Source organism: Globicephala melas, chromosome 6 (genome assembly GCF_963455315.2).
Source record: "Globicephala melas chromosome 6, mGloMel1.2, whole genome shotgun sequence".
In the NCBI taxonomy this organism is placed as follows: domain Eukaryota; kingdom Metazoa; phylum Chordata; class Mammalia; order Artiodactyla; family Delphinidae; genus Globicephala; species Globicephala melas.
Genome location: NC_083319.1, coordinates 47,713,906 through 47,858,084, shown reverse-complemented (window position 1 = coordinate 47,858,084; position 144,179 = coordinate 47,713,906). Strand labels below are relative to the sequence as shown.

The window sequence follows — 144,179 nt, the reverse complement described above, 5'->3', positions numbered from 1 at the left end:
TTCCATGTGTGGCGCGCCAAAATGTTAAAAAAAAAAAAAAATTGCCTCCAGGTAGGGTTGCTGGATTTAACAAATAAAATCCAATATTACATTTTTATACATATTTATACTAAGAAATTATTCTTTATGTATCTGAAATTCAAATTTAACTAGACATTCCATACTTTATCTGGCAACCTTACATCCAGGCAGAAAGCCAGGAGAAGTGAGGGCTCACTTCAATTGTTTCTCTTCTCTTGGAACCACAATCTTGAGTACACTGTGGTCCCAATGTCTGAAAACAGTTGTTTCATATATGTTGTCCAGTTTTCTAGCTGTTTACAGTGGGAGGGCCATTCTGTACCAGTTACTCCTTCTTGGCGAGAAATGGACACTCATAGTGCATCTTTAAGCAAGCAGGCAAACAAACAAATAGGACGGCTGCCCTATCTGGAATTGTTCAAGGGAATCATTAAGAAACAGTAATAGAATCTAAACAACAACAACAAAATTACAAAAAAAAATGGTCATGAAGAACCTAGGGGCAAGACGGGAATAAAGACGCAGACCTACTAGAGAATGGACTTGAGGATATGGGGAGGGGGAAGGATAAGCTGGGACAAAGTGAGAGAGTGGCATGGACATATATACACTACCAAACGTAAAATAGATAGCTAGTGGGAAGCAGCCGCATAGCACAGGGAGATCAGCTCGGTGCTTTGCGACCACCTAGAGGGGTGGGATAGGGAGGGTGGGAGGGAGGGAGACGCAAGAGGAAAGAGGTATGGGGACATGTATGTGTATAACTGATTCCCTTTGTTATAAAGCAGAAACTAACACACCATTGTAAAGCAGTTATACTCCAATAAAGATGTTAAAAAAAAAAAAAGAAACAGTAAATAAACGTGTCACTTTTACCCATCCTGGAGTATGTTACAGAGAGTTGCTTACGTGAGAAAGAACTCAATTATAATTCAGAGCATCTGCCTTTCATTCAAGATTCTTATTTGAAATTCCCATTTCTCTTCTGCTTTATGGTCTCCACAGGCTTTTTTTTTTTTTAATATTTATTTTTTTGGTTGCACCAGGTAGCACATGGGCTCCTTACTTGTGACATGTGAACGCTTAGTTGCGGCATGTGAACTCTTAGTTGCGGCATGCATGTGGGATCTAGTTCCCTGACCAGGGATCGAACTCAGGCCCCCTGCATTGGGACCAGGGAGTCTCATCCACTGCGCCACCAGGGAAGTCCCTCCACAGGCTTTAAATTTACCTCAGTCTTAGCTGCTCCAGACCATGTCAACCGATCCCTTTGGGACATCACAAGGGTCCTGTAAGGTGAATTCTGGGCACTTCACACATTCTGTATTCTTAGAAAGACCATTTCAAATATAGCCTCAAAAGCAGTGAGAGGCTATGCAGCCATCGTCATATGAGAGAGTTCATTTTATTTACACAGATTACAACGACTGTCATTTCTTGGGAAGTTCAAAGAGATAGTGTTCATGAAACCGTAGTTACACAGATAGTAGAAGGAACTTGTGCCTTGTGAGGATGAGAGGGCAACTAATACTTATTGAGTGTCTATTATATGCCAAGTGTTCCGTATTCAGTGGTTTGCTGGAGCCAGCCTGTGACAGCTCATATGCGCTTGTGAGAGGCAATTGTTAAATATTCAGGAATCTTGCCAGCCAGTTTTTAAACTGTTGAAATCTTGAGATTGACAACAGGAGGAATATTTATACCATGGAAATCATCAAATGCTACAAATTCTGGCTCCTCCATCAACTCCAAGAGTTAACCGTTAAGCATTTACCAGCACAGCACTGTAATCTCATTTTTCATTTCATCTTATCTTTGGAACAACTCTGTAAGGTATTTATTAGAATGTGAAGTTTAAAGATGGAAAGAAGACTGAGGTTACATAAATAATAATGTCCCAATTTTCCCAGAAAACAAGTACAAAACCAATTCTGCATAACTTTACGTCCTCTGCTTACAGCTCCACAGCTCTGAGCCAGGAGACTTAAACAGAGTTGTTGCCTTAACACTAATTGACGTTATGATCTTGGACCAGTACCTGACCTCTCTGGATTACCACTTGTTCATCTGTGAGGTTGGGAGCATTGACCTAATTAATACCCAAGGTCTCTTTTGGATGTAATTGTGTCTGTCGTCTACTAATTCTACCCCTGCCCAATTGTGTCAGAAACACTAAAAACTCCTACCAAATGGCTGCCAGAAAAAGAAAAAAAAACGCTTGTATCACTAGGGGCTTCCTGAGACTTAAAGCGATGATACTACCACATTTTCTTTGCTCAAATGTCTACCATCAAGGAAATGTAATAAAGAAAATGTGTTTAGCAAGTTCATTTATTAAAAATTTGGTAGGGCAAAGTAACCTACTGTAAAAGTACCTGTCTTGTTTTTCTTAGCCTTTGATTATTACCTGCCAGTGTCACTGGCAAAGCCCATTAACAATTCCTGGGAAATATTGAATCTGGGTGATAAAATAAAGTCCTACCTTTTTTTTTCCTTTGTGCTTAGTCTAGTTTCACTTGCTCATGGGATACTGTGTGCAGAAGCCTTGCACCTGGCACTTCAGACCAGAGTTCCTAGTGCAAAATGGCTGCACTCATCCCCCTTCCCTGCTGACAAGAACCCTAAAAAGCAGCCCCACCAATGGCCTGTAGGACAGAGTGTGTACTCTAGAGCGCAAGCTTGCACCTCTCCATTCATTGCTCAAAGAATAAAGATTTCCTTTGCTTGTGAACTGAACTTGGTCTTGTTCTATTGGCTCAAAAGACACCAGGCAGAAGGACCCTTGTTGAGGACCGACTCAGGAGGGTCGGTAGCAAAATTTGGTGACTACAAAAGGGTGGACCTTCTGCCTGCACCCACCCACAGGGCTCCAGGTTCACTCTGGCTCCAGGGGGAGGACACCAGAAGGTTAGGGAGGTTTGAAGGTTAGGTGAGAATGATTGACTCTCACCTTTGAGTACACTCTGATGGGGTAGAACGGCAGCAGCTTTGATCCAAATCCAAAGCAATTCTGCCAAGCAACCTGAAGACCCTGTGTGGTGCACACGCAGCATAGCCCCCAGAGTAATCTGGACTGCACCCCATTGAAGGAATTACTGTGACATCATTGGGGATCGAGGGCTGTAACTAACACATCTCTACCCACTGCCTCCGGCTGGCCTTCTTGCAGTACTGGATACCCGAGGATGGTGGCGTACTGTGGACAAGACAGAGCCAGTACCATCCTCTTGACCCCTGTACAAGGCAGTAACAGCTGCACCAGGGCTTTTTGCCTTCCTCCCCGACCAACAGTAGCATTCTCCATAGTCACTTTCGGTTTAGTAAAGGAAAGTGGCCAGCCCCGTGGGCCAAGAGGCGAGACCAGGAAAAAACCCAGGTAATAAGGACCTCCTTGACAAAACGGAATGAGGATACTCAATCCAAGTTCAGGAAAAGGCACTGGGGAAGCCCAAGTGCAGAAGGATCCCAAGGTAGGTACGCAACTGGTGACCTGACCTCTTCCAGTCAGCGCTAGTTGCTCTGAAGTGTTACGGGGGGCCGTGTGAGCCACTCACAAGACCAGGAACCTGAGTGGCAGGAAGATGTGTGAGCTGTTGGCAAGAACACGCAACACCCACTGCCTGATCCTTCCTCCTTCCTCTGCTTGTGCGGTGAAGCCTGGGTGAGTCTTCATCGACTGAGATTCCACGGGCTCTCCACAGCAAACTGGTGAGTATCCCATGGGGATCCCTCATGCTTTTAGCTCTCACCCACCACGAAATCCAAAAACTTCTCCTTTTTGGCCAAAAGGAGGAAAGAGAAGATTCCCACCTCACAAAGCTGTGCCTCTCCCTAATGGACCAAGTTGGTCAGGAACTAACGTGGCTAAGCTGCTCTGGCCCGGAGGTGGTCCTGTCCAACCTCCTGTGGGATGGTCTGACTGAGGAGAGACTGTCTCAAGCATGGCTGTTACAAATTCAAGGGGACCCCCCCCCCCCAGTTATATCAGAGCCCACGCCATTTGGACACCTCCTATTTTGGTCTTTTGAGGAATCCATTAACACTTTAGTGCTGGTTCCAAATTTCCTGAACGGGAAACCTTATTTGGGTAAAATCTTGTGCATTTGCGTGCCAATGAATCACTCCAATCACCCCCCTCAGTAGTTTGAAACAAGTCCAAAACAGAACATCTAAGGTATGGGAAATCAAACATTTACCATACCAAACGAGCCCATTAGGGTACATTCTGCAGAACCGGAAGTTTTTCAGGTATCACCTCCAACCCTAAAACATTTAATCTTCCTATGTAATACAGCCTAGCTCCAACACCAGCTGGGACATTGGGAAAGTTGGCCAGTTAATGGGTCTCTAAATTAAAACACCATTTTACAATTGGGCCTGCTATGCTGGAGACAAAAGAAATGGGATGAAATTCCCTCTGTTCAGTTTTTTGTGGCAATACATTAGAACAAAGGCCTTCAAAATGGTTGTGGTAATCCAAGGACCCTCCAGGAAAAGTACTCCCTTTGAGGCAGGTCCCTGGATAAAGGAGGGCTCATCCAGGTACATGTCCCATTTGCACTTCTGATCTATATAACTGGAAAAATCATGGTAAGGGGTTGAGGGAAGATCCAAAGGGGTTCCTGAATTAGGGGAACATTTCAGACCCATGACCCCATCTGGGCTGACATCCAGAGCCTCCTCGATGTACACTTAACAGGGGAGGAAAAGTCAAAAGCCTGGGAGGAAGCAGACAAAGAGAACAGAAACAATGCAGGTCATGCTATTTTCGGAACAAGGAATCAAGTGGTCCCAGATTACAAACCCAACTGGGATCACCAGGACCATGGGTAAGGGGTGGGAAGACAGAGGCTGACCAATTATAAAAATATCATCCTAAAGGGAATCCAGGCAGCAGGAAACAAACCTGCCAATTGGCATAAGATAAAGGAAATCTATCAGAAGCCAACAGAAAACTGTTCAGCATTCCTACAGCCTCAGGGAATGCCTCCAAATCTATATTAGCCCTGACCCTGAGTCACTGGAAGGGAATGCAGTCCTGAGTTCATTTTCAATTCCTAAAGTGCTCCCGACATTAGGTATAAACTCAGAAACTGGAAATAAAACCAGATACCCCTACCTATCTCTTGCCTGGTCAAGGTTGTCTACTGGTGTTTAATAACCGAGATATAGAGGAAAAGTCAGAGGATAAAACGGCCCAGAGGCAAACCTACCTACTAGCTGTTGCCCTCCAATGTCAACCAGTTGGCAAAGGGATCTGTACTAACTGCCCACAGAGACTCGCTTCATTCTCACAGAAAGTCAGAGAAACCTACCCCAGGAAAGGGAAGAAGCCATTTGCAGCCTCACCCCTCCTAAAACTGCAAGACAGTTTAGGGGGTTTCCCGTGGATGGCTGGGTTTTGCCACTTCTGGATGCCTACCTATGGTCTAATAGGTAGGCCCCTATATGAAAAGTTGAAAGGAAAGGATGATGATCCTTTTGAATGGAATTCAGAAGCAAAAGGGCCTTTCAAGAATTGAAAAAGCAATTACTTCAGGTCCCTGCCCTGGCCCCCCCCAGATCTAGCTAAACCCTTTGATCTTTACATTCAGGAGAGAAGGGGAATTGCCCTTGGTATATTAGCTCAAAAGCCGAGACCACTTACTCAGGTGATTGCTTATTTCTCTCAACAATTAGATCAAACTGCTAAGGAGTTGGCTTCTTGCCTGCAGGCAGTAGCAGCTACTGCAGTCCTGCTAAAAGAGGCCAAACGGACAACATTTGGTCAGCCAATCACTATATGGATTCCACACCAGGTTCAGGCTTTAGTAAGTTCTAATAGATATCAGAATAACTGTCCCCTGGAAGGTCGATTCAAGTTTAGGCTATGCTTTTAGACAACCCAGTGGCTGCCATAAAAACCTGCCATATGCTAAATCCTACCACCCTGCTCCCCACAGAAATGGCGTCCCTGGAGCATGACTGTATAGAAACCATAGACATGATCTATTCCAGTCGCCCTGACCTAGGAAGTGAGCCTCTCCCAAATGCTGAAGAGGAATGGTTCACAGATGGGAGAGGGGAAAAGGCTAGTGGGATACATAGTGAGGTCTCAGACTCAAGTCACTGAAGCAAGAAGCCTACCCCCAGGGACTTCTTCCCCAAAGATGAAACTGACAGCCCTCACCCCAGCCTTGAAGGTCAGGGAAGATGTTAAATGTTTGCACAGATTCCTTATGCATATGCCCTCCTACACGCAGAGAGAGGTATGCTGACTGCAGAGAATAAACAGGTGAAACATGGCTTAAACATGTTGAGGCTCTTAGGAACAGTACAGCTTCCAAAAAGACTGGCAGTGATTCATTGTAAGGGTCACCAAAAGGGGGATGCAGAGGAAATAAAGGGAAACAACAAGGTGGACACAACTGCCAAAAGGACACGGCCTTAGAACAAGTAACTTGGATACTACTCCTCATAGCCTGAAGGCAGATCCATCTAATAATTCTCCAATATACACAAAGGAAGAATTAGACAAAGCCCCAAAATGGGGCTTCAGTAGAGATCTAGGAGGCCATGGGTGGCTAGTTGATGAACATTCTCCCCAAACTGCAGCTTGTTAAGCCCATCAGGGAGGCTCATTAAGGAACTCACTACAGGAGAGAAGCCCTATATAATTGATTAGTTGAGGTCATGGTAACTCCTGGCATGAAAAGTGTAATCAGTCAGGTAGTTGAGACATGCCCCAACTGCACAATGAACAACCCCCAAACCAGACCCTTCAGAGGCCCCCAGAGAAGGCCCATGTAGACCAGAGAGATATATCCTGGAGAAGACTGTTAGACTGATTTCACTGTCCTACCGAAAGTACTGGGCAATTTCAGATATCTCTTGGTACTAGTAGACACATTTTCTGGGTGGATAGAAGCATTCCCAGCTAGAACTGAAATAGCAGCTGAAGTAGCTAAGGCATTACTAAAAGAAATAAGCCCCAGGTTTGAGCTCCCAGGATCCTACAAAGCGTTAATGGTCCAGCATTTGTGTCTCAAGTGATAAAGGGGATAACAAGTACCCTGGGCATAAAACGGACCTTGCTCTCAGCCTGGAGACCTCAACCATCCATCGGGGAAAGTGGAGAGATCCAATCAGACCTTGAAATGGGCCTTAGCCAAGCTATGTCAGGAAACTCAAGAACATTGGATTAAGTTGCTTCTGATTGCCCTTTTCTGCAAGCGGTTAGCCCTAAGGGATAAGTTAAAGTTAAGTGCATTTGAACTCGTGTATGGTAGACCCATTCCCCAAGCCTGAGAAAAGGGACACCTTAACCCACTTGAAATGGAACAACTCAAGTATGCCCTCCAGGCAGGAGAAACATTGAAAGCTCTCACGGAACATGGTGACCAGGTGCTGCCTGCACCCACGACCTGGCCCTATACCCCTTCTGGCCAGGAGACTGAGTGAACCTAAAAACATGGAAAACTGGCAGCCCGAAAGACCAGCGCATCCCTAAGTGGAATGGAACAGAAGTAGTAACAGAAGACGGACCTGAGCCCCTCAGTGCCCTTCAAGAATGAGGAGCAACACAGAGGAGGGATTTGTCTCTGGCAAAGCCCATTAACAATTCCAGGGGAATAAAAATAGAATATGGGTAATAAAGTCTAACCTTTTTTTCTTTTCCTTTGTGCTTAGTCTAGTTTCAGTTGCTCACAGGGTGCTGCATACAGAGGCTTCACACTTGGCACTTCAGACCAGAGCTCCTGGTGCAAAACAGCTGCGGCCAACACCTCACCTCAGCCGACTGTGCGCAGAAGTGCCTGGCACGACACTGCAATTCAAGATGGCGGCGGCAGGCCAGGAGTCACGCCGATGCAGCCTCTGGCATCGCGATAGCCTGAGCCGCACAAATGTGCCTGCCCAGGGAGAACTCGGCCCCCTCCCCTCCCCACTGAGGAGATCCCTGTAAAGGAGCCCCGCCCACAGCCTGTCCGGGGAGTGTGTGCTCTAGAGTGAGAACTCCTACCTCTCCATTCTTTGATCAGAGAATAACGCTTTCCTTTGCTTCTGAACTGAATTCGGTCTCGAAGGACACCAGGCAGGAGGCCGCTTGTTGGGGACTGACTCAGGAGGGTCCGTAACACCAGCACCCTCTGATTCCAGGACAGCCAAGCCTTTGTGCCATTGATGGGCTTATCCCTGAGGACAGCTACATGGATCTTTGTTTTTAAAGAATTCATTAAGGAGACTAAAAGTGGGAGAAAATGAAGGAAGTGTACTTCAAAGGTAGAAGAGGAAAATAATCTTATTTTAGAAGATGGATGTAGTCCTAAAAACTGGGAGAAGAATTGCAGGTTTGTAAGGTTCAGAAGACTAAGTTTATGGGTTGTTTATGGGAAGGACTGCTGGGTTGTCCATAGGAGCTAGGCACTAAGAACCTTGGCCTAAGGGCTCCAGCAAAGTTTCTAATAATTGGGCACCAGCAGAGTGAGCCTCTAGAACCACCACTAGCTCTTTTTTTTTTTTTTAATTATTTATCTGTTTACTTTTGGCCATGCCACGTGGCATGTGGGATCTTAGTTCCCTGATCAGGGATCGAACCTTTGCCCCCTGCAGTGGAAGTGTGGAGTCTTAACCACTGGACCACCAGGGAAGTCCCAAGAACCACCACTAGCTTTGCATGGCCTGAAAAACGACTTCTGAAGCAAGTATAGACAGAAGCTGCTAATTTAGCTTCAGAGAGAGGAGTAAGGTCTGAAGATTGGCTGTTACTTGACTTTGGTGATTGGGCATTAAACTGGGTTTAATCTGGTTGTCATGGACAAATGAAATCTGTTATATACAAATACATATAATTCATAATATCCAAATATCATCAGCTGTTGGAGGATGTCATCAAGAAAGTGTGACTGCCAGTTTGACCTGATTGGTCGACTTTACCCCCTTCCATGTCCTTGGAACGTGTACTCTGATTGCCTTCCCCGTCCTAGAAGCTGCCCAAGGACACAGCCTTACAAAAATGATGTGGTATTGAAACCATCAGGACTGGGTCCATGACTGAATACAGTTAAAGTTTCTACAGAAACTTTCAAGATTTGGAGGGCGGGTGCAGAGATCTCATCTTTCAGTGGCCCAAGACAGGCCCGGTAAATAAGTTCCCTTGCTTATTGAACCTGCCGCCTTCCAATCAAGAGTGGTCGGCCTCTTTCTTCAGTCTCTTCGTGCCCTCTGCATATGGGGGGTGGTTTCAGATTTTACCCAGGAAGCTCTGGAGGGGGTTCATGAACCAACATCAGCAAAGAGATTCCAGGATTATACCTATGTAGCAGAATGGAGAAAAATGATGATCTTAAATGCTGGTACCATACATAGTTCTTTTTAAGGAGTATCTTAGTTCAGGTCTTCCAAGAAGCAGATGAAATTACATGTGCAATAGATTTACTGGGGAGAAAGACATGAAGTATAAGGGGGAGATGGTCAGAGTAGGCAAGGAGAGCCTTCAGATTGTGATGATCTGATAACTGTGAGAGGAGACCAGAAGGAATAATTTGTAGGATGAGCCTCCTACTGCAGCACAGTTCCGAGAAAGTCTTGGCCAGGTCAACGGGGGCATTCCTTAGCAAATTTCTTGGGAATTGAGAAGTCCCATGTCAGGCAAGAATCGCTCGCTCTAATAGCCTCACTGTGCACTCACTGGCTGGGGGCATCTTAGGGGAAGCATAGCCTCAGTGTGTGTAGGGTGTCTGTGTGTGTGTGTGTGTGTGTGTGTGTGTAAATCAAGGAAAAAAGCTGACTTCCATCTCTGGATCAACAAGATGTGAAACAGAGGTGCTGTGCATGGCAAAGAAAGACAATCTATAACTGAGTCAATTCTGAAGAAAGAGGAGTTCAGAGCCAGGGTGGTCACTAGAGAGCATAATCTCCCAGAATTCACAGAAACCTTGAGGCAAGCATTGGAAATTCCACAGATTGTGCAGTGAGAGCACTGGATGAATATTGTCTAGCTCTACCACGGTCAAGGAACATTGACTGCAAAGGTAAGGTCCTCATGCTTAGCCACTGCCAGAACAAGTATGAGATGTGAAAGACTGGTAAGATTAAAGAAGAGAAGCCAGGACTTCCCTGGTGGCCCAGTGGTTAAGAATCCACGTGCCAATGCAGGGGACATGGGTTTGAGCCCTGGTCCGGGAAGATCCCACATGCAGTGGAGCAACTAAGCCTGTGCGCCACAACTACTGAGCCTGTGCTCTAGAGCCCGTGAGCCACAACTACTGAGCCCACGTGCCACAACTACTGAAGCCTGTACACCTAGAGCCCGTGCTCCGCACGCACCTAGAGCCTGTGCTCTGCACACAACAAGAGAAGCCACCGCAATGAGAAGCCTGTGCACTGCAACAAAGAGTAGCCCCCACTCGCCGCAACTAGAGCAAGCCCGTGCGCAGCAATGAAGATCCAGTGCAGCCAAAAATGAATAAATAAAATAAATTTATTAAAAAAATAAAGTACTGTACATTATTTTTCCCAGTCTGCCAACAAGTTCTTTGTTTTAAATCTAGCTGGTCTGTTAGCACTATCCCACAAGGAACCACCTGCCACAGACCTGGATTGCCTTCTTTCCTCACTTATTCCAATTTCAACTGGTGTTTTGAAGTTTTCCTGAATTAAAAATTACAACAATAATAATCTTTGTATGAATATCTATCTATCTATCTATCCATCTCTCCATCTATCTATCCTTTCATGTGTATTATCTTATTAGATTCTTGAGAAGACCCAGTAAAGAAAGCTGGTCAGCAGTTATGTTGCAACCACTTACAGATGAGGACATTGAGGTTTAGAGAGGATTGCACAAAGTCACACAGCTAGTAAAATCATTTTAATGTGGCTATTTCTTTGTCCAAAGTCCTCCTCCTTTCCATCGTACAACTTTTCTATAGTTCCTTCCATGTAGGTGATTTCCAAGATTCAGTGACTCTAGGAGCTACAAGTATATTTTGAGCAATGGCAGTATCTTTTTAGGAATACCTAAAAGTAGAAGTAGACTCTGAGACAAAAAATTGAGTGCAAGTAGTTTATTTTTGGGGATGAAGGAGACCCTGGAGGGGAATAAGGAAGTGAGACGGGGGGGAAAATATAGCCAATAAAGTCTATGAAATCATGCCAGCTAGGACTGTGGTGACTGGAGTTTAATCCCTTAATCCCTCTGTGGAAATTCTGGGAGCCTGTGTAGGACACACAGCTCAGAGTTATCCTACCTGGAGGGCAAGGCAACTGGAGTGTGCCCAAGCTCTGGTTAGTCTTTGGGTTGAGGGCTGCTTCTAGCCAATTGGATAGCAACCTTGGCTCAGGTAGCAAGAGAAAGCCCTCAAGGAAATAAATACAAGTGCTGGTAGTTGGCAATTGAGCCTGTGTGCACTGAAGTGGTAGGGTGAGATCATATGGGTGAGGCATCAACAGCATCTTATTGGAAGCATCAATGGAGTATTTTATACACAGTCATCATACTCACTTTTCTCTAATCATCATCATCAGAATGGATATAGCACAATAAACTTAAAAGCTCTTTCACATATTATCAAATACTTCTTTGATGTAAGCAGCATTGTGCAGATGGAAAATCTAGGTATAAAAAGTAACTTTGTCAATTCTATTGAACACCTTAGGATGAATACATTTTATCTCCTTCTTGAGAATTTCTCATAATTTAAAAAATGCTTCTTTTCTTATACCGAGTTGATTATTCCAAGTTCCAGTTTTCCTTATTTTGTGAATTTGCACAGCTTTTTTTGATGGGACAGGCATGGAAGCAGGAAAATTCAGGAGGTGTGGGGGATGGAGAACATTTTTGGACGCCCCAATCTAAAAACCTCTGAGAAATAAGCTAGAACAGCATATTAGAACCTCATTTAAAACAAACAAATAAACAAAAAAAAGATATCAATTGTAATTGGAAAAGATAAGCCATGTATAGAGTTTAAATCAAATAAAATTTGTTCATTTATGCTATGTCACATTATGTAATAGAAGAAATATTTGCTTCATTAAATAGTTTAAATCAAAGTGTTCCTCCTTCCCCCTTCTACAAGTTCTGGTGAGATGAGCTTATTTCAAAGAAGTCACCACTGAGAAGCATTGGGAGAACTCTAGGGCAGCCGAAAGAAGATTTTGTATTTATTAGCTTGTGTTTCAGGGTAGCTAAGTGAACAGTAACTCTGCCTGGACAACCCTTTTAATGGGATTGTCACTTCTGGGTTGAACTGCTCTTTCAAAAAATTATTGCATTCAAATCCACTTGTTCTTGGATAATGCAAAGGAGTGACCCTGCTGCCAACACATTATAATGAGAAAGCAAAGGACACAGATTATAAGATCTGTGTCTAAGAACTTGCAGGGACTTCCCTGGTGGCGCAGTGGTTAAGAACCCGCCTGCCAATGCAGGGAACACGGGTTCGAGCCCTGGGTCCGGGGAGATCCCACATGCCACGGAGTAACTAAGCCCGTGCACCACAACTACTGAGCCTGCGCTCTAGAGCCCACGAGCCACAACTACTGAGCCTCTGTTCTGCAACTACTGAAGCCTGTGCACCTAGAGCCCGTGCTCCACAGCAAGAGAAGCCACCGCAATGAGAAGCCCGTGCACTGCAATGAAGAGTAGCCCCCGCTTGCAGCAACTAGAGAAAGCCCGCGTGCAGCAACAAAGACCCAATGCAGACAAAAATAAATAAGTAAATAAATTTTAAAAAAAAAAGAACTTGCAGAGTTTCTTGTAAGTCATATTTTTGTTTCCTTATAAAGGGAAATATAATATTATGTTTAGAAATTAGAGGGTTTATATTTCAATCCTCCATAAAAGAGATTAAATCTTATTGTTTATTAACATGCTAGTAATTTATTAAATCTTTAAAGTTAAACATCAAACCACTAGCAAATTAAATTTGAATAATTTTTATATCAGTGGAGAAGCACTGTGATTAAAAAGATGTATCAGGATTTTTTTCTTTTTAAAGTGAGCACTAAGAATTTACCATTATGGAGTAAATCTTTTCCAAAATCATGAGATTTCTATTTCAGCTGACCCAGTGTTATTTGTCTTGCCTCCAGCCTTTCTAGTTTAACTCTCAAAACTAAGAACACAAAGGCAGCATGTTTGGGGACAATAGGACACTTTGGAGCCAAAGTGTCACAAGAGCAGGGAAGGATTGGAGGAGACAAAAGGTGCATTTGCTCCCGTTTGCTATGGTTCATCCAGCTGTTGCTGCCTTCCTGGTAGGACCATTATTTTAAGGCGCAACAGACAGTAATTTTGGTTGCTTTAGATTCTGTCATATAAATATGACCAAAGTAAGACATGAGCCAGCTTTTATCACAGAGTTGCACAGACTCAGATTGCTCGCTGCAAATTCATTTGTAAATTGGCATATTATCAAGAATAAAAACTCCCTAAAAATTATCTAAAAGTAGTTCATGGCCTGACCCTCTTCATTTCTAGATAGAGATCCACTTTTAGAACATAACCTTTTATACTTTTATATTCCTCTAGAGCACTAAAAATATTCCCACTTAGGATTATCATTTAATCTTCACAGTAAACCTCCAAGGTCAACAGAGTGAATACTATTAATATCCCCTTTAACTGATGATGAAACTGTGGCTCCAAGAGATTCATTAGTATGTCTGAGTTTTCAAAACCTACCTACCCTCTCTTCTCCCCTTGTACTGTTAATTTTGCTATTTTCTTCTCTAATATAATAATTTAAAGAAACAGAAAATATGAAGTCACAGCTCTGAATTATGAGGCTATTCTATAAAACTTTCAAATGAAGAAAAGGAAAAGTCTTACCTCCTTGGAACATTTTCTTCCTTTATATTAATTTAGGTGTCAGGGAGCTTTTAGTTACCAAGAAAGGTAAAGATATATAAAAAGGGGAAGATACATTCTCTGCCTTTCAGAGATTTTCAATCTAACAGATTAAGAAGGTAGCAGATAGCTTCTTGGAAGGCACATCTGTCTCTCTGGGAATCTTTTTTTTTTTTTATGCGGTACACGGGCCTCTCACTGTTGTGGCCTCTCCCGTTGTGGAGCACAGGCTCCGGACGCGCAGGCCCAGCGGCCATGGCTCACGGGCCCAGCCACTCTGTGGCATGTGGGATCTTCCCTGAGAGGGCACGAACCCATGTCCCCTGCATCAGCAGGCACACCCTCAACCACTGCGCCACCAGGGAAGCCCAATCTTCTTTTTTTTTAAACAATGCTCTGCATAACACCCCGTTTAGAGAACTACCTAGAACTGGTAGGATCAAAAGGGATAGTACAGTGTCCAATAGCTCTTCTGTCTTACTCTAAGCGTTCTTGGAGAGGGGCTTCGAGTAGACGACTTCTGGGAAACATTGGAAAGGATCTGAAACAATGGTGCAGCCACAACAGCTACTGTTAGCTTTCCTTACGAGTCCTTTTACATTCTTTTAATCATTATTTTTGCTTATTTCTCTTAGGCTCTGAAGCACAAAAATACAGAGACAAAATGTGACCAAAATAAGGGCTTAATGAGTGCTAAGGAGGCAAAACGAATTCCTAATCACACTCCCCCCCATTTTAGCCTGTTTCCAGCATCTTGAAACCAGTTCTACACTATTTACTCATATTCAAATTAACTTTTTTTTTTTTTTTTAATTCAAGACCCATTTATTCTCTAGTTCTGCCCACATGGAGACACCCTCCTTGAAAAGGCGTTGAATCCTTCCGTTCACTTTAACACCTTGTGCTGAAAACATGTGTTCCGAGGTTTCAACTATGAGATCCACATTCTTAAAGCACTAATTCTTAAACCTCATCTAGATTTCTCCCCTTGGATGGGGGGAGATGACCCAAACACAGAGAAGAACAGCTCAGGACTGTGGGCTCTGCTCACCCAGAAGACTTTGCAGCTCCCCTGACCACCCGGCTGGAGCCAGGATTAGGGCCCTGAGACAAGGGGCACCTGCTGGGCTGCCACCTGCTGGGCTGCTGCCACTGCCACCAGCCCCCTAACTCCTGTCCTCTTCACTAGGCTGGCTGTCACCTCTAGTTTCCCTGGAGTTTGGGGATTCCAGACGGTCTCTGCTCACACTTCTGTATCACGCCTGCTGCCTCAGAACTGCCGATCCACACCAAGGGGGAAAAGCACACAGAACTGCTTTTCAGCACACCAACGTTCCACACAAAAGTTATTCTATAAACCTGCAGGTTCTTTTTCATCAGAGGACATTCCCAAGGCCATGACTTCCCCCGGCTCCCCACTGCCCTTACCAGCAGACTGGACTTGCGTGGCCGCCGTGCTGAGTCGGGCACACACACCCCGCACCCCCCCACCCCCCACCGCCACCCCGGCTCCACTCCAGCACACTCTCCTGGAGAACTGAGGACGGTGCCCTGGCCTCATCAGCAGGATCTGTCCCGAAGCCAGTCCTAGAGTGTCAAGAGCCACACCTGCAGGTCTATTCCACTGACCAGCCGCACAGGACCGAGCTGGGCCTACGGACCTTGGTCTGGGTTGTGTTGGCTGGTCGTTCTTGCCTAGGTTCACAGGCCAACAGCCGCCGTCCTTCCTTCCCTGCTCATCACCGCACCAGCGGCTCACTCCTACCTGCTGCCGTCACACGCCTGGCAACCTCGTGTTCGGGGCCAGCCAAGAACTGAGACCCCAGCAGGCCCCTAGTTCCCAGCAGGCAAACTCCCCATTAAACTACTGCTGCCTAGCCGTGTTCTGGAGGCTTCAGAGCCGGGAAAGTGCGGAGAGCATAGCAGGCCGCGGCGGCCCTGCCCCGGACCCGTGATGCTCCGCGGAGGCGCCGGATCCTCGCCGCACCACCACCCGCAACACAAGCGACCTCTGCGCCCGCCTGTCCCGCGGCCCCGGGCGCACCTCTGGCCACCGCGACCCTGGACGGGGACGCGGGCGCAGGGCTCGGACGGCGGCGGGCGCTGGGTTGGGCGGGGACACGGGCAACGGCCCAGAGGCCGCGCGGACCCGCCAGGCCCTCCTCCGTCCCCGCCGCCCGGAAAAGCTGAAATTAACTATTAACCGAGTCTTTTTCTTTCTTTTTTTCAACGTTGTTCTTTAAGTATCTCATGAATTGCAAAATATTCCTTAATTGGCAAGGTGTTTGGACTCATACTTACCCTGCCTTGCTCTGATTATGTAGCTTTGTTTGGAAGGATACCGGACTCTTAATCGCCCTGCCCACCATGTTGCGCTGGTTACGAAATTCCTGAGCCCACTTGGGCGACGCCCACCTGGGCCATGGGACCTGTCCCAAATTAGGAAAGGCATCTGGCCAGTCCCACTCCCACCCTATAGAAGGAAGGTATATGTGCCTCGACTAATCAGTAAACGAAATTTTCACCTCGGACCATTCCTTTGTTTTCTGGCTATAAAAACTGATCAATAGCACATGTTTGGGCTCACTCTCCCAGACTACTAGGAAATCTGCCCGCAGTTCTGGCAGCGACCTTTCCCTCTAATAAATTCTATCTTCTTTACATTCTGCCTTGTGTCTGGAAATTCTTTTCCAACTCGCGTTAGGACCACGACAGTTCTATTCCATGTTCGTTGATGTTTGCAATAGCTCAACCTTTCGTCTTCAGGATTCTAAAGAGAGCACTTTCAAATCCATCATTCCAGTCAATGATGGCTATTAATTAGTGCTAAGCTCAAGGCTGGTTGATGCATGCTACCACTTCACATGTTCTCTTCGGTTTCTCAGATTGGTAGTAAGTCATTTAGAAGCTACTGTTTCAACATTGGCAAAAGTTGGAAATGGTATGTTGCTCTGTTTCTTGAAAATTCATGACTTTAAAAAAAAAAGAAACATAGAAGATAACAGCAGTAACATTCACCAGAGAGCAAGCTCCTAGCAGCCAGCCCTAGAAATCCAGATCTTCTGGATAGAATCCTATCCGTTGGGCAGCCAGAAACTAATTCTTATCTCAGGGTGGGGGTAGCTTTGGTCTTGGCTGTCTGGCTGTAGGTCATAGCAGAGTCAGGGCCTTAAGCGGAGCCACGTTGCTCTTAATTTAGACATAATTTAATAAGTTCAGTTTTCTGATATCCTAGATCATCTGAATAGAAACACAGAAACAGCAAGTTAGAGCAGAAAAAACAAGCTCACAGTAGCATGTAGTGACAGTTAAGACAGTGAAAGGACAACAGAGGAAATTGGAAAGCAAACATAAAAATCTAAAAAGTAAAGCAGCCTGGGGCTCGTTAACATAAGAGCAGATGACTAATTCTGTAATCTTTGCAGCCCTGGAACTGAGAGTACCAGGAGAGGACAGAAAGAAAAAAAACTTTTGAAAAATGGCAAAAACTTCTCAAATTTATTGAAGAACAATAACCTACACATCCAGGAAACTCAGCAAGCTCCAAGTATAAATGCAAAGAGATCACAAATGGGCACATCATAATACAAAACACTAAAAGGCAAAGACAAGGAGAAAATCTTGAAAAAACCTAGAGAAAAACATTGCATCACTTAAAAGGAAACAGCTCACTTCTGGCTTATTAAGAAAATCATAAGGAAGAGAAAATACATGTACAGTACTGTACTGTCTTTATTGATACCACAGGTTTATATTGTCAGTTTACAAGATGAATCATCTCTCTGCCAATACTTATATCAGTATTGTCTTACATGACACAAAACACTGTAGATGTTATATGTATTACTAACACTAAATATCAAAACTGAAAAGATAATGTGAGAAAGAAATTCGTATTTATTTACAGGTATAACGATTCATGCATTGATAACAAAGAAGCAGCAATATGTTTGCTTTATGGTAGCCTAGTGTAATCGCTACAGTTGCTTCAAGGTAGACTAGCCTATACACAAATGAGTGAACTGTTTTCAAAATTGTTATGGTATACAGTATTATGGTCCTATTCATAATACAGTATTGGAAACAGTTATATTAAAAAAAACCCACTTACCTGTGATGATAAGCTGATATGTATTTTCTCCAAATATGAGAGAAGCATACTGTACAGTAGTGTAATTCTTTGAAAGCAAAGTCATAAAACAGTAAGAAAACTAACACATTATTAATTTTATATTAAATATTACTCATCTTATGCCTATGTAAGGATAGGCTATCCACTTCAATACAAGTCTTGCACACGATGTTCTATATGATGGATACTCAGGCAATGATAATGATGACAAAAAAACGTCTCATACAGTTCTTGTCATACAGTTATTAGACTTTCACATGAAGACACTCATACACAACAGATAAGTTTTTTAACTATATGGCGTAATGATTATTTACGATTCACTAAGAGGAAGTGAATCATCATAAAGATCTTCATCTGCATCTTCTTCATTTTGGGTAGGCTGAGGAGGAAGAGGAGAGGTTGGTCTTGTTTTTTCAGGGGTGACAGAGGCAAAAGAGGTGGAGGAGGTGTGAGGGGAGGCAGGAAAGGGAGGCGCACTTGGTGTAACTTTCTGCAAATACACTGTAATTTCTTTCTGATTTTTGCTTTTTCATTTCTTTAAAAATGTTTCCATATGGTACCAATCCTTCCTCCACCATTTGCTTTAGTTTCAGTGCCCATATCATAGAAGGTCCATGTCATAAAAGAAGTCAAAAGCAGTCATGAATAATCAGAACCCTTCTGCCAGTTGTCTAGTGTCAGTTTGTTTTCTGGCACTGCTTCCTCTACATCTTCTTCCTCATTGTCTGGTACTGGTTCGGAAGCACTCTGCCTGCCCTATCAAATTGTCTTCTGTTAATTCCCCGGGTGTGGTGTCTATTAGCTCTTGAATTTTTCTAATATCCATATCTTGAAATTCTTCACCCTCACTTTTTTGCCATATTCACAGTGTCTTTCATGATTTCCTTGACTGCTTCTGTCGTAAATTCTGTGAAGTCATGCACAACATCTGAACAGTTTTCTCCAGCAGGAACTTACTGTTTTGGGCTTGATGACTTTCACAGCTTTTTCCATAATGATGGCATCTTTAATGGTGTAATCTTTCCAGACTTTCATGATGCGCTCTCTATCAGGGTTCTCTTCCATAGTGTTGACAATCCTTTTCCATAGAGTACCATGTGTAATGAGCATTAAAAGTCCTTACGACTCTCTGATCTAAAGGCTGAATAAGACGTTGTGTTTGGGGGCAAGTAGACCACTTTGACACCTTCAAGCGTTGAAATCATTGGGTTCTGGATGGCCAGGGGCATTGTCCAATATCAAAAGAATTTTAAAAGGCAGTTCCTTACTGGCAAGGTACTCCCTGAATTCAGGGACGAAGCATCAATAAAACCAGTCTAGAAAAACAGTTCTCATTGTTCAGGCTTTCTTGTAGTGCAATCAAAGGACTGGCAGCTGGTATCTATATTTTCCCTTCAAGGCTTGGGGGTTAGCAGCTTTATAGACAAAGGCAGTCTGGAACATAAACCCAACTGCATTTGCACAAAACAGTAACCTATCCCTTCTTGTCTTAAATCCTGGTGCTCATTTTTCCTCCTTACTAATAAATGTCCTTTGTGGCATTTTTTCTTTCTCCTCAATGATATTGGTATTCTTTCTCCTCAATGATTTTCTTAATGGCATCTGGGAACTTGTTTGCTGCCTCTTGGTTGGGAGGAGCTGCTTCTCCTGTTATCTTGGCATTTTTAAAGCCAAACTTCTTTCTAAAAATTATCAAACTATCCCTGGTGGCGCAGTGGTTCAGAGTCCACCTGCCGATGCAGGGGACACGGGCTCGTGCCCCGGTCCAGGAAGATCCCACACGCCGCGGAACGGCTGGGCCCGTGAGCCCCGCGTACCACAAACAAACAAAAACATAGCAACATAAAAAGTTACCTAAGGAAAGGAAAAAACTCACCCACAATCCTATTACCTTCAACACAATAATTTTTCTTTGTATTTATTCCAGAGGAATTTACATCTTATTTTATGTAGGTATAACCATTTATATTTTTATTTTTTCAGTTGATATTACACTGGATACTTCAGTAAGTTTAATTATCATTTTTGATAGCATCACATATATTCAGAGATATATAAGCTATTTTCTCATGTCTCGCTCCCATCTGCCCATTCTATTTTCTATTGGAGGACTTAGAAGGCTCAAGATTTTCAGATTCAAACAAGCTAGGAAAATATAGCAAAATGTAAAACTTCGGTGAAGTAATATAGCCTCTTACTTTACCAAAGCTTTAAAACTGAACTTACACAATTTGAAATTAAGTGTTTAAATATAAATACAAGTTTTATCTGAATAAGATGTTTTTTTCATCTAATATTTATAATGTAAAATGCTATTAGAAGTTGAAAGTTTTGATTTATAGTCTATGAATCCACCATACTCTGCAGGTAATCTGAAAAAGAGCAGTACATTTAAAATGTTTGATTCAGATAGCCCTATATTCATAAAGCTACCTGCTACCTTTATTACCTCAACTAATATACTGCATTAAGCAGTAATTTTGGAAAAAGAAAGTTCAACTCTGAATTAATCAAGTAGTACAATAGTTGACATTTGCATTTTTATCAGCACGTACAAAATATCACAAATTATTTTAAAACAGCTTTTCTCCCAATTTTTCTAATATAAGTATGTCATTTCTTAAAGCATACTATTAAATTTTTTTTCTAGGAGTGTTATAGTTGTATTATGCAAGTTCAGTACGTGGCCTACAGGAGGAAATAGAGGGAGAAAAATAATTTAAGGTCCATCTGGCTTCTAATGTGATAACCAGTTTAACAGACTTTAGCTCACTGATATTTATAAAAGACTCTATGCTTTACTTCCTGTTCTCCCCCCATCCCACCCCGGCCAAACTCTGTCAAGTGGGTCACTTCCAGGATAGAGGTATTTGCTTCCTTCCTTAGCATTACTCAACCAATTCAGCCAGAGGCATAACCATTTATAGATGCAGTAGAGACCTCTCCGTTCTGCAAATTATAACTCAGTTCCAGCTATCATATGCATAATTCCTTTTTTGGTTACTGGACATTTGGGATATACATTATTGTTAGAACGCAACATGCTGTCATGTATTTAAACATACTGCCTGTTTTAAACCAAAACAACACACTTAAAGCCCATCCATCACCAACTAGTAACAACCGCTTTGATGCTTTTTTTCAACATAACTGCTTATTCTTGGCATGCTATAATTTGTAGTAAATGTGCTGCTGAAGTAAACATTTGATTGTTAATTCATGTGACTATAGTTACCATCTTCACTAGGTTTTAACACACCAAATAGCTGTTACTGAGCCTTGTAAAATGGATTAGTGTTAAATACTTTAAATATAGAAATAATTTGAGAAATGTTAAAGATACAACCTATCAATTTGCTATTCAATGAATAACTAGCTGATATGGAGAACTCTAGGAGCCATTTAAAAAATACTTATGATTAATGTTGGAGAGCAAATAAGTTTATGCTGTATTATAGCTCAAAATGATCATTGATATATTAGTCCAGATAAATTTGGTTAAGAGAAGATAATGAGAGATAGTACAACTCTTGACAATTAGATTGTAGACCTTGGCAAAGTAACTTCTCGTTTGGGCTTCCTCACTTGTAAAATGAAGGGATTAGGCTTCATTGTCTAAAGTTTTTACGATTTAAGAGTTTATCTGACTTCCCATAATAGCTGTTTTTGAAGTTAAGTTTTTGCCATATAGAATGTCTGCTTGCACCAAGAACATCCTATTTACATGACAATTGATCTCAGTTTACAATTAAAAATTCATTTTCATTTATTAAGCTTTCTTAAAGTGAGCAAAACGTATATATTTATAGAAATCACCAAGAAAAAAACTACTGTGGAATATATTCTTAGCTGGAATATAGAACTGGTGATTTTTATTAAGTTAGAAGTCTGGGGAAAGTGTGGAGATGATAAATCAATTTATTTAAGTTCTTATTCTGCTCATTTTAAGATATTGTAGGAGTTATGTACACTGCTGACCCTTATCCCAGGATTAACATTGCTATTCAAATTGCACAATGATGGTATGCACAAAAGCCACATATTGAAAAATATTATTGGGGCTACTCTAGTCAAGGAAGGTTAAAAACTAATGAGTCATTACATATGAGTGGGGCTGAGATTTTCACATTACATTAAAAATGTAAGGGATTAATCAGTTCCATCTTTTCATTTCTAGTAGGAAGTTGTGGTCCAAAGAAGTGAATTGCCAAGGTCACAGATCTAATTACTGTCAGTTGAGAAGAGTGCCCAGATCCGATTGCCAATTCTACATCATACTGTCCTTCACCTAGATGCCAGAGCAGGCAATCCTTTGATTAGGTATAACTCCAAATGGAATATAAAATCTTAAAGGCACTTTAAAGATGGTCCATGTAGCTCAACTTCTCATTTAAATCTGAAATTTCTTCTGTAGCACCGTGTCAGATGTCATTCAGCTTCTACTCCAGCAGTTAACATACTCATTTATCCTTCAGAGGTGATCCCTTTCCTTGATGGACAAAGAGCCATAAATTCTCTTTGAGCTCTAATGTGCCATTTTGCAACTTTCACCTAGTTCCACCAAGCCAAAAAGGGTAAATTGTACATACCTGTCAAATATGTGAAAACAGCTATCATTCCTTAGTGATAATAATCCTTCAGTTATTCTTTGGGTTTCAGTTTATGGGATTCTTCCCAACTTGGTAAAACATCCCAGGATTTGCTCTAATTTGTGAATATCCTGTCACTGCATCCTGAAATTATTGCAGATGTGGTTTGACCAGCACTTTGTATATAAGATTTATTTCCCCATGATCAATTTTTCACCACCATCATCTTACTTCAGGTTGTAAACAATTGGCTCAAATATTATTTCCAGCAAGTTAAAATCTCTAGATATTTTTCTTCTTTTTTTCTTAAATTATGCTTTTGCTCCATAGTTTTTTAAAAAAAAATTGATTAACTTATTTTTGGCTGTGTTGGGTCTTCATTGCTGCGTGCAGGTTTTCTCTAGTTGTAGCAAGCGGGGTCTACTCTTCCTTGTGCTGGGCGGGATTCTCATTGCGGTGGCTTCTGTTGTTGCAGAGAATGGGCTCTAGGCGCACACACTTCAGTAGTTGTGGCTCATGGGCTTAGTTGCTCCATGGCATGTGGGACCTTCCTGGACCAGGTATCGAACCTGTGTCCCCTGCATTGCAGGTGGATTCTTAACCCCTGCACCACCAGGGAAGTCCCCAGATATTTTTCATCTATAAGCTCTTGACAAGTGTAGTTTCATATTTTTTTCAACGGTTTTCTACTATTTCTAGAATGATGATACCATATGTGATTGTGCCGCTAACTAGCTTGTCAGCCACCACCCTCATCCCTCTGCCATCATTTCCCCTTGACCTCTGACCAGTGTTCTTAATTTCAAACGCACCATCCTTCCTCTAGGCTTCCACATACTGTTCCTCTCAGACCACCCAGGCCCAGTGTTTTCTTAGTCATCCTTCAAAGCTCAGTTCAAATACCACTTCTTTGTGGGACTCCTCCTTGCCCTTCTTCCCTTGTTCCCTCAAGAGCACCTTTTACCTATTATAATACCCTACAAAGCTCCTTCAGCCTTATACAAACAGTAATAATAATTGTGCAATAAGGTGTCTGTCTCAGTTATACTGTGAAGGCTGTGAGGACAAGGTTGATGTCTATCTTTATCTGGCATAGGGTTTTGAATGATTTAAACATTCAATAAGTATCTGTTGAATGAATGAGTGAATACTGAATTAGTGTGATCAATATTTTGATTTTCCCAGGTGATCAAAGAAAACAGTTAAACTCTAGGGTGTATGTTGTACAAAGAAGGAAACGTATAGGCTTTAAGACAATCTTGAGAAGGAAAAACGTCTCTAAAAGAAAGAAGGAATAATAAAATTTAGGAAACTATAGATCTATGTACTATAAAGATGAATGGTATATATTTTTTTTAGTCCTTGTACTAAGTAGGGAGTGAGGAGCATGGAAGAAGAAAAACAAGCACAGCTGAGTGGCATATTTTTGTTTTACTGTTAATTTGACACATCTGAACCAAAGCATTCACAATACTTGATATACTTTGAAGAGAGTCATACACTATAGTCTTAGACATAACCACAGAACAAGCAGAACAATTAAAACTACATAAGGCCTTAAAATATATCCACAGTGTGTATTATTTCAATATTCATTCATTTACAAATTAGACTACATACCATTAATTTTATTTTTATTTTTCTTTCATTGTTTTATTCAAGCAGGATTCATTCAAGGAAAGGCAACTTAGTTTTTGTGTGAGCTTTATTTTTTTCACTACATTCGTTAATATAAAAGTTATGATGTTTTCTTATCTCCTGCATCCAGGAGTAAATCCATGAAATTCTCAGATAGTAATCCAAAACAACAGGTCCTATTCTTAAAAATAGCCAAAGTGAAAAGGGATCAAATAGCCAGTCTGTTTGTGGTCTTAAAGAACATCTAATGGACTTTCAGGTTTTCTAACAGTGACAGTATTGCATTTCTACGAGATCAGTCAAAATTTAAAACAACATTGCGTACAAAATTATTCTTGAAGCTCTAAATGCCTTTTAAATTACTAAAATGAAAATTTTAAGTAGTTGCCTCACAGTACCAAACTTATAAATCAAAACTCGTTAAAATTCAGTGCTATTGTGACTTTATCATTTACAAGGTTAACTAGTGGGTAAATTAACAAATGGCATAAAGATTAAGACTTACATCTTTTTTTTTAAAGGAGAAAATGTATGATAACCAGGGAATACAGAAAATTCAATGTATTTTACAATAAAATAACCTTTAAATCTCTATCCCTGTACAACAGGGTTTAGGTCATCTTTAGTGAACTTGCATGTTTTCATATGGTTTATTCTGAGTACTTTAATTGTTCAAGATATACAGCTTTTTATTGAAAGAATATTACATTTGTATACCAGGATAAGATTTAGTACATTGAGATGTTTTAAAAATATTTATAAATTTGTTTCTGATATGCAAAAGCATTTGGCAATACTTTCATAGCGTTTGATCTTACAGAATTAAAATTTCATACAGTACTCATCTTGATGTTTAAAAAAAAAATTCACAGAAAAAATATAAATTACATAGCCTGACTGCATGATATTGTTATTTCCAGTTTCTAGTTTGGTAATTAAAACCTTCATTAAGTCTGTTAACAAATCATTACCTGTACATTTATGAAGGCAACTGACATGATTTGCAAACAAAACCTTCAGGTTTTATGTTATTTACCAAAGAGTGCAGTTCAGCAAGAAAGAAAACCCAGTATGCAAATTTTCAGAATATTTTACAAATTTACCAGTTCCTGTGACACAAACTGTTTCAATCTTTCAAGATACTGTCCATAAAGTTCCACATCATTGTGACCTGCCCCTTCAACCCACAGAGGCTCCACAGGTCTTTGGCAACGCTCAAACAATGCGAGGCCGTGTGAGAAGTCAATGACTTCATCTTCAGTCCCATGAATTATTAATACTGGAGAGGTAATCTTAGAGATTTTGTCAATGCTGTAGGGAAAGAGGAGGAAAGAAGTCAACAAATTAAGTATGAAAAGGAAACAAAAAAAATTTTCTTGTGCTATATTAGATAATTTAAATATCAGAACCATCTTTGAATCAATTCAGAAGGGATAGATACCTCTTGGATTTCAAATATGATTCAAAAGTCATCTTTACATTACTCCCTACCTTAAGATTATCTGAGAACGTTAACTTCATGCACTTCTGTTTTGAGGGAATCACTCAATCATTATAGTCATCCTACTTCGCCTTTCTACAATGTTGATATTTTAGCACAGAAACTTAGGTTGCAAGGAGAGGAAGAAACCAAGGACCATTTCAGCTATGTGCTAACTTCATACCTCTCTGCATTCATATTTTTTCTCCCTCCCAATATCCTACTAAAATGATAAGCAAAATATTTTTTTTGTTTTGGGTATTTACTACAAAAATAGGAAGAATAAAATAAAACATAACATTTTGGAGCTGGAAAGCAGATGAATATGTGAGATAACAGATTAAAAGTATAGGAGAAAACATAATTTTTAAGAGGACAGAAGGGTAAAGTGAAGAACCAATCCAATTTATATCATGGAATACCCCCAGAAGGCTAGGAACTGACATGCAGATAAAGGCGGGTGATTCAAATCTACAGAATTTGTTCAAAGTCTGTTTAAGAAATAGTGTCCTGCACCCCTGCCCCACCCCCCCAGTTCTTTTCTTTCCTCCCTTTTGCAGCTGGGTAAATGCCCTCTACCTAAAACTGGAGGGTTTGTGGACTAGGGGATTGCCGGACACAGTTTAAGGCAGAGGTACCAAATAGCAAGTAAACATATACATGTTGTCTGCTATGAACCCATTTTCCCTACTGGGCTCCCAGAATGCTGGCAGCCAAGCCTCCACCTTTTAAGAGATAGTTGTAGTCAGAGTCTTCTTTGGAGACTATATATCTGCCTTAAGAGGAAAGATAAATACTGATATCGGGGTGGGATCCCCAACTAACTGGCTTGGCCAGATCACTGGATAGTGAAACTCACAGTCAACAAGTCTTAATTCCCCACACTTCAGCTCAGCTCTTTAGTTCCTTACTCTTCCATATGAGCACACAAATAAGAATTGTCAGACATCAGAGGAGATGTCACTTTACATATAAGACAAGGATCAAAATAAACAGTAAAAAAGGGCAACTTGGAAGAGACAAACAATACAAAGAAAAAACCTTACGAAGAACAAGTTTTAAAAATTTTCTGATAGAAAGAGGCGCAAGGCATAACTACAAAATGAGGACAGAATCTTGAAAAAGAAGAAAATCATCAATGAAATAATTCAAGGCAGCATTTGGTAAGGAAAAAATGCTTGGGTATATTATTTGCTGTCAACTCTTCAATAGTAGAGGAATTAAATAAAAAAGGAAACGTATGATCTTTTTCAAACAGTTTACTGTTAGTGCTGCATACTCTGTTGGTGCAGCTGAAATGAAAGAGGGAGCTAAACAGAGATGTAACTTGGCAATAGTTTACCCCAATTGTCTCCCTATCAGTCCTACCATTCAGCTACAAAGTATAATGCACATACCTTCCAATCTACCATTTTCTAAAACAAAAACAAACCCCCAATAAATTTAAAAACCAAAAACCTCCCACAGCCTGCTCTGGTGATAATAGCATATGCTCCCATACGCTTCCCTAAGAAAGTAACCCCTTACTGGCTAAAGAAGAAAAAATTTGTTTTTGAAATGACCCTTCCTGTTCTTATAAAGAATCACGTGGTGACTTGGCCTTTGGCCTATCTATCATTCACAAAGAATCTTTGTATTGCTACCAATTTGGGAAAGGAAATAACGACTGAAATTTGCTACCCTGTCACTTCTTCCCTTCCTTTCTTTGAGAAAAATAGGCCGTCAATTTTTTTGTAACAATGAAGAAGAGCTAGTGGGAACTACCATCCTGTGTTGAGAAGCATGAGGAAAAGTAGCCTTTCTTTTAAATTTGTCTAACACTTATGTTTGCAGACTTTGTGGGGGCAGTAATTATTCTGGCTCATTTAAGACTCAACATTTTCACAATTCACTTCTTTTGTAAATCAGATATCACTAATTAGACATCATTCATTCATTTCTGGCTCATTTAAGACTCAACATTTTCACAATTCACTTCTTTTGTAAATCAGATATCACTAATTAGACATCATTCATTCATTTTTACAGAAGATTTTAAAAATTTTTATTTATTTTATTTTTGGCTGTGTTGGGTCTTCGTTGTTGAGTGTGGGCTTTTCTCTGGTTGCCGCGAGTGGGGACTACTCTTTGTTGCTGTGTACAGGCTTCTCACTGCGGTGGCTTTTCTTGTTGTGGAGCACGGGCTCTAGGCGCACGGGCTTCAGTAGCTGTGGCACGCAGGCTCAGCACTTGTGGCTTGCAGGCTTTAGAGCACAGGGTCAGTAGTTGTGGCACACAGGCTTAGTTGCTGCACGGCATGTGGGATCTTCCCAGACTAGGGCTCGAACCCGTGTCCCCTGCATTGGCAGGCGGATTCTTAACCACTGCGCCACCAGGGAAGCCCCGTTCATTCATATTTTATGCACATGTGTCTCATTTTCCCTCTACGTGTTCCTCTCCTCCAGTATTATGCACCTCACTGGATGGTACTATCGTCCATTAGCAGCTCAAGTCAGAAACCTGGGAATTATATTCAAATTCTTTTGTTTAGCATCCTATATACAGTCTGACATTCAGTTCTATCAATTTTTTCTCAAATTCACTCTCTTATCTCCAATACTAGTGCCACCATCTGGGGTATAAGGCTCTCAGCACTTTTCACTTGGCTTACTATTGCTCAAACACTTCAGCCTTCTGACAGATGTCCTGCCACCACCTTCCTCACAAAGTAATTTTTCCACAATTTCTAAAATATATGTAAAATAGGAGCTCATGGCTGAGTGAACTGTATCATGAATACCTTAAGTGATGGAAAAAAATTCCCTCAAAAGTTTCTTCGAATTAAACTATTTGAATATTAATACTTACTTTGGGAATGCATCAAAACAGTAGGTCTTCTTGGTATCAGGAAAAGCGACTCGCATTCCTGAGGTCAAAGGAGAATGAAGAATAACAGCAGCACTCTCATACCGAGCAGCAAGATCCACAGATGGTACTGTCCCTATACTTTGGCCATATATAATCACATTTTCAGGGCGAATGCCATATCTACAGAGTCCAGAAGTTTAAAAAAAAAAAAAGAGTTGGAGAGTCAGACTGGTATGAAGTGTTCAATCACTACTAAGGACTTACTCTTAAAGAAGAATGAAAGAATGAGACAATGTCAATAAATTTATATTTAAAACTTAAGTTTCTTAGTCATCACTAACATATTTAATGCCACAATAAAATCTATACTATTTCATCTGTTTCAAGTCTATCTTTTGGAAAAATAATGGCTGAGGTCTCTTAAAATTTTAATCTTAAGGAATGAATTTATTAAATCATTTATGCAATTCAATGTAGCGTATTATTGACTATATTTGGAACATACTATGTCACTAATATTTTAATGGACTGATGTTTAATGGAGATTTAGTGTTTATTTTCCATTCAATGTAAAAAAGGTTCTTTATTTCTCTAGGCATTAAAAGTGGTTCATTTTATTTTCTGAAGTTGGTCATAGTGATGAAAATGCAACATATAGTTACAGTATGGAATGATGAATAAAATATATGTATTGTTTTAGCCAAGAGCAAATTACTTATTTTTCTTGAGATTTGCATTTATTTACCCATAGAAATGGACTAATGATTGGAAAGATCAATAGATGAATGAGAATTCCAAAAGCCACATGGGCCAGTGATTTACGAATACTTCCTTTAAAAATGATTCAGATTTAAAAAAAAAAAAAAAAGATTCAGATTTAAATATATGAACTCACTAACTCAATTATATTGGGTATATACTATGTTCCAGGCATTGTTACTTGTGTACAGTATAACTGTCTTAACTATAAACTACTGCAAGTGTAAGTGAGGTACTATAGGAGCTAATTACCTCTCCCTAGTTTCTTCAAATCAGTCTTACAGAAGAATTTGGACCATGTCCCAAAGATTGGGTTCCATCTACTACAGACTGACTCTAAATGTAACTAAACTCAGAAAAGCTTTTTTTGCACTTCCCTTGTGATGCACTGTTTAAGAATATGCCTGCCAACACAGGGGACATAGGTTTGATCCCTGGTCTGGGAAGATCCCACATGCCGCAGAGCAACTAAGCCCATGTGCCACAACTACTGAGCCTGCACTCTAGAGCCTGTGAGCCACAACTACTGAAGCCCGTGCGCCTAGAACCCATGCTCCGCAACGAGAAGCCACCACAATGAGAAGCCCACGCACAACAACTAAGAGTAGCCCCTGCTCGCCGCAACTAGAGAAGGCCCGCGCGCAGCAATGAAGACCCAACGCAGCCAAAATATATAAATAAATAAATAAATTCTCTACACAGAATCTTAATTAAAAAAAGAAAAGGTTTTTTCTTTGCAACAGACCTAGCTTCATAGGAATGAAGAAATTAGGAAAATGAACATTTGCAGCATCGCATCAGCATAACGCTTGGGGCTGCATCGATGCTGTTTAGCTGAACAGCAGAACTGTGGGTGGCAACGATGGGTTTTAGGCTAAAGCTAGCAATGGCAAGGCTCCAGAGTAGCTGAAGCATCTGCCAATTTACTATCAGAGGACTCAAAGCAGTAACAGAATTTCAGAATAGTACACATTAGAAAGGACTTCAGAGACCATCTAATCTAGGTTGGCTGCTTACTGAGTAGATGTTCAAAGTCAGAGTAAGTTAATGACAGACCTGTAATTAGAACCCAGGTATCCTGACTCCAGGTCCAGTGCCTTTTCTATTATAGCAAACAGATAATGAGCTCAAATACTGTGGGGGAAAGGCTGCATAGTGAATATTCATACTTTATTTTCTGTTGATCCATCAGAAGTTCAGAAACATGGTTACTATAGATATTCAATTATCCTTAAAGGGAAGTTATTCAAATAATAATTATTTAAGTTCATTATTTTTTCCCTTCCTGGTTACTTAAGCTCTTTTTTACTTTAATCAAGTAAACTAAATGAAAGGCATGAATTCTAATTACACACATTTTATTAGATGACAGAATTCAAGAACTGGAAAGAATCTTGGAGATCATTTAACTCAAGCGCTTCATTAAATAGACTAAGAAACAGAGGCTCAGAAAAATTAAATAAAATTTCCCAAGACTTCCTAACCTTACTAACTCTTCCAACCATATTTAGAGTTCAACATAAGAGAAATTTTAAGTCTGAAATTCTATGCTAAACTAGTATGTGGGACTAGGTAGCAATCTATCTGTTCTACTCCTAGTCTTCATTCATACCGGTCGAGTGTATAAAAAGCTTAATTAACCCAGACTAGAAATCACTGAACAAAGTTTCCTGTAAATTGATATCTGATAAGATTTAAAAAAAATAATAAAGCTGACCACTTACAAGAGGGGATTCTTTTACATAAACATAGAAAGAACACTTAACTGGATACTAACATGTTTTGCTTGAATAATTTATACTTTTGTGCTACTTGGAAGCACTAATAATGAAGGCTATCTGCTTTTGGCACCTTTAGATGCTATACTAATTCACTGAAGTTGATTTATAGTATGTGAATTATATTGCAATAAATCTGTTATTAAAAAATTATCATATTTTCCTGACAGGTATTATATATACTATATTCAACTGGTTGAATCTGAAAGGGGGAACTCAGTTTTGTTTGCGGGCCTGAGGGGACTGACAGGAGTATAACCGAAGCATATTTTGACTGTGGTCATTTAAGGTAGCTTTTAAGTTTATAAATTTTTACCGCTCTGTGCGTGCCTCCCTCCCACTCCTAAACTCCATAATTACTACTTACCATCTATTTTTTTTCTTACTTGTCAGAAATTTGTTTTCATATCATTTCAATTGACTTAAGAATCCCTTTTATACAGAATTCTGCTATGGAACTATAGTTTTACTACACATCTTGGAGGGGTAAATGTTTCTAAAGATTTTTCTAAAAAAGATTATATCTACTAATGAAATTGAGAAAGTTCTTCCCAACTAACTGAAACCATTAATATTTAAATTAAATTAGGAATGTTAGATTTTCTTTATGTACTCTAGCTTCAGTCTAAAATCCTCTGGAGGGATTTCCCTGGTGGTGCAGTGGTTAAGAATCCGCCTGCCAATGCAGGGGACACGGGTTCGAGCCTTGGTCCGGGAAGATCCCACATGCTGCGGAGCAACTAAGCCCGTGCGCCACAACTACGAGCCTGCTCTCTAGAGCTGGAGAGCCACAGCTACTGAGCCCGCGTGCCACAACTACTGAAGCTTGCGTGCCTAGAGCCCGTGCTCCGCAACAAGAGAAGCCACCGCAGTGAGAAGCCCGCGCACTGCAACGAAGAGTAGCCCCTGCTCACCGCAACTAGAGAAAGCCCGCGCACAGCAACGAAGACCCAACGCAGGCAAAAAACAAACAAAAAAACACCTCTGGAAGTCAGGCAGCTTATTAATGTACAATGAAGAATAATTTGTATTGAGGTATCTTTCTGTTTAGTGTACATTAACTGATGAGAAAATACACTGAAGTATACAAAATTGCAATCTTTTTCAAGAAAAATTTATAAGTATTTTTGTGACTAGCAAAGATTAATGTTATTTCTATTTATTAATTTTTAATTATTAATTATATAAAATGATGCAAACCCTGCCTTAGGATTTTAACAATCTAGCCTCTTACTCTGTTAATGACAGATCAAGAGAATGATTAGCTAAATCACTGTTTTCTCTCATTCCCTTGAAATGTTGCAACTTTGAATAAACATTTTTATACCACAATCCAGTAAGTTTCTAAAACCAAACATTTTTCACTGGCTTACATTTTTAGGAAAATCACACACACACACACAAGCTGTCAAACTCTTTTATGCTATTATACAAAATTTAAAATTACAATCTAAAAGTGTAACTCTTCATAGGTTTATACTGGTAAATATAATCTTTATTTAGTACTTCAAGATGTGTTACAAAAACAGATTTTATTCTATTCTTATACAAGACAATTTTATCAGCCATCACAAATGTGGAAAACAATTCCCAATCACCATTTACCTTGTCCTAAGAGCAAGCCAAGCAGCTTCTATGTCTGCATAGAGGTTCTTCTCTGTCGGTTTCCCAGAACTTGCACCATATCCAGAATAATCATATGAAAATATATTACAATTAATCCGTGATCCCAGTCCTATGTAAAAACTGCTCATCTGACCAAGATCAACAGCATTTCCGTGTGAAAAGAGTAAAGTGTATTTGGCATTGGGTGAGCAACGCACAAACATGCAGGCAATTCTGTTGCCTTTACTGGTTCTAGTCATGAAACACTCAATAGCATCTTTTTCTCTAGAAGAATATTGCCAGTCTGCTCGTTCTGATAGGTGTAACGTCCAGCGGCTTCCACTTTCATCACACATCAGCGTGTAAGTTGGATCAGGTGGCAAAAATGCTAATTTTGAAGCAATTTTCCCTGGACAAGGAGGACAGCAGAAGAGGCAACATAGCTCACTAAATGAAAGATTATTCATCTTCTGAAAAAGAAAAGAATAGTCATGTTTTAATCACTGAATGTCCATTCTGCATTTGCATACAATAAAAGTTAAAACAAAGACACCAGTAAATTCTACTACTGGACAGTGTCTACTACTATTATATGAAGTATGCTTTCCCAAATAGATTTTTGGCATCTTTCTAGAAACACTTGAAATCATGAGGTGAGACAAATATTCCTGACCAGGAAACGGACTCAAATACTATGTGACATGTTGCAAATAGTAGTTGAATTTTTTTTTTTTGCAGTACGTGGGCCTCTCACTGTTGTGGCCTCTCCCGTTGCGGAGCACAGGCTCCGGACGCGCAGGCTCAGCGGCCATGGCTCACGGGCCCAGCCGCTCCGCGGCATGCGGGATCCTCCCGGACCGGGGCACAAACCCGTTTCCCCTGCATCGGCAGGTGGACTCTCAACCACTGCACCACCAGGGAAGCCCAGTAGTTGATATTTTATAATACTTAACCAAAATATGAAAAATGATACTCTTACCAGAGAGTAGAGGTATAAATTTGTTATTTCTCTACAAATAACAACATAGTAGGTATGAAATATCTTTAGTTAGCTTTTAATTTCTGTGTAACTCAGTGAAAATTCTCAGAATCTCGTGAGAAGCTAGGGATTTAACATAATATAGTAAATATATAATAATAGCACTTACTATTTGTCAGGCATTGTGCTAAGGGTTCTATGCATATCAGCATGTTTAATCCTCTAAGCAACTCTGTATGGTAGTCTGAGAAAAGAAACCTGCACAAGTTGAGGAAGTGAGGGAGCCAGGATTTGACACCAGGCTCAGTCATCGTCCTACATCACTGGGCTACATACACTGCTTCAAGGGCTCAAAACACTATTTGTCTCAGAAGCTTATTATTTTAGCCATATTTGTCTCAGAAGCCTATTATGGTAGCCATAGTGCCAATGGCCTAAATAACCTGTAAAACATTAAAATGTATATATGAATATATGTATGTATGAAATTATTGCCCAAATTAAGAAGGCATTATTATTATGGAAAAAAGATCTGCTCAAGGAAAATTTCGTAAATGGTTAGATGGAAATGAGCATAAGGTTTGAAGTCAGAGAGAGTTGTGGTAGCACTTACTAGCCGTGTGCCCTTGGGCAAATTATTTACCTTTTTGACCCTCACTGTTTTCATAAGTAAATGAGGCCAGTGCCTACAATGAACACAGTGGTTGTGAAGAACAAATATAATGATATCGTTAAGGCACTTAACATAGTAATGGCCGTAGAGCTGACACACTCAGAAATGGTCCACTTTCTCCTATGCCCTTTTCATCAATATTTTAAAAGTATCCACAGCTCATATTAACTCAGAAACAAAATAAAGTACTACTTGTTTGCCCTACCAGCATTTCCTTCTAATTATCCTTTCTCAAATTCCTATCTCTTTTTAGCAGTAGACCATTGCTTAGGTTCCAGGAAGAAGGCATTCAAAACAAACACCTTCCAGAGGGTTGGTGGCACCTAATTTTCTCCAAAAAAATCTAAATAAAAGGATAGGGAAAAAAAGAACTTCATCCTACCAAAAAATGAGAAACTATCACCTCAGAAGAGTGACTAAAGTGTTGAGTACATATGGAAAGAAATGAATGCCTTTTTCATTAATTACTGATTCAAAATCTAGTTTATTTTGCTTAATACAAATGTGTTAATTTCCCAGTGTAAACTAATTAGGTAGAAAGAAGAAGCAGAAACAGCAGAGAGAGAAGAGTAGGAGTGACATGAAAGGCTTTAAAAGATGAGTAAGGGAAGGGCAGAAAAATGTCTCTGGGCTAATGGGAAGCACCTTTACTTGTTATTCTATTTTTATTCCCTTTCGGCCTTCAAAATGAATATAGCCTGAATAAGTTAATGTCTTACTCTGGTTGGAACAAGAGTCAGATAGAACAAAAATGACAACTAGCTGTCATCCTTAGTGCTAACTCTAATTGGCTCCATGACATGTTGTACTGAGGAGGATTCTGAGAGCATGCCCCGGGCTTAGCAGGCAAAGAATGTGTGATAAATTAGCAAAGTCTACTACAGAATTTGGCTACAAATCTATTATCCTGGTCAGGAGGACAAAGGATCTGGTGAAGATGGCAGAGAAGGGAGTTCAAAGGGTCAGTTCCAAAGAAGGAGATGATCCCCAAAACAAAAACAAACAAACAAAAAAACCTAAAAACAAAGAAGGAGATAACCTGGAAAAAGAAGATGAGGTAGAAGGTACAATATATCAGTGCTATCCATTTAATAATCTACCTATGGTCATTTCTTACCCCCAATTACCTTACACGCCATCAACTGCTGACCCTGAAGAGCATATTAAAAGCTTGATTAAGTAAACTGTATATAGCTATACTATGTTCCTGTAAATTACCACTTGAACGTGAAGACTTTTATGTACTATATAATAAAGTAATTTTGAAATAAACTGGCTGACCGAACATATATAATGCTGCAGAGACGATTCTGAAGATGAACACCAAAGGAAAAAATTAGACGAGAAAAAGCTGCAATGCCAGGGTCAAGTCAAATGAAAGACAATCTGACCTTCTTAATGGTGGCAGAAGAAATTATTCCCACCTCCACTGCCTCAAACCCAGACAACTGGTATCCACTTAATAAGATAAACTTGGAAATTATCACTTTCCTAATGATAGGTCTGATATAGGGCAGCAACATAGACTTGCTTAAAAAAGTTATTCTCTCCTTTTCTATAAATGTGAAATTTTTCACAATAGAAAATATAAATAAAACAAATAAACCTATGTTTTAGTATGATCAGAGCAGAGCTGGGCAAATTACTGAGGGAGAATATCTTATTCTTGATAAATCACTGAAATCTTGTTAAATTTAGATAATTTAAATCCAATTTGTTTCATATAACTCACCTGAATATAAACATTTTATTTACTAGTTATTTCTTGACAACAAAATCTTGAGGCGACAAGGCAGTGGGTAATCACAGATGGAAAACAGAGTTATGAGAGTACACAAAGGTCATACAACAAATTGAATAATTTGTAGCTGAATTTTTGGACAAGACAAAACAAGGATTTAAACTAAGTTATAATAAACCTATTTAAAAAGAGAGAGAGAGGGGCTTCCCAGGTGGCACAGTGGCTGAGAGTCCGCCTGCCGATGCGGGGACACGGGTTTGTGCCCCGTTCCGGGGAGATCCCACATGCCGCGGAGCGGCTGGGCCCGTGAGCCATGGCCGCTGAGCCTGCGCGTCCGAGCCTGTGCTCCGCAACGGGAGAGGCCATGATAGTGAGAGGCCCGCGCACCAAAAAAAAAAAAAAGAGAGAGAGAGAGAGAGAGAAAGAGAGAAGGAGGGAGTGAGAGAGAGAGAAAACTTAAAGATGAAGCAGAAAAAAGTGTCAGAAAGAAAAGTTCAACTGGAATCCCTGGTATAAAAAAATCAGTATCTGAAATAAAGAATTAAACTGATGGGTTGGGTACAAATATTGATAACAGTTGAAGAACACATTAGTGAGCTGGAAAATCAGGCTGAAGAATTCCCAGGTATGGAATTTTTCAGGGGGATGAAGAGATGGAAAATATAGAAGAAAATTTAAGGAGGATTTCAGTAGAAATACCAATATCACTATAGGAGTCCCCTCCAAAAAAAGAGAGGAGAAAATAAAGACAATCTAATAATTTTTCAGAATTAAAGAGACAAAATTCAGATTGAAATAGCTCAGAATGCCAAATAGGTATTTAAGAAAACTTTCACAGCTAGACAAATTACAGTAAATATTAAAACTGCCAGAAACAAAAATCTGAACGTTTCCAAAAGGGAAGAACAGATTACTTACAAAGGAACAAGAATCAGATGAACATCTAACGTTTGAATAGCAACACTAGAAACCAGAAGACACTGAAGGGGTAAGTTTAAAGTAAGGAAAAAGCTTTGAAGCTAGAATTTCACACAGATAAAATACCAATTTAGGGCTTCCCTGGTGGCGCAGTGGTTGAGCCTCCGCCTGCCGATGCAGGGGACACGGGTTCGTGCCCCGGTCCAGGAAGATCCCACATACCGCGGAGCGGCTGGGCCCGTGAGCCATGGCCGCTGAGCCTGCGCGTCCGGAGCCTGTGCTCCACAGCGGGAGAGGCCACAGCAGTGAGAGGCCAGCGTACCGCAAAAAACAAAAAATAAAAAAAATACCCATTTAATATAAGGATAAAATAAGGATATCTGCAGGCACACAAAAACTGAGAAGGTTTACTAAGTCAAGACCCTCTTTGAAAAACTCCAGCAAGGAGGAAAAGAAATGCAAGAAAAGTCTGAGATATCTGAGATATGACAAATAAATAATAGTTAATATAATGTCTTTTTTGGTAAGTAAGCAATGGAGGAAAAGAAAAAGCATCAGAGTACATCCCTAATAATCCAGAATCAAAACTTTGGAGAATACCAATGTGGAGGGGACTGGAATAAGAGTTAGGAAATATTTAAGAAGTAAAAATGTGCCAGGGCACCGGTCACTTGAATTGTTGGGAATATTAATACTGATAAGATTAAGACACAGAATAAAGGCATGAATATGACTCTTATTTATTTTGGCTGCACCAAGCAGCACAGGAGATCTTAGTTCCCTGACCAGGGAATGCACCCATGCCCCCTGCAGTGGAAGCATGGAGTCCTAATCACTGGGTCACCAGGGAATTCCCATTATGACTCTTAATAAGTCAGACATAACCAGCATAAAAATGATACTATGATACACCTGAAGAGTAGTTATAGTTTTCATTACAAATGTCTAGCCTTGAGTATTTATCAGCATGATAAAACTCAAGAAGGAGTGTAAACACAAAGAAATAAGAAATTAATGGTAGATATCAACAAAATAGAGAACAAAATGCAACAGAAAAAGAGGTCATTCTGGACCTCTAGTGCCATGCAGAGTATCTAACACATAATGAGGTTTCTAATTATTTTTTAGATGAATGAGTTAGTAAATTATTAAGATTAATTCAACCCTCTGCACCTCAGAAGCCCCCACAAAAGAAGGAAAAAAGTTTACAAATCCCATGTTAAGAAAGAAATCCAACATATTTTGTGACAATTACTTAGGTTTCTTTTATGGGTCAGAATAGAAGCAATCAAATAAAAACGTATGAACCTGAATGAGGGAGGGTTCAGGCAGGAAAAGCATTGCTAGTTACTGAAATCATTCAGTGTGTTATAAAGCACAGAACAGAACAGTCGTCCAGGGAGAAGGAAATCTTGCCCCTTTGGAAATCAATTCACAAAATGAAAGGTCAGCTCAATGTTAAACAGATGGCCCATTGTGAAAATTAAGGTTTTCCTTTTGGCAGGGGACTCAGAGTTACTTCACTTATATAGCAGGAGGCAGTTCCTAAAATTGCATGAAATAATAATTTAAGAACTTGCTTCTCCTGGTAATTTTTTCCTGCTCAATGACAAAGGAAAAGAGATGAACACCTGAGTCCTTTCTCAGCAAAACAGGAAGACTACTGTTAAATAATGTCCTTAAATAAAATGACATACTATAATCTCCTTCCCTTTTTTTTTTTTTTTGCGGTACGTTGGCCTCTCACTGTTGTGGCCTCTCCCGTTGCAGAGCACAGGCTCCGGACGCGCAGGCTCAGCGGCCATGGCTCACGGGCCCAGCCGCTCCGCGGCATGTGGGAACCTCCTGGACCGGGGCACGAGCCTGTGTCCCCTGCATTGGCAGGCGGACTCTCAACCACTGGGCCACCAGGGAAGCCCCTCCTCTCTCTCTTTTTTTTTAAAAAATTTATTTATTTTTGGCTGAGTTGGGTCTTCGTTGCTGCGCGTGGGCTTTCTCTAGTTGCGGTGAGCGGTGGTGAGCGGTGGTGGTGGGGGGCTACTCTTTGTTTTGGTGCACAGGCTTCTCATTGCGATGGCTTCTCTTGTTGCGGAGCACAGGCCCTAGGCACATGGGCTTCAGTAGTTGCGGCATGCAGGCTCAGTAGCTGTGGCTCACGGGCTCTAGAGCGCAGGCTCAGTAGTTGCGGCACACGGGTTTAGTTGCTCTGCAGCATGCGGGATCTTCCCGGACCAGGGATCGTACCCGTGTCCCCTGTATTGGCAGGTGGATTCTCAACCACTGCACCACCAGGGAAGCCCCTCCTTCCTCTCTTCTACAGGAGATCGTACCCGTGTCCCCTGTATTGGCAGGTGGATTCTCAACCACTGCACCACCAGGGAAGCCCCTTCTTCCTCTCTTCCAGAAGAAATAACTGAAACGACTTCTGTTAATTCCTGATGTAATAACATTTACTGAAAAAAAATCTCCCTTTCAACTCTTTTGTAATAATTTCTTGGTAATGCAGATTGACTCATGTTACTACCATCTACGAAGGACAATTGATTGATTCTTTTAGGGTTCAAGATTTTGTCATGATGAACAGTAGTAGTACTCAATAGTCTGTTAAAAAAGGTTTTAGAGAAAACATTTTAAAAGTATCAATACTTATAACTTTTCTTCATTTTGTGTGGTATTTTGACAATTTCACTCTAAATAGTATCTGAGCTGATTTAAAGTCTTACCCAATTTAGAGTGTAGTCAGTAAACTGCTTAAATTTTGATATACTAGATTTCATGTTAAGAACTACATTCTAAAATCCAAGATGAATTTCTTTGAATTTGGCTTCATGCATGGAAATCTGGGGAAGTAATATTACATATTCTGTTTTGTAGAATGTCAGAATTTGTTACCTAGAGAATCTGCGATTACTACTTTCAGTTAGTTATACGTCTATCTATTTAGCAATCAGGTTTCAAGAAGTCCCAGTGATTCAGAATAACAGCAACGCTTCCCAGAGATTAATTTTTTAAGATAAATAAATATCTGAGCATTCAAAGACAAAAAATAAGTAAAAAAGGGAAGACTGCACAAAATGTAAAGACTGGTCTGTTTGCTACTGTAAAAACAACCCATTTTTGATGCTTATCTTTGGTTATAAAAATTAAAGCTTGATGTTTTTTAAACTGACAGAAGAAACCAGAAAAAATAAAAATAGATTTATAGCAAAGCCTGCCTAACACCAGAAATGGATAAACGAGGTAGATGTTTGATTATTAAGAGCAAGAGGTAGCAAAGATCAGAATGAAGTTCGAAGCGATGGCACAGAAGATACTCAACTATGAAAAAGCAGGAAAAAAAAAATCAGATTTTAGGTTAGTTCTGTACAAGGGGGCCATGAGCCCAACACATCCCAGCTGACTAATCCAAAGGAAATCACCATAATACTACTATACAAAGGGGGTCAATCACATACAGCTCAGTAGCCTAGGGGTGTATCTAAATCAAATTAAGCTCAGTTCAGTATCCTTGGAGGGCACCAAGGGAGTTAGGTACTGCCACCCTAATATCCAGCATGTAATCTGTAGTAGCATTTACCAAAGTACAGCAACAAGTGAAACCACATGCGTTACTGTTTTCAGAGAGCTATATGTATTACAGAGTTCAACGTATACAGAGAAGCTGAATAATCACCATTAAAGAAGTTTGGCACCAGCCTTATTTTTCACTCAAGACAGAGTATTCCAAATACTCATAATGATCAAAATTTCTGCTAAATGTTACTTAGAAACTAGGTGTTTAGTACATGTCACTTTAACACATTTTCTTATTTGTATATGTCTTATGTAGAAATACAGCTTATGTAGCCCTTATCTCTTTGGGGTAGGTTGTATTTATTTCTTTTAGATCATTATAAGAATCAGCAGCAGAAGTACTCCACTGTCTGTGAGATCAAAGGACTTGATTGGCTGATTTTGCTAGGAAAACTTGGAAGACAGAACGCATGGGTTGTGTTACATAGGAATGGAAACTTAATAACTCAGGAAAAGTTTTTTTAAAGGCACTATATTTTTTGTATTTCAAATTGGAAGGAGAAATTTGGTAAAACTATTTTCTTTTAAAGAGTCATGTCAGTTACTTTTAAAGATAGTTATAATTTTTAAATACTAATAAGATTCTAGAGATACTTAGTAACTGAGCCAATGTATCACTTGAAAACACCTATGAAACGTGGCTTTTGTTGGTAAATTGAACAGATGCCTTAATAATTGCGAGTTTTATAAAATTTAGAGGAGTTTCTCAAACAGGCAAAACATAATGGGTATGTCAAAATAAGTTTCCTTTCCCGCTGGTGAGAAAAGTTGGGGTTAGACACATGAAGAAAGTTGAGGTCTACCAGAGGTACCAAAATAGTCCCAATCCTAGTGTTAGTATGAAGTTATTTATTTATTTTTTCTTCAGTAAAAGAAAGTTAAACAGTAAGAATCAGAAGTGAGGAAACTGGATTTATGACAAGATTATAGAAGATGGAAATTAAGGCTGAAGAGCCTATACGCTAGGCCAAGCAAACTAATTTGGCTCAGCACTCCTACATAGGTCAATGTAGCCATTTCTACAGTACTAATGTTTTCCCCTAGTTTCTTAATTCTTACTGCACTAATACAGGAGGCACTAACCACATACGGCTACTTAAAGTAATTAAAATTAAATATTCAGTTCCTCAGCCACACTAGCCATATGTTGACTAGTGGCTACCAAATTGCACAGTGTAGAAGAAGCATTTCCATCACTGCAGAAAGTCCTTATTGGGCAGTGCTGAACTAAAAGCTTTTAAACCCAGGCAATGCAGAACCAAAACTTACATGCTTCATACTAGATTTAAATGTTGGAGCTCCTTCCTCTCCAGTCTTTCCATCATAGTACATATAAGCTATTTTTATAGGTCCTGTTGAACAATGTAACCACCCAGAACTAAATGAGTTTACCTATACAATACTGTTTTAGAAGACTATTATCTTGACAAAAATATTACATCAAGCCCAACCTTAACGTAAAAGCCATTTTATTTAAAAGGAGGAATGCAAATCAATCAGACTATCCATACATTTTAATGCATGGTTTTAAGGTGTCAAAGGAATTCAATATTCTTTTTTGCGGTACGCGGGCCTCTCACTGTTGTGGCCTCTCCCGTTGCGGAGCACAGGCTCGGACGCGCAGGCTCAGCGGCCATGGCTCATGGGCCCAGCCGCTCCGCGGCATGTGGGATCCTCCCGGACCGGAGCACGAACCCGCATCCTCTGCGTTGGCAGGCGGACTCTCAACCACTGCGCCACCAGGCAAGCCCTCCATTTCTTGTTCCATCAACTTTAGGAAGTTTCCACTGGCTTCCTATGTAATCAAATACCATTATAATTGGCTATACAATTACCTTCACATTAAGTTTTATATCATTTGCAGTTTGTTTTATAATTATAAAATTTTTGTTTTATCTATAGGTTGATTTTTTTAAACTGGGTAACAAAAAGTATTTACAATGTTATCCACTGCCATCCAAGTAGTGGGATATTTTATGTCACTAAATTCCAAGTGTGAAGGTGTTTATAACTCTGATAACTGCTCAAAAATAAGGCACATTTCAGTTTGTTTCATATTTGACTTTCTGAAGAGCCTTTAATTTTCCTAGAGCTGCTGCCTTTTTTTAATTTTCAGAAAGTTCATAAGCTTTTATCACATATAATATATTCCAACTTCTTATTCTTCGAATTTGTGCAACAGAATCTGTGTTTCTGAAGATGTTCTTAGTCCCCAGTGAGTTATTTTAAACTGAAACAATTAAGTTCTGGGACAGTTCAAAGCCCAGGGGTCTGTCTAGCTAGGATTTCTTTTCATCATCCTTCTGTTGTTTCATAATCTCATGTTTTAATTCTTCTGTGGGATTATTTTTTGTTTGGTTTTGCTAGAATACATCTCCAAGCATTTGCCCTCCCTCCCTCACAAGGGCCTAGGGGAAATAAAGCATATTTTAATGTACAATTTTAAAAAGTTCTTACTTTGGGACTTCCCTAGTGGCGCAGTGGTTAAGATCCCACATGCCTCAGTGCAACTACTGAGCCTACGCTCTGGAGCCCGTGAGCCACAACTACTGAGGCCCGTGCGCCTAGAGCCCGTGCTCCACAACAAGAGAAGCCACCACAATGAGAAGCCCGCGCACCTCCACGAAGAGTAGCCCCCGCTCACCTCAACTAGAGAAAGCCCGCGCACAGCAACCAAGACCCAACGCAGCCAAAAATATTTATTTAAAAACAAAGTTTTTACTTAGATTTCACAAATGGCAAACTAGGCATGCTTTAGAATTACAAGTTTTTAAAGAAATTTCCACCCCAGTTTAAATCATTGGCCCACATCTTCTAGCATCCAATGTTGACTCCTAATACCAATCTGATTTTTGTTTTTTAAAGTAATTCCCATCTCTCTTCCACAAAAAAAAAAAACCTGAGATTTTTCTTTATCCTGAGCTCTGAAATTTTATGAGACTATATCTAAATGTGTTTTCATTCTTTCTGTTGTATATTTAACAAGTCATTTTGATCTAAAGCCTCAAGACTTTTCTTTAGCTCAAAGAATTTTTCTTCTGTTTTTTAATTCCCTCTCCACCTCTTTCTCTATCAGGAATTCCTATTTAGGAATCCTAGGACTATTATACTTACAAATTTTCTTTCCTTTTCCCTTCTCCTTCTGCTCTATTTCCTAGGTAATTTCTTCTAGTTTATCTCACAGATCGCTACTTTGGTATTCTAGAGTATAAAATCAATTTTAACATTAAAACTTTTTGGTTGGGCTTCCCTGGTCGCGCAGTGGTTAGAATCTGCCTGTCAATGCAGGGGACACAGGTTCAAGCTCTGGTCCAGGAAGATCCCACATGCCGCGGAGCAACTAAGCCCGTGCGCCACAACTACTGAGCCTGTGCTCTAGAGCCCAAGAGCCACAACTACTGAGCCCACGAGACACATCTACTGAAGCCCACCCGCCTAGAGCCTGTGCTCTGCAACAAGAGAAGCCACTGCAATGAGAAGCCCGCGCACCACAGCGAAGAGTAGTTGCTGCTCGCTGCAACTAGAGAAAGCCTGCGCACAGCAACGAAGACCCAACACAGCCAAAAAACCCCCCAAAAAAACCCCAAAACAAAAAAACCCCCAACTTTTTGGTTTATGGGTGCAATATCCTCTGAAATCTCTCTTAGAGTAGCAAGTGAGCCAAATTTTTGTTGTTCTGTCCATCTGTGTTTTTCAGATGTTTGTTCCTTCTGTTTGTTCATCTTTGATTTTCATGCTGTTAGACTGCTTCTTCACTGACTGTTCATATTTATGAGCAAAGAATTAAATTGAGTATCCTTTATATTTGTGTAAGCATGCTGTTCAGCAGACTTCTAGTCTGAATAGGACTAACTGGCTGTAGTCTTAGAACTCCTATAACTATGAAAATAAAGAGGATTTCTGGGGATAGGGTACTTTACTTGAGTCAGTCTCAAGTCTATCAGTCTCTCCCATATCCATCCATCCACCTCTGCCTATGGAAAAAAAAAGTGTTTTCTATTTACCGTTTTCAATGGGAACAGAAGATACCTTACAAATATTCAAGAACATGGTACAGCTTTAACTATTTGGTCCAGTAATGCAATTAGGGATTCTACCCAGTAAATTATTCAAACGAGTACAGTATAGTCCAGAAACTATAAGGTTGGTGACTTTAGGGAAGTCAATCCCTTTAAATCTAATTCTCCTTTTAAATAAAATGAGAAGTTTGAACTAGATATTAAGATTTCTTCTAGTTCTAAAACTTTACAATTAAGCTTCATTTACGGTCAAAAGCTTCAATTCACTCAATCTTCCTTAGCATGTAAAAGAGTGAAGAAATACATAATTTGAAAAACTTCAGAGATTTTCAAAGTTTCCCCCATCACTAAAAAAGTACCTAAACAAGCATGTTAATTTATATTTTGCAAATTATAGTTAATGAGTTGTAATTTGGGGGAGGGGGATAGGCTAGTGACAATGTGGGGAGGGGGAGTGCAGGTATTCCTGAGGGGGGTGAAAGATTCCTATTTTACACAGTTGCTTTTCAAAATGAGTGATCTCTGTGTCTCCTGGCCACTCCGGGGGAAACAATGTGCTTTTTAAAATTGTGGTAAAATATACATAACATAAAATTGATCATTTAAAGCATTTTTAAGTGTACAATTCTGTAGCATTAGGTACATTTATACTGTTAGGCAATCACCACTACCAGTCTTCTTCAGAACATTTTCATCTTCCCCAACTGGAAGTTTGTACTACTAAGCAATGATTCCCTTATTCCCTCCTTCCCCCAGCCCCTCCCAATCATCATCCTACTTTGTGTCTCTATGAATTTGACTACTCTAGTGGAATCATATAGTATTTGTCCTTTTGTGACTGGCTTATTTCACTTAGCACATCTTCAAGGTTCATCATGTTGCAGTATGCGTCAGACTTTCCTTCCTTTTAAAGGCTGAATAATAGTCCATTTTATGTACATATCACATTTAGTTTATCCATTAATCAATCTGCTGGACACTTTTGGCTACTGTGAATAATGCTTCTATGAACATGGGTGAACAAACATCTGTTCAAGTCCTTGCTTTCATTTCTTTTGGGGGAGAAACAATGTTTCAAAAAGTATAAAAATATTTTTAGCTTCATTCTAATGTAGATTTATTTTGTTTGAATTATTTCTCACTTCCCATCTATCAGAAACAAAATAAAGAAATGCTGTATCTAGCAAGCTGTATATTTAAATAAAATAAAACAAAACTAGGTTAACAATTCAAAGTTAATTTTTAAAATATGGGTTAAATATACTTTAAATTTTAATATGTTGAATATGAAAATTATATAGTCAAATATTTAAAATATTTTATATTCCTAAAATAAAACTTTCTTATTTCAATTTTTCAAGAAATTTAAATTTTAGTATATACTCTGCAAACTCCTAAACTTCAAAATTTTTAGACATTTTATATCTGCACTACTCAGTGAATTATCACTAAAAAATTAAATTCCAGTCTGTATAGATTATTAAAAGGTATCTTCTAAAAGCATGGAAATGTATATGAGGGGCCCATGAAGTCCCGTTCCAAAAGGAGCCAGACATTTTGGGCTTAAAAATGTTTTTTCTTTATTGTACAATTAATCAGCTGAACCACTTTGTAAATTACCAACTATTTACTAACCACAAGGACATTTCTGTCCTTATTGTTTTGAATCATATCTCACACATACCCTTCATTGCATATACTCAACATTCAAGTATACCTACTTCTAGCAATGGCTGCCACACAGAAGTCGCTCAAAAGCCAATGATAGCTGAGCTAGTTTGTAAAACAAAATAAATCAAACATTAGTATCACTTTTTTTTTTTTTTTTTTTTTTGCGGTACGCGGGCCTCTCACTATTGTGGCCTCTCCCGCTGCGGAGCACAGGCTCTGGACACGCAAGCTCAGCGGCCATGGCTCACGGGCCCAGCCGCTCCGCGGCATGTGGGATCTTCCCGGACCGGGGCATGAATCCGCATCTCCTGCATCGGCAGGCGGACTCTCAACCACTGCGCCACCAGGGAAGCCCTAATATCACTTTTGACATTCAGAAATCTAAACCTGCAGGTATGATATTTTGCTAGGTTACAAAAGCCAAGTTAGTGTTTATTTATCAAAATACTTATATAGCTAGATCTTGTAAAAAAAAAAAAACAAAACTTCATAAATAATCCCTATTACAACCCTATGAAAGAGATGCCATTATCCTCCCCACCAGCCCAATTTACAGATGAGAAAACCGAGAAGTTTAGTTTCCCCCGGATCACTGTAGTGAAGCCAGGACTGATACTTAGCAGTTTGACCCAGAGTCCATGCTTTTAATCATTGAGTTAAGATTAGTATTGGGAATGAAATGTTTCGCTATGGTGTGGATATGGAGAGTATAAAACGAGTCCAGTGGAGAAAGAAGAACAAGGATGAAAGACCTTCCCATTTCATACACAAGAACAAACTAAAGCCAAACCAAATAAAATTTAAAAATCTAAGACTACATGAAAAAAAAAAAGTTTGTTTGGGTGTTCAGAATATGAGACTATGTACCTGGGGCAAGAGGAAGGAAGTGGTCTTGGCCACCAGGTGGCAAAAAAGTAAGTAAAACCTAGACTGGCATTTATAAATTCACAGCTTTGATGTTCTTTTCTGAGGATTATGAAGTCACTGTTTAAAACAGGCAAATTGTACTTGTTACATGGAAGAAAGTGATATATTTCAGTGGCCTTCAAGTATGCAAGGATTCTGGAAGTCTTTGGATATATGCTTTAATATTGTCAAATTTCTATTTCTTAAAATGTATCCAAAATGGACTGCCAAACTGCTCTCAAAGGTGGCATCAGTTTCCAGTAACAACTATACAACCACCTGATGGGGATTTGTCATTTGGATTAACTTTGATACTTGATATTCTCTGGGATGTTGATGAGTGGCACTGAATCTAGAAATCAATTTGGGAAGAACTGAAATCTCTGAGTGTTTGTATTCCTGTATTCTCTATTTAACCTTTTTAAAAATAACATGTTCTAATTCTTTGTTAATGTATAGAAATGTAATATGTTTTTGTGTACTGACAGTATACAACAACAAGCTAGGAATATTCCTTAATGCCCAGGTTGAAGGCATATTCCAAGGTCAGGAAGTCGCCACCAAAATTGTAATCTGGATTGTGTGCACTGCCAAAAGGGAAAAAGGAAATTGAAGTCAGGAGAATATAGAGCTGGGAATATTAACCATACAGAAGTGAAGTTTGGGACAAAATGAGCATTTACAGAATCAAAGTATAGGTAGGTTAGTTAATAAGACTTAAGAAGCATAAAATGACTATGTAACAGAAATTCTAACTCAAGAACCACCAGATATTTTAGAAGAGAGTTTTCAGGTCACTCTGTTATTAAATGTTTTGGATCCTTTTTTCTAAAAATTTTGCATATAGTTTCAGGGTTCATAGAACCACACATATCCTTAATAGTGCTGTTGGTATCTAATGTAATTTTCAGATTTGACACCCAAGCTGATAGCACAGTAACTGCTTTTGCATGGAATTGATTAAATAGTACCTAGCTCTGAACCATCCTGCTAAGTGTTTGTCCAATGTCAATTCTTGAGAGAAATACATTATTACGTTATCCTGATACACTGCCATTTTGGGGTAGAAGATGTTAATAAGAAACAATTCTAAGCATTAGAACACTGACAAGATGGCATTACAGAAGCCGAGATCTTGGCACATTCTTCCCATTGAAAATGGAAGTAGTCCAAACTTGCATATATATATTAAACATCAATTCTCAAAATAACAGGCTCTTCCACTAGAACAGCTCTGAGATTTAACCTCTTAAAAAAATGTTTATTTGGTGAAGGAGTGAAATTTAGGTTATTTAAATTAAGTCAGTTTTATCCTACCATTATTTAATAAAGCAGTACATAGAAGTGAAACATATAAATCTGCTTAAGCAGGCAACAAAAAAACACAAAACCACACGGCTTCAGGGTGGATCAGGGTACAATTTCAAGTGTTCTATAGATATGATTTTGAAAGAGGTATTTTCATTAAGCATTGGGACAAAAGAACCACAGAACTGCATAAGCAGCATACAAGTATATTCCTCATAACAATCCCTTCTCCATATTTTTAGTAGGGATATGGGGGGAATGCTGGCACTTATGAGGCCTTAATATAAGTACAACATTCCTTAACAAGTATCATTGCCTCTCTTATATAGATTGTGTAACAAGCCAATCAATTCTTACTAATATGGCCTTCAGTTTGTCTATCAACACAACATAAACTGCCATCTCCACCACTTCCTTTTTCTCCTGGTTGCCAGCTGCTTTTCCTTAGCTATACTCACCTGTTAAGTAAAGGTCTGAAGAAATACTACCACTCCTAGAAAGTGTGTTATAAATCCTCATGACTGTAACTTGTGCTTAATACCTTTCCTGGCCTCAACAAATCAACATTTTGCCATCATTTCTTCAAACATGGAAGTTTTGTGCAAATTTTCTCCAGGAGTGCCTGATAAGAACTAGAATAACTATTTCAAAGAAGAAAGGTTTAAATGCCCAATTAAAGAAAATAAGAACAACATATTTAACAGACTAAAAGTCAGTTTTAATTCTTTAAGACCTCGGGCAAGTAATTTAACTCTTATATTTATTCATTTGAAAAAATAAGGTAATTGGCGTAACATTCATTCAAGTCTCTCTTAATTCTTAAATTCATGTGTTCTTTTGTAAATTGGCTGTCAGTATTTTAAATGTATTATAATGAATGAATATGTATTATTAATAAATTAATGCTCTACAGGCTCTTTTCATCTTATAAAAAATTAAATGCTATGTAATACAGGGTAGACTTTAAGTTTCAGAAATCAGACAAAAGTAGATAACACTTAGGAAAGACCTTATGAAGGAGTTAGAACTAAAAAGTCAGTAAATACGACTTCCAAAAGCAGAGGGAAAACCCTCCAGGCTAGGAGAATAATACATGTAAAAGTATGACAGTTGAGAAAGAACTAAGGCAAAGGTATATGGTAGAAAGGAAGAAAAAAAAAAACAGGGAAAGGGGAGGATTAGATAAATGAGAAATTTAAAAATAAATCTGTTTAACAATGTATAGAAAACCATTGTAGTTCTTTTACACATGGAATAAAGAATGATGCAGTCATTTAGGCAACTGCATATAAGCCTGCACTGACTTGGAATTACATTAGAATCTGATAGTACTGATGATTTTAGAGCACAGTAACTTGGTAACTTGTGTACTACTGAAGAACTTTATTTATTTAAATCTTAAGCTTTCAAAAACAAACCTCAAACAGGCATACTCTTCAACCTGCTACATGGAGGTACATCAAACACACATTATTTAGAAAGCAGAAGATTTAACAAATGGCTATATGGTGCACAATGTATAAACCACATCCTTTAATTAAATATCAACACATGACTACATTTAAAGGTAATTGTTTCTCCAAATTAGTAACACATAAAACTTTCTCCCACACAAAATAAACTAAAGGTAATCTTGATTTACTGGATATTTTAGTTAATAAAAATTGTCTTAAATTTTCCTTTTAATGAGGCAAGTAGCAAACAAAGTAAATACTGCAACCATTTTTTTGTTTGTTTGTTTTCTTTTAGAGACAATTTCTAGAATAGGTCTGAAAAGTATTTTAGTAAAAGCTGATACAGAACAATGATGTTTCTGATGCTGTATGCCCAGTGATGCAACTGGAGAAAAGTGGGATGGTGGGAAGGGGAACAGAAGATTGCAAAAACAGTTGAGGCAAATCCTTGATACTTGATTTGAGAAGAATCTGAGAGCTAGTTTTAGATACATGTCTTGTGTATCTCTGGTGTAAATACTTGTTTGGGAGGAGGAAGAAAACAAGCATTAAAGATGGGTAGTCCACTCATCCTTTCAAATGTCATCAACTGGGTTACTAAATATCATCTTAGGCATGAAATATTAAATTCATCTAATGATTTTTGGTATTGCATACAATTTTTACCTTTTGAAGAAGTCTTGTTTCACATTATATGTACCTCATTTTTATAAAGTAAAGGAATGGTAGAAACAGCACCAGCTGAGGAGTTAGGGAACTCAGGTTCTAGTTACAACTCTATTTAAATGAGCTCTTATGCCCCCAACTACCTCAATTTTAATGTGAGAAGATTCAATTATAACATCTAGAGCTTTTCCAGCAAGAATATTTTATTATGCTAAATCCTAATTCTCCTCTGTAATCTGCCTGGATTTGGGGGGCATGGTATCCTATGTTCACAATGTTGCTCTTTATACAACTGGATATAATTCCCTTCCTCTCCTTGACCCTATAGAAATTTGATTGTTTATTCTATTAAAAATACCAAGAATATAAAAATAGCCTCTGAAGTATAACATTTTAAAGAGAACAAAAATTGTGAAACCTGTGGGAACATTATTGAAATTAAGTTAAAACAGTATCAAACAGGTAGTTTTCAATGACCTCGACCTCAATATTGTAAAGTCTAAATAAATACTAAACGGAGAGTTCAATTTGGAAAAACAATTTCTTTCATCCTTTATTACAGGTGAGAACACATGCAATTCCTTTGATTTACTGAGGTTACCTTTTCCACTCTTTTATAGTAATTCCTGGCTTTTACAAATAAAGGAGTGACCAGGGTTATGTAGAATAACACAGCAGAAGGAACAACGTAGAATGTGTGAGTAAACGAACAAATGGAAAATATTTGAGAGTAAATGTGAATTTCTTCCATTCATATGTTCTCCTAACTTACAATTTCTTTTCTACATAGCCTACAAAGTAATCTGCTCAAGAACTCCTTGATAGCTTCCCGCTGTACCTGTAATAAAATCTAACTTCTCCACAGGTCCTTAAAGGCCTTGTGTGACCTGGCCTTTGCTTACACCTCCAAACTTATCTTGATACTTTCACCTCTATGATTGCAGACTCCCTCACTCACCCTCTTCCAGTTTCTTGAAAGCTGTTTCCAAGTCAGGATTTGCACACTTGCCTCATTTGCTCCCTCTGACCTCTCAATATTCCAGTCTCAAATGCCACTTTTCCCAGACGTCTTAAAAGCCTCAAATCTAAATTGTTATTCTTCCTCATAGCACCCAGTTCTTTTCATTTACAGTTGAATATTGTGATCCCTGCCATGTGTGCTTAATTGATTAATGCCTACTGTCTTTACTATGACGTTAGTGACCATGTGTTTTCTTCAGCAGTATACAGGCAGCACCTGATCAATAATAATTTACTAATGAAATGAAAGAGAGTAAAGAAAATAAGAACTTTCAGTTATACCTAAAGACCTGACAGAACATAAACTGAGATAGATAATGCTAAATATAATTAAAATAGGTTTTGTTTTGTTATTCTGAACCAGGATTCACAACACTAATGTGTGTAATTTATGGCTTGACTCTTCCTGGAAACCATAATAATTAACAAATTATGCTTCTATTTACATTGCACTCTATGCATTAAAAAAAACACCTTCTGATATACTTAAAATCCTTAAGAAAGGTAGTTAAATAAGCAGACCAGTAAGTTAAGGATAATTACCACATGTACATTTTACTAATGTGCTAATTGGGGATGTTTTATCTGGCTAATACCCATTAACTGCAATAGCAAATCCATTTTCCTGATTATAAAGCTATAATACTATATTTTTCTTTATTAAGTTATATCACGAGTATCTTCTGACAAGGCTAGAAAATCCTTTTTTAAAAGTTATTTGAATGGTGGCAAAAAGAAAAAAAGTTGAAATTCTTCCAAGTTGATTAATTTGGGAGCCATTTTAGCGAGCCTTGTACTCATGAGTTACTTTGAAGAGTTAATTTAAATTTTGTATTGGCAAAAACTGAACATTCTCTGCTACTGACAGTTTCTTTTGGGATGAAATGTGTGCTAGTGGGAAGAATTTATATTCTTAAAGCATTCACTTTTAAATGATTTGGGCACTTAAAATAACTAACTGAGTGATTCACTCCTGCAGCCCTCAGGTGGAGCATATTGTCCCTAAGTGATAAGTTATCAGTCAGTGCCCCACTGTAAGCCCCTGAACAGTGATTTTTTTCCCCCCTGTATTACTAGTACTACTTTCCAGTGCCATCACAGGCAGAAGCAGAACTTCAAACTTAAAGAAGATGGAACTAAGTCAGTTCTTCACTTTGATAGGAACTCTAAAAAAATAAGATACACATGTGTTGATTAAAGATGTACTGTTATAGTTGGTTAGGCAATATTTACACTTCTATAAGCAAATAAGTTTATGTATCCAGGATAATATTCCCAAAGTGGGACAAGGTAGGGTAGTAAGCAATGGTACAAAATATCTGTTAGAGCAATTTGATTTTCTATTTCTGAAAGTATTTAGATTTACAGCGGCTTTCAGCAATTTAAAAAATAAGCCATAATACACAAAACCCAGAAGTATCTAAGAAATTTACAAAAGGAAACAGTTTGTGAATCAATGCTTTGAATTTCTAGGAGTTGCTTTTGTTTATCATTTTATTAATTTCTTACAAGTTTGGTAATGAGAACCCTTAGAAATCAATTTGCAGCAAAACAAAATATGAAAGAAGTTTCTAACATGGAGGAAATACAATATTTAGTTTTTTTGAACACAATAAAATATTCAGCTGTAACAACTGAAGTTTGTTATACAATGGTAACAATGTACTATATTTTTGTATATATATAAGTTTCATTTCATGAATCTTTGTTGGCATGGGTGGTTTGAGGGCTGGTACTGGCCTATAATCAAGTTTTTACCATTCTTCAGCAAAATGAGAAAAGTTATGGACAAAAGTAGTGAGTTAATAAATTTAAAGGTTTGCCCTCTATTTGGAGATTATATCCTTTCAACAGTTTTCTAACATTAAAATATATCTTTTTTTGTGAAAAATGAAACTCTTGTAAGAAACTAAGAAATGGTAATAGGTACTAAGTTTTTATTTTTGAAGTGATTGTACTGAGCAAAACTTCAATTGGTAGCCTCTCATTATCCTTCCCCCTTTTTGGAAATTTCACTGTTCCCCTCAAAAATAAAAAATTTTAGAACTACTGGGCTTTGAAACTAGATATAAATGCAATCAAATCACAGCTCAGTTACCTTCTAAGTTGTGTCGGCTTTAGACAAATCACAGTACTTCTCTGAGCCTCAATCTTATTTGTAAACTGTGCAGAGTTACTGGGAACATGAAATGAGACATCTAAATTCCTGCCATACTAGATGCAGAAAAGATGTTCTTTTTACTTGGAAAATGCAGGCATGTATTTTATAATCCCTTTCTGGACCCTCGAAATCAATCAAATCCTGACTGTGCGAAGTGTCACTCCCTCAGGACCGACTCCTCCACACATATTCTGGAGGGTTCCAATGCCTCTAGCATCTTCAGAGACCCTGCCTAACCAGTTATCCTCTCTGATGTTTCCTGTATCTTCAGCCTCTCCTGCTCTTCTGATCCATCTCTGCTGTTTATAAACATATTCAAGAGTCTCCTCTTTAAAAAAAAAAAAAAAAGTGTATATATCTAGATTCTACTACCTTCTCTGACTATCTTTCAAAATCAAACTTCTTTACTTCTCATTTTCCACTGTTCCCCATGAATGAATTGTGATCTAACATCTATCATGAAGTTGTTGATCCATTTAGGATTACCGGTAACCTCATAATTTCAAGTGCATTGGGTATTTCTTAGTCTTCCTTTTACACAATCACTTGTGGAATTAAACACCATCATCCTCTCCTTTCCTTCTTGAAACTAACTTCCAATCTAGGTTTTTCTGGTGATCTTTTCAAAGGTTATACTATTATTATTATTATTATTTACAAATTGCCCTTTATTGTCCTCTTATCTTTTGTTTAACTCGCCCAAACCTATGCTTTAGCTACAACTTTGGTCTTTTGCCTTCCTGTCTTTTGTTCTCAGCCATACCCCTGGCTTTAACTACCATTTATACACTGATGGTGTCTAAATCTAAAAAACTAAACCTAAATCTCTAGCACAGACCTCTCCCTTAAGCTATAGACCCTGAATATCTAAATCTGTATTTCCTTCCCTCCTCCTCCCTCCCTCTCTCTTCAGTTTTCTCATTCAATCAAGGCCTAACTCCTAGGTACCTCTCCATCCCCTCAGCCACATCTTAGGCTCAACCACTTTTCAACTTATTAAAAAGTCACTCAGTAGTATCTATCTCATACCCCTCTAATGCACATTCTACACTGTTGCCAAGTGATTTCATTTTTTTGTTTAAAATCTTTCAATAGGTCTTATATCCCTCTTGGATTAATCTAAACTCTTTAACATGTCATACATGATTCCCCCACCCTCTTCCCTTCTTGGCATCTATCCTTATTTCTGAGTACTTCCTTTTCCATTCATTCTACTGAGCATTTAGATAATCTTAGGTGCAACATTATTTTGTGTGTGCATATGCATGTATTAGGTCATGAAAGCAAAACTTCTTATGGATTTTAACAAATGAAAAATTGAAAGCAACTACCCTAGGGAATTCTATCAGAATGTCTTCCAAGCATAATTTTTAAAGGTCTTCCTCACTCCCATTAACTTAACCGCCCTAAATCTTCATTAATAAAAGTGACAGTGAGGTCTGTTAAAAAGCTGTGAATGAAATGTAAGCTTGCCAAACCAAGTTACCGAATGGCATTATTTTCTCGTTAATAGCTGATGTGTGGAGAATAATTTTTACTTTTTAGGGGTGGAGATGGCAAAGCTAAAGAGTGAAAAATTATAAGTACACCAAGCAGGATACTAATCAGAAACAAAAAATCTAGGCTACAGTTTGCTGATGGAATGTGGGGGGGGTTAGTTTATTACAGGAATTATTTCAACTGCTTTTAATTTTCAAAACACATTTAAGAATAATGTAAATTCAGAAGCCAAACAAATTTGTTGCACTAGATAAACTGATAATGTCTTCTACTTTTGTTCCTGGAGGCGTTTTCTTTTATTTCAGGTTTGTTGGGATTGGAATGGAGACTTGCCTACACCAAGTTAATGAGGTTATTTCAACCTCTCTTTCTTCTTCATCCTGACCTACATCAAGCATATACTTATTCTCTTAATCCTATTCTTTCACTGTGGCTACATTCTAAAAATAAATCTTAGTTAAATATGCTAAGACAGACATAATGAAAAGAATTTCTTTAGCAGTATGTATTTTTAAGGGTAAAGACCCCTATCTCTATTGCCATAAAAATAAAGTACAGAGTGCTACATGAAACTACATGGCAGGGGGCTGGGGCAGGGAGGGAAGGAGGTAGGGGCTTTTACTTGTTATCTCCTTTAATCTTAATAATACCTTTCTCAGGTTATCATCCCTTTACATATGAAGAAATCAAGGCTTCAGGTTAAGTCAATCAACTTGTCCAAGTTCACACAACTTATTAAATGGGAGAGCCAGGAACATAGGTTTAACTTGACTATATTCTGTCCACTCTTCCAAGATTATCCACATGGTTAATGCCCTCACTGCACATTGTGCTCATTCTCCCCTTCTCAAAAGGGAGACCTATTTAATAGGTCAAAACTTCCTCGTTTGATTTCCTCCTTACCATTCTCTACCTTTTCTTTAGAAGTTATTTATCGCTTTCTAACATATTAGATATTTATTGTGCATATTGTGTATGGTCCTCTGCTAGGTGGTAAGCTCTAGAAGGTTAGGGATCTTTGTTTATTTTGTTTACAGATGCACCCCTCAAACCTAGAAGAGTAACTGATAGTAGACACCGGCCCATTCTTCCTTTCCCACTTTTCATCTTTAACTGTACAAGGACTTGTTTAACCATTTTCACCTTTAATTCCTGGGAAAACAAAACAGGACCTACATCTGAGCCAAATTAACATTAAAATACTTGAATTTAGTCTGAAATTCTGTTAAAAAATTAGGATAATAAGTATCATTTTTAAAATTCTAGGCAGAATAAAAAGTGATGACAAGACACATAAAACAAACTGTAAAATGTGGAGATGCAAATGATGAAAGATTAGTACCTTAGAGTACCTGCTCACTTTCTGTGATGTTTTAGAGGCCGAATGTGAGACACAGATGAAAAAAGGAATCAGAGTACTCTAAAAGCAGTGGTTCCCAAACCTTTTATTAAAAAAGTCAAATTGGGGACTTCCCTGGCGGGCCAGTGATTAAGACTTTGCCTTTCAATGCAGAGCGTGTGTGTTCGATCCAAATTAAAAAAAAAAAATTGGAATGACAAAAGAGTTAACAAGTTTTAATTTTGCCACAAAGGGGTGTTACAAACTAAATATAATATACTATCACTATAATTTCACAAGCACACATTAACATAAAAATAATTTCAGTATAAAGGGTAGTCATTTTTACTGAGTAAATTTAGATTCACAAACACCTCATTTATAAAAATAGCTCCATGTGTATTTAAGATTTACATGTGAAAAAGTAAAACTTTTAAAACAAACTATAACAGAATCTTTATAATCTCAAGATAGAGAAGATTTCCTTTAAAGAGAAAAAGCATAATCATAGAAGAATTTGACATTAAAATTAAGAACATCTAGTTACCAAAAGATACCATACTTAAAGTGAAAAGGCATGCAAATGACTAGAAAATATCTGTAAAGCCTACCAAGCATTGCTATCCAGAATACATAAAAAGCATTTACAAATCAATAAAATAAACCCGTAGAAAAACAGAATAGGCAATTCATAGAAGGAACATGAATAGCCAAAAAATAAATGAAAGTGTTCTCAACAGTGTGATGAAACCTACAATGAAGTAACATTTCATACTCCTCATAATGTCAAAACTTAACAAGTCTAAAGTATCTGGAAGGTGAGAAAACAGACCCTTTAATCCACTACTGATACAAACACTCTGGAGAGAAAACTGGTAGTTATCAAATCAAGTTGAAGAAGCAGCTCCTACCCTGTGTTCTAGCAATCTACTACTAGATTTGTATCCCAGTGCAATCTTTCTCAATAATGGCTTTTTAGTTGTTGTAACGAATGGGGTACTACTGTATAGATACCAGGGACACGAGGCACACTTGGTGTGTAAAGATAATGCTGTGACACGTCCCATGACTTTTGAACATTCTGCTGGACAATCATTTAAGGGAACAGAAGGAAAAAATAAGGTCAAATATTAATAAATAGGATTTAACACAAAGTATATTTGTATTGTTTTAATATAGGTGAAGATTTTAAAGAATGCAACCCTTGTGTAAAGAGAGAAGACTGCACTTTTATTTTTGTTCCAACTTTACTGAAATTAGTTATTTCAGAAACTCCCTTATCAGTATCAGTGCCTCTGTTGGTATTTGAATGGCCAATTCAACACACCTGTTTAATCTGCTTTAGCAGCTGTCCTATTCATGGTGATCCTATCCGTGCAAAGTATCTACTACTACTATTTCTTCTAGCAGTGCTTCTTAGACTTTAAGGTACACTCAACTCACCTGGGAATCTTGTTAATATTCAGCACCTGAATCACTAGGGTAGGGCCTGAGGTTCTGATTTCTAACAAGCTCCCAGAATTCTAATGTTACTGGTCTACTATCACACTTGGTAGCAAGATTACAGTGTGGTTGAGCCTGAGCATCGACACAGTGCAATATATTACTTTGTTATAAATTACTTCTTTATTTTAGTCAGGGCATTACTTTATTTAAAATATGAATGTAAGTTTATTATTATGAATTTCATTTTAACAGTAATGAGGAAGTTGTAAAATATTACTTTAAAAATGGGATATAGGTTCAAGAACCACTACCCTAGAGGAAGCCTTGCACATGCACCTAAGTAAACATACACCGGAATATTCCCTACGCACTGTTTAATAAGCAAACAATTGGAAACAACTAAAATGACCAACAGAAACCTGATACAGTCACATAATGAAACACACACCATATGACAGTAAAAATAAACTAGAGCTACCTGAATAAACATAGATAAATCTTGGCATGATCAGTGAAGAAAGCAAGCTACAGATACAAAATTCATATTTAAATAGTCTTAAAACCAATCAAAGAAAAACCATATAGGGTTCATGGATATAAAGGAATGTAGTAAAGTATAAACGGAAGGATGCATGTTAGCAGTTGGGAGTGGGGAAAAGAGGGAATAGGATTTAAGAGGGGTACCAAGTACAGAGGAAGCTTTGTTTTGTAGTTTTAACTTTCCAACTGGGTAATGAGTGCATGAATATTCATTATATTGTATATTATCAATACTTACATTGCTATATTATTTCTCATTTCACCTCAGTTGGCGAAAACTGTTGGGCCTAGACAGATGTTTGGAAAACACTGCTCCAAAGCAAAGATTCAGGACTAGAAGTCAGAAGACCCAGATTCAAGTCTCAGTTCTGGTTCTTACAAATTGTGTAGCTTTAGGCAATTCAAATAACAAACTTCTCTAGGCTTTATTTCATCTGTAATAAAGTCATAAAGCATCATTTTTCCTCTCCAACTCACAAGGCTGGGTTTGAGAGCCATATTGCTATGTGAGAAATCTTTAACAGGATAGGAAAGGTAGGAGTAATTTTTGAGAATTAAGAGCAAAACCTTGTATATATTAGAAATAAAATCTATCAGTAAACAAACCAAGCAAGTCAATCTGTCACTCTATTTTCTTGTCATCACTGATTCTAAAGATATGACACCAAATTATATTTTCTTAACAATGGAGAAATTTTGAGTTTATCACTTCCTAAGTGATGGCATATGGATAGACAGTCTCCCTATTATAACTATGTTTCTTTATCGTAATTCTTCACCAAGGAACTGAAATTCATGATACCAAAACAAAATTGCATTAAAAAGTACTCTTATTAACTAAAACAATCAATGTCACATAACCAGAGGAACTGTTGGTTCTCACTGCCCTTTCTACACAGTGAGCAAATGCACATTTTATTAGTCCTATATTACAGATGGAGAAACTGACTCAGATGTGGGATAGCTTGCCTGGAGCTGTAGACCAATTCAGCGACAAAACTTGGAACAGACACTAACTGCCTAGTTCTTCTGTGTTCATTAAACTACCAAAAACATTACTTTGCCATAATGCTTTATGGCAATTCTGTATGTCACAGGAAATAGAAAATTCTTTGTCAGATGTCATGCACGTTTCAAAATGGGCAAAGATACTCAAGGAAACAAGCCACTTATCAACTACAGTACTGCACAGCAAGTGACAAGATTAAAACTGCCTAGGCGTGCTAAAACTCTAATCCTATCCTTGACAATTAACCTTATTAATTCTACAGCAGGAGAAAAGAGAGGTCAAAATATAGGTGAGGGTTTCCTCCTGGATCTCAAGTAATATAGCAATTATTGCACAACAGGGACCTTATTTCTTTTATAAGGTGAAACATGTCTATCTCCACTGCTCTTCTTTAAGTAAGCCTCCACCCCTACTCCCAACCAAAGAGTTGGGCACCCAAATTAGAACACTGGCAATTATGATAATTATCAAAATATTGGCTCTGATTAGATATTAGATAAATCACCCAAATGAGTTTATGCTATAAACGTATGAGACAAACTCTTCATAGAGAAAAGTTCATTTTATTTTAAGTCTTTTTGTTAATGTAAACAGATGAATGCTCTTACAACATGTACCTGACTTTTTACTCAGACTCATTACCTAATGACTAGTAGTTTTAAATGACGCGAGATTTCCAAACTTTTTATTTATTGAAGCCTTAAAAAGAATTCAATGAATTATCTTACGGATCAAGTACTGCATATTACAGAAAAGTTTTAAACATGAATACCTTTTTGTAAGCTAACAGCCAAAATTTAAAGGTCACCCTCCCTGTATTCCGTTACTCATCCTTCTGCTTAAGAAATCCACTTCACGCTGACTTAAATCTATGAGTCATTTAAAAAAGTTATATCCTGGCGTTGGCAGAAATCTCCACGGATCAAAGCTCTGAACATTTCTTTCTTTCTTTTTTTTTTTTTTGAATAAGAAGCCAGGGTTAAACTCTCTTCTTTACAAAAGCCCTTCACAACAGTACAATCTAACTTTTCGTTTCAGGGTTAAAAAAAATTCCAAAGAAAACTTCTAATTTTTCAATTCAAAAACAATTCCTGATGAGCCTACCCTAGAGTTCGAAAACAAGTAGAGTTCAACCATCGAGAGAAAACCACCCTACGGCGGCGGACCAGAATACACAAATCACCAAGCGCGGTGCACAAACGAGCTAAAGTCTAGGCTGGCACACACGAGGACATCCAGGAGACAGCCTTCAGGCGTCGCGACTCTCACAATGAGCCAGGGAGCGAAAAGTGAACCTGGACCCATCTTTCCGTCCACAGGGAGAATAGCAAAGGAATGAAATGAGGCCCTTCTTTGCAAGAAGGACCCAAGACCTTTGCCAGTCCGTCTGTCCGTCCTTCTCCCGCCCCCAGACTCCCGCAGCCTCACCGACTACGAAGACTTTCCTACCTCTCCCCTTCACCGAACCAACAGAGAATCTTCTCAAAAACCCAGACGCGATCGGGAGTGGCTTCTCCGCCTTTGCCGGCGCCGAGAGGCATCCCAGTCGCCAACAACAAAGACGCCTCCCGCTCCCCTCCCCCCGCCCGGCCCGGGCTCGTCCCTCCCGCGCTGCTGCTCCGGGCCTAGCGCCCCCTCCCCGAGCCCAGCCGCAGCGCCCCGACCCCCGGGGCCCCACGCACCTGCACCTGAGGGCCGCAGGCAAGGCGTCAGGCAGAAAGGGCCAGGAGAGAACCTCTGCCGCCGCGCTGTCCTCTACGAGGCGCGATCCGCGCTGCTGCCGCCGCCCGACTCTCCCGGCCTGCGGGCGGGCCCGGCCAAAGAGGGGGGACGAGGGCGGCAGCCCCCGGCGCCGGGACGAGCAAGAACGGCGGCGCCCGAGGGGGCCGGCTCGCGCTCCCGAGTCTCGCCTCGCGACGGCCCTGCTCCTCCACACGGGTTCGCGTTCTGCTGACTAACGGCCTCGGCGCGAGGCGCTGGAGCGGCCGCCTCCGCCGCCGCCGTCGGCTGCTGTTGGGCCTCACGTCCCGCGCGGCCGTGGTCGCTGCTGCCGCAGCCGCCGCCACCTCCCTTTCTGGCACTGCAGACACCACCCAGACCCAGTCAGGTCTTTCTTCTTTTTAATCCTCCTTTCTTTGCTCCCCTTCGGCCTGCCGGCAGCGGGGTTCGCTCTCGTGGCGGGAAGGAGGCTGGAAGGGAACCCAGGGGCTAGCAGAGAGCTCACTAAGCTAGGACTTGGTCACTGACTGAACGAAAGCGCCAAGGCTGACCCGGACTCCAGCCTGCGAGCGGGCCGGGGGTTGGACGGAGTCCAGTTTAGCCCGACTTCCACCAATCACAAGCCGCCCAGAGGAGTAGGGCGCCCGGAGAGGCCGAGCTGAGTCGGCAGGAGGCGGGGATTGCGGAAAAGAAGAGCCAATAGGAGCAAAGTTTTCCCTCCCCTTCACTTGGGCGGACTGCCACATTCGGACCAATGGGGGAATTCTCGCTTCGAAGAAAGTGGGATTTTTCGCCGGGTTTGAGAAAGAGGCTTCGCGGATGGGGAGGGGTAGAGATTGGGCTGAGTAAAAGACCCTTGCTGGAGCTGAAGGGCCGAAAGGTGTTCTTTGACCTCCGCGAGGAGTCACGTGGGATGCCGGAGGCGGAGGCAGAAATGCTGGTTAAGTTCCTTCCGGGTCGGAGACAGAAGCGTGAACTCCGTGGAGATAGTTCCTGGTACCCTAGGCTTGGGTGCATCTTCCTTGTTCCAGCTCGAGGTGGTTGTGGTTTCGGCGATGAGCTCCCAGAAGGGGAACGTGGCTCGTTCCAGGCCTCAGAGGCACCAGAATACGTTTAGCTTCAAAAATGACAAGTTTGATAAGAGTGTTCAGACCAAGGTAGGAGCCTGCCTATTACACTAAATCTGACTCCAGGGAGGAATGGTTCAGTGGAAGTGAGAAGAGTTGGCTCTCAGGAAGTGAGAGGAGTTGGCCAGGGCAAATGTGGACCGCAGCCCAGAGTTAGTTTTGGCTGCAGTGTAGCCTTTTCTTTGACCTGGATGTGTTGTCTCCTTGTAAATATATTTGGCGGTGAACATTTGACTAATTGTACTGAATGAACGGGACCCTCATCAAACCTAAAATGCAAAGGGAAAATTGAGTCGTTGAACGCTCCCATTTGGATTACATATTTGCAGTAGGAAAACGAGCATTATGACGCTAGTGTCTTTTTCAAATGTTGCACCAGGTTTATGCAGTCACTGTTTCTTTTTGGAAAATCCTAGGCCCATAGGTTTGTAGGGAGAATGTGAAAGCTCTTAAGCCCTCTTAGCCCCAGTGTCCACACCAACATAATGGGAATTTCTCTCTCGTTTGTAAGATTGTTTTGAGAATCAAATTATTTGATGAATGCAAAACTGCTTGTGTTGCTGTTTATATTTATTTAGCAGATTTATTTAAGCTGGAAGGAAATTCAGACTGTATAGATAGCCAGAGGTCTTGGGTTGTATACAGCTACTAATTTGCTGTTAAGTATTTCTCTCTCCTCACTTAGCTGTATGGAGGGGAGATAATTGAAGACAAGAGCAGCTTGGGGGCAGCCGCCATCATATCAGATAAACCTGACGTTAACGTAAACTGGAGCTCAAATTTTCTAGGTGTGTGGCTTAAGCAAGTTATTAAATATTTAATTTCTCTGAGTCTTACTTTGGTCTCAAATGAGAAACCCGCCTGTATTGTTGAGAGGTTAAATGATATATATAAATGATCTGGATCATTAGTGTCCAACAAGTGATAAATTTCCCAACATTGGCTACGCAAGAAAAGTAACTTTTTTTTTTTTTTTGGCTGCGTTGGGTCTTTGTTGCTGAGTGCGGGCTTTCTCTAGTTGCAGCGAGCCGGGCTACGCTTCGTTGCGGTGCGTGGGCTTCTCATTGCGGAGCACGGGCTGTAGGCGCGTGGGCTCAGTAGTTGTGGCTTGCGGGCTCTAGAGCGCAGGCTCAGTAGTTGTGGCGCATGGGCTTAGTTGCTCCGCGGCATGTGGGATCTTCCAGGTCTGACGATCGAACCCGTGTCCTCTGCATTGGCAGGCGGATTCTTAACCACTGCATCACCAGGGAAGTCCCAAAGTGACAGTTCATGGTAACCAGTGACTTCCTTTTTCTTTCCTTTCTGTCTTCACTATACAGATATATAATGAACATCTTTCATGTACAGGGGCCCATGTGCATGTGTATACAGTGTTCAAAAGAGTTGACTCTGCCTTCAAGGAACTTATGGTTTTCTGGGTCATGGGACAATAAGCACAGAGATATATAATTATAAATTATGATGAAGGGAATCACAGTTGAGTAAAGAAGAATAAGGAGGGATATTTTCAATTGGGCGCTCAGAGGACCTCTCCTTTCCCTTAATTAGGTTCAGATTCAGAAGGAAAACCTGGAGCAACGTTTGGGAAGACTTTCCCAAGTTTGTGCCTGTCATCAATAGGTAAACCAGAGTAAAAAAGCTGTGCTATTCCAAATAGATGTCTATCTTGCCCTGTATTCTTACTCTAAGTCTTTTCACAAGCATTTACTGCTGATTGTTTTTCATCAGGTGATAAAAAGCAGTTTTAATAAGTATTTAGCTACAGTGTCGCTTACTGTGCTTGTTGTCCTTTTAAGTACAGGACTTCTTGAACTTGTACTTCTTGTTCTAGTACTTCGTCCTAGACTTCCTGTACTTTTCATCGTGTATTTTCTGGTGTTATCTAACAACCATGTCATTATGGTCTGAAATGTTTTCAGGAGTCTCAAGTTCAGTTCCTGAGTTTCATTTTGTTTATCACTGTTATCATTAATTCCTTTGTCTCTTTTAAATAGTGAGGAAGTCTCATTCGTCCATTGGTAGAACCACCAGGTGCTTTGTTATTGGAGGTTCTAACAAAAACAGCAAGAAATATTTTACTGAGCAAGATCATTAGGTTGATTGTTCATCTGTCTGATGGAGGACTAATAATTGGCTGCATTCATGGCAAATTCTTGAACCATCTATGTGTAGCTGTCTAAAGCCAAGATTTTGTCAGAAGCATCTGACCCTGTCTTCATTCCTGTGCTTTATACCAGAAAGATGTTTTATTCAGCAACATCTAATAAAGGAGTGGTAAGATGTGCATGATTCTCTGTAACTCTCCTTGAAGGATTGTAGTAACAATTGACTACTTGTACCTCATTATTTTGACATAGTCTTACATGATGGTTCTCCGTCTCCTCGTCTGCCAAGCAGTTTGTCAGGACTGAAAGTAGAAGTTGGATAATGACAGCTGTTTTATTGGAAAGTTTATCTAAGTAAAGCACCCACTCCCAAAAAGACACAGGTGATAACTGTCTTCATATACTTGAATATATTCCAGAAGAGGAGAGAAGCTTCGCATTCCAAATGGCCAAACTTGAACCAACGGGTCAAAGTAAAAGAGATAGGTTTCAGCTCAACATAAGGGAATTGTCTTAATAGTGAGGAGCATGCACTAGAATTTTGTAACCTCCCTGTCACTGGGGTTATTAAAAGAAGCCTCTATGGCCATTGGCCTGCAGTGCCCTCTCATGACTTGCAGAGGTGAGGTGGAGAGGGGAGTAGGTTTAAATCTCTTCTAGTCATTTGGTACTAAAATATTGATTGTATCAAGCTTGTGTCCCCTATTGGAAAGGCAATAATGTGTAGTGGAAGGAACACTGGACCAAGAAAAAGCCACATTTTAGCCCCAGTTCTGTTGGTTTTTTTTGCTTTGTGGAAGCATAAAGCATATGATAATTTATGTGGACTTGCAGTTGCTCAAAGCTTAAAAAATTAATTAGAAAAGAAATACATGTTTGTTGAAGAATATTGAAACAACAGAGAAATGTATAAAGTGTAAAAGTGAAAGTACCTTTTTCCAGGCCTGTTCCTCTTCAGATGTAGTCACTGTTAAGTTAGATGTGTGTTTTTAGACATCTATGCACAATATAGTACATATGAAATAAAATGCATTTTCCCTTTCTCATTTAGAAAATTGAGTATGTCAGAACATAGAGATTAAGCTCATTCTTTTTAATGGGTGTATAATATTCTATAATATATATGTAGAGTAGCTTATTTAATTACTTTCCTATTAATAAACATTTGAGTTGTTTTCAATTTTTCACTATGACAAATAAAGTTGCAGTGAATTCTTGTATTCACATATTTGTTCCATATCAGTTATTTGGTACCAGACATTGTGGTAGATACTAGGGGTATAAGGTTGAGCATAATATACAGCCATGCCTTTAATTGAAGCTTATAGTTTGGTGGGCAAGGTGACAGGCATTAATCAAATAATCTTTTTGAGTATGTTAATACAAATGGCAGTAAGAGCTAGGAAGGAAAAGTCTAAGGGAACCTTGAGAGTATCTAGCAGGAAGTCTTGAGTAAGTTTGGAGGGTTTAAGAAGGCTTCCCTGAGGTCTGAAAGATGGATAGCATTTAACTAAATGAAATGGGAAGAGCATATATTATCTTCTTAAGGATGCTGTTTGTTTCATATGTGTAGTCAGCATTGTTTTTACTAGCATGTCTGAAAGTGTTAGAGCCACAGGATCACATGATTTTGTTAGGGCAGAAGTCAATTTCGTGGTCAATACTAGATCTCACTTTTAGGGGGTCATAGTGTACATTAGCATAAAACACTTAGATGTTTTGCAGTTTAAAAAAAAATTATTTAGCCAAAACTTCCCTGGCTGTAGACTTTGGTTTACATAATACCAGTTAAATGTGAATTAATTTTGGGGGGAACACACTCATTTTGGGCAACTCTTGTTACTACCTTGAAATGGAAAAGGAAAAGGAAAATCTGAGGTTATACTCTCTAAATAGTTTTGGAAATAAAGTTTTGTTAATAATAGCTAATGCTATGTACTTAAGTATGTTAGCATCTGTGAATACTTGATATGTATTATCTAATTTGATCTTCAAAAATAACCCTAAGACAGGTGCTACCGTTATCCCATTTTGCATCTTGGGAAATTAGGACTCAGAGGTGAATGATGTGCCCAAAGTTATATTAATAGCATGTGGCTGGCTATGCATTGATTACGTGTAGCCTGTGCTGGGAGACCTTAAAGAACGGGTAAATTAAAAGTTCCTTTTTGTGTCTGTGTGTTGGTTGTTGTTTTTGAATACTGTGTTTTTGTCTATAATAGAAGCAATGTGATACCAGATTAGGGTTGGAACAGAGATGAGCTTTATTGACACTACCCCTAAACACTACCTGTTTGAAATGTTCGGGGGAAAGAGTCTATTCTCATAAAGTGTGGCCCCCTGGAGTGTCACATATCACAGATACGGGCTGGTTGGAGCAGGTCCCATCTAATCAGCCAGGGCTCTGGAGCAGGGGTGGGGCTCCTCACTCATTTTGTGTGAAAGCCGATGCTAATTCCTTCAAGACCCTCAGCTCCTAGTTTAGGCAGAAAGCTGTCTTAAGTTTAAGGTGATATGATTACATTTATACAGCAGAACAGGATTCTGTGTTTACAAGTACCTTTATTCACAATAGCCAAAAAAACAAAACAAAACAAAAAACAAACAAAACCCCCCACAAATATCCTTCAACAGAGAATAGATAAACAGATTGTGTCAATCATATAATGAAATACTCTGCTATTTAAAAAAAAAGCTACTGATACATGCAAGCATGTAGGTAAATCTCAAAAATATCGTGTGGAAGGAAAGAAGTCAGGTGTTTCTCACATCTATAGAAATCTGAACAGTAGTTGCCTTGGGTGGTGGGGGAATTGACTGGAAGGGGTTCAGGACAACTTTCTGGAGTGACGGAAACATGAAGGTCACAAGCATTTATTGAAACTCATTGAATTGAGCATTTAAGGTCTGTGCATGACACTGATATAAATTTTACCTCAATTATAAACAGATATGACCGCAGAATGACTGATTAACTACTCAGATGTCATGAAGTTCTGTTTTTGTTGTTTGCTTTTTGTTTGGGGAAGTTGTAGGAATACTACCTATTATCAGTATGTTTTAAAAAGAAAACTATTTTTTTAACTTCTCCAGAAAGAAAACAAATGACAGGTTGACATTCTGTCATATTGAATATGTTAGCTAACCATAAGTCAAATTAATTCTACTAGTTGTCTTCTAATATTTTCCCATTTTTTAAGCTTTTATCTACAAACTCCAGTCATGACCCTTAAGTTAAATATTGTCTCTCTGTAAGAGAAATACAGATGGTCGTTACAAAGTGGATCTTGGGAACTCCTTGGTGGTCCAGCGGTTAGGACTCTGTGCTTTCACCGCTGAGGGCGTGGGTTCGATCCCTGGTTAGGGAACTAAGATACCACAAGCCATGTGGTGTGGCAAAAAATAAAAAATAAACAAAAAACAAAGTGGATCTTGTTCATAAGATTATTGAGCCTGGGGCTTCCCTGGTGGCGCAGTGGTTGAGAGTCTACCTGCCGATGCAGGGGACACGGGTTCGTGCCCCGGTCCGGGAAGATCCCACGTGCCGCGGAGCGGCTGGGCCCGTGAGCCATGGCCGCTGAGCCCGCGCGTCCGGAGCCTGTGCTCCGCAACGGGAGAGGCCACAACAGTGAGAGGCCCACGTACAACAACAACAACAACAAAAAAAAGATTACTGAGCTTGGATCTTACTTTTCCTAGATTGACTCCAGGATAGAGTCATAATAATTTAGTTGGCCATGATGCCTGACACTGTAAGATGAATGAATAAAACCTTGCTATGGAAAAGATACTATTGGTAAGGCTCATTTTTTTCAGGTAGCTTGGAATCAAGTCATATGGGATCTTTGTCCTATCTCCTCGAGCCCAAAGATGTTGTAATTTAGGAAATGGTCTCAGATTGGTTTGTGTTATCTCTGATGTGAGTAATTTTGGTATGAGTTATGAAGTGCCAGTCATGGGAATAAGTGTTATTTCTTAATCAATGGATTTCAACAATTAAGGTTTAAATGAGTGAGTAGCCATTAAACAAATCTGCAGCTGGGCAGAAATAGATTCCACTGTAGTTTCAAGGTAACCATCTTTGGCATTCTGGAGATCACCTGGGACCCCCTTTGATCTTTCTTCCAGATTGGGAAGTGCTCTTTGATATATTTCACCAAGGCTGTCTATTACATGGATTGAAATTAAATGTATCCTCCCCCCAATTGACTTCTTATTAAATTCAACATACTTTTTCAATTGACAAGGTGATTTAATCTATGGTGTGCGGGGCATTATGATACATAAAAGTATTGTACTAAATAAAAGTCATAGTGCTAGTGAATATTCACTACTTTGAATGTTTTGAAGTATAGTATTCCCTGTCTTTTACACAAAATAATCTCATCCATGTTTTGGGATATTTCATTATACCTACATTCCCAAGGTGCTTCCACTTGAAGCCAATAAATTGATTTTGCATGTTTCTTATTTTTGATGCCTGCTACAGTTGGTTTTTTCTACATCAACCGTATGTTGTAGACATTTCATTTTATGTACAATGAATGACAACTGAAATTAATTTGTCTTGATTTGGTCTATGTGTTAAGGAATACTACCATACTCACTGTTGGATTATAAAATTTTATAATTACATTGTCAACACTTGTTTCTACATAAAGTTAAATACTACCCTGTTAGAAATAAAGTATTCTCAGAATTCTTCATCTAGGTAAATTAGTTCACCTGAGAGAGAGAAAGTCGTAATGTATATTAACTCTTCCCCAAATGGGTTATTTTCCGTTTGGAGAAACACTGTGTAGTACGGAGTGGCGCAGTTGGACAAGGAACCTCAGGGATGACAGTTACAGACTGCTGCGGCATTTGTTATTTTAAGCTATAGGACTCTCCACACCTGCACAAGTGTTTTTGTGAGGTCACAGGCAGGTGTACAGAGAATTGTGTTTGTCCTCAGAGCAACCCTGCTGCCCGCTCACTCCAGCCTAATTGTTATTGAACTTTTTCTCACCATTGACTTTTGTGAAAGGAAGAAATGAAATGAGAAAGGGGATAAACGGATAGCTAACATGCCTAAGATTCCTTTCTGAGATTTTCCTTATCACTCCAGGCCAAATAGCACTTAAATATACTGAATGAATTGAATAAACATTCCTCTTCTGAACTTGTCTATGTATGCAAGGCCCTCTACATGCAGGTGATTATCATTAGGATTCTTTAGTTGCTAACTTAAGCAAAAAGGGAATTTATTGGAAAGATACTGAACTGCTGTCATGAAGCTTAGAAAAGGTGTTTGTTAATTTGTTTCGGTTGCATTTTTAGTGTCGAGGATTCCCAAGTTGGCCATTTTTGCTGGGAAATTTTATACTCATTTGCTTTATGTAGATCCTAACTTGATACAATCCTTGAACTTTTCAATGTCCCCTTCCCCTAACCCTTCCAATTTGCCTCCTGGAACTGATAGTTTACTATCATCAAACAGACATAGTGTTGAAAATAAAATTTCGTTCACTTTCTTGCCCTGACTATTCCTGGGAACTCTTGTTTCCCTATAGTCTTTAAGTAATGATGTTTTTTTCACCCCACATCTTCAACCCCTCATTTAGAACCCTTTCTCCCATTTGTTGCTTTAGTCCATTTTTTCCTTGCTCAGAACCCCAGCTCTTCTGAAATGCATGCCATCAGACTATTTTCCCCTCCAGATCCATCCTTACCTCCTCGTTAGTACCCGGCTCACTGCTTTTCCACAGTTTTCCTGTCATTAGACTTAGTGATTGCTACAGCCACATGGATATCAAACATCTGATCTCACAGCTTTTAGATCCCCCCACCTCAGAAATCTATTCCCATGGTCAAATGTTAAACCTCATTGCTGGTAACTGCTCCTCTTATAAACTTAAAACAAGCAAACAAACAAAAAGAACAACAAAAAAACCCACTGTCTACTTACCTGGTTTCCTTATTCCTCAAATAATTTTTTTTAACTCCACTGGGTGCTCATGTACATTAAGTTTTCCACTTTCCACTGCACCTCATTCATGTCCTTTTTTCCCTCATCTAGCTTGGAGACCATGTTCTATCAGCACAACTGCTCTTTTGCATGTACTTCAAATCCCTTATCCTTCTTTCCTTCTGTGGTACTTACCTGACAGAATCCTAACCTTGCTTAGATCCAGCTTTCTATCCACCATCATATCTACCAAACTACCTGCATCTGTACCCATTGTAAGGTCGGATCTTAACAAACGGCACCGCGAAACAGGAAAGCTTCAAGTGAGCTTTATTAGGGAGCGCTCCCGGGCGAGGTTCACTGGTCCGAGAGAAAGGGGCCAGAGAAGTCGCACCCGGGCGAGGGTTGGGCAAGATTTTATAGGGGAAGAAGGGAAAGGGGTGTGGTGAATCTGGGAGGGCGCAGCGTATTCCTTATTTGGTGGTCTTTTCGGGTATCCTAGGGGACCGTTAGTCCCGCCCCTCGAAAGGCGGGAAGGCTGGGCCGGGTGCAAAGTCCCCAGGTCAGTTCCTGGAACTGGGTGGTCCGGAATGTCTCCAGGGCAGTTTCTGGAACTGGGTGGTCCGGAGAATTTCGGTCTGATGAAACCTGTGAATCTGATTGTGTTCCCCTGCCTCGGGCCAGTTGGCCTTACACCCATACACTCTCCTTCCTGTTACAGTGGATGAAGTGCCTGTCTCTGCATAAGACTGGTCCCTTTCCTTGCACCCTAGAGCTCATTTCTTCTTGCCTACCTTAGGACTTAAAGGCTTAAGAATTCTCATTTGTCCATGTTCTGTTGCATCATCAATCTTTCCATCTGTAATGGGTTATTTCAATTAAAAAAAAAATCCTCCTTAGATAAAACCCATGTTCTTTTCTGGCCCCACCCTACTTCTTTCTTCTTTATAAGAAAAGCTCCTGGATCTCCCATTTCTTTACCTCCCATTTTGTTCTATCCCTATTTAAATAATTTTTGTACATACCATTCCACTAAAAGCACCCTTGTCAAGGTCATCGATCTCTGTGTTGCCAAATCTTTGTTAATGCTCAGTACTCATCTCACTCAGTTGATCAGCAGCATTTGCCTCTCCAGCACTGTCTTGAAATAATTTTTTTCATTCAGCTCAGTCCATGACTTTACCATCTTTATGCTGATACCTTCCAAATCTGGAACTCCAGGCCAACCTCTCTCCTAAGCTGCAAAGTTGTATATTTAACTACCTACTTGACCTCTATTCTTAAATATCAAAAAGGTTTCTTAAGCTTAACATGGCAAAGAAAGAACTCTTAATTTTTCTCTTTCAAACCTTTTCCTCCTCCTGTGCTTCCCAACTCTGTAAACAACTCCACTATTTACCCAGTTCCTCAAACCAAAATGTAGGAATTACCCTTGATTCTTGGCCTTTTCTCACATTCTGTGTTTCAGTTTGTCAGCAAGACTGTCAACTGTTAAATTATCTTAATTTTCATAACCTCATTATTTTGGTAGTCGGCTTTTTGTTAGAAGACTATGGTTGACTGAGACCTTTTTACCAAAAAGGATAGTCGAATAGGTTGATCTCAAGCTGTGAATTAGAATTCCAAAACTGTCAATTTAGGCCATCATTCCTATACATAGATGTGGTCTGTTTTGTTTTGGTTTTGATCCAGTTACTTTGAAGAATAAAAATATTTTGAAGTGCATCCATTGGGTAGGAAAAATTTTTTTTATCAGTTTTTGTCAGATTTCAGATTTGGATTTTTGGCCACAGATATCAAGCTCTTATTCAAGACAGTGGCAGCATGGTGTGGTAGAAAGACATTGATCTTGGAGTGAAAAGATTTAGGTCAAATTCTCTAGTATGTACTGGCTCTGTGATCTTAGATAAATTTCTTAACTAGTCAAGATCTTAGTGGGTTTAGCTATATTGTGAAAGTTAAGTAAGGTTTATGAAAATGCTCACATGGTACCTGACGTGCAGTGTTAAGTATTCTGTAAATGCTGGTCCATTCCTTCATCTTACTAAGACGTTCATCATGCTTGTACTACGCCCTCAGTAATGCCCTTCCTGGTTAATCCCACTGGAATGTCTCACTCCTTCCCTGTGGCATTTATTGCTCTCACCACACATATAGTGCATGTCTTATTAGTTATTAGTATATATGTCTTGGCTTCTTTCTCTCTCTTACGTGTACATACACAAATGCCATCTACCTCTGGCGGGAGGGGCTCAAGCATTTTTTTTTTTAACTACTCATGGTGTACTACGTAATATGTAGCAGCAGTTCAGTGCTCTGGAATGAAGGAATGCAAATCAAGTAGTTCTTATTGACATTGTATAATTGATTGTTGGTCTTTGTTAATTCATCTGTCTTTATTGACATGACATCTGTCTTATTGTTATGTAGCAAGCATTTGCAAAAGATGAGTATGGTATGTATCCTTCATTCAGGAATCTCAGACTAGTAACTACTCTAAAAAGTGAAAAAAGGTAAATATGGAGCATTTTCATTTATTAAACTTTTGTTGAAGTATAACATACAACATATAGAAAGTGCAAAAATCATAATAGAGTTCAATGAAGTTTCACAAACTGAACCCAGTCAACTCAGATCAAGAGAATGTCACTGACCTCTCCTATTCACCACAACTCTCTCCTCTAATAACCATTATCTTGATGAATATGAAGTATTTTTAAATAACCTTAAAGTCACGGCTTTTGGAGTCAAAGGAGAGAGAGTTATAGGTGCCTGGATGACCAGCCTTTCTTTACAGAAATAGTATTAGTGGATGTAGGCAAGCATCCTGATGGATCATCTTAACTGCTTAAATGTACAACACGACTTGATATAATCCTTCTTTGGGATGAAAGAAATTGATGTGATTTGATTTTCCAAGTGATTGATTTGGTCTCTTTAGGATTTTTGACTTCTAAAACTATCAAGAGTAAATTTGAACTTTCCTTTAGCTTTGGAGTTGATTCAACCTCAGTCCTAAATGTCTTCCAATTTATCTACTTATGAGGTTGAATTACATTTTTAGAACTTTATGGTGCATATTTTCTTAGATATTTTATCAAGTTCATTTCTAACTGGAATAGTTAGATTTATATTCTAAAGTTAATGTAATTATTCAAATTGTCCTTACGGAACGGAGTTGTATGACACATTTTCTTTTTTGTTTTTGCTTTGGCAGAGTTATATGTTATTAACAAAGAAGTATTTCTTCTTGTAGGTGATAGAAGTATACATGTATAATAATTTTCAGTGATGGCCCATCAGCATTAGAATTCTGTTGTAGCTTTATATTAATTGCACCTGGTTTTGAAGGCCGTTTACAACACGCATATGAAATACCAAGCTACACTAGGGATTATTTTAAATGCTTTGTTGTTCTGTAAAGATTTATATATTACTAAATGCTCAGCCCTGTCTTACCAGGTGGCTGACTTGTTTGTTTTGAAATTACTCATGTTCCTGAAGTCATCAAATTGAATAATATACCTGACATCATAGTATATACTTGTATTTGTGAATGTTCTATATACCATCATTAGCCCTTATCACAAGACATTATAGTAATATGATATCATGTTTCCTGTAAATGTGAATGCTTGTAGGACATAATGCTAGATCTAATTTTTAATAAAGTTAGAATAGTCATATGGGATAAGTTGTCATTTATCATCCATATGAAAGAATATTATGGTTACTTTCACATATGTGATGCTGTTGCTCTAATTTAAACTCCTTATTATTGAACCATGGATGGTTCTTTGACCCTCATATGATGATTTCGTTGGCTGTTCCCTGGTATATTTAAATAAAAATCCTGGTTTATCTTGGTAGTTAACACTCATCTTAGGGATTCTCTAGAGACACCTTTATTAATGCCTACTTTTTGCTACCCGGTAAGAAAAAATCAGTCAAATTTTACTAAGGCTTCTTCTTCTTTTTTAAAAAAAATCATTTCCTACAATTATTATTATTATTTAATATAAATTTATTTATTTATGGCTGTGTTGGGTCTTCATTGCTGCGCGCACGCTTTCTCTGGTTGCAGCAAGCAGGGGCTAAGCTTTGTTGCAGTGCGTGGGCATCTCACTGCGTTGGCTTCTATTGTTGCGGAGCACAGGCTCTAGGCGCGCGGGCTTAAGTAGTTGCGGGCTTAAGTAGTTGCGGCACGCCGGCTGAGTAGCTGTGGCTGGCGGGCCCTAGAGCGCAGGCTCAGTAGTTGTGGCGCACGGGCTTAGTTGCTCCGCGGCATGCGGGATCTTCGCGGAGAAGAACTCGAACTCGTGTCTCCTGCATTGGCAGGTGGATTATTAACCACTGCGCCACCAGGAAGTCCCCATCATTAAAGTTTTAAAGTCTAAGTGCCCATTATTTAGTGTCTGTGCTAAGCAATAAGGAGATGAAAATAAGACCTTGTTCTGGCCTTCATGGTGTTGTAGTATAGCTGGGGAGTTAAGACCAGTGTACAAGAAGTAAGAGCAAACTAGAAATTTTATTGACACCTTCAGGAAAGGCCGAAAAATATGGGCTGTGTGATCATCTGTACATAGTCTCTCCTGCTTCTACTTGTGGATAAATCCCACTTCTGGTTTTAACACTTGACTGGTAGAAGTACAAAGAAGGTATGAAAGAAGATGAATTGCTGCTGTTTTAAATTAAACCCGTGTGTCACGTTAGGCTTTGATCTGCAACCTTTTGAGGACTTATTTTACAAGATTAACAATGGTCTTTGAAAACATAAGATGTCTTCCCCATTTTGTGACACCTTTGCAAATTTGTCATTGAGTAGTAGAGATAGATAACTCCCTCTCTTTGTCCCATTGGGTTGGGACTGAATGAAACAATAGAGTTTTTAAATCTGCAAGGCTACCAGTCAGCCTTGAATCTCCAGTGACTCCCCTACCCCTCAATCCAAATCCTTCCAAAAGCCCAGTTTGAAGAAGCTAACAGTTAATCTATTGTTTTAAACACTATTTTAACTCTTAACAATACTATTGCTTACTATTCACATTTCCTTCATGCCCATTACTTTTGTCTCAACTAGATGTGAAGCACTGTGAGGAAAGAACTGTGTATTGTAAATCTTCTGAATCCTTGCAATGCCTAGCATAGTACTGAGTACACACTAGCTTGTACTTTTTTCGAATTGTTCCTGTAGACAGCAGAGAGATGGTCACGGTACATGGTGTACTTACTTCTAACCTGTGATACATTTTATAATTTGACTGTTGGAAGGAGTCCTAAACTTGGAGTCAGGGCAAAGCAGGAGTAGACTCTTCAGATTCCTTCCTGTATGGCTACTGAGTCACTCTCTGTAACCATAGGTAAGTTATATCAATTCTTTACAAATTAGAATAACAATAAATAACAATACTACTTTCTTCCTTCCACACAGGGATGATGTGAGAATAAAATAAGAACTATAGGACAACTTCAGATTTTAAAAAAACTATGGAAATAAAATGTAGTAGCGTTTTGTTACAGGTGATTTGCATCCTTCACTTCAGAACACACCTTAATTTTATCCCTTAGTTTTTTTATATTCTTGTCATCAAAAATATCTTTCTTTTTTAAGAATGAGAAAATGCTCTCAACTGAAGTTAGGTAAGTCACATGTGAATACTGCGCTCTAGACTAAACGAATCATGGCACAAACCTAATTTTTTGTGACTTGACTCCTCAATCAATTGTCAGCATATACAGGCTATTCTTAATGATATATTAGTGTGACCAGAACAAGGCAACTATCTTTGAAGAAATTAACTAGCTTCAGTATGGCAGTTGTCCTTGTATACCTGTACCCAAGTAAATGACATGCAATGCTGATTTATTTTAAAAGATAAAATCATTTGGTTTGTGGACATTGCCAGTTATTATGCTTGGAAGAGTTAAATCCATAAATTCCTAAAATATGCTATTAGAAGGAAATGAATATCATTGTTCTTTTTTGTTTAATACATGCTAAACAATGGTTGGTCAATAGTTTGTCTCTTAAGATCACTAACTTGGGGCATACCATACTGGTTGGACAGGATCTCAAATTGTGACTAACTTTTAATGAGTGCTTTTAAAAACACGTGTTGCCTCATGACACTACACAATTGCTGCTTGAGTAGGGCTTTTTGCATTCCAATTGGATTATACATAGTTGGCCTATGTAGCTCACTACTTTAGTTTACACTTTATTTTTTAGGTGTCAGTGTGTTGAAAATCTGTGAAGAACATTGTAGAAAAGTAAATCCTCCTCTTTTAGAACATTGCTTAGCAAAGGTAATATTTTCTTTCTTAAATGAATTTTTCTAACTTTCGAATTTTGTTTTGTGCCTTTTAAGCAAATAACATATAATACTGCTAGGTTACCTTAGGAACAAGCCAGCAGGTTTGGCCCTATTTGCAAAACAATGAACATACCAGTGTTAGAATTTGAGTCAAAACATAGGACAAAAACATAGACAGAATTTTACTCTGCAAAATGTTGTGCTTTTCTTTTTTTCTTTTTTCCTTTACAATTTAGAAAACCTTGAAAGCTATAGGGGAACACTTTCTACTTGTAACTTTAATAGCATGCCCTAAACTAAAAGGCATCTTTTTATGGGTTCTGCCTCTGCTGTCCTGATTTATTGTGTGACCTCAGGCAAATCTCTTAATTCTCTGAGCCTCAGGTTTCTCATCTGCAAAATGAAGATAATTATGCCTGCCCCTAGCCACAGGAATGTGGCTAAGAATAGCAGCAGGGAGAATTTTTATAAAGGATTAGGCATGTGGTTTATAGATTTATGATAGCAGTCTTTTACATAAAAATTATTTAGTTTGCTATTATTTTTATAGTGAAAACCAAAAAGACCTGTTTTATAATAAACCATGTAAATAAATAACCTTTCCCTAAGCATGCTTTGTCTAGACACCTGATCAAAGTACAGACATGTCCCATAGATATGAAATCACTCAAGGACTTGCATAAGCAAAAGAACATTGACCAGAACTGTAAACAACCGAGCAGGGAGTTAAATGATAAGTACAGTAGAAGATTTCTCGAGAAGCTAGAAATACATGTATTTAGCTCTATCTCCTCTAGTTTTGAGAGACATCCTCTGTTGGAAAAGAATGTATCAGGACCTCTCTTCCCTGTGCTTCCCCCAAATACTCATTAACTCTCCTGTTAATTAAGTTGTACTATTTTCTGTATTTGATGATGAGAGTAACATGGGGTTGTGAACAGTAGAGGGAGAAACAAAGGTTGAGTATCACTGATCTGGAAATTACCCAGATTTCCTAGCATGTTCCTAATCTTAGATTCCATAGCTAATTGAGATTTGGTCTGACGTTTGACCTTTTAACTAAGGCAGGGTTAAAACATAGGGAAGAGTGAAGAAGTAATTCCCCAGCTTTCAGAGTGTTTAGATTTGGCCTAAATTCCAGGAATAGGAATAAAGGCCATAAACTATTTCTATAAATTCTATTTTTCCTGACCATGAGAAAGTCAGAGTAGAAAACAGATGGTTTCTATACAGTGCAATACCACTGTGAACCATGTCTGAATTAAGGGACTTTAGACATACAGACTGAGAATCTAGGATTAATTACATTTAGGGGTGATATCTTTTGATATTAAACTTTGGAAAAGCTTCTTAAGTAATAGCTCTTCTGGACTCTTGACCTATGTCTCTAACATAGGTTTTCCTGTCAGTTCTGAGGTTATTCTGGACAACACTGTACGTTTCAACAAACACTGTATGTTTCAAAGATTTCTCTAAGTTACTCGATTGGAAATCAAAGTGCATCTTCCCAAGTAATGATGCTTTCAACGGGGAAACTAGAAATCAGACTGAGATTTAGTTTCTTTTTCTTTTAAATTTATTTATTTATTATTTTTGGCTGTGTTGGGTCTTCATTGCTGCACGCGGGCTTTCTCTAGTTGTGGCGAGCAGGGGCTACTCTGTTGCGGTGCGCGGGCCTCTCATTATGGTGGCTTCTCTTGTTGTGGAGCACGGGCTCTAGAGTGCGGGGGCTTCAGTAGATGCGGCACGTGGGCGCAGTAGTTGTGGCTCGTGGGCTCTAGAGCACAGGCTCAGTAGTTGTGGCACACGGGCTTAGTTGCTCTGCGGCGTGTGGGATCTTCCCAGACCAGGGTTTGAACCCGTGTCCCCTGCATTGGTAGGCGGATTCTTAACCACTGTGCCACCAGGGAAGCCCTGAGATTTAGTTTCTAAAAGAGAGACAGTATGGAATGGTGGGGCAAAATATGGAATTTGGAGTCAGCATGCTCTTGAGCCCTGGTTGTATGACTTTGTAGTTGTGTGATTGTAGGCAGATTGTTAAACCTGTCTGGATTTGTTCCTTCATCTGTAAAATAGGAATAATACTATTTATCCCTAAGATAGTCATGAGGAAATGATATGATTAACTGTGAATATTGATTTTTAAGATTATACTGTATAAATGTCATTATTATTATTACCATTATTGTTATTATTTCTTCTCACACTAACCAGTGGTGTTTCAACTATAGTAATCAACTTTCTTTCTAAGGAAAAGTGTATCACCTCCTTGGTAGACATCTAAGTTGAAGGAGAGAAAAAGACAGAGAGAGAGTGGGCAGGTGAGTGAGTGAGTTGATGACTAAATATTGAGGAATGTATAATTTTAAGGGGTAATCAGAGGAAGAAGTATTAGCAAAGGATCTTAAGAAGGAGCAAATGGAGTTTGGGGTACAATCCTACATTGTAAGGCGGGTCTTTTTTCAGGAACGACACAGATTATCCCTAGATAAAATCATTGACATTTTGACCATTTACAGCAAAATTTTGAGGGAGAAAAAACTTACTTCCTGTAAAACTGCTCTGACAATAATGCTATTTCCTCTTAGAGAAGTTATTCTTGGGTTATTTGTTTACTAAAAACGTCCCATAGTTAATGATGAAGATGGCTTAAATATAATTGAAAGCACATTATCTTAAAATACTAAATTCCCAATGTTTTAATTGTTGTAAGGCAAAATTTCTCTTGTCCTCAGGAGATTATTCTATGTTCTGCTTATACTTTGTTCTTAGCATTGCATTTTGGGTCCTTCTATGGAAATATTTTTTAACATTCATAACATGTCCTCCTGAACTGTTCCTTTTAGAACAAGATGGAGAGAATTAAAAATCTTCATACCAGAGTGCTCTTTGTTCCAACTGACCACACCTTTTAAAGATGTGATTGGTTTATCAGTGCAGTGATTTGGTTGTTAGAATCCTTCAGAAATATTTGCTTGTTAAAATTTACAGCGCCAATTTATTTTAATTTTTCCTTAAAAGTAAATGAGTGAAATATACTTTGGAAAAAAAAATTGCTTTCTTAATAGGTTTTGCTACTGCCAGAAAATATTGCAACAGCATGTTTCTGCCTGTAGGCAGGTGTGGCTTCTTTTAAGTGTCTGTCTGCATTCAGCTTGTCAGTGAAAATCTGAGTAGTTTGCATGGCTGCTGAAATAAATCAGTAGGTAGTTTGTACATAGACCCTCTCTGTATAATTGCAACTGACAATAGCTCTACCCACTTTTTGAGAGAATAGTCCTCTGTTTAGGATGATCAGAACTCATTTTATATTCAGTCTTTGGATGAAAATGCAATTGTTTATTTTTGCAGATGTCATTTGTTAAACATTTCAGTAGTAAAAAAAAAAAAGTGGGAGAGGGAATCCAATATTATTTCGGGACTAGAAAAGCTAGTATTGTAAATATGTTGAACAAGAGGAGAATTTTGAGTATTTCTAGTATATATTTTCACTTTCCTCTGCTTGGTATTGGTGTTTTAAGGACTTAAGATGAATACAGAGTGAATGAGAGGAAGATGGACTAGACTTCAGGGAGTAAAATTAATTATTTTAACTTACAGTAGAAAGATACCTCATTTTATGCCGTAGGTATCTTTTAATTAGAATTTTATATAGTGAAAAATCAAATATTGGTAACTGAAATGGTTATGTATTTGATGTATATATATATGTATGTCAAGTATTTTAGAACACTAAGGTAATATTTTGCTTACGAATGTTGAGAGCTAATCTCTAATTAGCTACATTAAACCAATGTAGTTTCCTAAAAAGAAGTAAGCGTATAGTAACTTTGGTCTTCTATTTATCCTTAAATGACAATAAAACCAATTTTATTAGGAGAACTCACTTCAAAAGTATTTCTGGTCTATTTATATAACTAGCTCATTTTGTGAAATAATAAAATACATAAAAATAGTAAGACTCAGTAACTTATCCAAATAAGGTATTTCTGAGAGTAATAGACATTCAGACTATTACTTCTTACTACATTAAAAAAGAGTTTGTACGTTTTAAAGTTTTAAGAGACTAGAATCAGTATTAATATTCTGGATCATGTAATAGTGGTGTCCTATCTATAGTAATTGTGGTATTGTTGATTATAGCAAGAATGCTTTTTCTTGGGGGGGGGGCTGTCCTGAGAGGCTTGAGGGATCTTAGTTCCTTGACCAGGGATTGAACCTGGGCCCTTGGCAGTGAAAGAGCCGAGTCCTAACCACTGGACCGCCAGGGAATTCCCAGCAAGAATGATTTTTAATTCCCTTTTTGAAAAGGAAAGTGGCAATGTCTTCTATTCTTTTTAACTTTTTAACTGCCAGGATAAAAAAACAAAGCAAATTTTTATAGACAATATTAGGAAACATTTGCTTTAATGTCCAAATAATTATGTACTTGATTTAAGAAAGGGACAGTTATTCTTTACTACGAGTTTTTACCTCTGATAAAATTCCTGTTATTTTTACTCTTTTGTTGAAATGAGATAAGAACTTGTTTTGTGTAAATGAGAATTTGCATGTTCATTAAAAGTTTTCTGATATTTATAACATAGTACATTTAAAAATATACGTATTCAGTCAGAAGTTGGAAACAAGCAAACTCTCAAGAGAATAGGTTAAGTAAATGAAAGTATTACTCTGAGAGAATAAAATACAGCCAAAGAAAACATGTTTTAAAAGTATATATACTCTTATGAAAAAAATTGATAAGTTATAAAGCAATGCATACATTAAAAAGTGCAAATTTCTATAAATATATATGCTTGAAATGCTGGAAAGTATAGAATCTCTGAGTGATAAGACTTGTCTTTTTCTCTTTATCTGTATTTTTATAAAAATTTCTACAATGTGAATATTTATATATAAGTGCTCATATTGTTTTAAATCTATAAAATTGATCAGTAAAGTTATTTTTCATTTACAAAAGTAATAAATTCTTGTCATAAGAAAATTATACAATATAGTATACCATTGTTAATACACAGTGGGGAAAAAAAGCATTAAAAGGAAAGAACTAGTTGTAAAACCAAATGAGGTGGTAGGAGATGAACAAAATTTACAGACTACTGGACAGAATACAAAAGAGATTTCTACGTGAAGCTTGAACTCTGTTTTTTCCCCTTCCCTGTACATATTTATTGAGTGATAAATTTGATTTCCTAAAGTGTTATATAATATGATAAACCAAAGGCTAGCTATAAGAAATTGAACTCCATCTAGTTAGGATAAACTTTTTCTTGGTTTGTAACCAAAAAAACACTTTTAACATATAAATGTACTTTTAAACGTTTAAAAATAAGGACTTGAGCTTATTCTACAAGACTTTTAATATTCTAGTGTTCTTCTAAGATATATAAAATCTTTACTTCTATTTTAAGTCCTTTTAACCCTTTTATATGAATCCTCTAGCAGCTGAACTAAACACCAAAACCAGAGACGTTATTAAAACAAATGAACAGGGCTTCCCTGGTGGCGCAGTGGTTGAGAGTTCGCCTGCCGATGCAGAGGACGCGGGTTCGTGCCCCGGTCCGGGAAGATCCCACGTGCAGCGGAGCGGCTGGGCCCTTGAGCCGTGGCCGCTGAGCCTGCGCGTCTGGAGCCTGTGCTCAGCAATGGGGGAGGCCACAGCAGTGAGAGGCCCGCGTAACGCAAAAAACAACAACAACAACAAAAAAAAATGAACAAACAACTATGGACCAATATCCCTCATTGAACATAAACACAAAAATCTTCAGTGAAATATTAGCATATTGTATTCACCAATAAGAAGGATAATATACCTCAGACAAATGAGGTTTATCCCAGGAATGCAATGGTGATGGATTGGAATAGTCAGAATTGTTAAGATGTCAATTCTCCCTCAAATTTATTTATGGTTTCAATATAATACTAATTGCAATCATAGCAGGCTTTTTTAAAAAAATTTTTTTAACATCTTTATTATAGTATAATTGCTTTACAATGGTATGTCAGTTTCTGCTTTATAACAAAGTGAATCAGTTATACATATACATATGTCCCCATATCTCTTCCCTCTTGCATCTCCTTCCCTCCCACCCTCCCTATCCCACCCCTCCAGGCGGTCACAAAGCACTGAGCTGATCTCCCTGTGCTATGAGGCTGCTTCCCACTAGCTATCTATTTTATGTTTCGTAATGTATATATGTCCATGCCACTCTCTCACTTTGTCCCAGCTTACCCTTCCCCCTCCCCGTGTCCTCAAGTCCATTCTCTAGTAGGTCCATAGCAGGCTTTTTTTGTTACAATTAAGAAATTGATCCTAAAATGTATACAGAAAAGTAGAGGAACTAGAATAGCCAAAGCAATTTTGAAAAAGAACAAATTTGGAGGAGACACAGTACTGACTTCAAGACCTTAAAGCTCCAGTAATCAAGACAGGGTGGTACTGAAGAAAGAGTAGACACAGATTAATGTGATGGAATATTGAGTCCAAAATAGACTCACACATACTTAACTTTTGACAAAGATACAAACACAATTCAGTGATGCTAGAACTTGGATGCCCATAGATAATTTATAAATTTATTTATTTATTTACTTATTTTTGGCTGCATTGGGTCTTCGTTGCTGCGCACGGGCTTTCTCTAGTTGCGGTGAGCGGGGGCTACTCTTTGCGGTGCGTGGGCTTCTCATTGCGGTGGCTTCTCTTGTTGCAGAGCACGGGCTCTAGGTGCACGGGCTTCAGTAGTTGTGGCTAGCGGGCTCTAGAGCACAGGCTTAGTAGTTGTGGCACACGGGCTTAGTTGCTCTGCGGCATGTGGGATTTTCCTGGACCAGGGATCGAGCCTATGGTCCCTGCATTGGCAGGCGTATTCTTAACCACTGCACCACCAGGAAGTCCCGCCCATAGATGATTTAAAAAGAACCTCCTACCAGTATTTTGCACCATGTACAAAAATGAGCTCAAAATAGATCATAGACTAAATGTAAGGCCTAAAATTACTGAACTTCCAGAAGAAAACGTAGGTAAAAATCATGATTCTTCAAAGACTTCTTAGATTTGACACTAAAAGCATAGTCCGTAAAAGAAAAAATCGAAACATTGTTCTTTGAAATTTAAAAGATTTTATCTTAGAAAAACGCTGTTAAGATAATGAAAATAAAAGCACAGATTGGGGGCTTCCCTGGTGGCGCAGTGATTGAGAGTCCACCTGTCGATGCAGGGGACACGGGTTAGTGCCCTGGTCCGGGAAGATCCCACATGCCATGGAGCGGCTGGGCCCGTGATCCATGGCTGCTGAGCCTGCGCGTATATATTTGCAAAGTATGTATCAGTAAAGGCCAGGTATCTAGAATATATACAGAACCTCACATCAAAATAATGAGAAAACAAACAAAACAATACAATTAAAAGAAAAAAAAAACGGCAAAAGATTTGAACAGACACTTCAGTAAAGAAAATACATGATAGCGTGTAAGTGCATGAAAAGATATTCAGCATTATCAGTTATTAAGGAGATGCAAATTAAAAGCATAAATAGATAACTCTATCCACCTATTCAAATGGCTAAAATAAAAAAAATATTTACAATTTCAAGCACTGGAAAGGATGTGGAAAAACTGGATCTTCATGCATGGCTAGTGGAAATGCAAAATGGTATAGCCACTTTGAAAAATTGTTAGTTTCTTAGAAAGTTAAGCATAAAATTATCATACAACCCAACGATACCATTCTTAGATAGTAAATCAAGAGAAATAAAAACATTTCCACACAGAAATTTGTATGTAAATATTCATTAGCACCCCAAACTAGAAGCAACTCAAAATGTCCTTCAAGGGCTTCCCTGGTGGCGCAGTGGTTGAGAGTCCGCCTGCCGATACAGGGGACACGGGTTCGTGCCCCGGACCGGGAAGATCCCACATATCACGGAGCGGCTGGGCCCGTGAGCCATGGCCGCTGAGCCTGCGTGTCAGGAGACTGTGCTCCACAGCGGGAGAGGCCACAACAGTGAGAGGCCCGCGTACCGCAAAAAAAAAAAAAAAAAAGTCCTTCAAATGGTGAATGAATAAACATTATAGCACATCTATGCAATGGAATACCATTCACCAATAAAAAGGAATGAGCTCCTCAAATAGTTATATACTTGATCATTTCATTTATATGACATTCTGGAAAAGGCAACACTATAAGAGCAGACTGAAAATTAGTGTTGTCTGGGGGTTGACAACAAAGGGGCATGAGGGAACTTTTTAGAAGGATGGAAATGTTCTATATTTTGATTGTCAGATTCACGGAACTATACACCTAAATTGGGTGAATTTTACTCTATATGTATTATACCTCAAAACTGACTTAAGCTGTCAACCTTTTTTTAAAAAAAATTAATGTAGAAAGAATTATAGAGTTAGCATTTAAAATGATTGATTCAGACAAAGAACCTTGAATGGATGCTAAAACCATGAAGCGAAATGTTATTGTGGAACAGCATATTGACATGACCCCTATACATTATTGCTAATCTTTGTAATTTGATCTGGACAGTCACTACCTTAACCAAGTGATCAGTCAAATTTCTCATCACTGACTAGGTGAGAACTGGACATCTTGTGCCTCCTGACTTGGAGTAATATGGAGTACATAGCAGCAGCACAAATGAACTGTTCTTGTCAAAAAAATCTTAAACCTGGGTCTAATCAAGTCTTTAAACCTAACTTCCACCTTGCAAAACTATAGGACATAAAGCAATGAGTTAAATTACACCAAGAGAAAACAATCTTACACATACAGAATGTGAAATATTCTCAAAGACAACTTGCCTGGTATTTTCAAAAACATCAGTGTACATGTATAACTGATTCACTTTGCTGTATACCTGAAATTAACACAACATTGTAAATCAACAATACTCCAATAAAAATTTTTTTAAAAATAATTGAAAAAAAATCAGTGTAATAGAGGGTAAAAGAGGAAAACCCTTCTAGATCAAAAGAGAGATAACAAACAACTTGAATACTGATTTGGGGGGGCAGGGCAGCAGTTGAGGACATTTCAGTGTAGACGGGCTACATTCAATGATATTAGAGAATTATTTTTCATTTTTCTGAGGTGTGGTAATGGTATTGTGGTTAAGTAGGAGAAAGTCTATTTCCAGGATATGTATGATTGACAGGTGAATTGTCTCGATGTTTGCAACTTATTTTAAGTGTACACACACATAAAATGTTAACAGTTGTCTCTAGATAGTGTATATGGCTATGCGTTAGTATTATTGTTTTAACTTTTTTCTGCATGTTTGAATTTTTCGTAATAGAGGTGAATGTTTTTAGAACTCATTTGGGAGAAAGTATTTATTGAAGATGGCCTTATGATTTGCAGTGCATTTCTATAGATCTTATGAATATCAGGCCTCTGTATCTACTTTGCACACCCGAAAATAACTTTTTTACTACATTGTGTTTGGCGTGCTATAACACCGGCCTACTTTGAGAACTAGGGTAGAAAACAGCTCTGTGAAATACTTTGAATTATAAGGATTTTTTTTTTTTTTTTTTTTTTTTGCGGTACACGGGCCTCTCACTGCTGTGGCCTCTCCCGCTGCGGAGCACAGGCTCCAGACGCGCAGGCTCAGCGGCCATGACTCACGGGCCCGGCAGCTCCGCGGCATGTGGGATCTTCCCGGACCGGGGCACGAACCCGCGTCCCCTGCATTGGCAGGCAGACTCTCAACCACTGCGCCACCAGGGAAGCCCTGTAAGGATGTTTTTGAGAGCATTGTTTACTGTATTATATGGTGTCCTTTTTGGGAAAATGAAACTTTGGATTTCAATGACAAGAATAGTTGTGCTGCTTCTGAGAAACTGGATTTTTGGCATGTTACAAACATTGAATCAGGTAGGTGAGCAGAGCTCATGTTTTTTTGACTGCTAGAAAACTCACATCTCACTTGTGGCCGATTTCTAGCAAGTGCACTTCCCAGCTGTACTCCTGACTGCTTTGTAATTTTCGCTACCAACTCTCATTTTTCCCTCAATCTGACTCCCTCATCTATTTTTGGTTGTATTTATTTTATAAGATACTTTATGCCCAACAATGTTCTAGCCATATTAAAAGGATTTAAAATAATACAGTTTATGATTTGAAAGTCACAACCTTAAATACAGATTTTCACATTATTATTATTAGTCATATAATATCTTACTCCTAAATTCAGAGATCCTTTATCCTCTAACCAAATTTAGAATAAAGGAGTGTTACTAGAAAATTTAAAAATATATACTTTTAAATATAGTTAAAATATAAAATTCCTATTTTCTGAAATAACACTGTTGTAGCTATATTGGCAGCAAATACCTTATTTTGGTAAGGCAGGGGAGAGAACAAGGCCATTCCATTCCATTCCATGGAAATTAAGCTGCCATTAGAATTGGCATTTTTCTTGAGAATTTGATTTTTTTTTTTTCCATTAATGAAGGGAAGTAAAATATGCCATTGTTTTACCTTTAGCATTTCTGAAAGAATTTTGATGTGCAGAAAATCCTAACGAAAGATTATATTAGTTGCTCTTGAATGTTATTCAGATTCTTGCCCCCCAACATAGTAGTGCCTTCCTTCTGTTAAATGATACTTTATATTTTATAAAATATTTTTCAGCATCAGCATATTGATACAGATGTTATATTTACAATTTGCTCTTGCTGCCTTCTTGGGGTTGTAGTCCTCACCCAGTTTTCTTTTGGGGATTGCTGTGTTATTTTACCACTGATGCATTGTGGGATAACAACGTTTAACAGGGATAACAGCACTTACTATAAAATGTGTTGTATGAATTAATAATGGCTTAGACAGTTTTTAAGACTATGTGTGTGACGTAGGAGTGTCTTCTGGTACATCTTAAGTCTATTCTAATTTTTAAAAGAAGTATTCATTGATAAAGAAGGTTTTCTTTTTTTAGCTAAGATTCTTAAGTCCAGTGGAATCTTCCACTGATGATTTTTTTCCTTTAGATATCTGGATAGTAGCTTGTTAAACTAAATGATCTTTAAAGGGTTTTGTACTTATAAAACTAAGTTTTGATTTTATATTTGAACATGCTTAAATCTTAACCTTAAATAACCTATTATCTTCTACCATGAGGGACATGCCAAAATTAACTGCCAAAACAGGGTTAGTTGTAAACATAGGTGTAAGGTAAGATTGCCATCTCCTTTGCTCCAGGCAGAGTGATTCCTAGAACTAGGATTTGGCTTTCTTTGCTCAGTTGTCTGGAATTCACTTTTTCTAGTTTGCCAAAAGACAGTAAAGCAAGGTACACTGTTTTCTTTCTGCAATTATTTTTAAGTGAAAGTACTGTTCATTCTCATTCATTCATTTCTTAACGCATGAAAATCAAAGTTTAATTTTGTAGTAGTGCCTGCTGGTCATGTGGATGCTGTACAACGTCTCCATTTATACTGCTTCACACATCACATACAGGACAAGTTCCCACAAAGACCTGTTTTGTTCTACTCTCGATCCACCCTAAAGAAACCAGTTTCCAAACTATGCACAGCTTTGTAAATCAAGATGAAATGGTCGGAAATTGGAACAGAAACAAGCAAGAAACCAAATAATCCTTCCTAGTTAACAAGTAGCGTGTGTTGTATATAATAAAATTGCAGGTAACAAAATGGTGTGCATTCTAAGAACATTCTAATTTGAAAGTTTATATCACATTCATATTATAATCATAGATCAAGTCATTAGTTTGTTTCTATTGTTGTTAAGAGTTAGGAAGATATAAGCAATGCTTTCGGTAAGATATTCTAGGCAACAGAGGGCAGTGAGAATCAAAGATGAAATGTGAACCTTAGTTCTGGATATTTCTTAGCAAGCCCTGTATGCAATAACTAAGTGCCAAGGTTGATAAGAAGAGGAGTCTGGTGTTAGGCACAGACTTCCTTCTTTCTGGCAACAGTCAGTGGACCACAGAAAAGAGGGAATATAGTGGCATGCAGAATTTATCTTCCCAGGGACTCTCCTTCTAGGTCAGGAAGAAAAGAATCCCCACACACAATTCATAAGTAATAGAATATGTTTTTCACCACAGCGTTAAATTCACTCATAATGTATTCACAGCTTAATTTATAGTTTTTGAAAATACCCTTGAAATATCTCTTTGAATAAACGTTTTGTCATTATCTTACCTTCTTGTTTAGAACTTTAAAGAATATCAAATGCTGTTTAGAAGTTTTGTTTTCTTTCAGATGATTTCTAAATATTGTGATTTTAACTCAGTATCAAATAACCTTCCAAAGAATCTGCATCTTTTGGGATGCTTTTTTTTTCTCCTTTTGAGAAATTAAAAAAGGAAACAAAGGAAGCGAACTTAAAATGTCCTTTCTTCATTATTCCAACAATAGGCAAAGACCAGGCTTCCACAACCAAAGTAAGTTAGAGAATTCCCAGAGTACTTAGTGAAAATATATAGTCTAGGTCCTGAGTCAAATAGATGTGTTATAAAATATAAAGCTGTTGTGAGAACACATGACACATTTAAAAATTTTCCTTCCTCATTTCGCAACACATTTTGAGACTAATATTATAATAAAAATGTTTATTTTCTTCATAAAGCCCCTTTTCTACCACAGTCACATGCACATATTTATTTTCTGTTTTGAAGAAACCAGGTTAGCAAGGTAACTTTTCTAAGACATCTTTACATGAGAATACAAAAGGTTTAAATTGAATAATTAAATACCTTCTTGCTTCCAGCTGCTTCTCCCTGGCTCTCCTTTCTCAAGTTTCTTAGTCTCTGCTGTCCCCTGCAGACTGACAATTCAGGACTGTCTAATTTCTCAGTTTAATTTCTCATTTCTCAGTGGTAAGATTTGAATTGTCAAAACAGTAGTCTTAAAATATGAATTAGACTTTCTTTTTTATTACTACCTGTTTTTGAGATATAATGTACATACAGTAAAATGCATATATCTTAACTATACAGTTTGAGTTGTAAAATAAATATGCATCAGAATCAATGGGAATGTGCTTAAAATACTCCTTCCAGGAAATTAAAAAGCTCCCTAGATGATTCTGAGCTACAGCCAGTTAAGGATCTTTGCCTTTGTAAAGAGCCAAATTGATAATGTACATCGAAATACATAGTATACCATAAAATGTTAACCCAGGTTGAAGTTAGGTTGCTATTTAAAAAAACACTTAGGCCTTCCCTAGTGGCACAGTGGTTAAGAATCCGCCTGCCAATGCAGGGTACATGGGTTTGAGCCTTGGTCTGGGAAGATCCCACATGCCATGAAGCAGCTAAGCCCGTGCTCCACAACTACTGAGGCTGTGCTCTAGAGCCCGCAAGCTGCAACTACTGAGCCCACGTGCCACAGCTGCTGAAGCCCACACGCCTAAAGTCCGTGCTCTGCAACGAGAGTAGCCACCGCAATGAGAAGCCCGTGCACCACAACAAGGAGTAGCCCCCACTTACTGCAACTAGAGAAAGGTCGCGTAGCAACAAAGATCCAACGCGGCCAAAAGTAAATAAATTTATAAAAATAAATAATTAAAATTAAAAAAACCTTAAATTTCTCATGTACCTTTTGGGGTTTGTAATGCTGGCTCACAAGTGAAATTCTCAATTTGTTTTTCTGTTTCTTTTTAAGAAAATTAATGCAAAACTTCATGATGGAGTATGTCAGCGTTGTAAAGAAGTTCTTGAGTGGCGTGTAAAATACAGCAAGTACAAACCCTTATCAAAGCCTAAAAAATGGTAAGTTAAGTTTCTTAATTACCTCACCAGTACTATCAGTATCATAGTATATGACTTCATTCCCTGATTTTCAAAATCGTGTCCAGATAAATATTAAGGTGAATAGAGAAAAAATTTCCATTCCCTGCAGAATAGAATTTCATCTTACATGCTGAATCCTAGCTTGTGAAGGCAAATAGATTGAAAGGGTGGATTCACCATTCCCTTCTCCCCATTCTCCCCTAAATAAATAATGCACCATTTTTATAGCATCTTGTTCATAAAATGAGACTAGGCTTAAGACAGAGAAGGGAAAGTTTGTTTTGCAAAATTCTATCTCCCACTGATGAGATAATAATGTTTACTATTTAATTTACTAAATTAAATAATATTTTTTACCAAAGGGGGTCTTAAAAAGGGTCTGACCTTTTAATTTGACCCATGAAGATTACTGAAATGCCTTAGATTGAGTATCATAAATAAATCACTAGATTGATAATTTATAATTTCATTCCTTTGAAGTTTTGGGTCTACATGAAGAGACACTGGACTTTGTTTCTCACCTCTCTGTCCTTTACCCTTCCTCTGTAATTTTGGCATTCTGTTTTATCAGCTTTATGTACATCCTGGTGCAGCTCCCTTACATCCTTTGGCTCAGCTGAGTAAGGGCCATATTGGAGGGTAATTGCTGCCTAAAAGAGAAAACTGATTATTTTACATATAAAAATTAGCATTAATATGTACAATATTATTTTTACAATTATGAGTTTTAATTTGGTAGTCTATATAGTAGCTATTTAGAATACATTTGTTCATTGTTGCTTTATTTTACTTTTAGCTATTCAGTAGTAGCAACTTCCTTAAATGTATTCCCTCTCCCTTTTTGGGAGGAAATTTTAATTAAAGTTTGGAAGTCAGTCTAAATAATAAATATGGGGCTTCCCTGGTGGTGCAGTGGTTGAGAGTCCGCCTGCCGATGCAGGGGACGCGGGTTCGTGCCCCGGTCCGGGAAGATCCCACATGCCGTGGAGCTGCTGGGCCTGTGAGCCATGGCCGCTGAGCCTGCGCGTCTGGAGCCTGTGTTCCACAACGGGAGAGGCCACGGCAGTGAGAGGCCCGTGTACCACACACACACACAAAAATAATAATAATAATAAATAAATATGATATAACCTTTGCTGTTTATTTCTATTGAAAAATTATGTCAGCTTTTTTGTGGATCTTTAACTCAAGCTATGGGGTAATTTGTTTATTTGAGAATTTTAATAGCTTTGAATGTTTGGGCATTTTAGTTTGCTTAAGATGCTTCTTTTTTTTTTTTTTTTGCGGTACGCGGGCCTCTCACTGTTGTGGCCTCTCCCGTTGCGGAGCACAGGCTCCGGGTGCGCAGGCCTAGCAGCCATGGCTCATGGGCCCAGCCACTCCGCGGCATGTGGGATCTTCCCGGACTGGGCCACGAACCTGTGTCCCCTGCATCGGCAGGCGGACTCTCAACCACTGCGCCACCAGGGAAGCCCAAGATGCTTCTTTTTAATGCTGAAAGGTTAAAAACCTCAAGTAAAGATAGACTAACTTCAGCTTTTTATTTCTGTATTGCTTTTTCAGAGCAAATTTTTAGTATTTATTACAGGTACAGCTGACCCCCTTTTAAATAGCTATACAAGTTTCTGTCTCCTGTCTTCCAGTCTTTTCTTTGTATTCTCTAGCATTTCCTCCCCAAAGAAGACACTTATAAAGAAAATTTTAAAGTTTTATGCTCATTGGCCCAAATTAGCAGTAGGGAAATTTGGCAACTGTTTGTACTGTTCAGTGCTGGATTTCCATGAATGGATTGACTCTGTTTCCTACCACAGAAATTAGATGCTGATTCACTATAAACTGTGTAGTTTTAGTTAATAGGCCTAATACAAGATTTGTAGTTTTTTGAATATTTTCAACAGGTCTTTCTTTTTATAAAGGTATTTTGAGATTTCATCACCAGTCTCCACTTTTCTCTTGGTAGTGCTAGTTCCTAAAAGAATTTTTATAGGTAGTAAGTATTTATGTAACTGTAGAGTTTTAGTAGATTCATGATATAACAAAGGAAATAATTTAAAAACATTTGTGCCTTATCCATTATCTGCAATTTAATCTCTTATCTTTAATTTGTGCTGCCTCCTTTATGTTTATCTTCATTGAATGTGCCAGTATATAAAAGATCATATCAATTATTATACATTTTCCAGATGCTGTGATTTGCTAGAGAATTTCTTTTTTTAAAAAAGTTTTTATTGAATTTGTTACAATATTGCTTCTGCTTTATGTTTTGGTTTTTTGGCCCCAAAACATGTGGGATCTTAGCTCCCCAACCAGGGATCAAACCCACACCCCCCACATTGGAAGGCAAAGTCTTAACCACTGGACCGCCAGGGAAGTCCCATGCCATAGAATTTCTGAACTTAGTTATTTTAGACAGCTCTTGAATTTTTATTCTTTTTGTGTATTACTTATGGCCTTAATATTTTTATGGTTCCAGAAGAACTTGTATACTATAATTCCTAGAAGAACAGATATTTTATTCAGATAGAAAGACTCTGTTAAAAACAAAAGGAAACAGTAACAAATCTTATGTTTAGTTCCAGAAAACTTATAACACAACAACCTAAGAATGGTTGAATGTGGACACATGGACCCAAAGGTCAGCAACCCTGTCCTGTCTTGGAGTCATTGAAGTCCTTGGAGTCAGGGAAGCTCATGGTGATGTTGCCAATAGCCGGTAGTATGTGACTCAGAGGTCTTCGAAATGAGAGCTAGAAGAGGACCTCAGGAGCTGCTGTTCTGTATCACCCTGAAGCAGATGAGGTTAGCCATAGAATAGCTCCCACTGAATGCAAAATGAAGGAAATATATTATACAAATACCAAAGTACAGGTAACAAGACATTAAAGCCTAAAGGAAGATCTCTAGTAATAAAGAAGCCCAAACTAATACAAAAATGATAGCTTATGAGAGACTAAGAAACTGCTAGTTAAAACAAGTCTGAACACGTTATTTAGGAGGTCAACTTGCCTGGCCTAGAATATCATGAATTTCAGGCTACGTTAGAATTTTAGATTACATTAGGCATTTTAGAAAGCCTAGCTTTCAAACTCCAAACCAAGATTGAGTGTTATAGAAAGCATAAATCACCTATGTACACTTTGCTGTCTCTGCATATCAAAACTTGACCAATGCTATAAGGTTTTTAAATCCATTGATGAACAGTGCTTAAAGTAGCGTAGCTTGTTTTGAAATTTTAAATGTTTTGTTCAAGCTAATCACTTATAAATTAAATTTGTCCTTTGTTAGGATTTGTATAAGAAGTTTACTTTGACACTAGATGTGTCTTTTGTGTAAAGATTCATTTTCCAGCACCCTGAATGTTACTTTTGGTAAAAACGCTGAGCATTGTTTCATTTGTCTGTCTCATGCCACAAATTATGTAACCAAATGATGTACATAAAGAAAAGTTCAGCAGAACATAAAATGGAGGAGGAAGTACTGGTTATAAGTGACATTTCTTTTGGAATGAGATAATATTCTGAATATTGGGAAAATTAATGCCTTTTCTCCCATTTGTTTGGCGTGTGAATCACCAAAAACCACGCACATCTAGCAAATTTCCATTGTCCATGGGATCTGATACCAAACAGTTAGATCCAAGAAACAGAGGTTGACATCTAAACTCTTCAAACTTCTTCATTCAACCATGGGAAGCAAAAATTGTACGGTGTTTGTAAGTGGCAGAAAATATTTTCATGTTTCTCTTTTTCCTTCAGTAAGGTGATGTGCTACAGGATTTTTATAAGCATGTTCTTTATGACAATTTCTTCCAATAACTGAAAACAACCATGGACCATTCCCAGAGACTTTTAAGAAAAGAATAGACGTCCTAACTTTAGCTGAAAGAGAGAAGAGTTGAAAACTGTTTTTGCTAGAGAGGGATGGGATGATGGCTGTGAGGGGAAGGGGATAAAATGCATGTCACGTATTAGTGATGTGTGAACAATGAGATATGGTATGATACTACCCTTTTATATGATCAGATAATTTAAATGTCATTGAGTATGCAAAGCTGTAGGTCTTTATAGAAATAAAATGAAAGGCTCATAAACATAATGCTTAGTTTTTTACAGCTTCTCATCTCTGTAAAAGTGCTAAGATGAGCTGCCATCCTTATTTTCCACTGTCACTTAATCAGAGGTCAGCGTAGTTGTACCAGGATTTCCCCATCATTTTGGCTCGTGTTTTTTTATTTGAAGGCGAGAAATCGCTACTCCCTGGTGGAGGGCTGTTGTGGTGCTATGACAGACATCTCCCTTGACCCCTGAATGGTATAATCATTATTAAGATTACTGCTAGATGTTGAATTGTGGTTCAGGACGAGTCTAAATCTTTTTGTATAAAACCTCATTTTTCAAGGGGAATTACCTGGTGGTCCAGTGGTTAGGACTCTGCACTTTCAGCGCTTTCACTGTGAAGGGTGGGGTTCGGTCCCTGGTTGGGGAACTAAGATCCCTGCAAGTCACGCAGCGAGGCCAAAAAAAACCCCAAAAACCCCTCATTTTTCAAGTGCCTTGTTTTTTTTTTTTTTTAACATCTTTATTGGAGTATAATTGCTCTACAATGGTGTGTTAGTTTCTGTCAAGTGTCTTGTTTTTGACTTTTGAGGGGAAAAAAAAAAACCCAAAGATAAATTAAAACCATTCATTACCATTCCTGGTCAATCACAAGCCATTCATGAACACTGTAAATAATTTTAGGTGTGGAGCTGAAAATTATTGGAAAAGCAAGAAATCTTAAAAATATAAAGTGATTTGTATAACTCTTAAAAGAAGAAAGGAATCTTGATATTTTTCACTTAAAACTCATTTATAGACATTTATATTATTTTCTGGGTCCTAGAAATACAGATGGTTAAAAGACTGTCCCCTTCCTCAAGCAATGTAAGGAAATGAAATGGGCTGTTTTCTTTCTTTCTTTTTTTTTATTCTGGGCTCAGAGGGATTAAATGTCTTACCAAGATAAGAAAGTAAAGCAAATGGAGTTAAGATTCAGATGCAGATTGTCTTATTGCAAAGCTCTGTTTTTCCACTTTCCCACAGTGATTTCTGTGTTTTATTATTCATTCAAAAAGTCCTTTTTCCCTCTTCACCTGAGCCTAATACTATATTAATTTTTATAAGTCACCTGTCTTGTTTATGGAAGTTTCCTACTGCTGAGTAGTATATATAGTCCTGCTTTTTTTTTTTTTTTTTTTTTGAAATGCCTGTATCTAGACAAATTTTACTTGTAGGTCCTGAAATGCCTAAGGCATAGAAACTTCATATGCCTTGTGTTTCAGGTAACCAAGCAACCTTTTTCTCCTGTCAATTTTGAAATGTAGTAGGCAAATACCCACATATCTGTTAGAGTCTCTAGCCTGTTTGTTTTCTCTTCCTACCCATTAAAAAGAAATCACCAATAATATAGTGTTAGCTCATGTTTAACATAACCATTAGAAGAGAAAGGAGAAGCTAGTATAAAATAGCAACAGACCACAAACAGATTAGAGTCTGGGAGGGGAGGATTTTGCCTCCCAGGGGATATTTGGCAGTGTCTGGAGACTTTTTGATTGTCATGACTAGAGAATTTGGGAGGGATGCTACTGGCATCTAGGAGGTAGAGGCCCAGGTGTAGGCTAAACATCCCACAGCGCCCAGGACAGCCCTTACAACGAAGCTATAGCCGCCTGACCTGGCCATAGTGTCATGGTTGAGGAACCGTGTTGCATACAAAATAGGTGGATACCCACAGGGTCAAGCCACTGAAATGTCATACGTATTTGGTTCAGTGGTTTTCAAACTTTGCAGCTGTAGAGTTTTTGAATAAAACAAAAGGTTACCCAGGAGTCCACTGAATGCTACAGACCAAAATGGAGCTGCCCTGAATGGAGAGAAGACCTTAAATGCCAAAGGAAGAATGTTGATTGAAAGTAGATTTCATCCGAAACATATTTCAAGTGAAGAGGAGAAGAACTGGTGTACCATACCTTGGAACCACATTGCTCTAGGGATGTCTGGCCAGTTTCATGACTTGTGGGTGCTTTATGCCTAAAACAGTGTTTGCTTTTCCTTAAACAAAGTCATTCCCCCTGGTCCTCACATCCAGGTATTCACTTCTTTTTTAATTTATTTATTTATTTTTGGCTGCGTTGGGTCTTCATTGCTGCGCACGGGCTTTATCTAGTTGCGGCAAGCGGGGGCTACTCTCAGTTGCGGTGTGCGGGCTTCTCATTGCAGTGACTTTTCTTGTCGCAGAGCATGGACTCTAGGCACGCGGGCTTCAGCAGTTGTGATCCGTGTGCTCAGTAGTTGTGGCCTACGGGCTCTAGAGCGCAGGCTCAGTAGTTGTGGAGCATGGGCTTAGTTGCTCTGCAGCACATGGGATCTTCCTGGACCAGGGATCGAACCCATGTCTCCTGCATTGGCAGGCAGATTCTTAACCACTGCGCCACCAGGGAAGTCCCCAGGTATTGCACTTCTTACTTGACAATTTTAAAACGTGTTGCCTCTTAATTTTTATCTCCACTGACTGCGCTGGTACAACCCTTATCTCTTCACACGTCATTGCATTAAATAAATAATTCTCCCCTATCTCATCTCTACTCCCTTGGCTCAGATGAATAAAATAGTGTTTTTAAAAAGGCTTATTTCACATGAATGTTTCAAGTGCACTTGTGGGGAAGAGTTAGGTCTCCAGCAGCAGGCAGGTAAGTGGAACTTTGTCCCCCCAGAAGTTTTGCTTTTGTATGTTTACTGTAGTGTGCTGGGGGAATGGATGGGGGTGGTCTTCTAAACTGTGGGAGAAAACAAAACGTAGTACTATTGGGGAGAAAGTGAGGTGTTGCTCAACAGGTCATGCTACCCTATTGCTTACCTCTCTAACCAGATGTTTGCTCCATCTTTACTAAAAGCTTTTTTTTTTTTTAATTAGCCAAACTAAATCCTTAAAGATAATCTTTTATAGACCAACTGTGTTCTTTTTTTAAGTTGTTTATCTATCTATCTATTTATTTTTGTTGTGGTGGTGAAAAACACATAACATAAAATTTGCCATCTCAGCCATTTAAAAGTGTACAGTTCGGTAGTGTTATGTATAATCACATGTGCAGTAGATCTCCAGAGCTTTTTCATCTTGCAAGTTTGAAGCTGTATAACCCATTTAACAACAACTCCCCTCTTCTTCTTTCCTTAGTTCTTGGTAAACACCATTCTACTTTCTGTTGTTTTGAATTTGACTACTTTAAATACCTTATATAAATACAATCATACAGTGTATGTCTTTTTTTTTACTTTCATTTCACTTAGCATGATGTCTTCAAGGATCATTGTGCTGCAGCATGTGACAGAATTTCCTTCCATTTTAAACCTGAATAATAATTGTGTGTGTGTGTGTGTGTGTGTATCACATTTTGTTTATCCACTCATCCATTGATGGACCTCTAGGTGTCTCCCACCTCTTGGCTATTTTGAATACTGCTATGAACATTGTTGGGCAGATATCTCTTCGAGACTCTGTTTTCAGTTCTTTGCATGTATACGCAGAAGAGGGATTGGTGGATCATATGGTAGTTCTGTTTTCATGAGGCTTCTCCATACTTTTTTCTATAGTGATCACACTATTTTATAATCCTATCAGTGGTGCACAAGGGTTCCAATTTCTCTACATACTTGCCAAAATATGTTAACTCCCTTTTTTTTAAAGGGAAGAAGTATTGTACTCTTAAAATTCTGCCTAATAAAGAGTACCACTGCCCTCACTTTTCAAAGAAAGCAAATTAATGCACAGAAAGCACCAGGTATATCCACCAGCTAATGGTTAAATCATGATAGTACCTTGCACTCATTCCTTGGTGCTGAATTATTTTATTTGTCCATGAGTTGGCCTTCATTACTTGTATTTGTTCATTGCTCAAACACTGTAACGTGAATCTCCTTGAACGAGTTATAATCACATTTTAGATAGATAGATTCTATTCATAAGTATCCAAGGTGTACTTGCTTTCAGTGCTTAGGAACTGAGCATACTACTTACTTCACTGTGAGATACCTGAAAAATAATGTTTGCAATATGCCGTGACCAGTCCAAATTGAGCCCTTATTCCTCCATATAATCTGAGTTTATAGCGTCTGAGTGAAGACCCATTGTTTAGGTGGCTAATTCTACAATCCACATGTTTTGAACATTTTGACTTGCCTCCCTTTTGATGTATTGTAAAACTGAGCACATTTATCAGCTCTTTGCATTCTAGAAGCACAGCTTCTGTTATTAAAATACACCTTTGAGGGGTCCCTGAGCCATTATGGGCCTAAAGCTATATTGCATGCATGGGAAAGATAAACAGATTCAAGTGAAAAGGAAAAATAAATGGATTTTTAAATAAATTATTAGAGAAAGAATTTTTCCTTTTTTAAATTTGAAGAAAATATTTGTGTCAGGACATCTGAAAATTAAATGCGTTGTTTATTGTAGACTCTTCTAATAGAAAAATTGTCTCAGTGCTAATAAACATTGGTGCTTAACGAAATTAATTGGGATGGAAATGCAAAAGCTTTATATTTTATAAATATTATATTTCATAGCCAGAGAAGGCTGTTGACTTGGTGATATTTTATATAGTGAAATGGCTACAGATTAACGAACAAAGTTGAATTCCTTAAAAACTGGTAAAAATTGGGGACTTCCCTGGCCGTCCAGTGGTTAAGACTTGGCCTTCCAATGCAGGGGGTGCAGGTTGGATCCCTGGTCTGGGAGCTAGGATCCCACATGCCTCTCGGCCAAAAAACCAAAACATAAAATGGAAGCAATATTGTAACAAATTCAATGAAGACTTTAAAAATGGTCCACATCAACCCATGATGCTCGCACCATCCGCTACTCTGATCCCCTCATCAAGGTGAATGACACCATTCAAATTGATTTGGAGACTGGCAAGATTACTGATTTCTTCAAATTTGACACTGGTAACCTGTGAATTGTGGCTGGAGGTGCTACCCTGGGAAGAATTGGTATGATCACTCACCAGGAGAGACATCCTGGTTCTTTCGATGTAGTTTATGTGAAAGATGCCAATGGCAATAGCTTTGCCACCCGGCTCTCCAACATTTTCATTATTGGCAAAGGCAACAAACCATGGATCTCTGTTCCTTGTGGAAAGGGTATCTGCCTTACCATTGCTGAGGAGAGAGACAAGAGACTGGCAGCCAAACAGAGCAGTGGATAAAATGATCTCTAAGTGACGTGATTGGGAAAGTCTTTGTACTTATAGATAATACTACATACTTAATAGCCTCTTTAGTGTTAAAAAAAAAAAAAATGGTCCACATCAAAAAAAATCTTAAAAAAAAAAACTGGTAAAAATTGGATGCTTAATTTATGGGTTTATTGCCTGACAACTGGCTTTTATTCCCTTCCTTCCTTCCTGTTTTTCTATTTTTCTTTCCTTCTATTTTTCTTTTTTTCTTTCTTTTGCTGGCACCATGTATTATATATATTGTATATACCTGTATATAGCATATATATATTATTGTGGTAAATAAAGACTGGCTTTCTATACATTCTTTTATTTTTACCATTTAAAATAAACATAGCAGTTGGATTGTTTATCTGGTTTATAGATTTTTAGGCTCTTTCTAATCTTACCTCCCAAACCCCATCATTTTTATTATTAACTTAGGGTATTAGACTGGGTGGAAATAGAAGGTGAAGTTTATACCAGTTGTGTTCATTACATTTTACAAATTTTATTGGCTTGGCAAAAAGGGTTGGAATTTATTTTTTATTTTTTATTTTTTATTTTGCGGTACGCGGGCCTCTCACTGTTGTGGCCTCTCCTGTTGCAGAGCGCAGGCTCAGCGGCCATGGCGCACGAGCCCAGCCGCTCCGCGGCATGTGGGATCTTCCCGGACCGGGGCACGAACCCGTGTCCCCTGCATCGGCAGGCGGACTCTCAACCACTGCGCCACCAGGGAAGCACAAAGGGTTGGAATTTTTAAGTGGTGAATTAAATTTTACACCAGGTCTAGGCAACATCCCAATCAATTTCATTGAAATAAATACATTATTAAATATCACGTTTCCAGACCAGTGAAAAATTGATTACTTACTGTTGCAAAGAATGTAATAAATTAGGAAGAAAAATTGTTCTAAAATAAAATAGGAGAAAAGGATATTTAATGATTAAACCTTCATTGTCAGTCAGGTCCTCTCTCTAGATGTGTGTGTACCTATATGCAGTTTATTTGGAAATTCAAGTAAGTTTGTGATGGCAGAGGTGATTGGGATGAAGATAGTTTAACAGTGTATGCTATCTGCCAGAATCCAAGCAGAATTAAAAGATAGTAAAGACTCAACTGTAGTTTGACTCTTTCTTTTCCTTTCCCTTCCTGCCTTCATCCCCCATCAACCTGGGAAAGGTGTACTGTAAATAGCTGGGGAAACCCCTGCAGTTGAGTGCCTTTTTCCTTTCAGACAGCATGACTTTCATGAATAGGAACTGGGAGTGGCATTGCAGAGACTACGTCTTAGATAAGTAAAGTACTTTTAGTACTCTGGGATGCAGAAATAGCTTTGTTATTATAGAACCTTCTCCTTTACTGGTATTTTAGAAATCCAATTTTACTTTTTTGTTTGTTTGTTTTTTTGCGGTACGCGGGCCTCTCACTGTTGTGGCCTCTGCCGTTGCGGAGCACAGGCTCCAGACGCACAGGCTCAGCGGCCATGGCTCACGGGCCCAGCCGCTCCGCGGCATGTGGGATCTTCCCAGACCGGGGCACGAACCCGTGTCCCCTGCATCGGCAGGCAGACTCTCAACCACTGCGCCACCAGGGAAGCCCCCAATTTTACTTTTACTGTTTGGGCACTGAAATAATGTATTCTTTCTGATTTGGATGTTAATTGTAGAAGGTAGAAGCCAGAAAGCTAAGAAATCCCTTAAAAGTAGAAATTATATTCTGTTGGTGAGACTTGGGAGAATTTATTGCTGGAATTCTTCAGAGAATTATCAGGAACTTGATACTGTTTGAGGAATCATGGTAAAAGGAAAGGAAAAGATCTCAAATACTTAGAGCTGGCCTAAGATCACGTAAAGCTAGATTTCACTTTAACCCTAGTACTATACGTTTTTCCATTTTTCTGATAGTGTCTTAAGCAAGTAGATAATTAAGATATTTGTACTGAACTTTGCATGTCTTCAAAGCTTTGTTATATATATTGGCTTCTAGTAAGAACCCTATGGAGGTAGGAGCAGCAGATGAAAAAGTGGCCTTAGAAAAATTAGGCGACTTACCGTAGGCACAGCTAGTAAACAGCAGATTCAAAATTAGAATGCAGAGGTTTTTTTGTTTGTTTTTTCATAATCTCTCATTCCTGGCTTTCATTTTAATGTCAGATCCCTAAGGTTTGACTCAAAGTCATCCACTATGACTTGAACCATTTCTATACCTTAAATTAACGAACACAAAATTTTCACTTGTAGAATGAAAACATATCTGTTAAAAAACTTTATTTTGTATAACCAGATTTTCCTTACTTAACCTACAAGAACCAAGAAACCTGCCCTGTATTTGAAAGATAATTTAGTGTAATCTACATGTTTTGTTAGGAACAAAATTGTCTCTAGGAAGAGTCCAGGGTAGTGATGGAGGATATTATCCCAAACATAGCTATTTTCTGACAAAGAAATGGGATTGCTAGGGATAACAGATAAAAAATTTGGTTCAGTTTGCAATTATTTTTTTAAATAAATTTATTTATTTATTTGTTTTTATTATTGGCTGTGTTGGGGTCTTTGTTGCTGCATGTGGGCTTTCTCTAGTTGCGGGAGCAGGGGCTACTCTTCATTGGGGTGTGCGGGCTTCTCATTGCGGTGGCTTCTCTTGTGGAGCACGGGCTCCAGGCATGCGGGCTTCAGTAGTTGCGGCATGCGGGCTCATTAGTTGTGGTTCGTGGGCTCTCTAGAGTGCAGGTTCAGTAGTTGTGGCACATGGGCTTAGTTGCTCCACGACATGTGGGATCTTTCTGGACCAGGGCTTGAACCCATGTCCCCTGCCTTGGCAGGTGGATTCTTAACCACTGTGCCACCAGGGAAGCCCTGCAATTATTTTAAATAGCATCTTCAATGTACAAGACACTGTGCTATGTATTACAGAAGATACCAAAATGACTGTGACACCAAGGAATTTACAGTCTGTTAGGAGAGGTGGGCCCACAGGTAACTCTGTTGGCAGGTCGCAAGAAGTGCTAGTTGTAAGTAAAAGGAGACAGAGACCCAAAGGGCACAAGTTAAGCCTGCAGAGGAATAATAAGATGAAGATAGGAAAGACAGATCTAGAAAAGGTAGTAGAGTGCTGTAAACAATGTTTACAGGAAACCCTATGAGGAAGGCACCAGGGAATGGAGGGAAAATGAGCAAGAATCCCCTGTTCGCTTTGATGGACAATGCAGGTACTCTCAAACTATCTCTATATGTATTGTCTTTGGGTTCTACATAAGTTGTCATTTGTTCATTCATTTGCTCTTATTTTTTCTTTCCTCTTGTTACATAATCTTGGTGATTCATAAACATTAATCAATGTTCCTTGTCAAAAAGATCTGCTTTGAGTATACATTTAACAAAGAGAAAACAAGACAGAATTTTGGTTTAGCGGTTAGATTTCTAGCCTTAAAAAAAGTGTATTGATCACTAATTTTTTTTGATCTTTTATCAAACAAAAGTAAACATTGTTATATACTACAGTATGATCAGTCCTTCCATGTATACCAGTGTGTGACAATAAACTATATATGAGAGAAAGACAGTGAGTGCCAGTTTGGCCTCTTTGGTTTAGCTCTTCAACTCCAGAATTTCTTAGAATAGTTTGAGGCTCTGATGGTTAATCAGTGATATGAGAGTCACGTCACCACATTCCAGGAGTATTAAAATGTCCTAGAGTGGAGTGTTAGTCACAGGCCACTCTGCATCATATTATAGTATACAGTGACTGTAAACCCTGACCTTATTCTTGCCCAGAACTTTGGTCTTTAATACTTAAAGGTAAAAGTGAAGAGTTTTCATTACTATCATCACTAGTGCATCTGTACATAAAGCCTACTTTTTGACATTAATATTGATTGATACAGCAAGCTTTGATTTTAAATTACCTGCTCCAAGTAATAGTTTTGAGCAGTAGTTTCCATTTTCTCTTTTTTTTTTCTAAACTACTCTTGGTCAAAGGTGAATATTTTGTAATCTTTTAAGAATTATTCTAATCAAATCTACTGCAATAAGAAGAGGTAAAATCTCTCCACGTATTTTCAAATACATCATTTAGGGACACAGGGAAGTGAACTGAACTTCTACTCAAAGTTCTTGGAATTTGGGGGCATTGTTTCCTTAAAAACATTTCCTAAGTAGCATATGATATAATTCCTTAGTATGGATTCTGGATCTTTCTGTGTTAGCACAGGTTACTTGGAGCCACTGTAGGAAATGTCACTTTATAGAACTCTGTTAATGTGAGTTTCTATTATTTGTACACCAAGAGTGGAGTATCACAGCTCACTGTTTACAAAAGCACCTAGCTGTCACCTGTCAGAATATTACAAGTGGAGCTGAACTGTGATAAAGGTTAAAGTGTAATAATATAACCAGGAAATGAAGGCAGTACCAGAAAAGTTGTGGCAGAGTAAAATGAGTCTTTTACTTATAGAAGTTACTGAAAATATCAGATCAGTTCTTTTCCCATTGGTATTTATTGTCCAGATCAGTACTTCTCAGAGCTTTTGTTCTCAGGACCTCTTTATACTGTTAAAAATTACTGAGGGGCTTCACTGGTGGTACAGTGGTTGAGAGTCCGCCTGCCGATGCAGGGGACCATGGGTTTGTGCCCCGGTCCGGGAAGATCCCACATGCCGCGGAGCGGCTAGGCCCGTGAGCCATGGCCGCTGAGCCTGCGATCCGCAGCAGGAGAGGCCACAACAGTGAGAGGCCCGCATACCACAAAAAAAAAAAAAAAAAAAAAAAATTTACTGAGGAGCTCAGATAGCTTGTTTTTTAAAAATTAATTATTTGTTTATTTTTGGCTGCGTTGGGTCTTTGTTGCTGCGCGCGGGCTTTCTCTAGTTGTGGTGAGCAGGCTTCTCATTGCGGTGGCTTCTCTTGTTGCAGAGCACGGGCTCTAGGCGGGCGGGCTTCAGTAGTTGTGGCTCGCGGGCTCTAGAGTGCAGGCTCAGTAGTTGTGGCGCGTGGGCTTAGTTGCTCCGCAACATGTGGGATCTTCCCAGACCAGGGATCGAACCCGTGTCCCCTGCATTGGCAGGCGGGATTCTTAACCACTGTGCCACAAGGGAAGCCCTGATAGCTTGGTTTATATTGGCTTTTATGGGTTGTATCTAATGATATTTATTAGATATAATGATATTTATTGTATTAGATATGAAAACTGAGACATTTTAAAATAATTATTTAATAAATAATATGAATGTAAGCAACATGCCCATTAAGTGTTAATACTAATAACTTTTTATGAAAAAATAACTTTTGAAACAAAAATATTAGTGAGACAAGTGGCATTGTTTTATATTTCTATGAATTTCATTAGTGTCTGACTAGTAGAAGGAAAAGGAAACAGTACATTTCAAAAAGAGTATGAGTAAATTTTAATAACCTTTTCCAGATAATTGCAGAAATTCATCTTTGATACCATACCAGATCTCAGAAGGGTAATTTCCTAAAGGTTTGTTATGGTATAGAATCTGAAACCACATCAGAGAACCCTTTGTTATACTAAAATCCATTGGTCTGTCTTGCAATTGAATGGATCTTTCACTCATGCATGCTTTTGTAACATCATGCATTTGCTCATTTGGAAAATATTAGTTCATTGAATTATACAGATCTTCCAAATGTTGCTATGTTTTATTATACAATAGAAAATGTGTTAATACTACAAGAATGTCATTAGAAAGTCTGTGGGTTTTTCATTTTTGTTATTTAGCTATGAATTTGTGGAGGTGACAAATACAGTGATTACTAGTACAATTTGGTGCTGCTGTCTTTGTTCATGCTAAGTTGCCCGGACTTTTAGTACCCATTGTAAAGAATGAGACTCAAAGAAGTTAAAGTGACTTTCAATGATTATGTGGCAAGGATATCAGGATATCCCAAATCAGTGCTATTTTCAAAATACATAATATTTTCTAGTATTTACAGTGGTCCTCAAAATCAAATTTTGTCTCTGATTTTTATCCTTAAATAGGTAGTGAACATTGTTTAGCTTTTAATTACTTTTTCTTTACTTTTGTGTTTTTCATTATAAAAAAAGTAAATATAATAACATTTTAAAAAAGTGTATTACTGTCTCCTTTGTTAGTAAACGTGGTTCACAGGAGTAACCTGTGCTTTTTTTTTGAGCACAGTTTCCACTAAAATGATTAGTTGTGGTATATGCATGGTCAAAATTGATTATTTCTGGGAATTGTATTTCATGGAGCAATGAAAAGAAGGCAAAATCACCATTATTTTAACATCTCTGGAGTTCTCTTGGTAATGAACTCACAAAATATTCAAAATGTAGCTATTTTCAGGGGAAATTAGGTAAAATTTGTATTTAGGTGAATTTCAAGTTTTTCCTTACTACACATTTTGCAAGAAAAAAATACTCAGGAGTGATTAAATAATTTACAGCTATTTTTAAAGATGTTTCAAGATACTGCACAAGTTTTATTACAACTTGGAATGTATATCTCTTATCATTAAAATAATGTCTAAACCATTTCATGCTTAAGATCAAGATTCTTTGGCTAGACGAATGTGATGTATTTAGGTGAGAAAAAGAGGCTGAAACTCAATTACTTTCAGGTCTTCTCTCACTGTATTCCCCATGAAGACATAAAGCCTAGGTTAAGAGATTTGAAATTGAAGGCTCACAAAGATCTCACTTCTGTGACAGAGAAACTGGAGGGTTGTAAACGTCTAAAAATGTATATAATTTACCTTTTAACAAACATTTCACGTTTATAAAAAGGAAACGTGTCATTTGAAAAATGTGTATGTGTGTGTATCTCCTTATAAGATAGGTATATTTATACTCAGAGCTACTAGCCTAATACAACCTGTTTTTCTGAGTGGATTTAAATTTGAAAAGAGCATAATTGCTTTCAGCAAAAAAATTCCTTCTCTTCTCAACCATATTGAAGGATATTGAAAGACCCCCCTATCTAGGCAGTAGTACTTTGATCTGGTCAAGAGTTCTCCAGTGGTAATGTGCTTAAGAATTTCTTTAAGAGTTTATTAACAGACAGATTCTTGGAACCCATCCCCAAGATTCTGATTATATAAATAATGGGTGGAGGCCAGAGATCTGCATTTTAATAAGCTACACAGGTGTTTGAGCCAGTGATAAAAGTCACTGTTTTGAGGATTAGATGTGCTAGAAAATGTAGAATCTGGTATCTTTTAACTCTGCATTCCAAAACAGGATATCCCATTTTTGAGCCTATTTTACATGTAAATTTTAACATTAACAGTTCTACAAATACAGTTTTATCCCCGAATTAGCAATTTGAATACTTAAGGGTTAGTTTACCCCAGGAGTCCCTGTTATAAAACAACGTATTAATAGAAATGAATTTCTTTGAAGCCTCAGAAATCTAACCAAAACAGACTTCCTTTAAAATTATTTAAAAAAAAGAAATTGAAGCCAAAAAACACTGAAATTTTTCCTAGTCCATTTGTATTATTAGAATTTTGTGTGTATTCTAATGGCATAATATTTTAATCTAATTTTTATTGCAAAGTAATTAAGTAAAGCTTTTTGGAAAGTCAAAACACAAAACATACCAAATTATTTAACAAAAAATTTTCATAATTATTTTCACTTCGATTGTGAAGTTTTTTTTTAAAATTCTGATTCATTTTTCCTAATCAAGTCTCTTACATGCAGTAAAATGTACCCTTTATAGTGTACAGTGTTAGAAAAACAAAATTCAACTGAGTGAATTTTCGAGATCTTATTGACTTTATCCGATTTAGCAGATGGAAAGGAGCTCTGAGGAACTGTAGAAAATGAAAGAGTTTTGTAGGCAGAAGGGTGTGGGAACAAGAAAGTCACACTAGACAAAAAAGCAGATTGGTTACTGCAAGGTCACTTTCCTTTAGGGGGTGGCAAGGGCCTATCAGGCAGAGTACTTAGCTTGTGCTGATTAGATGAGTCCTGATTGGTTTAAAATTGCATTTCTGGGAAAACCAAAACGGAAATTGTCTCAATTTGGTGATTTGGGCCTTAGCTTAAGTGACTCTATTTTGGGGGCAGTTGTTTTGTTTTTAACAACAGTTTTATAAGTTTTGACAAATGAATACAGTTGTGAGACAAACACCACAATTAAGATATAGGACGGTTCTATTACCCGCAAACATTCCTTTATGCCACTTTGTAGTTCCTCCTACCTCACTCCCAGTCCCTGGCAAAGACTGATCTGTTTTCTTTCTCCATACTTTTACCTTATTGCAGAATGTCATATTTATGGAGTCACACAGTATATGGTCTTTTGAGGCTGACTTCTTTAACTTAACATAGTGGATTTGAGATTCATCTGCACTGTTGTGTGGATCAGTGGTTAGGTCGGTTTTATTGCTGAGTAGTATTCAATCAGGATGTATCACCGACTGTTCATCCATTCACTGGTTGATAGACATTTAGGTTTGCTAGTTTTTGGTGATTGTGAACTATGCTGCCATAAATATTTCATGTACAGAGTTTTGTGTGAATGTATGGTGAAGATCTGTTTAATTTATCAGGATTTATTGATGATGGTTTTGTTGTAGTTAAGAAATCTTTGCCTAGGGTTACAAATATTTTTTCCTTTGTTTTCCTCTACAAGTTATGTAATTCTTGGTTTTATATTGGGTTTATGATCCATTTCCTGTTAATTTTATGGATATCCAACTGTTCCATGGTTATTTGTTGAAAAGTCTGTACTTTCTCCATTGAATTCCCTTTGTGTACTGTGTTGAAAATCAGTTGAGTTATGTGTAAGAGTCTATTCTGTCCCATTGATGTATGTATCTATCTTTCACCAATACCATACTGCCTTCCTTGATTACTACAGCTTTAAGATAAGTCTTGAAATCCAGGCTTAAGAAAGTCTTCCAACCTTGTTTTTCTTTCAAAATAGTTTTGGCTAATATATTTACTTTGCTTTTTCTTATAACTTTTAGAATCAGCTTGTCAATTTTATTTTTTTTTAATTTATTTATTTTTTTATACAGCAGGTTCTTATTAGTTATCCGTTTTATACATATTAATGTATATACCTCAATCCCAATCTCCCAATTCATCCCACCCCCCCACCACCACCACTTTTCCCCCTTGGTGTCCATACGTTTGTTGTCTCCATCTGTGTCTCAATTTTCTGCCCTGCAAACCAGTTCATCTGTAGCATGTTTCTAGGTTCCACATATATGCGTTAATATACGATATTTGTTTTTCTCTGTCTGACTTACTTCACTCTGTATGACAGTTTCTAGATCCATCCATGTCTCTACAAATGACCCAATTTCATTCCTTCTTATGGCTGAGTAATATTCCATTGTATATATGTACCACACCTTCTTTATCCATTCGTCTGTCAGTGGGCATTTAGGTTGCTTCCATGTCCTGGCTATTGTAAATAGTGCTGCGATGAACATTGGGGTGCATGTGTCTTTTTAAATTACGGTTTTCTCTGGGTATATGCCCAGTAGTGGGATTTCTCTGGGTCATATGGTAATTCTATTTTTAGTTTTTTAAGGAACCTCCTTACTGTTCTCCATAGTGGCTGTATTAAATTACATTCCCACCAACAGTGCAACAGGGTTCCCTTTTCTCCACACCCTCTCCAGCATTTGTTGTTTCTAGATTTTGTGATGATGCCCATTCTGACTGGTGTGAGGTGATACCTCATTGTAGTGTTGATTTGCATTTCTCTAATAATTAGTGATGTTGAGCAGCTTTTCATGTGCTTCTTGGCCATTTGTATGTCTTCTTTGGAGAAATGTCTATTTAGGTCTTCTGCCCATTTTTGGATTGGGTTGTTTGTTTTTTTAATATTGAGCTGTATGAGCTGTTTATATATTTTGGAGATTAATCCTTTGTCCATTGATTCGTTTGCAAATATTGTCTCCCATTCTGAGGGTTGTCTTTTCGTCTTGTTTGTAGTTTCCTTTGCTGTGCAAAAAGTTTCATTAGACCCCATTTGTTTATTTTTTATTTCCATTACTCTAGGAGGTGGATGAAAAAAGATCTTACTGTGATTTATGTCAAAGAGTGTTCTTTCTATGTTTTCCTGTAAGAGTTTTATAGTGTTCGGTCTTACATTTAGGTCTCTAATTCATTTTGAGTCTATTTTTGTGTATGGTGTTAGGGAGTGTACTAATTTCAATCTTTTACATATAGTTGTCCAGTTTTCCCAGCACCACTTATTGAAGAGACTGTCTTTTCTCCATTGTATATCCTTGCCTCCTTTGTCATAGATTACTTCACCATAGGTGCATGGGTTTATCTCTGGGCTTTCTATCTTGTTCCATTGATCTATTTCTGTTTTTGTGCCAGTACCATATTGTCTTGATTACTGTAGCTTTCTAGTATAGTCTGAAGTCAGGGACTCTGATTCCCCCAGTTCCGTTTTTTTCCCTCAAGACCGCTTTGGCTATTTGGGGTCTTTTGTGTCTCCATTACAAATTTTAAGGTTTTTTGTTGTAGTTCCATAAAAAACGCCATTGGTAATTTGATAGGGATTGCACTGAATCTGTAGATTGCTTTGGGTAGTATAGTCATTTTCGCAATATTAATTCTTGCAATCCAACAACATGGTATATCTCTCCATCTATTTGTATCATCTTTAATTTCTTTCACCAGTGTCTTATAGTTTTCTGCATACTGGTCTTTTGTCTCCTTAGGAAGACTTATTCCTAGGTATTTTATTCTTTTTGTTGCAGTGGTAAATGGGAGTGTTTCCTTAATTGCGCTTTCAGATTTTTCATCAGTAGTGTATAGGAATGCAAGAGATTTCTGTGCATTAATTTTGTAACCTGCTACTTTACCAAATTCATTGATTAGCTCTAGCAGTTTTCTGGTAGCATCTTTAGAATTCTCTATGTATGGTATCATGTCACCTGCAAACAGTGACAGATTTACTTCTTCTTTTCCAGTTTGGATTCCTTTTATTTCTTTTTCTTCTCTGATTGCTGTGGCTAAAAGTTCCAAAACTATGTTGAATAACAGTGGTGAGAGTGGACAACCTTGTCTTGTTCCTGATCTTAGAGGAAATGGTTTCAGTTTTTCACTGTTGAGAACGATGTTGGCTGTGGGTTTGTCATATATGGCCTGTATTATGTTGAGGTAAGTTCCCTCTATGCCTACCTCCTGGAGGGTTGTTATCATAAATTGGTGTTGAATTTTGTCGAAAGCTTTTTCTGCATCTATTCAGATGATCCTATGGTTTCTCTTCTGCAATTTGCTAATATGGTGTATCACATTGATTGATTTGCGTATATTGAAGAATCCTTGCATCCCTGGGATAAATCCCAGTTGATCATGGTGCATGATCCTTTTAATGTGTTATTGGATTCTCTTTGCTAGTATTTTGTTGAGGATTTTTGCATCTATATTCATCAGTGATATTGGTCTGTCATTTTCTTTTCTTGTAGTATCTTTGTCTGTTTTTGGTATCAGGGTGATGGTGGCCTCGTAGAATGAATTTGGGTGTGTTCCTTCCTCTGCAATTTCTTGAGTTTGAGAAGAATGTGTGTTATCTATTCTCTAAATGTTTGATAGAATTCACCTGTGAAGCCATCTGGTCCTGGGCTTTGTTTGTTGGAAGATTTTTAATCACAGTTTCAATTTCATTACTTCTGATTGGTATGTTCATATTTTCTGTTTCTTCCTGGTTCAGTCTTGGAAGGTTATACCTTTCTAAGAATTTGTCCATTTCTTCCAGGTTGTCCATTTTATTGGCATAGAGTTGCTTTTAGTAGTCTCTTAGGGTGCTTTGTATTTCTGCGGTGTCTGTTGTAACTTCTCCTTTTTCATTTCTAATTTTATTGATTTGAGTCCTCTCCCTCTTTTTCTTGATGAGTCTGGCAAATGGTTTATCAATTTTGTTTATCTTCTCAAAGAACCAGCTTTTAGTTTTATTGATCTTTGCTATTTTCTTTGTTTCTGTTTCATGTATTTCTGCTCTGATCTTTATGATTTTTTTCCTCTACTAACTTTGGGTTTTGTTTGTTCTTCTTTCTCTAGTTCCTTTAGGTATAAGGTTAGATTGTTTATTTGAGATGTTTGTTGTTTCTTGAGGAAGGATTGTATTGTGATAAACTTCCCTCTTAGAACTGCTTTTGCTGCATCCCATAGGTTTTGGATTGTTGTGTTTTCATTGTCATTTGTCTCTAAGTATTTTTTGATGCCTTCTTTGATTTCTTCAGTGATCTCTTGGTTATTGAGTAAGGTATTGTTTAGCCTCCATGTGTTTGTGCTTTTTACGTTTTTTCCCCTGTAATTGATTTCTAATCTCATAGCATTGTGGTCAGAAAAGATGCTTGATATGATTTCAATTTTCTTAAATTTACAGAGGCTTGATTTGTGACCCAAGATGTGATCTATCCTGGAGAATGTTCCGTGCGCACTTGAGAAGAAAGAGTAATCTGCTGTTTTTGTATGGAATGTCCTGTAAATATCAATTAACTCTATCTTGTCTACTTTGTCATTTAAAGCTTGTGTTTCCTTATTAATTTTCTGTTTGGATGATCTGTCCATTGGTGTGAGGTGTTAAAGTCCCCCACTATTATTGTGTCACTGTCAGTTTCCTCTTTTATAGCAGTTAGCAGTTGCCTTATGTATTGAGGAGCTCCTATGTTGGGTGCATGTATATTTATACTTGTTATGTTTCTTCTTGGATTGATCCCTTGAACATTATGTAGTGTCCTTCCTTGTCTCTTATAACATTCTTTATTTTAAAGTCTATTTTATCTGATATGAGTATTGCTACTCCAGCTTTCTTTTGATTTCCATTTGCATGAATATCTTTTTCCATCCCCTCACTTTCAGTCTGTATGTGTCCCTAGGTCTGAAGTGGGTCTTTTGTAGACAGCATATATATGGGTCTAGTTTTTGTATCCATTCAGCGAGCCTGTGTCTTTTGGTTGGAGCATTTAATCCATTCACATTTAAGGTAATTATTGATATGTATGTTCTTATTACCATTTTCTTAATTGATTTAGGTTTGTTTTTGTAGGTCCTTTTCTTCTCCTGTGTTTCCCACTTAGAGAAGCTCCTTTAGCATTTGTTGTAGAGCTGGTTTGGTGGTGCTGAATTCTTTTAGCTTTTGCTTGTCTGTAAAGCTTTTGATTTCTCCGTTGAGTCTGAATGAGATCCTTGCTGGGTAGAGTAATCTTGGTTTTAGTTTCTTCCCTTTCATCACTTTAAATATGTCATGCCACTCCCTTCTGGCTTGTAGAATTTCTGCTGAGAAATCAGCTATTAACCTTATGGTAGTTCCCTTGTATGTTATTTGTCGTTTTTCTGTTGCTGCTTTCAATAATTTTTCTTTGTCTTTAATTTTTGCCAATTTGATTACTATGTGTCTTGGCGTGTTTCTCCTTGGGTTTATCCTGCCTGGGACTCTCTGTGCTTCCTGGACTTGGGTGGCTATTTCCTCTCCCATGTTAGGGAAGTTTTCGTGTATAATCTCTTCAAATATTTTCTCGGGTCCTTTCTCTCTCTTCTTCTGGGACCACTATAATGCGAATGTTGTTGCATTTAATGTTGTCCCAAAGGCTGTCTTCATTTATTTTCATTCTTTTTTCTTTATTCTGTTCCACAGCAGTGAATTCCACCATTCTGTCTTCCAGGTCACTTATCCGTTCTTCTGCCTCAGTTATTCTGCTATTGATTCCTTCGTGTGTATTTTTCATTTCAGTTATTGTATTGTTCATCTCCGTTTGTTCTTTAATCCTTCTAGGTGTTTGTTAAACATTTCTTACATCTTCTCGATCTTTGCCTCCATTCTTTTTCCTAGGTCCTGGATCATCTTCACTATCATTATTCTGAATTCCTTTTCTGGAAGGTTGCCTGTCTCCACTTCATTTAGTTGTTTTTCTGGGGTTTTATCTTGTTCCTTCATCTGGTACATAGCCCTCTGCCTTTTCATCTTGTCTATCTTTCTGTGGATGTGGTTTTTGTTCCACCGGCTGCAGGATTGTAGTTCTTCTCACTTCCGATGCACAGTGCCTGCCACACGGCATCGATGTCATGTAGAGGTTCTTCTCAGAGGGCTTGCCCAAGCTGATGCCATGGCCCGAGTAGTCATAGGAGAAGATGTTGCAGTTGATGCGTGAGCCGAGGCCGATGTAGAAGCTGCACATCTGGCCCAGGTCCATGGTGCTGCCATGGAGAAGAGCAGCATGTAGTGGCTGGAGGGTGCACAGTGCATGAACATGCAGCCGAGCCCCAATTGTATTTCTAACACTTTTTTTTGTATATTCTGTGATATTTTCTACATAGACAATTTTTTTTTTTTTTTTTTTTTTTTTTTGGCAGTACGCGGGCCTCTCACTGTTGTGGCTTCTCTGTGTGAATTTTTAAAAAAATGAAGACATAGGAATTCCCTGGTTGTCCAGTGGTTAGGACTTGGCACTTTCACTGCCATGGTCACAGAACTAAGATCCCGCAAGCCATGCGGTGGGGGAAAAAAATAAAAAGATAAAAAATGAAGACAGTTTTATTTCTTGCTTTCCAGTCTGTATGACTTTTATTTCTATTTTGGCTTTATTTTACTGCCTAGGGCCTCCAGTATGTTTTTGAAAAGGAGTGATGAGGACAGATATTCTTACCCTGTTCCTGATCTTATGGGGAACATACCCAGTCTTTTATCCTTAAGTATATTAGCTGTAGATTCTTTTTAGATGCATTTTACTGGGTTGAGGAAGTTTCAGTTCATAGTTTGCTGAGAACTTATTTCATGAATAGATGTTAAATTTTGTCAAATAACTATTTCTGCACCTAGATGATCATATGGTTTTTCTTCGTTAGAACATTGATTTGATGAGTTATGTTTATTGATTTTAATATTGAATCAGACTTTCATGTCCCTAGATAAACCCCACTTGATCATGATGTGTAACCTTTTTACATATTGCTTGATTTGATTTGCTAACATTTTGTTACATTTTCTTGCATGTGTTCATTACCAATACTCGTTTGTAATTTTGTCTTTTTCTTATCTTGATGTTAGGGCCTCATCAAATGAGTTGGGAACTGTTTCTTTCTATTTTATTTTCTGGAAAGATTTGTGTAAATTTAGTATTATCTCTTAAATGTTTGGTAGAATTCTCCAATTCTAAAGCCATTTTGGCCTGGAGTTTTATTTGTTGGGAGAGTTTTTAACCATAACTAAATTTTTCTTTAATGGGTAGAGGAGTTTTTAGATTATCTATTTCATCTTAAGCAAGTTTTTATACTGGTCTTTCCAGAAATTTGTCCATTTCAATGAAGTGGTTGGATTTATAGGCATAGAGTTTTTAGTATATTTTTCTTATTATTCTTTAATATCTGTTGCATCTCTAGTATTGTTCCCTCTTTCTTTCCTGAAATTGATTATTTGTGGTCTCTCTTTTTTTATCTTGATCAGCCTGGCTATATGTTTATGAATTATATTAATCTTTGCAAAGAGCCTGCTTTGGATTTTATTGGTTTTCTCTTTTTCTGTTTTTCAATTTCATCAATTTCTGTTCACATTGATATTGCTTCCTCCCTTTTGTTTACTTTGAGTTTAATTTACTCTTCTTTTTCTTCTTTCTTAAGATGGATGTTTAGATAGTTCTTTTTGCTTAATATAAGCATTTATTTATATAAATTTCCCAAGAGCATCTTTAGCTCCATTCCATAAATTTTGGTGCTGTGTTTTCATTATCATTCAATCGAAGTATTCTAATGGCCTTTGTGACTTCCTCTTTAAACTGTAGGTTATTTAGAATTGTTTTGCTTAATTTTTGAATATTTGGGCATTTTCCAGATGTTTTTCTGTTACTGATTTCTGGTTAATTTCATTGTGGTAAGAGAACATACTTTATATAAATTTTAGGCTTTTGTTTTTAATTTGTTAAGGTTGGTTTTATAGCTCAGAATATGGTTTATATTAGATTCTGTTCCATGTGTGCTTGAAGGGAATATATTGCTCTTGTTGGGTGGAGTGTTCTGTAAATGTCAGTTTGATTGATAGGCTTCTGTCAGTCAGGTGTTCTATGTCTTTACTGATTTTTGTCTGCTTGTTTCTTCACTTACAGAGAGAGAAGTGTTGAAGTCCCCAGTTGTAATTGTGGATTTGTCTATTTCTCTTTTTAGTTCAATGCTTTTGCATCATTTATTTCAACACACTTTTTTGGTGCATAAATATTTAGGATTATTTCATGCTTTTGGAAAATTGATTCCTTCATTGTCATGTAATATCCTTTCTTTAAACCTGACAGTTTTCTTTGCTTTGAAGTCTATTTCAATAATAATGTAGCTTTCTTCTGATTAGTGTTTGCATTTTTTTGTGTGTGTGTTTTTTTGCGGTACGCGGGCCTCTCACTGTTGTGGTCCCTTCCATTGCGGAGCACAGGCTCCGGACACGCAGGCTCAGCGGCCATGGCTCACGGGCCTAGTCGCTCCATGGCATGTGGGATCTTCCCAGACCGGGGCATGATCCCGTGTCCCCTGCATCGGCAGGCGGACTGTCAACCACTGCGCCAACAGGGAAGCCCTGCATTTGTTTTTTTTTCCTGCCCTTCTCCTTTTAACTCTCTACAGGCATATCTCAGAGATATTGTGGGTTTGATTCCAGGGCACCTCAGTAAAGCAAGCACTGCAGTAAAGTGAGTCACATGAATTTTTTGGTTTCCAGTGCATGTAGAACTTAGGCTTACACTATATTGTAGACTATTAAGTATGCAATAGCATTATGTTTTAAAAAATCAATGTACATACCTTATTTAAAAAATATTGCTAGAAAATGCTAGCCATCATTGAGTTTTCAGCAAGTTGTAATCTTTTTGCAATAGTAACATCAAAGATTACTCATCACAGATAACTGTAACAAATATAATAATTTAAAAATTTGAAATATTGCAAGAATATTCAAAATGTGACACAGAGGCACAAAGTGAGCAAATGTTGGAAAAAATGACAACGATAGACTTGCTCAACACAGGGTTGCCACAAGCCTTCAATTTGTTTAAAAAAGAAAGAAAAAGCAATATCTGTAAAGTACAATAAAATGAGGTATGCCTGTTTATGTTTAAAGTAGATTTCTTGTGTCTTTCACTCCATGTCTTTCTTATTTCTAATATATTTCTATTTGGCTTTTTAAAAATATCTTTATTAAAAAAAATATATCTTTATTAAGATTCACGTACTATACTGTTCATCCATTTGAAGTGTACAGTTAGCAGCTTTTAGTATTATATATCACAGAGTTTTGCAAACACATCAAATTTTGAACATTTTCATCATCTCAGAAAGAAACCTCATACCCATTAGGAGTCAATCTCCATTTCTCCCCCAAACATTCCCCCAACCCTTGCTTTCTCTTTCTATAGATTTACCTATTTTGGACATTTCATATAAACAGAATCATATAATATGTAGTCTTCTATGACTGCCTTCTTTCACTTAGCATATTTTTTTCAAGCATGTTGTAACATTTATCAGTGCTTAATTCTTTTTTATTAATAAGTAATACTCCATCGTATGGATATATATTGTTATTTACCCATTCATCAATTGATGGACATTTGGATTATTCCTACTTTTTTGGCTCTTACAAATAATGCTGCTGTGAACATTGATGTACAAGTTTTTGCGTGCATATGTGTTTTCAATTCTCTTGGGTATGTATCTAGAAGTAGAGTTTCTGGGTTAGGTGATACTTCTGTATTTATAACCTTTTGAGGAACTGCCAAATTGTTTTCAAAAGTGACCGTACCTTTTTACTTCCCACCAGCAATATGAGGATTCCAATTCCTCCACATCCTTACCAACACTTGTTATTGCCCTTCTTTTTGATACTAGTCATTCTAGTCATTATATGGTGGTTCCTTATCGTGGTTTTGATTTGCATTTCCCTGATGACTAAAGATGTTGATGATCTTTTCATGTGCTTATTGGCCATTTGTATATCTTTTTTGGGAAAATGTCTATTCAGATTCTTTGTTTATTTGTAATTGTGTTATTTGTCTTTTTATTATTGAGTTATAGGAGTTTTTAGTATATTCTAGATGCCAGTTCCTTATCAGATATGATTTCCAAGTATTTTCTCCCATTCAGCAGGGTTTTGTTTTCACTTTCTTGATAATGTCCTTTGATGCAGAAAAAATTTTAATTTTTTGAAAATTGAGATATAATTAACATATAACATTATGTTAGTTTCAAGTATACAACATAATGATTTGATATTTTTATACATTGCAAAATGATCACCACAATAAGTCTAGTTAACATGCATCACCATACATAGTCACAAAATTTTTTTTCTTATGATGAGAACTTTTAAGATTTACTTTCTTAGCAACTTTCAAATATGCAATACAGAATTATTAACCATAGTTACCATGATGTACATTACATCCCGATGACTTATTTATTTTATAGCTCAAAGTTTGTACCTTTTGACCCCCTTCACCCATTTTGCCCACCCCCTACCCCTTGCCTTTGACAACCACCAATCTGTTCTCTGTATCCATGAGCTAGGTATTTTATTTGTTTATTCATTCATTCATTCATTCAGATTTTACATAGAAGTGAGATTATATGGAATTTGCCTTTTTCTGTCTGACTTATTTCCCTTAGCATAATGCCCTCAGGGTCCATCCATGTTGTCACAAATGGCAAGATTTCCTTCTTTTTTAAAGACTGAATAATATTCCATTGTGTGTGTGTGTGTGTGTGTGTGTGTGTGTGTGTACGTATATATTACATTTTCTTTATCCATCCATCAATGGACACTTGGGTTGTTTCCATTTCTTTTCCATTGCAAATAATGCTGCAGTGAACATGGGGATGAATATATCTTTTCAAGTTAGTGTTTTTGTTTTCTTTGGAATAATACCCAGAAGTAGAATTGCTGGATCAAATGGTAGTTCCGTTTTTAATTTTTTGATTAACCTCTATAATGTTTCCCATAGTGGCTGCACTGCCCACTAACAGTGCATAAACTTTCCTTTTTTCCCCACATTCTCGCCAACACTTGTTATTTCTTGTCTTTTTGATAATAGCCATTCTGACAGGTGTGGAGTGATATCTCATTTTGGTTTAGATTTGAATTTCCCTGATTATTAGTGATGTTGAGCATCTTTTTATGTACCTGTTGGCCATCTGTATGTATTCTTTGGAAAAATGTCTATTCAGATCCTTTGCTCATTTATTTATTTATTTTGCAGTACGCGGGCCTCTCACTGTTGTGACCTCTCCCGTTGCGGAGCACAGGCTCCGGATGCACAGGCCCAGTGGCCATGGCTCATGGGCCCAGCCGCCCCGCGGCACGTGGGATCTTCTTGGACCAGGGCATGAACCCATGTCCCCTGCATCGGCAGGCGGACTCTCAACCACTGCACCACCAGGGAAGCCCTGCCCATTTTTTAATCAGATTTTTTTTTTTTTTTTTTTTGCCTTTGGGGTATATGAGTTCTTTGTATATTTGAGTTATTAACCCCTTAACATATACATGATTTGCAAATATTTTCTCTCATTCTGTAGGTTGCCTTTTCATTTTGTTGGCGTTTTCCTTTGCTGTGAAGAAGCTTTTTAGTATGTTATAGTCCCACTTGTTTATTTTTTTTTTTGACTTTATTTCCAAAATGATTTCCAAAAAATTGCCAAGACTGATGTCAAGAGCTTACTGCCAGTTTTCTTCTAGGAGTTTTATGGTTTTAGGTCTTACATTCAAGTCTGTAACCCACTTTGAGTTAATTTTTTTGTATAGTGTAAGATAGTGGTGTAGTTCCATTCTTTTGCATGTGGCTGTCCAGTTTTTCCAATACCATTTATAGAAGAGACTGTTCTTTCCTTATTGTATATTCTTGGCTCCTTTTTATAAATTAATTGACCATATATGAATGGGTTTATTTCTGGGCTCTCTATTCTGTTCCATCAATCTATGTGTCTATTTTTATGCCAGTACCACTGTTTTGATTACTGTGGCTTTGTAATATAGTTTGAAATCAGGAAGTGTGCTGCTGTTACCTTTTTTCTTCTTTCTCAAGACTGCTTTGCTATTTGGGGTCTTTTGTGGTTCCATACAAATTTAGGATTGTTTGTTTTATTTCTGTGAAAAATGCCACTGAAATTTTGATAAGGACTGAATTGAATCTGTAGATTGCTTTTGTTAGTATGGCCTTTTAAACAATATTATATGGGTACATATGGAATATTCCAACCAAAAGCAACAAAATACGTACACTTCTCAAGTGTCCACGGAGCATTCTCCAGGATAATTTTTATGTTAACCCACAAAGCAGTTCTGAGAAGGAAGTTCCTAGCAGTAAATGCTTACGTCAAGAAACAAAAAAAATCTTAAACAACCTAACTTTATTTATTTATTTATTTTTACACCTTTATTGGAGTATAATTGCTTTACAATGGTGTGTTAGTTTCTGCTTTGTAACAAAGTGAATCAGTTATACATATGTTCCCATATCTCTTCCCTCTTGCGTCGTCTCCTTCCCTCCCACCCTCCCTATCCCACCCCTCCAGGCGGTCACAAAGCACCGAGCTGATCTCCCTGTGCTATGTGGCTGCTTCCCACTAGCTATCTACCTTACATTTGGTAGTGTATATATGTCCATGCCTCTCTCTCGCTTTGTCCCAGCTTACCCTTCCCCCTCCCCATATCCTCAAGTCCATTCTCTAGTAGGTCTGTGTCTTTATTCCTGTCTTACCCCTGGGTTCTTCATGACATGTTTTTTTTTTCTTAAATTCCATATATACGTTAAACAACCTAACTTTGTTCCTAAAGGAACTAGAAAAATAGATGAAGTCCAAAGTTAGAAGAAGGAAGGAAATAACAAAGTTCAGATTGGAAATAATCGAAATAGGAACTGAAAAGACAACAGGAAAGATCAATGAATCTCAGAACTGGTTATTTGTAAAGATAAACAAAATTGTCAGACCTTTAGCTAGAATCACCAAGAAAAAAGAGAACTCAAATAAATCAAATCAGAAATGAAAAAGGAGACATTGCAACAGATACCACAGAAATACAAAGGATTTTAAGAGACTTCGATGGACAATTGTATGCCAACACGTTTGACAACCTATAAGAAATGAGTAAATTCCTAGAAACATACACCCTACAAAGACTGAATCATGAAGAAGTAAAAATCTAAAAGTTCACTTACTAGTAAGGAGATTGAATTAGCAATCAAAAATCTCCCAACAAACAAAAGTCCAGGACCAGACAGCTTCACTGGTAAATTCTACCAAACATTCAAAGAAGAACTAATACCAATCCTTCTCAAACTCTTCCAAAAAAACAAAAAAACAAAAAACGAATACCAATCCTTCTCAGACTCTTCAAGAGGAGGGAATGCTTCCAAACTCATTTTATGAGGCCAGCATTACTCTGCTACCAAACCAGACAGGGATACCACAAGAAAAGAAAATTACAGGCCATTATCCCTGATGAACATAGATGCAAAAGTTCTCAACAAAATATTAGTAAACTGAATTCAACAATACATCAAAAGGACCATTCACCATGATCAAGTGGGGTTTATTCCAGGCATGCAAGAATGGTTCGATTTCCTCAAATCAATCAATATGATACAGCACATTAATAAAATGAAGGATAAAAATCATATGACCATCTCAATAGATGCAAAAAAAGCATTTCACACAATGATATGATAAAAACTCTCAACAAAGTGGGTATAGAGGGAAAGTTTCTCAACATAATAAAGGCCATATATGATAAATCCACAGCTAACGTTATACTCAGTGGTGAAAACTGAAAGCTTTCCCTCTAAGATCAGGATCAATACAAGGATGCCCACTGTTGCCACTTTTATTCAACATAGTGTTGGAAGTCCTAGCCAGAGCAATCAGATAAGGAAAAGAAATAAAAGGAATCCAAATTGAAAAGGAAGGAGTAAAATTGTTAATATTTTCAGATGACATTTTTTAAAAGCTTTAAGAATCTACTATTATTCTGAGCTGTACACTGTTCTCTAGAAATGCTATGTAATTAATCTAAATAACATATGAGAGTAATATCTGAGATTGAGGCTTATCAGCTATACACTTAGCCACACACCCCCTTATTTCATTAAATAAACCTTAGATAATGAGTAAAAAATTAAGATTTTATTTTCTTTTCTACTTTTAGTGTTAAATGTTTACAAAAGACAGTGAAGGATTCTTATCACATAATGTGTAGACCATGTGCCTGTGATCTTGAAGTTTGTGCCAAATGTGGAAAGAGAGAAGATGTTATTCCGTGAGTATTTCTTTTTATGTTTGCGATTTACTCTTTTAATTAATATGTGAATTTTCTTTTAAGGAAACATTCAGTTGCTCTGAGAGTCTTAAGATGCAGAATGTCACACTAATGTAGACGTTGTTCTACCCAACAGGAAGAACATCTTAATTAATTGTTAAATATTTCTATCGTTATAATAAAAGTGAAACATCATTTTTAGAAAGTTAAAATATTTATGAGGTTCACATTTATTACACATTACAAAAGATTACTCATTATATAACTTCTTTTCTTTAATGGACATCATGTGTTAATTTCTTTGATCATACTTTATTGACAACTGTATTATAATTGGTTGGCTCTTGAGTTAAGTTAATCTTCAAGGATCTTTTCCTCTTTATTTCATTAGGCTCCTATTAATCAAGAAATGTAGTGTAAAAGTCTTTTCAGTCTACAATGAAATCCTGAGAAATAAAGTTTTTTTCTTCCATCTTTAGGTTTAATATAGAACCAGAAAAGACAGAAAATGTTGAAAATAATCAACGTTCCAGCCACAGAAGAAGCTGCAGAAGAAATGAAGAAAGTGATGATTTAGATTTAGATTTTGATATTGATTTAGATGACACAGAAGAAGACAATCAGATGAATTGATATAACTATATTAAAAGATAGTTTGGAAGCATGAAATTCTGAACAACTTTAATTTTGAGGGTTTAAAAAAAAATACTGTGGAATACTAGTAAGGACATTGGAAAAACATATAGAAAATACATGGACAATATGAATTGTGTATGATATTTGAATAGTGATAAAGCTTTCATCCAGAGTTTTCTTATAATACATTTTTAAGTAGCATATGCTAGCATATCTGCCAAAATGAGTATTGGAGTATCGTATTGCAGTTCATGGGAATTATTTAGAAGAATATACTATCTAGTATCAAATTAAGCAAGATTCAGAATTGATGCTTGTATAGAAACTATCTCATGGAAAAATCAGATGACATTATTTTGTTGCTAGCCTCAAAAATTGGTCCTCAGGAGGTACCTTTTGACAGATTGATCTCAGGTTAATGTCCCACATAACAAAATCCCTCTTGCTTACGCTTGCTTGTTGTAAAGCAAAAAGTTTGTTTTTTAATAATAATGTTTAACAAGTATATAGCAGTTTTTCTTTGAAAATATTTTTATGTATCTTATCACATTATTTTTAACTTTTTTCGCTTATGAAATTTACATATAGAAAAAAATGCATAAAATCTATATGTATAGTTTAACACATAAAGAATAATCATACATTTATCACCCACGTGAATAAAATACTCCTAAACAATATAAGTTAGCTTTGTCTGATTTTTGAACATTTTTTCTATCTTTTTGTTTTGAAAAATCTCAAACCTAAAGAAAAGTAGCAGTGTAGTACAATGAACCTTTGTATGCTCTTCACTTAGATTCACAATTGTTAACATTTTGCCACATTTTCTTTATATTTGAATAGATATATGGATATATTTTTTATTTGCTGAACCATTTGAAAATAAGTGGCAGGCATTGGTTTCAAACTTTATATGAACAGACTTATACTGTGCATGTTAATTTGTATCTCTTCTTATTTCATTATTATGAAACTTGTGAAATTGATCCGTGTTGTTGCAAGAGCTCTAATTTGTTAAGATTACATTTTTATTCTACATTTTTTATTCTGTTTTGTTCTATTGTATTTACATACCAAAATTTATTTTTCCTCTCTAATACTGAGGGACATTTGAGTTATTTCAGAATTTTCCTATAACAAACAATACTAAGTGTTTCTTGGTATAAGTGTCTTATTTCTTGGTACATTTTCTGTTAGGTATGTAATAGAAGAAGATTGAAATGTTTCCTGGTGTACTTGTCTTGTTTCTTGCTACAGTTTCTGTTAGGTGTGTCTAGCAGTGGTAGAGGGCATCAGGTATATATGCATCTTCACTATTACTATGCACTATGTAATGCTGTCTTTCCGGAAGGATTGTTATCTCCCTTCCCCATAGCAATGTATTAGAGCTCCTGTGCTCTGCATCCTTTCCAACACTTGGTATCATATTTTTAAATTTCTGTCAGATATGTGTGCAACATATGTCTTTGTCTTATTAATTTGTATTTCTCTAATTACTAATGAGCCTGAGCCCCCTTTAATGTTTATTGACCATTGGTTTTTGGGTAATAGATGATATTAAGGAATCATTTTGCTTAGGTGTAATAATGTTATTTGAGAGATACATATTGAAATATTAAAGGGTGTATAATCAATTTACTTTAAAATATTTTAAGCATAAAAAAGTAGAGATACAGGGCTTCCCTGGTGGCGCAGTGGTTGAGAGTCCACCTGCCGATGCAGGGGACGTGGGTTCGTGCCCCGGTCCGGGAAGATCCCACATGCCGCGGAGCGGCTAGGCCCGTGAGCCATGGCCCCTGAGCCTGTGCGTCCGGAGCCTGTGCTCCGCAACGGGAGAGGCCACAACAGTGAGAGGCCCGCATACCGCAATAAATAAATAAATAAATATAAATAAATAGAGAGAAATATCATGTTTATGATATAGAAACCTCTAAGTTTACAGTCTACAGAAAGCTTTTCTACCATAAATTCGTGTGGCTTACCTTTTTGTTTGTAAATTTGTTTTCTGAGCTATGTAACTTTTGTGGTTAATGAGCCAGCTTAATTATTATTAGACCTAGCATAAATTCTTCCCCATCTGAGTGAGTTATAATTCCTCAGATTACCTTACTAGGAGAGAAGTTTAATGAAGAGCATCACCTAGTGACATGTACTAATATCTGCATTTCATTCTTTAGTGCTAAGAGAGATTTTGTTTTGTTTTTTCAACAGACTGAAATTTAATTGTTACATTTAGCTCATTTACATATCTTTAGGTCTTATCCTTTCTCATCTAAAAATTATTTTTATTGGAACTCAGCATGGATCTAAGTCCTGGCTCTGCCAGTTACTAGCTGTGTGACTTGGTACAAATTAATATTTCTGTGCCAACTATGAGTGCACTAAATAACTGATATTATTATTGCTACTGTGATTTTGTGTGTATATATATATTAGTAATGAGTTAGTAATTATTAACTGGAAATGAAATAATTAGTAATTATTAGTAATGAAGATGTCAATTTGGTTGTTTGCCTATGTTCTTCAGAAGAACATATATATGTGTTTATATATGGAATGCAGAATGTTAGAAGGTGAAAAGTTCTGTGGGAAAAAAATAAGGCATGGTAGGGTGATTGGGAGTCTAAGGGTATGGATGGGGTGGGAATGAGTGTGCACAAGGGGATGGGAAGTGGTCTTTTTAAATAAGGTGCCTAGAGAGACATGTTGGGGAAGAATGTTCCAGGCAGAGGAAACAGCCACTACAAGGCCTCTAAAGCAAGATTGTGCCAGGTGTGTTCAAGGGACAGCAAGGAAGGGAGTGATTAAGTTGGAGAGTTGAAAGAGATAAGATCAGGAAGGTAATGGAAGGTCAGATGATGTGAAACCTGCTTTTAAGATGTTTTTTGTTTCTCTTTGGTTTTCAGCCATTTGACTGATTTCTAAGGTCTGAATTTCTTATTTATGCTACTTAAGGTTTTCTGAGTTTCTCATATCTGTTGGTCAATGTCCTTGAACAGACTTGGAAAGTCGTTAGCCATTATTTCTTCAAATATGCTTTTTCCTATTCTTTCCTCTCCTAGCACTCCCATTCTATATGCATAGGAGTGTGTCCCACGTCTTTCTCATGCTCTGCTTTCTTTTTTCTATTTGTTTTTGTGTTTGTTTATATGTTTTCTTTTGGCCTTTCTTTGCATTCATAATTCTGTCTTCTATATAGAAGGAGTAATGTGTTCAGTATGCTTTTATTTTTTAAATTTTATTGAAGTGTAGTTGATTTACACTGTTAATTTATGCTGTACAGCAAAGTGACTCAGTTATACATATATATATTATTTTTCATATTCTTCTCCATTATAGTTTACTACAGGATATTGAGTATAATTCCCTGTGAAAAGGGCGTGTATTTATTTATGTATTTATATTTATTTGTTTATTTTGGCCATGAGGCTCACGGGATCCTAGTTCCCCAACCAGTGATCAAACCTGTGCCCCCTGCTGTGGAAGCACGGAGTCTCAACCACTGGACCACCAGCCAGGCAATTCCTACTAGTATGCTTTTAAACCCGTCTAATACATTCTTAATTTCAGATACTGAATTTTGCAGTTCTAAAATGTTCATTTGATTCTTTTTTTTAAATAGATTTATCTCTGTTGAAATATTCTGTGCTACCTATCTTGTACATTTTTTCTCTGTTTTTAATGTATTAATTACAGTTATTTTGAAGTTCTTGTTCACTTTTGTTTGCTTTTACTAATTATTTTATCTCTTGATTGTTGGTCACTACCCCTGGCTTTGCATATCTAATAACTTTTATTGTATGCTAGAAATTGTGGATGATACATTATAGAGACTTCCTCTGAAAAATAAATTACTGCAGATCACCTTGATCCTGTCAAAACTTGGGTTTAGGCTTGGGGTGGTCTATTTCAGTTTCATACTTATTCCTGGCTCTTACTCCTTGAGTATTGTTTTTATTCCTAAGCATGTATTTTCTGAGGTCTTAATGCCACTGGTGTTCACCAAGGAATCTCCCCTCTGGGTAAGCCCAGACTGCAACACTGGGTGACCTCTGAAGTCTCTGCCTACCTCTCAGCCTCACAGCAGCTGTTCTCTGCTAGGACTCCTGGAGTTGTGCCCTGCATGTGTGCAGTTTAGGAGACTAAGGAGTGACCAGAGAAGTAGGAGAACCAAGAAAGGGTGTCCTGAAAGGCAACAGGCACACATATTGAGTGCTTACTGTATTCTGACAGTGCTCTAAACTAAGCCCTTTACATGATAAACTCCTTGAATGTATATCATGGCCCTGCATAGTGATAACTATTGTTATCCACATTTACAGATGAGAAACTGAGATTAAATAAATTGACATACATCCACAAAGTGTTTAGGTCCAGGTTTTGAACCTACATGATCATCTGATCCCAAACCCCATTCTGCCTATTAGGGTTAGTATGCTTAAGAAAAATATGTGAGTTGCTGACTGGATAACTCCACTATTTTTCATACTACTATTCCAGGGCTCTGTTGACAGTCATTTCCACTGCTACACTTTCATATTCCTTTATTTGAGAAAATTTAGAGCTTTTCTCTCTTTTTTCTGAAGAACTGTCCCAGGCATCACTGTAGAGAGCTTAAGTTTTTAGCCACTGCTGATATACCTGAATTCAAGTCACTTTTTTTGTACTCTCCTCCATGATTATTGATTTCCATATATGAATCATAATACCTGTGATCTTCCTAATTAGTGATGTCCTGTTATTGTGAGACCTACTTGCATAATGGAAGGAATATAGGTGTTTGCAAACAATTCTGGATATATCTAGTAGCTGTATTGGGACGGTAAGTTGTGATTATCTCCTAATATGGTAATAATTATTAGGAGAGTAAAAAGTTGTTATATGTACTTGGTGCTTATATATATTTTTTCATTGTAAAAGATAAACAGCAATATTCTTAGTGTTCTCCATTCTTCAGGTGACTTACCTAAGGCTCGAGGTTAAGTAACTTGCCAAAGTCAAAAAGATAATAAGTAATAAACCTGAGGTTCAAACCAAGTCTATGTGGCTCCAAAGCCTATATTATTTCAACCACATTTGTGCAAAATTACAAATATTCCATGTTCCTAAACGCTTTTCTTCTTAAGTGAAATGTGTAACAACATTAACCTGAACACACCTCTGTCCTTTCCTTCTAGGTCTTTTCCCTCTCTCGTAACATTAGTCCTGTACTGAATGATTGCCCTGTTTAAAAGCTACATTTTTTTAAAAATAAAAAGATTATAGATATCCTCCATATAACTTGTGGCATAGAATTTTTGTCACTCATTATTTTCAAATTTGTCAGTAATGTTAAATGTTGCAAGATCGTTTTGCACAATTTTTACTGGCAAACTTATGGAGTCAGGGGAGTACGTTGGGATTACTTAGCTCTATGCTAATGAGCTGCACAATTTCATCAACAACTGTGGAAAAAATTATGCATCCCCAAATCTCTTAAATAAGACTAATTTTTAAGGAATTAAAATACCAGGCTTTCAAAAGATATCATTACATAAAACTACACATAAGGTTACATCAGTTACTTCTATATAATCTTAAAAGTAAAAAAAAATTTATAATCTTAAAAATGTTTCCTTTCAAATCAAATAGTTTGCATTATAAAATGTATAGTTGGTACTTGATGCTAATATGGAGGGTTTTAAAAAAGATATTGGATATAAAATTACAAACAGTACCTTAGTGTTCAAAAGTTGACTAAGTGATACAATATTCCATCAAAATTTGGTTTAGAAGTTTTTGTAACCTCCAGAAATATTAATTTGTAGTATATAAATTAAATACAAATATTCAATATTTAAATTATATTATTTAAATAATATTTTAAAATAACTTTTTTCTATTTTCTAAGGCAAATCAAATGTCTTTGAATTGAACATAAACATTAATTTGTAATTAACATTTTAAAATTATACATTATCCGTGGATGGACCTCACAGATAATGATGAACAAAAGAATCCAAACACGAGATTATATATTTTATGATTCCATTTGTATGAAGTTCAGAAATAATCAAAACTGGGAATTTCCTGATGGTCCGGCAGTTAGGACTCAGAGCTTTCACTGCCAGGGTGCAGGTTCAATCCCTGGTTGGCGAATTAAGATGACACAGGCCGTCCGGCGTGGCCAAAAATAAAAAACCCCCAAATAACAAACAAAACCAAACAGAACAAAAATAGTCAAAACTAATGATGATAGACATCAGAAGAGTGGCTACCTTTGAGAGTGTGGTATTGACTAAGAAGGGACACAATGGAAACTTCTGGGGTGCTGGAATTGCCCTTATCCTGATCTAAGGATAGTTACAGAAGTATCTAAAAATATAAAGTTTTAACAGTTAGGATTTGTTCACTTTATTGTATCTAAATTTTATCTGAATTCAAAAGTAATTATAGTACTTAATTTAAAAAAATTAATAGATACCATTAGCAAATCCATTCCTTGAAATAAAGCAATGTGGATTTTGGTGTCAGGAAGAGTAGCAGGCAGAGAGACTTGGAGGCAGAAAGATCTGTTTGAACCCTAACCCTGCTCCTTCACTAGCTTTGTGACCCTTGGCCAATTTCCTTGTGAAGTTACCTTCTGTGCACTTTACCTAGTTGTAAAATGAAGACTGATTTCTACAGTATAAGATTGCTATTAGTTTAAATACAGTATCTAGAAAGCTCCTGGCCCATAGGTGCTCTATTCATAGAGCTTATAAATATTATTTTTTAAATTTTGGCTTAGACATTTTCTTTCAAATTATCCCAAGATGCTTTGTGTGGGTGAGACATAGGTAAACTGAAAATTCTTTGGTGGGGGAGAGAAAAGAAACCTTGATACAGAATTCCTGCATGCTGAAAGTAAGAGGCAAACCCTTCCATTTGTAATAAGACATGTCAGGCTTGCTATCGGCTATTTTTAGTATTTGTGAGGGATAGGCCCTTCAATAACAACATCCAGGGACTTCACTGGTGGCACAGTGGTTAAGAGGCCACCTGCCAATGCAGGGGACACGGGTTCAAGCCCTGGTCTGGGAAGATCCCACATGCCTCGGAGCAACTAAGCCCGCGAGCCACAACTACTGAGCCCGCGTGCCTGGAGCCCGAGCTCCGCAACAAGAGAAGCCACCGCAATGAGAAGCCCGTGCACTGCAACGAAACGTAACCCCTGCTCGCTGCAACTAGACAAAGCCCGCATGCAGCTACAAAGACCCAACGCAGCCGTAAATAAATAAATAAATTTATTTAAAAAAAAATAACATCCATAAATTTGTGAGTACAATAGTGAGCTTTAGAAAAAATATTTCTGACAGTAACAACTTTATAAACTGACCTTCATTTCTTTGTTAAAACTAAGTAATACCATATTGCCAACCGTAATTAATATCACACAGACACAGGAACTGAGAAACTTTAGTAAATCAAATGATCAAAAAATTTATATTTTTAAAATTAGCTAATGAATTAAAAATACAAAATAAATTAGAAAAGCATATTCCGTTACACTGAACTTTTATTTAAATTATAAGCTTGCATATTTAAATTACAAACAACATTATTTGTGTAGTTGTTTGTAATTGTTATTGTTTATTCTACTTTTTATTTTCACTTATTTAATCTAGTCACAATTTATTTGTGGGGTATATTTTCTTTAATCTGTAAAAGTTATTTTTTTCTCTTAGTGTTATGAAGAAAAATCACAGTAACGTGGAGAACAATGACCTAAATGGCTGATACAGGAAATGAATTGGCCCTGGGGAAATTGCCAGGACCAGCTGAGGTTAGGAAAGATGATCTTCTACGGGACAAAACTGACGTCCCTTAGGAGAGGATATTACAGCATGTCCACGAAATTTGGAAACATAAACTGACTTAAATTATGTTATTTACACTTTCAAATAGTATACTCAGTACATTTCCTGATGAAGTGCTCTGAATTTAAAGCAATAGGTCCAATTGTTATTCTAGAAAAATATATAATCGATACACTACAGAGTGTCCAGAACATCTGGAAACACAGGGAGAATAGTGAATTTATTATACTTCATCCAAGAGCATACTGAACATACTATTTGGAAGTACAACTGAATAGTTACACACTGTTTTAAAAAATAAGTTTCTCCGATGTTTCTCGCCTTTGCAACATTTGTGACTACCAGCTGAACAAGGCAGGTGCAGCAAGAGCGGCTGCTAGTGGACAGTGACAAAAACAAGACTTGCTGAAACAAACAAGTGTTTCTTATAAATAATTTGGAAACAATTTTGGAATCCATTTCTTGGCAATGAAAATAGTACATTTCAGATCCTATTAAGTGATTGATTTATATGTGGGAAGCCCTCAACTGGTAGTTCTGGAAATATTTAATGACGTTATGCCACTGTCTGTAAAGTTGAGAGGATATCCTACAGAAAATGAAAATCCCAGAGGAAGGAAGACATGTGGGAGTATGCTGTCTCTGCATGGTCATGATCACCTAATACAAGGTTTGTGCTGGAGAACTGTAGTGACACGACTGGTTACAACTGAAATGGGCCCTGGGGATGGACTGGAGACAAAACAGGAATCTACAAAACAGTTCCATTGTAAGTTTGAACAAGCATCCAACCAGCCAAACTTTCTGTATTTTTCCAGTCATACGACTTCTCTTTTTCCATGATCCACTTAAGTACATTTTGCCCCCATGTGGGACTACAGAGATGACTAAAACACCATGGAACTGAACTTAAAGTAGTAAATTTGCTTTTTTTTGGTTCAGTGCTGCATTAGGAGATGAAAATATTTCGAAGAAGTTTCAAGTCAGGGGCTACTGACCCCACCAGTATTCAAGAAGCCTATGAACCCACATGTGCACTCAGCATTGACAGTAGACTGAATAAATAATACATCTTACATATGTATCTACTATTTTTATGTGTAGATGTGATTAGTTAAATGCAAATTCAATTAAAATTATTACTGAGTTCACAGTATTCTTGAAATTATGTTTCCTCAATTTATACCAGATGTTCAATTCATATATATATAAATATGCAGGGCTGTCACTATTTTTGCTGTTAAAAAAGGATTCTAGTCCTGGAAATGGTTGAGAATCACTGCTAAAAGTATCAGTCTTCACTGTGCTATAAATTCTGTAAAATTCTGTAAAAGCTTTTCATACAACATAGTGATAATTCCATCTCTATACTTTTTAAATACTTTATTGAGGTATAATTTATATGCCATAAAATTTACTTAAGTGTTTAATTTTATGATTTGGTAAGTTTACAGTGTTGTACAATTATCACCACAATCTAGTTTTAGTCCATTCCCATCACCTCAGAAGGATCCAACATGCCCAGTGTTTAGTCACTCCCCATTCCTATTCCCAGCCCCAGGCAACTAATCTCCTTTCTGTGTCTATAAAATTGCTTTTTATGAACCTTTCAGATAAGTGAAATCACAAAATTGTAGTCGGTAAGTCTGGGTTTTTTCATCGAACATAACATTTTCGAGATAGATTCATGTTGTAACATGTATCAGTAGTTCATCATTCTCTTTTTCCTTTTTGCTAAATAATTTCCCATTGTATGGCCATACTAATTTTGTTTACCCATCCCAATCTTTATTGGTTCCACTTTATGGCTATTATGAGTAATGCTGTTGTGAACATATGCATTGTGTTTGTGTGGACATATGTTTTCATTTTTCTTGAGTGTATGTATACCTAGGGGTGAGATTGATGGATCCTATGGTAAATTTACATTTAATTTTTAAGAAGCTACCAAGTTTTTTCTGTTTTTCAGGGTGGCTGCACCATTTATAATCCTGCCATCGGTGTTGAGGGGTTCTCATTGAGGAGGTTCCACATCCTCACCAATATTTGTAATTGTTGATCCATTTTGATGATCACCATTCTAGTGGGTGTGAAGTTTATTATGGTTTTAATTTGTATATTCCTAATGAATAATGATGTTGACTTAGCATCTCTTCATGTGCTTATCAGCCAATGGTATATCTTCTTAGGTAATATGTCTATTCAGATATTTTGCCTACTTTTGTTTATTTATTTATTTATTTTTGCGGTACGTGGGCCTCTCACTGCTGTGGCCTCTCCTGTTGCGGAGCACAGGCTCCGGACGCGCAGGCTCAGTGGCCATGGCTCATGGGCCCAGCCGCTCCGCAGCATGTGGGATATTTCCGGACCGGGGCATGAACCCGTGTCCCCTGCATCGGCAGGCGGACTCTCAACCACTGTGCCACAAGGGAAGCCCCTGCCTATTTTTAAAATGGGGTTGTTTTCTTACAAATCCTTTATCTGATATAACTTGGAAATATTTTTCTGCCAGTCTGTGGCAGATATATAAATGTAACTCAATTTAAAAATAGTATCCTTCACATTAAGAAATTACCAGTGTAGAGACATAATAACCCCTCTGGTAGCTATGGATGTTTGCAGTCCTGAAGCCTGGCTAACTGTCCACTGCCCCTCCCAGCTACATGCTACATCATTTATGAAAATTTTAGAGTAACCATTGCGCATGCAGTCTTGTTTGTTTGGGTAGATTTCTAGAATTGGAAGACAGAGAGCATGTAGTCCAGCACATTGCCCCAGTAAGTTAGTATGAAATTTCCTGTTAGGAATTTTTGTTCTCTTCTGTGGTGGGTATACTGTGGGCATGTCCAGTATGACTAGGGAGTGGGGGCGGAGGGGAGCGGCATCTCTTGAGAATGTGAAGAAATGGCTTTCATTATCTTTAAGTCAAAGTAGTATTTCTGTATTTCAGTATGTGTATAAAGGTATGTGTGTGTGTATGTCTCTGTGTGTAAATAAACAAACATGGCTGGAGGAGGTGGTTCAACCAGGTACTGCAGGAAGGGCACAAAAGAATAACTGGATCTACCTTCAATAATGAAAACTGTGTATACAACAAACCATAAAAGCCAAATGTAGATTCTCATATTAGCCTCTGGTTCTTCCTAAGAAAATGGTGTATAGCCATTGTAGTAGCAGGAATCATTTTGGTCCATCTAGAGCCTCTTTTTTATTTTTTAGTTTTATTTTCAAGGTTGCTCTTGTCCACCACTGGACCGGCAGCCTTTTGCTCCACATCAGAGAGTCATTAAGTCTTTGCTTATGTTCTCATTCAAAAATGAGTCTGGGGCTTCCCTGGTGCCGCAGTGGTTAAGAATCCACCTGCCAATGCAGGGGACACAGGTTTGAGCCCTGGTCCGGGAATATCCCACATGCTGCGGAGCAACTAAGTCCATGGGCCACAGCTACTGAGCCTGCGCTCTAGAGCCCGTGTGCCACAACTACTGAAGCCCGTGTACCTAGATCCCTTGCTCCGCAACAAGAGAAGCCACCGCCATGAGAAGCCTGTGCACTGCAAGGAAGAGTAGCCCCCGCTCGCCGCAACCAGAGAAAGCCCGTGCGCAGCAACAAAGACCCAATGCGGCCAAAAATAAATAAATTAAAAAATAAAATGAGTCTGCATCAGTTTTCTATAAGAAAACATTTTAAAATATCTCATATAAAAATGCCCTGTGGGACTTCCCTGGCAGTCCGGTGGTTAAGACTCCGAGCATCCACTGCATGTGGCTTGGGTTTGATCCCTGGTCAGGGAACTAAGATCCTGCATGCCGCGCAGCATGGCCAAATTAAAAAAAAAAAAAGCCCCTCACTTGCAGTCTCTGTCTGAGGCAGTTTCTTTTCTCTTCTCTCTTCCCATTTGGTGGAACGAATTTGTTCCTGTTTGAAACTGAAAATATTTTCTCCACTGCCCAAAAGTGTGGACACTAAGATCACTGTACAGTGCCATTAACCCCCTCAAAAACCCCCCAGCAACTGAGATATCATATTGGACAGTGGTCCCCAGACCTGGGTGTACATCAAAATCACCTGTGATGTGCATTTAAACTACTGATCCTCTGGCCCCTTAGGCAAAGCTCTTCTGCAAAGTTGATACCAGCTAGTATGGGGAGCCAGTAGGGAAGGCTGAAATGGCTCAGCAGGCCAAGGTCCAAGCTGTCGCTGCATTGTGTCATTGCAGTATATTTAGCACAGCTAGAAGGATGGACTCACCCTGCTGGACAGCCTGGTACTACAGACCCTCAGGCACAGGGCTGTGCCTTAGGTGTGGGCCATAACTGATGGGGACAAGCTGGCCGTATTTGGAAAAATTCTATTGTAAGGGGCAAATGTGGGTGAGATTTAGGAGCCATAGGGAAATATAGCAGGACAGATTAAATCTTGTGCTATGCGAGAGATGTGGGAGAAACTAACTATTGGCAGAGGAAATATAATCCCTGGTACAAGGCAGCATTGTGATTATTCAGATTATCACTGTGTGGGCATGAGATGAAGTACAGGAAGAGGATAAGGCATTGGGGAATCAAGTAGCTGTGGCATTCAGTCATTATGCTGATAATAAATGATTCTATAGATCATGGAGCCACCTGGCTTCTTTTGACAGCCTTAGAGGGTGTATGAAAGATAAAGGAGAAATGAAACAGTGAGTTTCCAACTGTAAGTGGATAATCCGAAAGCCTTTTGAAGCTTCTGAAGTTGTCAGATTTTGAAAGATGAGAGCATCTCCTGTAGTTATGGAGCAGATGTCATTGTGGTTACTATTATAGAAAGGGTAAAGTGAAAACACTGGAGCTACACAGCTCTCCCCATCAAGATAGTAAGCCAAAAGCGATGCTCTGTTTCCAGAGAAATGGCAGAGGTTGGTGCCACCATCAAACACTTGAGAGATGCAGTGGTGTGGTTCTATCATATCCCCTTTCGAGTTGCTTGTTTGGCTAGTATAAAAGTCAGATGGTTTATGGAGATGTTACTGAAAACTTAAACAGATGGTGATGACAGTCATAACCATGGCCTGACTGGAGTACCATTACTAGAACAAATCAGTATAGTCCTACATATCTGTTTACCTGACAATTTACGTACATAGCTGTTGACCTGACAAATGCTTTTTTCCATTCTCATCATTAATAAAAATCAGAAGCATCTTGAAGTAGTTTGCCTTTTCAAGGCAGGGCAATGTATACCTTTCCTGATTTGTCTCTAGGCCGTGTGAACCCTCTTGCTCTGTTATAAAACAGTCCAAAGGGAATTTGATCATCTTGATAGTCTACATAGCATCAGGGTAATCCACTACAATAATGACACAATGCTAATAGGAACTGGGGAACAGGAAGTAGCATGTATCCTAGATGCCTTAGTAAGTCGCATTCATCCTAGAAGGTGGGACAAAAGTCTATGAAAGTTCAAGGGCCTTCCACATGTGTGATGTTTTGATGTGTGCAACAGGCTGAGGCATGTCTCTCTAAAGTGAGAGGCAAGTTGCTGCACCTTGCATTGACTACCACAAAGAAGCACAAAGTATGTTGGGTTTCTTTGGATTTTGGAGGCAGCATATGCCACATTTGAGCATAATGTTCCAACCCACTTACCTAGTAAGCTGTGAAGCTGACAGTTTTTTTTTTTTTTTTTTTTTTTTTTTTGCGGTACGCGGGCCTCTCACTGTTGTGGCCTCTCCCGTTGTGGAGCACAGGCTCTGGACGCGCAGGCTCAGCGGCCATGGCTTACGGGCCTAGCCACTCCGCGGCATGTGGGATCTTCCCAGACCAGGGCACGAACCCGTGTCCCCTGCAACGGCAGGCGGACTCTCAACCACTGTGCCACCAGGGAAGCCCAAGCTGACAGTTTTGAGTGAGCTCCAGCGCGAGAAAACATTCTGAAACAGGTGCAGGCTGAGGTGCAAGCTGCCCTGCCACTTGAGCCTTATGACCCAGTAGACCCAATCATACCCCAAATATCTGTGACCGACAGAATGTCTTATGAAACCTCTGGCAATCCCCAGTAGGAGATTGTTCATGGCAACTTTAGAGCCCAAACCTGGGAGAAAAAATCTAAATGTTCATCAACTGGTGAATGGATAAATAAATTGTGATAGTTCAATAGAATACTACTTAGCCAAAAAAGGAACAAATTATTGATATGTGCAACGATAAAGATGAATCTCAAATAATTATGCTAAATGAAAGAAGTGATATAAAAAAGCATAGTTGCTGTATGATTTCATTTATATACAGTTTTAGAAGAGGCCAACTAATCTATAGTGACAGAAAGTAGATCAGTGATTGCCTGGGGCAGGAGGGGAATTGGGAGGGTTGACAGGAGGGACCACAAACTTTTGGTGATGACAAGTATGTCTATTATCTCAATTGAGGTGATGGCTTCATGGGTTTAGAGATGTATATTTAAACCCAAGAAATTGTACATTTTAAAAAATGCAAGTTATAGTATGTCTATTATACCTAGTAAAGCTGTTTCTTTATATTTCTTTATATTTATAACCCAATCCCGGAAGAAATTGCCTGGGTTTAATTAAATATGTAGTATAGGAGTTTCAACAGAGAAATAGATCATAGAAATCCCGCACAGTTAGGAAGATGAGAGGAAAAGGGAAAGGAAGAAAGGATGCTTGTGTGGTCAGTACCTTACTAGGGTTTTGGGGTTTTAGTTTGTACTTCATCTCATGTAATCTTCATGACAATCCTAAGAGAGGGTAATATATTGATTGTAGAAATAAGGAAACTCTAACTCAGAGAGGAAAAGAAACCTAAATCCATCTAAATCTACTTCATATTCTTCTGCCTATACCGTGCTGTCTTTCTTTCTCACACCAGAAATTGAAATGGGCCTCCTATAACAGATATAAGTGAAAGTAAAGATTTGGGGAAATAGATTCCAAAAGGTTAGAAGCAACTCTACCAATGGCAGCAGGAACAACTGTGTTTGAAAAACAGTGGGCAGGCTAGTTTGAGAGAGGAAAGGTATCCTTTGGGGAAAGCAAAGGCAGAAACACTTATAATGGTGAGCAATAGTCAGATTTTTGAAGGCTCTGAATTTCTGTATAGAAAGTTGGGACTTTGTCCCACAGCCTGTGGAACTTAGTGAACAACAGGATTCACTTACCCCTTAAGCAGTAGGCACAGTGCCTAGGACTCATGATATTTTCAGGAACCCACAACAGTGTTTGAATTTTAATTTATCTCAAAATGAGAAAAAAAAGATATATAAAATGAATCCAGTCTGGATTGTATCCATCTTTATAACCATACAGTTATAAAATTTTATTATATATATACATATATATGTAAGAGGATGATTCAGGAACGTCTTTTTAAAAAAATTTATTGAAGTATAGTTGATTTACAATGTTGTGTTAATTTCTGCTGTACAGCAAAGTGATTCAGCTATACATTGTATATATATTCTTTTTCATATTCTTTTCCATTATGGTTTATCACAGGATATTGAATATATTTCCCTGTGCTATGCAGTAGGACCTTGTTGTTTATCCATCCTATATATGATAGTTTGTATCTGCTAACCCCAAACTCCCAATACTCCCCTCCCCACTCCCTTGGCAACTACAAGTCTGTTCTCTATGTCTGTGAGTCTGTTTCTGGCTCATAGATATGTTCATTTGTGTAGTATTTTAGATTCCACATATAAGTGATTTCATATGGTATTTGTCCTTTTGTTTCTGACTTACTTCACTTAGTATGATAATCTCTAGGTCCAACTATGTTGCTACAAATGGCATTGTTTCATTCTTTTTAATGGCTCTAATATTCCACTGTATGTGTACATATATATATACCACATCTTCTTTATCCATTCATCTGTTGATGGACATTTAGGTTGTTTCCGTGTCTTGGCTATTGTAAATAGTGCTGCAATGGACATAGGGATGCATGTATCTTTTTGAATTATATTTTTTTCTGGGTATATGCCCAGGAGTGAGATTGCTGGATCATATGACAACTCTATTTTTAGTTTTTTGAGGAACCTCCGTACTGTTTTCCATAGTGGCTGCACCAATTTACAAGGAATGACTTTAAAGTTTAGAAACTGAAAAGGTTAAACAGAAAGGCTAAATGTGTCATGGCCTGAGATGGCAAAATCAGGAAAAGCTGGTTTTTGGGAAATACTGATGCTCTGCTGAGTTGGAGGCTGATGCTCAAATTCTGGTATGAAGTGATAAGGATTTTGATCCGGTGGTGGCTTTGAGAAGAGGACAGTGTCTTTGAATTGGTGTCTAATTGGATTGGGAAGAGAGGGTTCAGTATGGGAAACCACCCCTGGAATTTCCCACCTCTCTATCTGCTAGATGACCCCAGGCTTTCCTCTTACTGCCATAACAGGAAGACAGAGGTTGAGAGGTTCCTCTCACCAAAGGCTGTACTGGGTCACAGCCTCCCATGCCATTAATTCTAACCTCTTTCATGTCTCCTGCACCCCACCTTGTTCTCTGTGGTCCTATATACTTATGTAGATTATTGTATCATTTACATTTGAAATTACCTATAATGTGAAGAGCACAACATCATTGTAATATCAGCAATCACAATTTTTATTTGTAGAATACCTTACAGGTGCAAAAGTGTTTTCTAGGAAGTGCTTTATAGCATACGACACCCCCAAGAGAGAGAAAGGGCAGATTTCCTAGTCTACAGATAAAAGCTTGTCCGGGGTCTCAGTCTTCGACAGAGCTGGGATTAAAAATCATATCCTTTGACTCTAATTCTCTTTCAACTTCACCATTAACAATCAGCCTAGATTTAGTTGAAAAAGTCAAAGTCTCACCACTTTGCAGGTTTCAATTCGATTTTAAAATACCAAAAACTTCTTTATGGAAAACCTCAGTCTCCTTGTCCACTCGTCTTGGAGGTGCCTTCTAGTCCCCAATAAAAGCCCTTAGTCCTAGGGTGTACTTCGCCTTGATTTATTTCATCTTTCTCCTTGGAGCCATTATTCTCTTGCTATTCTCCCTTCTTTATTCTTTCTGTTCTAACCCTCCCTGTCTTTGCCCCTGTACTCTCTATTCCCTCTCTTCTCTCTCCCTCTCTTCCTCTATCCACTTTCCCTCACTCCCCCTCCTTTTTTCTCTTTATTTTTCCTTTTTATGTTCATATCTTGGTACTATCTCCCCAATATTTGTCTTAGTGACATCATCATTCTGTCTCCTGAAACTAATTTAATTATCCATATCATCATATAGCCTTGTTATATTTCCTTCGTGCTTACAAAATAAACTTGCATTTATAAAGTAAATCCATAAACTTTTTACAAGTGTGTGTTCAAACAATATAATTAGAAAATGAGCAAAGGGCATGAAGAGACATTTCACTGAAGAGGATATATGCATGGCAGATAAAGACATGAAAAGACATTCAACGTCATTAGCCATTAGGGGGATGCAAATGAAAACCACACTGAGCTATCACTACACACCTATTATAACAGCTAAAATTAAAAATAGTGGCAATACCAAATGCTGGCAAGGATAAGGATCTCTCATACATTGCTGGTGGGAAGGTCAAATGATACAGCCACTCTGGAAAATACTTTGGCAGTTTCTTATAGTACTAAACACACACTTAGCATATGACTTATAATCACACTCCTGGGCATTTATCCCATAGAAATGAAAATTCATGTTCACACAATCTGTACATGAATGAAAATTCAAATGAAAATGAAATGAAATGAAAATGAAAATTCAAATGAAAATTCATGTTCACAAAATCTGTACATGAATGTTCATAGAAATTTTACTTGTAATAGCCTCAAACTGAAAACAATCAAAATACCCCTTTATAGAGGAATGATGAAACAAACTTTTCTCTTTTATATGCACAAGGTTATTATATACACTGTTCTGCAACATGATTCTCTCCTCCCCCAGCTCCTCCCCCAATCATAATTTATCTAACCAGTCCCCTATCATTGATGGTCCAATCTTTTGCTGTCATAATAATATTGTACAATGAATAACTTTATATATATATGTCACTTTAAAGGTATGAACTTATGGATACAGGATAAATTCCCAGAAATGGAATTGCTGGATTAAAAGAATCTGCAATAGTATCTTTAATAACTTTAACAAGTGACTGGGGTTGTCCATTTAAATTCCTACTAGCAATCAGAGTGAAGTGTCGGTCTTCCTTGCTAAAAGAATATACTTTTACTTTTTCGAATTTTAGCCAATCTAGTAGAGGAGGAAAATGATATCTCATGATAGTCTTAATTTGCATTCTTTCATTATGAGTGAGGTTAAGCAACTCTTCATATATCCACAGTCATTTGTACTTCTTTTTCTGTGAATGGTCTTTGCCCATTTTTCTACTGGTTTTTTGGTTTTTCTCTTTTTGATTTCTAGGAGCTCTTTAAGTATTAGGGAGAGTGGCTCTTTTTCTGTGATATTATTTGTAAAGATTTTCCGCTATGAATCTAACTTCAAAGGCACCGTTTTCTTATGTTATTGCCTTTGAACATAATGCAAATGCTTTTTATTTTTTTTTATGTTTTTAGTATTATGAAGTATATTTTTCTCAACAAGTAAGGCATTCTCTTGCAGCTTGACACAATGTCCTTTCTCTTTTGTTGCAGAATATTCCGTAAGTATTGCAGTGCTGTCGTCTGTGTACTGTTCCTTGAAAAATGAGGTCTTTCCGGACTTCCCTGGTGGAGCAGTGGTTAAGAATCCACCTGCCAATGCAGGAGATACGGGTTCGAGCCCTAGGCTGGGAAGATCCCACATGCCACGGAGCAACAAAGCCCATGAGCCACAACTACTGAGTCCACGTGCCGCATCTACTGAAGCCCCGGCGCTCTAGAGCCCATGCTCCATAACAAGAGAAGCCACCACAATAAAAAGCCTGCACACCGCTATGAAGAGTAGCCCCGCATTCACCGCAACTAGATAAAGTCCGCGCTCAGCAACGAAGACCCAATGCAGTCAAAAAAAAAAAAATTAGGGCTTCCCCGGTGGCGCAGTGGTTGAGCGTCCGCCTGCCGATGCAGGGGACACGGGTTCGTGCCCCGGTCCGGGAAGATCCCACATGCCGTGGAGTGGCTGGGCCCGTGATCCATGGCCGCTGAGCCTGTGCCTCCGGAGCCCGTGCTCCGCAACGGGAGACGCCACAACAGTGAGAGGCCCGCTTACCACAAAAAAAAAAATTAAAAAAAAAAAAAAGAGATCTTCCCAACCCTGAAATTTGCTTTCTTGCTTTGTTTTGATCAGAAGTGGTACCTGGAAAACCACAATGCCTAGAGAGCAACACTTGCTTTCAGAGCCCTCCTGAGCTCACGGCCAGCATCAGCATCACTGCTCATGCTGCATTTCTAGGGTTTGAAGACTCAGAATGGATAGAAAGTAATAATCACTTTAGGGGTGTGGCAGTGGCTCTAACTGCCTCAGAAGAGGTCCTACAGTTTTGGAGTGACCTCTTGGTTTGTCCGTGGTGGATAGGAGAGTGGGAATAGAGGAAGTGGGTCTGACGTTCACCTCCTTCCTGCTCAAACACTGTACACGTAGCTTCAGGGGTTCACAGCTGGCCTCTGTGCTGACTGATCCATGACCATGTGCTACCTGTTGTTAAGTATTTTCACTATCCACCCTCCACCCTCCACCCTCCATCCCCAGTGGAGGCTTTGTTCTCCTTTCTTTCTTTTGGCTACGAAGTTTACAAAGTTTAGTTTCAGGGGTCATGATTTGAACCAGTCGGTGATGGTTTCTCAATCACGTTATATTTACTGAACATTAGGATCTGCGTTCCTGATGATGGATATTTTCATTTTGAAGTCCTGTTGGGACTTTCTATTCTTTTGTACAGTGTCTCTTTTTTTTTTCTCGTAAATCCCATTAAGCCAGGGGGATGATTCAGCCAAGTGTTCTATAGCTGCCCTCTTAACCAGGAAGGACTGAAAAACAGCTTTCCTACCCAAACCCTGAAAGTTGTATCCATTTTTTTGTTTGACTTTTCTAGATTTTGGTGTGCTAATAACACTCACTGCTTTTCCATATTGTAAGTAATGTAACAATTTATTGGATTGTTTATATTTTGAGTTAACACTGACCCCAGGTGAACCAAATACTGCAATGTCTCCCTGAGTGTGTGATCAGGATCACCTATGATGCTCGTTAAAGGCCCCGATGCCTCGCTTTTATAGGTCCTAGCCTGGCCCTCCTGGTAGGTGTGTACTTGAAAAAATGGGGATTGATGTTTGACAAGGGACACGGGAAGACCCGTCTGCTTAGCACACTTACTTGGGTTTTCATTATTCTTAGAGTAGGATCCAGATTCATTTCGAAGGCATTCAGACCTGTGTGATCTGTGGCCTGCCCACCCTGAACCTCATCTGATAGGGTTCTTCTCTTTTCTTGTGTTTCAGTCACACCGGCTTTTGCTGTCTCCCAAGAACACTAAGCTCATTCCCACTTTAGGAACTTTGTATTAACTGCTCCCATGTCAGACTGCTGTTCCCCAGCTCTCTTCTACCCAGCCCCCTCTTATTCTTCAGGTTTCAGGTCAAATATCCCTTCTTCAGAGAGGTTTTCCCTGACCTCCTTATCCAAAGTATCCTTCCCCAGAAACTCTACATTTCAACATCCTGGTTTTTTTCTTTTCCTAGCATTTTTCAAAATCTGTAATTTTTTTAGTTACTGACATTCTCATTGACCAACCTCTCCCACTAGACACTAGGCTTCATGTGGGAGCCTAAGTCTGTATATGGTGGGCCCCAAGTCTGTATATGGTGGGCCCTCAATAAATATAAACTGAAAAGAATGGATGAACTCAAAAACATACCACAATCCTTTTGGAAATTAAATGGCAAGAATTATGAGGAAGATACGGCATACAATTCATGTTTTAACATACAACATCTTTAGAGAGATTACTGTGGTAATCCCAGGGTCTGTGGCAGGAAACAATTTCCCTCAGGCCATTAGGGGAAATGGATACCTAAACCACTGAGTCTTATTAAACTGTGGACAAGAATAACTCATCATGAACTTTTACCTATCAGTGTCTTGTCTCACCAGGGCTCCGTTTTTATATGTGCTACTGTTGCTTTACTTTTCATTACCTGGAAATAGATTTAACTGAATTGCTAATACCTTCCTGCCTTAAAAAAGCAAAAAGAGATAATCCAATTTATTCACTTATTTATGGTTAGAAGTGGAAGGTTCTGGAGCTTGCAGGCACTAGACAGAGGTACTAGTGAAACATTTTCAAGAATCTTAAAGAGTTTGAAAAGAACTAAAAATATTTTTTAAAATTAATAAAGAGTTTTTGAACTGGATGCATTCTTAGAGATCATTTGGTTTAAAGCTATTTTCCTGGAAGACTAAACGGTAAAGTGGAAAGAGATGCTTGGTGTGTAGACTGACACTTAAGAGCCTGTATGACCTTCGGCAGATCATTTAATCTCATGGAGCTCCACTTGCCTCAGCTTTAAAGAGGAGGGGGAGAAAGAGAAGGGTCAGTCTGGCCCAGTTATTCCGTGATGATTGCTGCAGGTGGACTTAATTAAGTCAGCCTGTCAACAATTGCTTTTGGAGAGTTTTCCAGGTGTTAGCAACTGA

The 144,179-nt window shown here is 38.1% G+C and overlaps 2 protein-coding genes across 4 annotated transcripts; one reads left to right on the top strand and one right to left on the bottom strand.

Moving 5' to 3' along the window:
* Positions 1–23,992: 23,992 nt before the first annotated feature.
* On the bottom strand, positions 23,993–61,915 carry ABHD17B (abhydrolase domain containing 17B, depalmitoylase). Of its 2 annotated transcripts, none has more exons than XM_030877009.3 (4): positions 61,289–61,915; positions 32,684–33,153; positions 28,542–28,721; positions 23,993–25,525 (listed from the first exon to the last, which is right to left on the bottom strand). In XM_030877009.3, exons 2-4 carry the CDS (start codon positions 33,148–33,150, stop codon positions 25,306–25,308), a joined length of 867 nt encoding a protein of 288 aa, XP_030732869.1. In that variant the 5' UTR covers positions 33,151–33,153; positions 61,289–61,915; the 3' UTR covers positions 23,993–25,305. The 2 variants fall into 2 exon arrangements, with proteins under 2 accessions (XP_030732869.1, XP_060156830.1); XM_060300847.2 differs by lacking the exon at positions 61,289–61,915 and adding an exon at positions 61,056–61,137.
* A 176-nt stretch (positions 61,916–62,091) lies between these two features.
* On the top strand, positions 62,092–126,593 carry C6H9orf85 (chromosome 6 C9orf85 homolog). Of its 2 annotated transcripts, XM_030877011.3 has the most exons (4): positions 62,097–62,482; positions 90,460–90,566; positions 121,977–122,087; positions 122,567–126,593. In XM_030877011.3, the coding sequence occupies exons 1-4, from the start codon at positions 62,381–62,383 to the stop codon at positions 122,718–122,720; spliced, it is 474 nt and encodes a 157-aa protein (XP_030732871.1). In that variant the 5' UTR covers positions 62,097–62,380; the 3' UTR covers positions 122,721–126,593. The 2 variants fall into 2 exon arrangements, with proteins under 2 accessions (XP_060156829.1, XP_030732871.1); XM_060300846.2 differs by lacking the exons at positions 121,977–122,087; positions 122,567–126,593 and adding an exon at positions 119,035–119,235 and having other exon boundaries at positions 62,092–62,482.
* The last annotated feature ends 17,586 nt before the right edge of the window (positions 126,594–144,179 follow it).

Coding starts and splice junctions, on each gene's coding strand:
- ABHD17B (XM_030877009.3), bottom strand. CDS start 33,150: ATGAATAATCTTTCATTTAGTGAGCTATGTTGCCTCTTCTGCTGTCCT. Junction 28,722..32,683: donor TGGCTTGCTCTTAGGACAAG/GTAAATGGTGAT, acceptor TGGACTCTGTAG/ATATGGCATTCGCCCTGAAA. Junction 25,526..28,541: donor TGTTTTGATGCATTCCCAAA/GTAAGTATTAAT, acceptor CTTTCCCTACAG/CATTGACAAAATCTCTAAGA.
- C6H9orf85 (XM_030877011.3), top strand. CDS start 62,381: ATGAGCTCCCAGAAGGGGAACGTGGCTCGTTCCAGGCCTCAGAGGCAC. Junction 62,483..90,459: donor ATAAGAGTGTTCAGACCAAG/GTAGGAGCCTGC, acceptor TTTCTTTTTAAG/AAAATTAATGCAAAACTTCA. Junction 90,567..121,976: donor TTATCAAAGCCTAAAAAATG/GTAAGTTAAGTT, acceptor TTCTACTTTTAG/TGTTAAATGTTTACAAAAGA.